General features: G+C 41.8%; 4 protein-coding genes and 1 non-coding gene across 12 annotated transcripts; 4 read left to right on the top strand and 1 right to left on the bottom strand.

Annotated features, from left to right (window-relative positions):
- Positions 1 to 3,064: 3,064 nt before the first annotated feature.
- On the bottom strand, positions 3,065 to 3,146 carry trnas-aga (transfer RNA serine (anticodon AGA)). The gene has a single exon. It is a non-coding gene; the product is annotated as a tRNA-Ser (tRNA).
- A 671-nt stretch (positions 3,147 to 3,817) lies between these two features.
- Positions 3,818 to 36,051, top strand: bptf (bromodomain PHD finger transcription factor). 6 transcript variants are annotated; one of them, XM_022190702.2, is made up of 32 exons: positions 3,818 to 4,610; positions 5,769 to 6,591; positions 8,767 to 8,987; positions 11,287 to 11,457; positions 11,667 to 11,849; positions 15,020 to 15,241; positions 15,372 to 15,451; positions 15,644 to 15,996; positions 16,212 to 16,343; positions 16,606 to 16,735; positions 17,922 to 18,057; positions 18,169 to 18,444; positions 18,554 to 20,162; positions 21,402 to 21,526; positions 22,121 to 22,249; positions 22,517 to 22,667; positions 22,760 to 22,883; positions 22,990 to 23,236; positions 23,723 to 23,890; positions 24,344 to 24,480; positions 24,578 to 24,689; positions 24,789 to 25,018; positions 25,167 to 26,331; positions 26,454 to 27,961; positions 28,063 to 28,145; positions 28,271 to 28,496; positions 30,360 to 30,880; positions 30,960 to 31,136; positions 31,309 to 31,501; positions 32,001 to 32,085; positions 32,991 to 33,177; positions 34,477 to 35,201. In XM_022190702.2, the coding sequence occupies exons 1-32, from the start codon at positions 4,097 to 4,099 to the stop codon at positions 34,490 to 34,492; spliced, it is 10,434 nt and encodes a 3,477-aa protein (XP_022046394.2). In that variant the 5' UTR covers positions 3,818 to 4,096; the 3' UTR covers positions 34,493 to 35,201. The 6 variants fall into 6 exon arrangements, with proteins under 6 accessions (XP_022046394.2, XP_051797542.1, XP_051797541.1 ...); XM_051941582.1 differs by lacking the exon at positions 34,477 to 35,201 and adding an exon at positions 35,242 to 36,051 and having other exon boundaries at positions 3,820 to 4,610; positions 18,172 to 18,444; XM_051941581.1 differs by lacking the exon at positions 34,477 to 35,201 and adding an exon at positions 35,242 to 36,051 and having other exon boundaries at positions 3,820 to 4,610; positions 11,670 to 11,849.
- A 1,222-nt stretch (positions 36,052 to 37,273) lies between these two features.
- kpna2 (karyopherin alpha 2 (RAG cohort 1, importin alpha 1)) lies at positions 37,274 to 43,562 on the top strand. The gene is made up of 11 exons (XM_022190706.2): positions 37,274 to 37,891; positions 38,100 to 38,222; positions 38,317 to 38,457; positions 39,558 to 39,646; positions 40,177 to 40,445; positions 40,726 to 40,820; positions 41,364 to 41,627; positions 41,718 to 41,951; positions 42,808 to 42,990; positions 43,089 to 43,238; positions 43,326 to 43,562. The coding sequence occupies exons 2-11, from the start codon at positions 38,166 to 38,168 to the stop codon at positions 43,413 to 43,415; spliced, it is 1,572 nt and encodes a 523-aa protein (XP_022046398.1). The 5' UTR covers positions 37,274 to 37,891; positions 38,100 to 38,165; the 3' UTR covers positions 43,416 to 43,562.
- Positions 43,563 to 46,735: 3,173 nt separating this feature from the next.
- On the top strand, positions 46,736 to 111,983 carry smurf2 (SMAD specific E3 ubiquitin protein ligase 2). 2 transcript variants are annotated; one of them, XM_051941583.1, is made up of 19 exons: positions 46,736 to 47,361; positions 73,438 to 73,476; positions 76,489 to 76,597; positions 82,351 to 82,484; positions 87,525 to 87,590; positions 88,178 to 88,262; positions 88,488 to 88,571; positions 90,145 to 90,359; positions 93,804 to 93,888; positions 94,920 to 95,078; positions 95,195 to 95,242; positions 100,045 to 100,246; positions 103,033 to 103,136; positions 104,245 to 104,359; positions 104,522 to 104,700; positions 105,541 to 105,799; positions 105,879 to 106,080; positions 109,235 to 109,310; positions 109,479 to 111,983. In XM_051941583.1, the coding sequence occupies exons 1-19, from the start codon at positions 47,310 to 47,312 to the stop codon at positions 109,576 to 109,578; spliced, it is 2,313 nt and encodes a 770-aa protein (XP_051797543.1). In that variant the 5' UTR covers positions 46,736 to 47,309; the 3' UTR covers positions 109,579 to 111,983. The 2 variants fall into 2 exon arrangements, with proteins under 2 accessions (XP_051797543.1, XP_051797544.1); XM_051941584.1 differs by lacking the exon at positions 46,736 to 47,361 and adding an exon at positions 59,598 to 59,677.
- A 2,494-nt stretch (positions 111,984 to 114,477) lies between these two features.
- Positions 114,478 to 120,033, top strand: ddx5 (DEAD (Asp-Glu-Ala-Asp) box helicase 5). 2 transcript variants are annotated; one of them, XM_022190708.2, is made up of 13 exons: positions 114,478 to 114,646; positions 115,342 to 115,516; positions 115,632 to 115,728; positions 115,814 to 115,947; positions 116,081 to 116,146; positions 116,424 to 116,565; positions 116,660 to 116,820; positions 116,907 to 117,079; positions 117,192 to 117,302; positions 117,386 to 117,447; positions 117,532 to 117,591; positions 118,877 to 119,111; positions 119,297 to 119,530. In XM_022190708.2, the coding sequence occupies exons 1-13, from the start codon at positions 114,594 to 114,596 to the stop codon at positions 119,322 to 119,324; spliced, it is 1,497 nt and encodes a 498-aa protein (XP_022046400.1). In that variant the 5' UTR covers positions 114,478 to 114,593; the 3' UTR covers positions 119,325 to 119,530. The 2 variants fall into 2 exon arrangements, with proteins under 2 accessions (XP_022046400.1, XP_022046399.1); XM_022190707.2 differs by having other exon boundaries at positions 114,482 to 114,646; positions 118,877 to 119,098; positions 119,297 to 120,033.
- Positions 120,034 to 123,675: the final 3,642 nt, after the last annotated feature.

Consider the following 123,675-nt stretch of genomic DNA (forward strand, 5'->3'; position numbering starts at 1 on the left):
AGCTGGTGTTTCAGTGACAGCAGCGACTAAAGTGGCATCTGCATTCAGATCTGTGGGAGAGACATCAATAATTAGGGTCAGAAATTGTTGTTGGCGGAGCACGTTTGATGACCATAACTGAGAATGTCGGAGGACATTCGCAGGACGTGTTCAGACAGTCAGCCAGAACAGCCCATTTATGTAGAGAAGGTTATTATGCTGCAGTGCATGAACACCCCATTACAACAATGAATTCACATTGGAGAGTTTAAATTAGATGAGTCATTCTTCACCACATTCTTGACTTCTACATTGAGAGGATCTTTTTTATGTTGTGAAGGTCATTCAGCTGGTATGACTTGGGTCAACTTGTCCCCTTAGTGTGATGAGTCACTGTAAATCCAAGTCAGTAATCGTCTTTATCCTGAAATTAAACACTTCTATCCAGATGGAAGTGCTCTCTTTGATTAATTTAAAATGATGTGAATCGTAGGCTATGGCCTTCAGTCACCAGATCTCAACAAAATTAAACAGCTGTGGGAGATTTTGGACTGACATTTTGAGCAGACATCTAATGTGAAAACAACTTTTTAAAGAATGGTGATCGTGCCGAGGTGCATCGAAGCTGTTGTGGTAGCTTTTTAAATCATTTATTCAACAGAAATATCAGAGGCTGAAATGTTCTCCTGTGGACAGAGGTCTCAGAAGCTAGGATGACCCTTTTAAGCAGAAATAACCTCTTGATTGTTCATCATATTTGACATCAGCTTGATGAACCTTTTGACTGCTCCAGGCCAAATTCCTTCAGTTGTAGTTGATGATGTTTTGAAGTTTTCATGGATCTGCTTCCTCTTTCAAATCCCGATTCTTTAACTGAGTTTTTCTGTAATACTCTAATTCTTCTATCTGAGCCGTAGACTGATGGATTCACTGTAGTTTAACTCTAATATCCTTTTTGGACAACTTCACTTGGCTTAACTCCCATGCAGGCCAAATTGTGCATTATCATACTGATCTGAAGACGCTTGAACCCAGCAGCTAACAGTTATCTGCTGCAATGAAATTTAGGGATCTTGGAGATATCTTTTGAAATTCACACCACTTTTTAGCTGACTTAACGTATAGTGAAATAATTTCTTTTTAAAAAAAAAACTTGTATTTATTATTATTATTATTATTATAGATATAGTTCTTTTTTTCTATATGAAGGTCTTAGAGAGCTGATGATACCACAAACTTCAGTAGTCAGAAGTTTACATAAGACAGGTTCCACCAGTGACTCCATCTGGAGGTCCTAATCATTGGCACCTAACCCGGAACATCTGAAATGTCACAGTTCCTTACTTTTCAAAGTGACTGATCTATTTTTCTAAATTATATTGGCTACCATTTGTTTGAGTGTATGTTCTTTGATTAAATAGTCTATCATATTTCTTTTGTGTCTGTCACAGACATTGATCCTCAGTGGGAGACTTTCAGCCATGGACTCTATCTTTTTACACCCATCAGACATAACATTATGGAAACCTGCCTTGTGTTGGTCCCTTTTCTCCTGCTAAAAGTCCTCTGACCCAATGGGGCTTGGACACAGGACCTTAGGAGATGTCCCGTGGCACTGGGATGTCCTGTGGGTTGCAGAGTGGGACCTACCTAGATCAGGCTTGTCCTGACAAGTCCCATAGATGCTCAATAAGATTTGGATCTCGGGAGTGTGGAACCTAAGTGAACAGTTTAGCTCTGTTGCATTCCTCAGGGTACTCCTGAGCAGTTTTTGCATTGTGTCGTTGTGCATTGTCTTGCTGAGGGTGGGAACTGGCATAAGGGACTGCTGCAGCCATAGGGGGTTGTGGGATTGCTTGACCTGCAATGTTTAGGTGGGTGATACATGTCAAACGTCCACATGAATGTCAGGACTCAAGGTTTCCCAGCAGAACATTGATGTGTCACCAGCCAGAGGTCATAATGTTGTGGCTGATCGGTGTATCTTCTCAACGCAACATTTGGGGGCGCTGTTTCATTATTTTAGCGCATTACAGTGGGGTTTTCCGTAATGGAGCCTCAATCACTGCTTTGTGAACATGAACACAACATTTTGACCTCGATTGTCGTCGTTTTCTAAAAATGCTCAGCTATCTGTGACGTTTGTTGGAATAACCGAGATCGGAAGAAGTTAATAAGAAAAGTAACGACAAAAAAGGATGACGTTGTCGGCAGGATTCGAACCTGCGCGGGGAGACCCCAATGGATTTCTAGTCCATCGCCTTAACCACCTTACCAAAAATAGACACGTCTGAATATATAAATATTGCTGTTTATATTTTTGATTATTAGTCGTACACAGACAGATGTAAAACGAATGAAAAGTTTAATTATTATAAGTTTCATTTTTAATTGTTAAATTATTATTATTATACTACTTATTATGCATGTTTAATACAGCTGGATACATCTGTCTGCTATGTTCAAACACATAACCAGGCTCCATTACCGGCGGGGAGAAAATGCCACACATAGCCAATAAATTACTGTTACACTAGCGAAAAATGAAACTTGCCACAATTCAATCAAATCTTAAGGCTTTTCCCGAGAAATTGGCAAAGTAAGTTTACACAGCACACAAAGAAATAAATAAGTTACTATTGGTCTTCTGATTCTGTCATATCACCAATATTCCTACCGTCGCCACACTATGCTGGTATGTACAGTGATGCTATTACAGGCAGAACTTCGTTAGCAAAGCGGCTACTTAAGAAGAAAAGTAGAAATATAAGTTGAATAACGTGCTAACTTGACGGGAAATTGAATCTCATACTGCTTTGTCACATCATTTTATATTCGGCTTAAACACTGCGGTACTTTTCTGAGTTTTAATGAAGTTTCCAAACCTTTTCTGCTCTTTTCCCGGGTCTTATGCGGTGAAAACATGGCCGACATTCTGAAGAGATACCCACGCCCCCTTTACATCACGTTACAACACATTACGTGTTCGGACATTGTTTAGAATTCTTTGATCTTGTTAGGAATGTGTTAGGAACTCGGAACAGTCCATTTACTAAATAAATAAAATAGCGACAGAAAACGATGACGTTGTCGGCAGGATTCGAACCTGCGCGGGGAGACCCCAATGGATTTCTAGTCCATCGCCTTAACCACTCGGCCACGACAACCCACAAACATGCTTGGTATATGATCAATTCATACCTACGGAAAACCTTCAAAATGTGTACGATTTTTGATATAATATGATGTAATTATATTATCATTACAGTGATGTACTAGCATCTCTGTAGGGAAAGTGAAACTCGAATTAATCTAACTCCGATCATTACCGTAAAATTTGAAAAGAAGAATTAATATAGCCCGTTTAGCTAATTTCATTATCGTATTAAATGAAAAATTTAGTATTTTGGCAGTATTTTACCGTTTTGTAGCTGTTCTGCATACAATCATATCAACACGCAAAGCGGATGAGAGATTGAAATTGTTGCGATCTTAATAATATCGTACGCATACATTTTTATTTTTCACTTTTTCCACAAACACTATGACTGCCACTTACATGTCAGCAGATAATTTATTGATAATTTTAACGTACAGTCTATTTTGCGTGTATACAGTCTGTTATCATTGAATTACCTGCATGACTGTCGTGTTTTCTCCACCTATGTAAGACGCTGCTATGAGACGCGAAGCTGCGCCAACTACGTTTTCCGATATTTGCTTATTCAACCTGAAACATCCTACTTCTGTGAGGGGAATGAAAAAAGGCTAAGTGTGAGTGAAAACATGAGAGTAATTTGGAGTAATTGTCAGTTCAGTCATTGTTGCCACTGAGCTGGAAGCAGAGACACCACGTGACTGGCTCGGTGAGGGCCTGCTGTTTGTTCAGCCAGAGAGGCAGAGAAGAAGAAAAATGGCGGCTCAAGGCGAACCCGAACGGGACGCCGGGCTAACGTTTTGAGCTTTCTCACCCGAAAGGACCCAGGGGCTCGGCGGGGTGACCGCACGGTTTGAATCCTCACCGCTTCGGCTTCGCGGCGGTATCGCTTTCGCTCGCGTCCGTGCAGGATAAATAAACGCAAACATTGGGATTGTAAAATAATAGAATTCGCCTATCATGAGAGGGAAAAGGGGCAGGCCGCCCAAACCGCTACAAACCGAGGAGCCATCACCAGCTACGGGCCGGGGCTTGCGACCCAGGAGGAATCTGAAGCCCAGGTTGAGGGACAGCGGGGATGAGGACGCCGACAGCCCCACAAGGGAGCCCACCAAGTCGGCCAGAAAGAGGAAATGGGGCTCCGTAACGTCAACACGGGGTAGGGGACGAGGTAGAGGTGGCGGCGGCGGCAGAGGAGGCAGAGGTGGACGTGGAGGAAGGCGGACGGCTGCGTCCAAAACAGTGGTGTACGACGACCACGAGAGCGAGGACGAGGACGATGCTGTCAGTTTGAGGTCGGAGGAGGACGAGTTTATTGAGGAGGAACCTCAGTCCGAGGAGGATGAGGCCCTCAAAGCAGACTCTGATTGCCTGGAAGATGATGTGCTGGACGAGGAGGAGGAGGAGGCGGATGATGCCAGCTACTGTACAGAGAGTAGCTTTCGGAGTCAGAGCACACACGCCAGCACTCCGGGTAAATAAACACGATCACGCCATGGCTACAGTGTCTCAGCACACACTACAGAGGCTAGAAAATGTATCTTTAAATGCTGCAGATGAGTGTTTTGGATGAGTACAGGAAGCAGTAAGGTTATTGTTCAAAATGGAGAATGCACACTGTATGAACACAGGCCGCAGTCCGCTCATTAGTGCTGCTGCAGGTGGATTGAATCGGTCGCTCTGTCGACACTTTATTTGGCTGCCATCACACTCTGTTGTGAGATAATTCGCAGTTGTTTCTAGAATAACTGTGAGGGCCTCCAGCTTGAAATATCACAGCTGCATTTAAAACCATAACGTAGCTGCTAGCGTGCTAACGTTAGCGACCGAAACTAGCTCCATGCTGCCAACTGTGTAAAAGTCTGTGTCAGTGAGATAATGGTAAAGTTATTATGTTTATCACTCACTTCTACGTGATTACACTACTTAATAGGAGAAAAAGAAACTGTAGCTTTTGGCTGAAGTTAATAATTAGAACGAAAAACGAGCTAGCTTTGGCTTGCTTAGCTTTGGCTAGCATGCCTGTCAGTTCTGTCACTTTACCAGCTATTAGCGTGGTTTTAAGTTATTTAATCATTTTTAAACACTATAAAAGACCTACAGCTAATGTGTACACGATGTTTCGAAGCAATAGAGGCTATAATGGGAGGCCTGACTTGCATTAAGGTTAAAAGCCAGCTGCACAGCTTATGTTTTCCTTCATGCCGGTGGATGAGCAGCCTCATTTAGCTAGTAATGACACTGGCCATGTGTTGAGCCGGCTCAGCCCAAGTAGCACACTTAGAAATTTGCTACCAATTAAGTCTCGATTTCATAAGATATACTTTTCACATTCTGAGTTTTCTAATTCTGGCAAATTCACTTCACATTTAAGTTTGAAATTATGAAAGTCCAACCACTTTTAGAAATGTACCACTTTCCACGCTTTCAACTCTTGTTGTTGTTATTTCAATAAAAAGCTGGCTGATACTGATGACTTCAGATAGCCTGCTTGTCGTAATGGGTTTAAAGCTTCAGTGATTTTTATACAGCTGTAAAAACAAATGTTTATATGTGTGTAGCAGAGAAATATCTGGCGTACTGTTCGGATGGTATAATTACGTTTTTTGGGGGGGGTTTTTGTGTCCAACAGGGAAGAAGAAATTTCGGGCTCCTCGACCTCGTACTCCCATTCTCGAGGACAAGGAGATTCCTCCTCTTGAGCTTCCTGACACCTCTATGGATCTCCTGGTGCCTAATGAGGAGCTGCTCAATGCCACCTCCATCTACGAGGTGGTACGGAACTTCAGCCCGGTGCTGCGTCTCTCACCATTCCGTTTTGAGGACTTCTGTGCAGCACTGGTTGGCCAGGAGCAGTGCACTTTAATAGCAGAGACCCATATTTCCCTGTTGAAGGTCATCCTACGTGAGGAGGACTCTTCCAACACTACCTTTGGCCCCGCTGACCTCAAGGACAGCGTCAACTCCACTCTGTACTTTATTGATGGCATGACATGGCCTGAGGTGTTGCGGGCGTACTGTGAGAGTGATCGGGAGTACCATCATGTTCTGCCATACCAGGAGGTGGATGAGTATCCCTACGGTCCCCTTGAGGGCAAGATCAAGGTGCTGCAGTTCTTAGTGGACCAGTTTCTCACCACCAACATCGCCCGTGAAGAGCTGATGTCTGACGGCAGTATGCAGTATGACGACCACTGCCGCGTGTGCCACCGCCTGGGGGATCTGCTGTGCTGCGAGACCTGCTCAGCTGTCTACCACCTGGAGTGTGTGAAGCCACCGCTGGAGGAGGTTCCAGAGGACGAGTGGCAGTGCGAGATTTGTGTGGCGCACAAGGTGCCCGGTGTCACAGACTGTGTGACCGAGGCCCAGAAAAACAGGCCCTACATCCGCCAGGAGCCCATTGGATACGACCGCCACCAGAGGAAATACTGGTTCCTTAACAGAAGGATTATTGTGTAAGTATTGTGGGATTACCTTTAGTTTGGTACCAACCTCCCTTTTTTTTCCCTACAAAATATTGCACCAAATGTGCCTTAAACTTAGAAATCTTAAATGAAAACAAATAGTAGCAGCAAGCATATTAGTATTCTCATTTATCCAGGTAAAAATGCGTCACAGAAGTCATTTTCAAGTGTAATTGTGCCAAATAGCAACTACGACTGGCAGACAGTACAAGTCATCACATTGCACACATATCAAGTGTGTATCATCGAATACACAGAGAAAAAATCTGCAATTTGATCAAACATGATTACATGTTGTAGTTCACTCCTGACCTTTTTACAGAATGTGAATGTGTAGAACTGCACAACGAGTCACTATATTAACTGTCAGTGAGTCATGTTGTGATGTTTCACATAGTTACGTTATCAATTGTTTTCAAGCAAATTGTCATCAAATTGAACATAATTTATTATTAAGGTACATGCTTAACACCTGGAAGATTTTTTCAAATTTATTACATAACATTGAAACACACTTAAGTGTTCATAACGTCAAATTGATGAATTAACTTGTACTTCTGCATACATTTGCAATACCGAGCAAGTATTGTCTGTTATGCAAGGCTTGTAAATGTGAAGAGTAGCTATAGGTGTTCAGCCTCAGAGATAAGATTTGTCATATTGCAGATTTACTATCTAGTGTTACTAATAGTCTTTTGTTTTTAACTTTAGTTGACTGTAGATTTTAGTTGGGCACATGTGCACTTCTGAATGTATAGTAATACTTCTCTTATGGATCTTAGACAATGTTTCCGCCGTCGGGGTTTATATGGTGCACATATAATAAAAGCAATAATAGAGTTTAACACGTAAAAGATAAGCACAGTTCATAGTATATTAGTATTTAGGTGTATAGAGCCTATATTGAATACCTTTTAACGGCCTTTTAGTGAGGAAATGTGTTGAAATGGGGGATTGAGTGATGAACATCCAGCTATTTCACAATCATTCGTATTAATATAGTCATATCGAGTTCAGTCATGTCACCAGGCTCAACAGCTTTTAGTCAAACAAATTCAATTAGAACTGCTGGTGTAAACACAGCTTACATGTTGCAGTATGAATCATATATTTAATACTAATTATATGCATCAGTGCACTGAGAGACACTGAGATGCTTTCATGTAATACATGTGACTGTGGTGATGAGGCAGTGAAAATGTACCAGCTTGTGTAGTTACCCGTGACCTGTGTCATCATTCACTGAGCCTTATGAAACAACATCATCTGTTGTAACACTAAATGTACATTTACTCTGAACGGACAAGCCTCAGTTGAATGAGTAAACATATGCAAACATAATGGCAGCGAGAGGAACATACTTTACTGAAAAGATGGTCTCACATTAGCAGACCTGTATCTACGCTGTGTCTGTTTTTCCATCCTAAAATGTGAAACAGCTGGAGAGTGAAAGTGAAAGTTGCTGAGAAAATCAATTGGCGCGCAAAATGCAACAAGCTTCCATGAATTCAGTCATTTGTTTGTCTCAAGATTATAGAAGAGCTCTGCAATCAAGGCGCTTTATATTTATTGGCAGTTGTGCTTTTCTAGAATGCATCCACACCCACTATTATGCTGTGTTTGAGCATAACCTTTATGAACAAAACATGGAGTTCAGCTTACTGGCACACAGTGTCTGCCAGAGCCTTTTAATCTTCTTGATTTGGGAGTAAAATGGAACTCGGTACCTGAGCTGAACTGTCTTGCACCCAGAGAATAGTAATGAGTAGATGAGCAGTCTGCTTGAGTCACAGATATACCTGTCCTTGAGAGCTTTATCTCAAACCAGATAAACTTTTTTCCCTCACAAATGGCTTGTATCTGTATATGTGTCAGCTTCCTTCACCAACTGAATTTTAACATTCAAACTTGCTTGTAAAGACTTTCTCAGCAGAGGTAATTGAATGAAACTCAAAGATTAGTTGATGATATTCCAATACCAAAAGTTAGAACTCACACAAATCTATATTATAAATGAGTAAGTTGGTAAAGAAACGAGTGCCATGAGGTCAACATGTTTATATTTTCCATTAACTTGCATTGTAAGGGTAGCCTACAGCGAACTAATGGAAAAAGTAATGCATTACAGTCTGAGTTTTAATCATCTATCCTGTTTTTACTCACCAGTGAGGAAGATGGGGAGCATGAGAAGAAGAAGATCTGGTACTACAGCACCAAGGCACAGCTGGAGGAGCTCATGGAGTGCCTGGATAAGGAGTACTGGGAGATGGACCTGTACGCCACGCTGGACGAGATGAAGGAGGAGGTGCAAGCTCACATGGACATCACAGAGGACCTCACCAACAAAGCCCGTGGAAACAATAAAGCCTACCTCACTGCTGTCAACGGTACAAGTTTTACCTTTATTATCCTCTTACCCCACAATAGAGGAAGTCTTCTAACGTTAGTGTTGTGGTTAAGAGTTTATTGTGAGTCGGTTGTACTGATGTTCATGTGAGCAGGTTTTGAAGGTGACATGGAGGGAATCATTGATTTGACTGTTAATGATCAGCACACGTGCAACTCTGGCTGTGAAGTGCATGTTTGCGTCCTGCAGAGTTGCATTCTGAACCGGTCCGTCTAAGCTTCACATAACACCGCTCTTCCCATTAGGCAGCATTGCTTTGCATAGATGACAGTTGGGTGCTGCCTTTTTCTTCCTGCCTCGCATTCTCTCAGACGACAAGCAACTGTTTTCCCCTCTGTCTTCCTCCAAGGAGTCAGAGTGGTTAGAACGCTTTTGATTACTTAGCCAGCAGTCTCCGTTTCTGTTTGACAGGCTGCCGTATCTGTCTGTTTTTGTAACACTTTCCCTGTGTGTGTGTGTGTGTGTGTGTGTGTGTGTGTGTGTGTGTGTGTGTGTGTGTGTGTGTGTGTGTGTGTGTGTGTGTGTGTGTGTGTGTGTGTGTGTGTGTGTGTGTGTGTGTGTGTGTCACCAAAACTGCCTGATTGCAGTTCTCACAAAGACAGCGAGGTACAGTGTTTTATTGGGGATGTGCCTCTGGCGTTCTGTCAAAAACTAGACCTTTGAATATGTATTCTGTAACCTGAAACGGAAGAAAATATGTTTCTGGAAAACTGCTGCTGCACCTTGCTTTTCTTCATTCGAAGTAAGAGGCCGTGATTGTTTCTGCCCCAGTGAAAATTATATTTGTGAAACATGCTTCCCTGGAGATTTTGGAGAACTCTCTTTTGGATCTTGGTGTGTTTGGAGTAACTGCATTTTGATGGGTTGAAAATAGCAGCTTCTACTGAATCTAATCACAAGAATGCTGGTAGACCTGTTGTGGTGAACGTAGGATACGTGTCTTACATATTATCCATAGAACTAATACAGTTTAGTCACTTTTTGAAAGAAAATTAATCAAGTTGAAGCTTCTTGAATGCAACCATTTCTGTTTTGTGAAAATGTCTCTGTTGTGGATTGATGGTTGTAGTAGAGAATCTGAGGCTGTCTCCTTTGACTGGTAAATTAAAACGGGTATATTTCACTTTATGGTATCTTAGAGACAGAAGGACTTATTTAGAAAATTGGCAAAACAGATTAATCAATCATAGAAATAACTATTACTTTAGTTGCGGTCTTACTAATTGAAACTTGATCAAGTGATGTTTGTTCTCAGTACTGTAACATCCAGCTGTAAGAAGTACAGTACCGTACCCTTCATCCACTGTTAATCACTTGTTCTTCATCTTCTACAAAAAGTGTCAAATTTTATTTAAACCTATGCTGTAGAACTTTAGTCTCCACCATCTAGCAATAAGAGTAATAATACAAATGCAGCAGGCTTAAGCTTTATGCTTATCTGTCAGGTGCTCTCTTTCTAGTTGTTGCAGCCTCCTCTCTCTATCATTACACTTTCACCACTGGCAAACCGATCAATATAATCTGACGTCAAATACCAGGTTTCAAACTCCGGCTTATTGCGAAATACAAAGAGATATATTTATTTATTTTGTTTGGCTTTAATGTACAGATGTTCATTTATATGTGAAAGCTTTGCCTTCAGGCTCTAGTCTTTTCTGGAATCTTGACAGCAGCCTTAAATTTGCATTAATTCGGAGAAATCAGAAAATAAACAGCCTGTAAACAAGGTTTCACTGCATGTAAAAGTCTCTGCAAATGTCCCTTTGGTTCGGCTTAGGTGGTTCTTGCTCTGCAGAACCACTAACGACATGTTGTCTGCTCATGACGAGGCACTGAAGCGCAAATTTGTTTGCTGTATTCCTCATTCCCTACTGTGTACCACAGACAGTCAGCAGCTGTCAATCAAACATAGACACTGAGGTGCCCTCCCCGACAACAGAGACATTACTCTGAAATCTTTTGTTTTCCTTTTAACAGCACAAAATTCTGAGCAATAGATTAAAAAGCACCATTGTAGACTGCAGAAAGGATGATTAAATGTGATTACAGCTTTTTTTTAAAACTTAGATAACCAGTAAACTAGGTCCTATATTTATGCAACATATTTATAACCTAACACTGCCCTCCTCCTCATGTTGTTTTTCATTCACTTGTTGACAGCTTAAGTGTACATTTCTGATCTCTGGTGAATTTTGAAGTTGTCTAGCCACTTTCCATTTGCTTTTATGCTATCCTTAAATGCCAGGTCTTTTAAATACCAATGTTCTTTTTGCTTGTAGATGTGATCATGGAGCGTCTGAAGGTGAAGCGGGAAGCAAAGAGGCGAACAGAGGAGGCAAAGCAGGAAGGAGAAAGTGTAAACGCAGCCGAGGACACTGCAGAGTTCCCATCGAAGCTCGACAATGGAGAACATAAAGATGCTGAGCCGACAGAAGATGCCAATTCACAAGGTAAAAATGTGCTGGTTTAAAAGTTGATAAAGAGTATTTAGTTCACCACCTGACTGTAGCTCACTGTCTCATGCCTTTAAACACAGGAAGCAGTGCTAATAGTAACAGCAGGTGCAGTTTTCCCACATGTGGAAACTGAACTTCTTGTAGTGAAACTGTTCTGACTCCAGCTGGTGCTGTTCGCCCTGTGTATGTATGTCATACCACAGCAGCTACCGTTGCCCCTGCTGCAGAAGACAGCTGCGTGTCAGATCCTAACCCCAGCTCTGCCACCCAGGACACAGCTGCACCTAAAACAGAATCCCTTGAATCAAACAAGGAAACCCAACCCGCTCAGTCTGGGAACCAGGAGAGCTGTGAGAACCCTCCGACGGCAAAGCAGGAACGGACAGGTACTCAGAGTCAAGGATTGACTCATGTTTGAGCTGCAGTCCAGCTGTCATCCTCCACCTCATGCCTTGCTGCTGGGCTGTGCATCCATCTTCATCTGTCTGCTTATCTCAGCCTTTTTGCCCCAGTCATTTGCTGTGTTGGCTGTAAGTGGGCAACTACACTGACGTGTTTTATATTTGCATACAGGAGTCCACACTGTAACTATTTCTTTAACCTGTGCAATCTCACTTTTACGTGGTTGCATGCGTAGCTTTTGTGCTGGCTGTTGTGACTGAAAGTAGTAATTTTCTTCTTCAATGGATCAGTCAGTCTCTCCCTGACTGACACGTGAAACAGTCTATTCAGCTGTTGATGTATTCTAGAGATAAAGTGGGTCCTCGGTTTACAACGTCATCGACCTACGGCATTTCATCGAATCTGGTTACGTGGAACCAGATTGGCGAGCGGAGCAGATGAATATGTCGTCACGCGGCGCTATAAGATGGCTTTATTTATATTCACACCAGCTTGGATTGTGCTACATGCACTAACTTTTTGCCCTCATTATGGCTCACAAGCATAAGTGAGACTCTTCCTATGGCAGTGCTTCGAAGAAAAGGAAAGCCATCTCCATGGAAGTGAAATTAGATATAACGCTCAGAACAGGGCGAAACGCCAACAAACATCTGTCAAGTTTTAAAAACAGTGCAACATATTGTAGCGACCCTCTGTGATGGATGAGTGAGACTTAATCTGGTTCTCTGGTTGTTTATTGAACCATCACACAGGCTACTGTTGGCAGTAGCCAACGCCAAAATAGCTACAAAAACCTGATAACTTAGCTCCAGAATTAGCTGCCGTTTCCAGCTCTCTCACTCGACACACACACACTACTGTTTACTCTCAGCCAATCAGAGGTGAACATGGCACATCTACTGACATTAGGTAAATCTGGAGCTGAACAATAAACGTTGAAACCTCAACATCAAAAAAAATATCACTCCGTTACAATATTCTGTTATCTCGTACAATGGCTAACACATGCATGAAAGTCGTTGGTATTCATAGCTTTTCCGCAGAACTGATCAATATATTGATGCATGTAACGGCTTTGTTTGCATTTTCTTCTTGCATAGATCAGTAGGAACAGAACTCCAACATAAGTCGAGGACCCCCTGTATTTTAAATCTACTAAATTTGATGGAGGCTGGTGGGGAGGGAGAGGTTTCAATTAAACACGTCTGCTTAATGCTCCGCCCATAGATAGCCGTCCGTGTGAATAAATTAAATTGCTTATTTTTTGCTTTGATTATATATGACTTTTTCATATTTTTAAAAGTAATTTTTGGTTGCACTTGTCTGAGTCTCTGGCTGCACTAACTGAGTGGAGACCAGAGGCTTCTCTGTGCACACCTGCTAGCTAGCATCTACCGTAACCTATATGCTAAGCATTAAGGGAACATTGGTAAAATGTCTGGCCTGTGCACAGTGCAAAGTTGTGCTGTCAGATGACCACAGGGAAAACCTGGTGACAGAAATATCAAGTGTTGAGTCACTGTCAATCTTTACATCACCAGAAACCAGAGTGTGCAAAGGAAACCATTCATTTGCATACAAAGTTGAGTAATACCGTGCTGTACCCAAGCATGGGGACGACCAACTGTGAGAGTTGGTAGTGGAAAAGTTGGTCTGGAGCCTCGATATACGTTTGTTGTGTCGCATTTTATGGAAAATGTGTCCAAGCATTTCCAATGTTTTTCAATAACGCAAAACTACATGTCATTGAAGGAAATATTTTAGGGGATGGATTTGTTATGGGTCTTGCTAATTGGAGTCAAGTATGCATTTCAGCGTTTGATTTTTGGATAAAACCTGGTAAATCTGGAATAATACTGATTGTAGGTGTCCCATGTCTCTGAAGTTTATTTTTCCTTACACCCTTGCTGTGTAAGGAGCATTCAGATATCTGTCTAAAATTCTGTTCCATCAGTGTGGCTGTTCCTTTAAGCTAAAAGCATCACATGTTGCTATGCTAGTCACAAGCACTGTGTTTTTGGTCTGTCTTTGCTTTTCTTCACCTATACACTTTATGTTTATTGTGTTGGCTGGCTGCCGGCCAATGGAACATATGTGTGCCTCTGACTGCTGTGATACACGTTCCCGAACAGATAATTCCTCTGTGAATTCTATCAGCCTCCCTGCATGGCCTGCACTGTGAAAGGAGTCATTGTGGCTGTCTGTGCTTGTACCTGGACGTAAATAACCTCTCACTGAACGCACTCTTTGCTGTGGCCTTTGAACACTCCTCCTTTCTTTAAGTAGCTCAAACATTCAAGCACTCTCGTAGCACTGGAGGGACGGTAATTACCCTCGTCCTTCCCTGTCAGAGTGTCTCTTCATTATCTTCAGTAAACATCTCATTAAATAGTAAGTGAATATTTTCTCATTTCATGTAATTAATTCACTGAGACCTTAAGCTATTGCAGGGCATTCTCTGCTATACATTTTGCCCTGCTCTTAACTAACGCCACTGCAGCAGCTCAGCAGTGGTAGCAAAATCTTCCATTTATTTCTGGCGCATTCATTTGCATTCATGTGCTTTATATTGTCTCCTGCGCTCGCGGTCTTGAAAAGCACGTTTTTGGCACCGTGCTTGACGGCGTCCCTGGCAGCAGCCACCACTCTACGTCTGTCACAAGAAGCTCCTTATTCTCATTCCAATTTATCGGCGTTTGGGTGGGTTCCTGTTGCTCAGACAAAAGGCTCTCTGCCTGGAAGCCCCACCTGCTACCTCAGTGACAAAGAGCTGCATATACACGCAAGACTGTCTGCCGATACAATTCAAAGGCAGGGCTGGTGTTTTCATTTGGCTTTGTAGCAGGTGTACAGCTTGTTTTTGGTGTGGGTAGGTGTTCCTCTCAGAGATGCGTTTGGCTTTATTGGCCCAACTGGACTGCTAAAGAATCATTATCATAATTTTTATAACACTTTGATGATCACATGCTAATGCCAAGAATTTACACCTTCTGGCATAAAAGATAAGATACAAGTTTGTGTTTGTTGTCTTTTTTTTTATACTTATCATTTAGAGGTCATTCCTTGTACAGTCGGCTTTTAGATTCACTCCTACTACCTCTTGTACTTGTTCTACTATTTCCTCTACTCAGTCTTTCTGACTATATTTTTCTAGATGAGGATGGGAAAACAGAGTCTAGCGGTGAAGTCGCACAGCCTGATGACTCACAGGCAGCAACCCAAGATCAACAACCACAGCAGCAGCAGCAGTCCTCTCAGCCAGAGTCGAGTGGTGCCAGCAGTCAGGTTTCTGGATCTGGAAGCCTCAAGAAACCAGAACCCCCCGACCTCGCTGATAGGTCCTCCCAGTCCTCTTTCACCAGTCAGGATGGGACAGGTAATCATTCCCTGGGGCTTGTTAGCTCTGATCAACCAAAACATTCACTCTGGAGTCAATTCAGTTGTCTTTAATTGTCTTTGGTATACCATCAGTACACCGACAGTGTCCTTTGCTTTCTGTTTTACAGATGAGTATAATGAAAGGCTTAAGAATGAGAAAGCTGCAGGACGGGAAACAAATAACCAAATGCCCAAAGGCAGCACAGAGGTATGGTTTTACTTTTATTTGACTGAAGTCTGTTAAAATTTAAAGTGACACTGCATCATGTCCATGGCACCTAGTATCTTGTATTTATTCATGCGAAGTTCTCTCTCTTTTTGTGGAAACATCCCCCATGCGTGCCTTTGTAAATGTGTTGTAGCAGTTAAGTCACAGTTTTTGTCCCTTCTCATGTTTCAGTCGTCTCCTGTCTGCTCCGATGGTGAATCTTCGCGTCTCAGCTTCTTCAAAAGGGACCTGGCAGTGAACTTGAACAACTTGTTCAAACTGGGTCAGGAGGGCAAATACAGGGTGTACCACAACCAGTACAGCACCAACGTCCTGGCACTAAACAAACATCAGCACCGAGAGGACCACGACAAGAGACGCCACCTTTCCCACAAGTTCAGCCTCACCACCGCATCCGAGTTCAAATGGAACGGCTCGATCTACGGTTCACGGAGTTTGACCGTGTCCACCCTGCGTCTTACTATCATCCAGCTGGAGACAAATATCCCTGGACCATTTATGCATCCCAACTGGGCATCACACAGGTAAACATCAGAGAAATCAGGGAAAATCTGGGTCGTTTGACACCAATGTAGATCTTACACTTAACCCAAGAAGTGAAATATAACGTGTTAATCTGTTAGCTTTTAGATAAAGACAGGCTCGCTGTTATAGTGAATATTAAGCTATTCCTTCAGGGCTACAACAAAAATGGGAGGAAAAAAAATGCAGTTCACACAATTTGTCTTTGTTTTTGTAGGACCAATTGGAACAAAGCAGTGCAGATGTGCAGCAAGGCCAGGGAATTTGCCTTGGCTTTGGCTATACTGGAGTGTGCCATCAAACCAGTGGTTACGCTGCCTGTATGGAAGGATTCTCTTGGACACACGAGGTAAAGGAAGAACAAAACTGGCAGCAGCTGTGTCCCTCTCAAACAGCGACATGCGTGTTTTCTACACAAACAGCATCATACAGCACACTTGCAGTGTATCTTGCTGTCTGGAAGACTGAACAGGAACCAGTTACTCTTTATTACCACTTCTGATTTCCTTCAACTGTTTGAAATACAAAAGCAGCAGATTTTTATTTTTTTTAGCAGTACTCTCCCATGGGATTTACATCTTGGCTGAATGCTGTTCATTTTCTTGCTTCAGGCTCCATCGCATGACCTCCATGGAGCGTGAAGAGAAAGAGAAGGTGAAAAAGCGAGAGAAAAAACTGGAAGATGAAGAGACACTGCAGCAGGCCACTTGGGTGAAGTACACCATCCCTATCAAACACCAGGTAAAACTTCAACACCCTTCATCTGTGATTCAGCTCTGCATGTTGCCAGGGAGATTTTATGCCATACATACTGATCTAGACCAGTAGTTCCCACACTTTCTTCAGCCTTTTTCAGATCTGATCCCACCACTCTCGGATAAGCTCAAATGTTCTCTTCATCAGCGTCATCTGTCATGTTGCATTTAGTGTTACACTGTTTCATTTTACATGCATAAAGCTGGACGTTGTTCGTAAGGATGCACTGGTCTGATACTCCTCAGATAGCCGGTGTCTGTGTGAGTTCTTACAGAAGTTCTTACAAAGGAGGGCTTCTGCCATCTGATAGAAAAGTTGGAACAAAGGCACCGATTGCCATCACCCAAACATGATTCTGAGACTGTTTTCTGTTTCTGAACTCAAAAAATGCTACAAAAAATGTCAATAATTATCAGAAGAGTTAAAGGATGTAGTGTAGTAGTACTCATACCCTGGTTAGACCTGAGTTGTAAGCCTCACAGTGCAATCAAAACATCTCCTGTTAGTGCACAGTTATTATTTTGATAATAATCTTTTCTACAGCTTCATAATTTAACATCACATCAGTACTCGTAGCGGTCGACTCAAAGTCTCAAAATTGGTATTGGGACTGAAAAAGTTGTATTGTTAGAGTAGGTTTTCATTCCACATAGTCTGCTGTTTATTGTTTGTTTATTTTTAATTAGGATCCCCATTAGCTGCCCTTTGAATGGCCGCTAGTCTTCCTGGGGCTGTTAGTGACTAGGCTGTGCTACTCTTTACTTCAAACTAATTTTTTACCCCTAAACCAAGGATTTTTAGTTAAGTGGTTGTACTTTTCTGTTTGAAACCAGTTTTCTTGTACTCTCAATTGCAATCTGTGGTAGAAGTCATAATTGTATTATTTAAAACTGGTTGAGTTATCGCACAGTCTCTTCATTTACCCCCTGGTTGATATCAAAGAGTCTGAGTAGTCTGGTGATGTAGTGCACTGAAAGGTGAAAAAGCTGTGTAGCGCGACACTGCTGATATTGTCATAGAGCCTGTACACTGTGTCAGATTGATCTAAATGTTGTTACAGAACTTTACTGTCTTTGAGGTTGCTTTACAGTTGATGTTTTTTTTTCTCAATTTGAATATGTATAAATGAAAATGATACATTTTTGCCTCGCTTTGGTGTTTTTAACTCCAGGTGTGGAAGCAGAAGGGGGAGGAGTACAGGGTGACGGGTTATGGTGGCTGGAGTTGGGTCAGTAAGACCCGTGTGCCACGTTTTGTTCCAAAGCTACCAGGGAACACAAACGCAAACTACCGCAAAAAACTGGAGGGTAAGACCTGAACTCAAATAATTTCCCAACGGTGCTGGTTTTATTTTTGTTTGTTTGTTCTTCTGCTGCTGACACTTTGGGTTCATCATGATTTTTTTGTTGTCTTCATAGCAGCTAAACTGAAAAAGGAAAATGTAGCAGTTTACACAAATAAGAAGAAAAAGTTGATGGAAGCTGATAAGCAGACTCTTCAAAACACAGCAGATGAGGACAAGAAACAGGCATCAAGCACTTCCTTAGAGGAGGCCAGCAAACCTCAGACCTCAGAAGTGAGTGAAAAACCTGCAGAAGAGGAGCAGCAGGCAAAAAATGTAGAAGACAAGAAAGAAGAGGAAAAAATGGAGGTGGACTCCTCCCTCGAAGCTGCTGCTTTAACTGATAGAAAAGGTAAATGTTTGAAATTAAATAACCTCTTCTTTATATGTGTATTTTCCTTGATGCTATTTGTGAACAACTGTTTCCATCATCCACTGACCTCTGCGATTCTTTGTCACAGATAAAGTTGAAAGCACGGACCTGTCCTCACCTGCTGTGCAACCTGTGGAGGAGGAATCAGCCCAGATATCTGAAAAACCCAAAAAGGAAGAGACTGCAGCATCAAAAATCTTCTATGATGTTGTGAATGTCAGCGAGGGCTTTCAGCTGCGAACGGCTTATAAGAAGAAGGTAAAGCCGTCCAAACTGGATGGACTCTTGGAGCGACGGGTAAAACAGTTCACTTTGGAGGAGAAGCAGAGGCTAGAACGGCTGAGACAGGCAACCTTCTTGTCCAAAATGGTTCCCATAAAGCCCGCTTCTGGGGTTAAGATTGAAGGATCCACATCAAACAAACATCAGCCTGCTATGAGCCCATGTGTTAAAATAGAGGAGAAGGAGGAGAGCTTACAAGTGAAAGACCGTGTTGTTAAGAAGCTTGACTTTGAGCAGGAACACACAGGGGCAAACAGGGACGGTTTGGATGTCAAATCAGACCTCACTCTGCCCTGCCACAGTAAACAGACAGAGATAAATGCTGTGCATGGCAACGGTGGGGAGGCCGGTGCACATAAAGAAGTGAATGGAGAACCTTTAGCAAGCACTGAGCTCAACAGCAAAAACAACTGCGTTTCAGAGACGATTGAAAACAATGAAAAAACACAAAAGCCAGAAGTGGCTCGAGTAGGAGAGAATGCTAAAAAACGTTCATATGAAGAAATGGTGCAAAGCAGTGGACAGAGCGACACAGAGAGCATGGACATAACCTGCAAGAGCAATCCACTGCAGGTGAATGGAAGAACCCTGGTCACCGCCTCGACAGACCAAAACATCAACTCTGACGCAGCCAGTCAAGTCCAAGGTGACATCAAAGACCCTCAGAAAGAACCCGTTAAGACTCTGATGAATGGAAACGTGTCCCAAAACGATGTGTCAAACACATGCCACTCACCTCCCCTGAAAGTCCCAAAATTAGAGAACCATGTAGGAGAGACGGGAGGCACCATCAGTAAGAGTGAGGATGTGGCCATGGACAGTGAGGGGCCTGGGCTTGCTAAGCTTCAATCCTCCAACTCTTCTTGCCAGAATAGTAATAGTACAGACAATTGCGCTAATAGTAAAAGTTTAAAGACTTCCATCACCTCGACAGAGTCTCAAAATGCCCAAACACCTGACTCCTCCAGCAGCGTCAGGAAGCCTGATGTGACGTCTCAAGCAGTAAATAGTGCAGCTCCCTCCATCAACCCTTCTGCCACCACCCAGCCCAACTCTGGAGCGGTTGTAGCCCCGAAGACTAAAGCTCCGATTGCCGATACCAAAATGGCCGCCTCTGGTTCCACGTCAACCAGCTCCATGACAGTAAGTAAAGAATATACCACCAGAGATCGAGTCAGCCTGCTCAGGTTCTCTAAATCCAAGAAGACGCGTTCAGGCACCGCATTGCCATCCTACCGCAAATTTGTTACCAAGAGCAGCAAGAAGAGCATCTTCGTCCTGCCGAACGATGACCTGAAGAGGATGGCGAGGAAGGCAGGCATCAGAGAAGTGCCGATCTTCAACTACAACGCCAAGCCTGCCCTGGATATATGGCCGTACCCCTCACCTCGGCCCACCTTTGGGATCACATGGAGGTCTGTAACACATTTAGACACTGACTAAACTAATCTTGAGCCTGGCGTTTGTAGTATGGAGGTAGAAGCCTTTATTATGACTGATAGGCCAGCTTAAATAAAGACACACACGGATGAGTTGGAGTGTTTTTGTTGGTGTTTTTTTTGTTTTTTGTGCAGATTGTCTTTACATGGCAATAATAATGTTTGTTTTCACTCATGAGCACAAGTAGTAAATGTGGTAAATTAGTGTGTTTTTAGATGTACTTACAGATTTCTGTACTATGAATCTAGTAAGACTTTCTTTGTGTAAGTTAGCTTGACAAAAACTAAACCCCCAGGCAGAGATAACGGGTATCACGAAGGTTGTTATCTGCTTTCTTTGTGAATTCGGGCTTTCTGCTTCTGTGCACACTCGCATGAAAGGAGCCGTTTAATGCCGTTCCTCTTTGCACAAAATCAAAGCACAAAATGGACCAGTGGTGCAGTTCCTCAGTCAGCAGGTTGTTACAATGGGGAGCAATGAGAAACCTAAACATTACTGACTTTAAACGTTGCTCCTCCTGCAAATGGTACAAGACAGGAATGCTGGTAGAAAACTGTTGTGTGTTAATATATTTATTAGGGCAGCTGCTTATTTCTTACATGACAGCTGCACATTGGAACTGATAAACTTCATGTATTTAAACACGTTGTACTGAAGTGCTTTTTGGTCCGACATGATTAAGAATATCACTTTAATTGTTGGCCAATCAAATTGAAATTAATGCAATTGATTGAATATTCTCAGTAATAAATACCAATAGAATATTCTGTTTTGTAATCTGTGTTCCATCAGCTGCACTACTGACAGTGTAAACAGACTTTACAGCAAATCAGGACCAAACATATTTATGTGATTTCTGCATCACCAGTGAATGCATGTCGGGTTCCATGGCAACGTGATGCAGATAGTAACGTACAAATGAACAGGTTTGCAGATGTAACACATTTCCTCAGTTGAGAATCATCAGGGAACGCTATGGGTAAAAGGAGAGGCTCCTTCTAGCCGATTTAAAACTCTTAACATAACCTGCTCAGGACCAGGTTAGCTCCATAACATAAGTTTACATGGTGATCTAGCAGGTTAAAAGAGAGCCACCTTTGACACACTGAAAACTCAAGCTTTAAGCTCAACCTACCTCGATAACCAACGACTCTTTCCTTGTAGCATAGCCCTCGGGTGCTGGAAATGACTAATTTATGGCTGTCATTGTTCAGATACCGTCTCCAAACTGTGAGGTCGCTGGCAGGCGTTAGCTTGATGCTGAGGCTGCTGTGGGCCTGCCTGAGGTGGGACGACATGGCTGTTAAACCCTCTTCTGCTACAGGGACTACACGGAAAGGTGAGAAAATTCTGCACACATCATCTTGTTGTGTACATGTATTGATCTTCCACTTCTTTTGACATCTACTCTTTGACCTTCTGAGGAATCTAATGTTTGAGCATGTGTCTCCTGCAAAAAATGTCTGGTAGAGCACAGACATCACTTAATTTCAATGCTTTCGTAAAAAGTGCTTCCACGATGCATTTCTTGAAAATGTATCTTCAATTCCACTTTCATTGTATCGTAGACTAGCATCGCCTGTCTTTGTATTAACTTGATGAATTCAGACAGAACAACCTTCTAGTTAAGGTTTCTTTGTTACCCGCCCAAATGACTGGTTGCCAAAAATGAGCAATGCTGATGACAGCAGTGACTTTCTGAAAAATTACGAAATTTTCAAATGGAAGCTCGCAGAGCAAGCATCCAAAAAAGGAAGTGTGCTCTAAAAAGCACGCTTTCTTCAGTACTTTTTGCTAGGCGACTACATGTGGCAGCATTTGCTCTTTCCTTATTAGGAACAATTTAAAACAGAAGCATACGCTCATGGATATTTAGTCTGCATACTGTTAAGATATTCTCAATAACTGCAGTATTGTTTGATTTCCACCAAAGAAACCACGGACACAGACATCACCACGACAGAGATTATAAAAAGAAGAGACGTTGGGCCCTATGGCATCCGTTCAGAATACTGCATCAGGAAGATCATCTGTCCCCTTGGAAACAGAGACACTCCCAAAGGTAAAAGAGAAGCTTTTTCAGAAAAAACTCAGACAGATGTGTGACTAAAAATCACTGCAAAAAGAGTCAAATAAGGCATTCTGATGCCAGACTCACCCATTTTTTCATTTTAAATGCCAGTATCGCAGTTAATCATTAATTGTGGGAAGCCAAAGTTGTGATTAATAGTCAGACTGGTTGTGCAGTCTTAACCAAGATCCAGTGCTGGAGTTCTGTCAACATTTTATGTGCAAACCTAATGGTTACTGTTTTACTTTCCATGAGTAGAAACCCCGACTCCACAGAGGAAAGGCCTTCGCTCGAGCGCCTTGAGGCCCAAGAAGCAGGAACCAGCCAAGCTGACTGGGCCCATCGCAGTGGAGACATGGGTAGCTGAGGAGGACCTGGAGCTGTGGGAGATCAGAGCCTTTGCAGAGAGGTAAGAAACACAGCAAAACACTTCTACTCATTAATATTTTAAGGAACTGGTCCGATCAAAATAATTCACCAACTTTGTCTTTGATGTTACAGACTAGAGAGAGAGAAGTCTCAGGGTTTAGATCCCTCCAAGACTGGGACTACTCTGAAGACAGCGGAGGAAGTCAAGGCCCATTTGGAGAATCAGCTGAAGCAGGCCAGACTGGCTGCACAACAGGTAGCAACACGGCACACTGCATCCACACAGGTGTTTTCAGCAGAGTAAGGCATGGAGGTGGGCTACCTCTCTACACACCTAAAACATTTCCACATGTCTGCTTTAGAAACGTCTTGAGCAGCAGAGACCAAGTACTCCTGCCACGCCTTCCACAACCACCACCTCAGCCAGCATTCCCAGCACCCCAGTGTCCACAGGCCAGAGGATGGGTCAAGTAACGTCTGGAACCAAGATGGTTCTGGCCTCCAAACTGGGCTCTCCAGTTTCGTTCCAGCAGGACAAAAACTTCCATCAATCTTTCGCTTCCTGGGTCAAGCAGGGTCAGAACAACAACAACAACAGCAGCAGCTCAGGTGAGCAGTCTGAAGACAAAGAGTGTTCTACAGTTATGTTCCTTTCCATCCATCATCATCAGGCAGGAGGACATTCAAAGGAATTCGTCATACGAGATTTTATCCATTTTTTAATTTCATTTTTTCTTCTTTTTTGGTATCATTTGACAGCCACATTAAAAGGGAATCATCAGCATGACTTTTCACTTTTTTTTCTTTTTTTTTGGTCAGTTTTCCACATTGGTAAATATAAATGGCTTGCCAGAATGACTTTGCGGCTTGTGGTGTCCACTTTGAATCCCATGAACATTCTGAATTCTGTATATCCAAGAGAAATACACTTAATTCTGTGTATCATCGGAATTTAAAACATTTTAGTAGCAAATTTTCCAAGCATCAGCCCCTTTGTTGACTGGATCCGGACAGTGGACACCACAGCCGTAGACTGGCTGTTGTGGTGGCCCTTGTGGGTACACGTGACTGCAGGTGGCATGGTGTGTCTTGCAGCCTCCGCTGGCTCGGTGGCCACTGTGGCTAGCAGCATCACCACCACAGAGCAAACCTTCCAGATTGCTGGCAGCCCAGTGACTGTGGCTGGCCAAGTCCTCACCGCCAAACTGCCCCTCCCTGCTAACAGCAAGATTGTCACGCTCAACATGCCCACTACTCAAGGAGGTAGGGAGCACGAGTGTCATCCATTTCTGCTGGTTTTTGGCTCCCGTTTGCCAAAATGGATGGAAGAGTGTGACGTGGGAGGCAAAAATCTGCCTTGTGATGAAGTATTTACACCGAGCATGAGTGATGCCACCAGTGTCTTTTTTTCCTTTTTATTGTTTTTTTTTCCAGATTAGATTCTCTGGCCAAAAGCTGTTTTTTTGTTAACGTTGTGTGCAGCAGTTTTAAACCATTTCTGTTTCTTGCATTGTATAAATAACTGTTTTCCCATAAACTGAGGGAGGCAGATAGTTCAGTCTTGTTTTTTGTTTTGTTTTTTAAACCAAGACAATGCAAAAATATTTTCCACAAATCCCCACACAGTCCACATTTTGCTGCTTCTATGCTTCCTTGACCTGTATCTCTTTGTGTGCATATTTACTTCCTGCCTTACATAATTGTTCTTATCAACAGGTGTAGTCCAACAGAAAGTCCTGGGCATTTTCCCCTCTGGGCCTCCTGCAAACCTCAGAACATACAGCACACTACATCCCACAACTGGCAAGATCAACCTCAGAGCCACAACCTCAGCCTCAGCTACCCAACAGCAGGTCCTCTGTCTGTCAGAAGACTTTCAGTTTTGCCTAAAAATAATGCAAACACTGAGTAAGATTACTGATGATTTTTGCTCTTGACTTTGATGTCCAGCCCACCACAGCAGGAGGCCAAACACAGCCCGGCATGACGATGAACCAAACACTTTCTCCATCTACCTCTGTGGGCACAACAATGATCAGAAGTCCAACTCTGGCTCAACAAGGTCATCTGTCCAACTGATAATTCTAATCTCAAATGAATGCTGCATTTGTAGCCGGAATTTTACCACTAACAATAAATAATAAATCTTCCCTCCCTCCAGGCCAGGTTCAGCAGGCTGCAACCCCGATGGGCCGTGGTCAGCCTGCAGCTGTACCTGGTTCTACAGCTGTGCAGGGAGCTGCAGCTCAGAGAGGTCCTGCAGCATCACCTTGTGCAGCCACCACGGCTCCTGGACAGTCCCCAGTAGCTTCATCTCAGCCTCAAAGACCACAGCAGGGTCAAGTCAAGCTCACCATGGCACAGCTCATGCAGCTCACACAGGGTGCACAGGTAAGGGCCACATTTTTGCTATCTCCCTTTTTTATCTGCTTATTTACAAAAAATATGGTGGTTTATGCCATTGTTTTTAAAAGCACTGTATTAGAACTGATTCGGTCACTTCTAGCTGATTGTGATTCCTTTGTCTGTAACTTTGCAGGGGGGAAACCCAGGTCTGACAGTGGTGATCCAGGGTCAAGGCCAGACCCAGGGACAGCTGCAAATCATCCCCCAGGGTGTAACAGTCATCCCCGGTCCTGGCCAGCAGCTAATGCAGGCAGCCATGCCCCCCAGTGGCCAGGTCCAGCGATTCCTCTTCACTCCTATGCCTCCATCCTCATCAGCCTCAACTTCAGTTCCCACTGCTGCTACCCCAACAAAACCTGCCCCAGCCCCGATTGCTCAAACCCAAATGTCCACACCAACTCAAGCGAGAGCTCTTGCACAAGTCCAGACAACTCCCTCAGCCTTAGCCCAAACACAGATGACAGCCCCTCTGCCTGCCCCAACACACGTTGCAGGTCCAACACAAATGCCAAGCTTAGCCCCAGCCTCAGTCCCTCTGCAGACCCCAGTCACAGCCCCTGTGTCTGCTCCACCACAAGCTGTAACCCAAACACAAGTATCAGCTGCTACCCCATCATCCGTCCCCGCACAGCCGCAAATATCTGCTCCTATGCCTGCTTTCCCACTGGTTGCGGCCCAGTCCTCCATGCATGTTCTGTCTTCCACACCAGCCTCAGTTGCTTCACAGTCCCAAGTGGCAAGATCTTCACCTTCTGCAACACAAAATGCAGGTGTAACTATGACACAGAAACAGATCTTCACCTCAGTCGCAGCCCCTCCACAAAGCCAAGCTGAACTCCAAGCCCTGGTCCAGACTCAAGTCTCCAACCCCACACCACCCTCAGCCCAGCCTGTCCCAGCACATGTTGCTCCCCAGTCTCAAATCCAGACACATGCCTTCAGTCCTGTGACAGGCTTAGCATCAACCCCTGCCCAGACGCATGTTACTGCTCCTGTCCCTGCTTTATCCCCCGTATCAGTCAAATCCGTTAACCAAGTTTCTGCTGCAGCAGCCGACATTATTTCGGCCCAAATGCCCGTTTCTGCCTCTCTTCCTTCACCTGTCCAAGCTCCAACCCCTGCTCTCGCACCCGTTTCTGCTCCTGTCATCGCTGTCGTGTCCACCCACATTGCTGTCCCGTCCATAGCCAAAGCTCCACCTCAAATCCAAGCTACAGCTCCTGTTCCCCTTCATGCTGGTGTGGCAAATGCTGTTGTCACACCAGTCACAGCCACATCTACAACACCTTCAGTGCCAGGTAAGAAACCCAGCACCAACATCAACACTGTCCTCTTGTCGTCTATTTACAATGGTTCCTTTCCTGTAAGGTGACTTTAGAATTAGTTTAATTTAATACTTTGCTTCTCTTTCTGGTTGTAGCTCTAACAGAGCAGAGGGCAGCTCTGCCTCAAAGATGGGCTCCAGCCTCATCTCAAGCGCTGGCTCCAGTTCAGCCGGCTCAACAGGCTGCAGCTCCGGTTCAGCCTCCTGCTCTGGCCACTGTACCTGCCTCTGCCCCTGCACCCATCTCCACACACTCCCCTGTCACCCCTCTGCCTCAGGCATCTCTGAGTCCTCAGTCTCAAGCACAAGTCCAGCACCCTGCTGTCGTGTCCGTGCAGCAGATGTCTCAAATTCCAGTCTCATCAGTGCAGGTTCATATGAAGGGATTACCAGTCTCCTCTGTTGTAACCGCTGTGAGACCCACACAGCCTCAGCTCCAGCCCCAAACCCACACACAGCTTCAGCCCCAAGTTCAAGCCCAGATCCGTGCACAGGTTCAGGTCCAGCCTTGTGGCCAAGTCCAACAAATGTCACACATCCAGGGACAAGCGCATCTCCAAGCACATGCTCAAATTCACCCGCAAGTCAGAGTTCAGTTTCAGCCTCGGGCGCAAATTCAGCCACAGGTTCAGCAGCCACCGCAAACCCAAGTACAGTCCCTTCCTCAGATTCAACCTCAGGTGCAGTTTCAGTCCCAAACCAAAACGTTGCCCCAGGCCCAGCTCCAACCAAGGGTCCAACCTCAGTACCACCAGGTACACGCGTCTTTTCAAACACAGCCGCAAACCCAACCTCAGGCTCAGCAACAGCCTCAGGTCCAACCACAACTCCAGGTTCAGTCACAGCCTCAGGTTCAGTCTCAGGCCCAAACACAGCTTCAGCCCCAGATCCAAACCCAACTCCATCCCCAGGTTCAGGTCCAGTTCCAGCAGCAAAACCAGATTCAACCTCAGGCCTCACAGCAACCCCAGGTCCACATTCAGTCACCGGTTCAAGCTCAAGTCCAACCCCAGCCCCAGTTTCAAGTCCAGTCAACGCAACAGACCCAAGTCCCGCAACAGCTTCAGGTCCAAGCCCAACCTCAAGTCCAAGCGAAGCTCCAAGTCCAGTTCCAACCTCAGAACCAAACTCAAGTTCAGTCGCAGCCTCAGCTTCAGGTCCAGTCTCCCATCAGGCATCAGCTCATCACTGTTCCAGGCCTCCAACAGCCAGTCCAACTCCTCTCCGCCCTGCCGCCCCATGTTGCAGCTCAGATCCAAGCCCAGATCCAGGCGCAGGCACAGCAGCAGGGTGGCGCCGTTCCCCAACAGATCAAACTGCAGCTGCCTATCCAGATCCAACAAACTGGGGGACAAATTCAGGCCCATCAGATCCAGAACATGGTCACTATACAGGCGCCAGCAAGCGTCCAGGAGCAGCTTCAGAGGATGCAGCAGCAGCAGCAGCAGCAGCAGCAGCAGCAACAACAACAACAACAACAACAACAACAACAGCAACAGCAACACCAACAACAACCAAAGAAAAAGAAACACCACGAGGCTAAAAGGGAACAGAAAGATCAGAATCTGCAGGTTGTGAGCCCAGGGGATGGCGTCCAAAAACAGGTGAGTATCTAAGGAAGAACAAAATAACTGATGTCTGGCAACATTTATACATGAACTGTCAAGATATTGTACATAGTAACAGAAAGTTTTGCAATTGTCAGGCGGTGGTGAAGCAGAACGCCACGGCAGATCAACTGAAACAGAGGAAGACTCTGGCTGCTGCTGAGCGAGAAGAGAACCAGAGGTTTGGATCTTGATACTCACAGAAATGTTCAAAATAATTTATAATTATAAATAATTTGATGTGCTCTGATATAAGATTTTGCCCCATCAGCTAAACCAAACAAAACCACTGTTCTCTGTCTCCAGAATGATTGTGTGCAACCAGGTGATGAAGTTCATCCTCGACAAGATCGAGAAGGATGAGAAGCAGGCAGCTAAGAAACGAAAGAAGGAAGAAGTGGTGGAGCAGAAACGCTCCAAGCAGAATGCCACAAAGCTGACTGCACTGCTGTACAAGCACAAAGAGCAGCTGAAGGCGGAAATCCTGAAGAAGAGAGCCCTGCTGGACAAGGAGCTGCAGCTGCAAGTACAGGTCAGCACACATTCAGCCTTCACCAACATGGTTACAGTTGCATACAAAATGCTTCAACTCCTCTGACATTTTTGCCAATCTGACAACATTACACCTGCAGGCAATTATTATATAATTTGACAGGTGAGCAGTTAGTTTATTGAAATATATTAAAATGTAATATCAAAGCAAAACCAACAAAGGCTTGGTTAGAGAAAAAAGCCTGAAAGGTTCTTGAGTGTCCGTCACAATCTCCAAACTTAAACCCAATGGAGAATCTGCGGTGGGATCTGAAGAACGCTGTTGCTCATTTTGCCAGAATTCCAAAAATGTCAGGGAGGTTGAATAGTTTTGCATGCAGCTGTATGTATAGAAATTAAAATACACAAGTGTCATTCTTTAACCCTCGTGTCGTCCTGCGAGTCAAAATTGACTCGTTTCAAAGTTTGAAAATGTGGAAAAAAAATATAAATTTTCACAGTGAAACTTCTGATGTCCACATTTTTGGTGGGAAAAAAATAAATGTTCAAAATGTTTCTTAAGAACATTCACAGAAAAATCAACCAAAATCCAGCGACTTTTGCTGGATTTTGGTTGATTTTTCTGTGAATGTTCTTAAAGAAAATATCGGAAGTTTTACTGATATATATGTAATCACTTTATTTTTTTGTCATTCAAATTTTTATTTTGTTTTAACATAACTTTACAGACATTTCAGATGTTACAGATATGGCAAGAATAGTCCATAGTCTCAATAGTCTGTTGATAAAAAAAACCATATATATATAATAATAAAATAGAAAAAATAATATGTATATATATAAATAAAAATAAAACATTCAACAACAACAACGTCTTGCAACATAAAGACAGCCCCCACCCTTACCCCTGGCACCCCTCATGCTTCATACACAATTAGAGCATACATAAATAAAATTACACACGATATAATTCTCTTCCCAACCATGCACCCCTCTATGGTATCACATCCCTTATGTGGTCCACAAAGACTTCCCATACCTGACTCAATTTATTTGGAACATTATTAACCTTGGCAATCATCTTTTCAAAGGCAGCAGTCTCTGTCATGAGTTTTAACCACTCCACAGGCTCAGGTTTATGTGGACTTTTCCACTTGCGTAGTATGACTCGAGCTGCCACAATAAAACCAGTTATTGTCACCTGAAGCTCTGCTTTTGTAAGGCCTGGTGGCATTAGAGCCTTATCCATTAACAGACATAATTGTGGGGATATTGGTAAAGGTCGTTTAAGCCATCCTTCAAGGTTTTTCAGCACCACTTTCCGAAAGGGCAGAACCATAGGACAGTCCCATATAGCATGAAGGTATGTAATCACTTTAGATATTTTTAGGATTTTTTTGGAAGATTTTTAGTCATTTTAAAAAATATTTACAAGAACTTTCTTGCCACATTTGGGGATTTTTTTTTTTAGCAAAACTTTTAAGGGAAACTTTTAATTAATTATTTTAATTTTCTTCCTGGAGGTTTTTCAAATTTTCTGAAATTTAGGGATTTTTTTTTTTTGCTGAATTTTAGGTGTTTTTTTTTTCCAGAGAAGGAAATAATATTTTTGGTGCTCATAAATGAGGACAATGAGAGGGTTAAACTTGTAGACTGCGTTTGTCTACCGTGATTTGGCCGAAATGTCCAACTAACCTTTCAGCATTTTCTAGTTCAAGAGAGGAAATTAGACTTCAGAGCCTCCTCCTTGCTTTGTGACCATGAAGTGCAGTTTTAGCCAATCACAGCGCTTTTCACTCATCAGATCAGATAGTACAATTTAGCAGCAAAGTCCACTCTGCAATTTACTGCATTTTATATTGCAGGATATAACCCATTATATTCCATGTCATGTCTTCATCAGGAGGAGCTGAAGCGGGACATCGCCAGGCTGCAGAGAGAAAAGGAAAAAGCCCGAGCTGCTATCGCCCAGGCCGCCGCAGCTACAGTAAAGGCAGCCTCCTCCCACTCTTCCCACGTCTCCCATCTTTCTCACTCTACACATTCCTCTCACAGCCCCCACACAGTGACCTCATCCTCCTCGTCCCATAAACGCAAGAAGGAAGACGAGAGGGACAAAGACAGAAACCGAGATAGGGACAGGCATCACGACAAGGACAAGAAACGGGACAGAGACAAGGACAGAGACCGATACAGAGACAGAGATAAGGACCGAGACCGGGATCGAGACAAGGAGAGAGACCGAGAGCGGGACAGACATCGAGACAGGGACCGAGACAAGGACCGAGATAGGGACAAAGACAAAGAAAGAGATTCCAGCTCTTCAAAACACAAGAAGAAGAAGAAGCTCTCTTCTACCTCAAAGGATCACAAGAAGGACACCAAACTGTACTGTATCTGCAAAACGCCCTACGACGAGTCAAAGTAAGCACTGCCTCATTTCAAAAACGTTTTAATTTAATGTGCAGTCGGCTAAATGATTAAAATGATTTTTCTCTCCCAGGTTCTACATCGGCTGTGACCTGTGCTCCAACTGGTTTCATGGCGCGTGTGTTGGCATCACAGAGAAGGAGGCCAAGAAGTTGGAGGACTTTGTGTGTAACGACTGTAAACGTGGTCAGGAGGGAGGAAGCAGTGAGGAGCTGTACTGCATTTGCCGGACGCCATATGACGAATCGCAGTAGGGCTCCTTAAACATTACACAACTGTCATCAGCTTTAAGTGTAACCGTCAGCAGTGTCAGATCTGTTCTGGTCGTTACAATCTCTGGAATGCAGAGTGACATTTTTGCATGTATCTCTGTTGATTCATCCTTCAGTGCGCTAACCAGAACGTTTTCCATTTTCACTCAGGTTTTACATCGGCTGTGATCGCTGTCAGAACTGGTACCACGGGCGCTGTGTGGGCATCCTGCAGAGCGAGGCCAATCACATCGACGTGTACGTGTGTCCGCAGTGTCAGTCGACAGAAGATGCCATGACGGTCCTCACGCCGCTCACCGACAAAGACTATGAGGGGTTGAAAAGAATATTACGCTCGTTACAGGTAAGAAACCTGTGGGACTACATGCTGATCAGGCAGAACAGTACGACCACCTGCCTAATACTGTGCTGGTCTCATTTATGCTGCTAAAACTCCTCTAACCCAGTGGGGGTCAGTTTGTTTCTGTACGTTGAAATTATTGTAGAAAGAACAGTGTGAAAGGTTTAGCTCTCGGGGTTTCTCTGTGTCCTGCAAAACTTGGACATTTTTGAAATCTGCTCCTGGAAAATAAGAGAAATGGTAAAAAAAAGTTCAGAAAAGACAGTAATGTTCTACACACCTGGTCATAAGTTTCACTTTAAAATGAGTCACAATCTGGAAAACTTTAGTCATCTAAAACAACAAATCGATAGTATTGATCTTCCTGCTTGTCGTTTGGCCTTTATTCAACTGTTGTAAATTTACTGCTAGTATTTAACTTATCAGTTGGTGTTTTTGCCTGTGGTCATTTGCTGAGTTTGGCATCACGTGTAGAATGTGTAATTACTTTGTTTTATTTCAGTCTCACAAAATGGCCTGGCCTTTCCTCGAACCAGTGGATCCTCACGACGCTCCTGATTATTACCGTGTGATAAAGGAGCCAATGGGTAAGACTAAATGAGAGAACGTGATCATGGTTATCTTCTTCAAAAATGTCATTAAACTGTTTATTCAAGCATTGTGCAGACGTTTGGGGCAGCTGCCCCTCCTGTTGGAGCAAACTGTTACCAGACCGCATGATGCTGCCCTTCTCTGATGGATGGAAGGATAGATAGATAAACTTTATTGTCTGTTCCAAGTACAAAAACAGAAATTCATCTTTTGTCACACCTGTAAGACAAAGTTTAAAAACCATATTCAAGCACTGAAAACACCCTCTCACTACAGTAAACAAAAACAAGTAAAACACCTAATAATTGGCCTAAACTGCTTAAATTACGGGACTATTTGGGGTATTTTATACTATGTTAAATGTAGACAGTGATGTGTGTTAGGGCTGAAGTATGTATATATGAAGAGTTTACTTGCAAAAACAGATAACTCCATTTTAGAAATTTTCAGAAAACTTAATTTTTATTGTTTACTTGAGATAATAAAATAATAACAATAGTAATTTATTTTTTCTCTATTTTGTCATGTGTTTTTCTACTGGGTCACATCCACTCAACTTCAGTTTGATTGATATCTGAAGTAAACAATAAAAGAAAAAGTTTTCTGAAAATTAATCAAAACGGAGTTCTCTGTTTTTGCAAATAAACTCTTAATATGTATAACACCCCAGTACTGTCCTATATATGTAAGATACACCACAGATGTTCGCCCGTGTTCCCTCTGGACGGTTATTTGTGTTGCACAGCGCTCTCACTTCCTCTTTTGATACTGCATTTCCAAGTGTGGAATCCAATTACTCGATTAATCGATAGAATACTCGTTTACTAAATGAACCGATAGCTGCGGCCCTGGTGCGTGTATATTATCCTCTTTACTTCACGTAGTTCTCTTTCCGTCACAGACTTCTCCACGATGGAAACTCGTTTGCAGAAGCGACATTACCACAAGCTCACCGAGTTTGTGGCAGACGTGACCAAAATCTTCGACAACTGCCGCTACTACAACCCCAACGATACGCCCTTCTTTCAGTGTGCCGAGGTGCTCGAAGCCTTCTTTGTACAGAAGCTTAAAGGTTTCAAAGCGAGCAGGTGAGGTGAAGTACTTTTACGACTAATGACTCTCAGGGTTTCCACGTTTCCCTCCTCGACCTCCATGCTTGTTCATTTGCCGTTCAGCCTTGACCGTCCTCACCAACCTATTCAGAAATCCTGTCCTGTTGGTTTCATTCGATCTTTGTTAGTTTGTGCATTTGTGGCTGCATTTCACTTTATTTTGTATTCTTCGTACCACTAGCATGTGTGTAGAAATGAGCAGTAGAATGCGCTGTACTTGTAGACTAGAGTTGCTGTTGAATGTTTTTTAAAGCTCTGAACCTCTGAGCAGTTTCTGGGTGTTTATTTGCTCCTGTTTTACTCCATATGGACTCATTTGTCACTGCAGAATTAACTCCTGCACCTTTCTGGAAGCAGCATAACCATGGTAGAAGTAGATAAAATTGATAGAAGTCAGAAATATCAGTGCAGTATTATACAGCGGTCCCTCGCCGTATCGTGGATTTTTACATTGTATTTGGCATTGCGGATTTTCTCATATATTGCAGGATGTTGTGGTATATAGGTATTTTTCCATATTATTTTAATTATTTTTGCCTTAAAATAAGCATGTTCTGTGGAGCAATGAGTGCCAAATTAAAAAAATAAATCTATAAAAGAATAAACCAATAGAAGTGGAAATATAAAGACGAATAAATAAAGGAAAAAAATAATGTTGCTATATACAGAAATATTCATCAAAAATGAATTCATAAAAGTAGAAATATAAAGACAAATAAAATTATTTTAAACAATAAGAAAAAATGTGCTTATAAATAAAATTTAAAAAATAATGTGGCAATGTTAATCAAAAAATAAATCCATAAAAGAAAAGGCTAATAAAAGTAGAAATATAAAGAGAAATTAGTTATTTAAAAAAAATAAGAATGACGTGATTTAAATGCAATGCTAGTAAAAGTAGAAATAAAAAGACAAATTATTTTTTTTTAAAAAGAATGAAGTGATTTAAATGCAATATTAGGATTAAATTGAAAAAGTTTCCCAACAGAATGGCATGTCACACAAGGACCATTTAAAGGTTAAAAATCCAGAGATTCTTTGTTTCGTTTTAAGCAGATAACACACCTTCCAAACAGCTGGGGGTTCAGAGGGTTATTTGTCGCTTGGTGCTGCTGAAAAGCCAACAGAGCTGCCAGACATTAAGACCTGCCTGATGTCTTGTCAGCCCTTTAGTGCCGTGTTACATCCATACTGTGTACCATCTTGCACTTGTGTCTGTTCATCTTTTGCTGCATGCCTTTGATTTATGCCATCCCATTTTCTTCTTTCTTACAGATTGTCAGATTCTTAAGTGGGCCAGTCTAGCTGGAGTCTGGACTGGATGCTGGGGTCTCTAGTAATACTGACATTCAAACTTTGTGTTCCCAAACCAGCAAAAAGAATTCAGAAAAAACAGAATCGCACACACACACAAACACCGAATGTGCTTTCAGAGTTTTCACTAATAATGGAAATGGCAGCCATGTTGACACGTGTTATAATGTCGCTGAGGGGACATGCTTTGTTCTCATCCCAGATCTCAATATTGGCCTTCATGAACAATCAATCATGCTAGCTAGGTTATGTTCAGTCGGGTTTTAAGTACATTTTAGTTCCGAACTTGTATTTATTTCTGTTCTTCGGATTGGATCTGTTGAGAGAAAGCTGCCTATTTTATTATAGAGATATTTATGAGGCGTTCTTGTACGTTTCCTGCCCTCAGTTCAGCTCCATAGCTTGTCGTCTTGAATGTACATAAATTTTATCATGTACAGTTGTCGTTGAGATATATCTGATTGTTTTAAATAATAATGAAATAAATCATTTTAGATTATTTTACGAGACTAACACATGCTTCAGTAACTTCAGTTTTTGTAGTTGTGGAAAACTTCCTCGCTAATAAAGGCATTCCCGGTTAATTGCACCCAACATGGCTGCTGGTTGCTATGCCGACCCCGTTGCATCCTCCTGTGTCTGTTTGATCGATGTTGAGAACAAAAAAATAAATAAATAAAACGATGCGCAGGGCTCTCAACTCTCCCCTCTCTCCGCATTCTGTAGGTCTCATAACAACAAGCTTCAATCTTCTTCAGCCTCTTAGAAAGCGTCGCACATTGCGCAAAACAAAATGCACTTGCCACAAATATGGCTTTTCTGAACTGTAACTCTGTGACGGACTCTGCCTCGCGCCGTGTTTTGGGATTTTTGCTGCTCTGACTTCCGGAGGCGACCGGCCGGCGCTCGTCGAGGCAGAGCTGCCCTCTGCCCGTTTCAGGACCTTTTTTTGGACCCGTCTTCATCAGAGGAGCGACAACAACTTGAGGCATTTCAGAAGAAAGTTTACCTCGGAGAAAAGACTCTTACGGAGCTCTCATATTTCCATGTACTTTATTTTTGATCTCAGCCTTTTTGTTTTTTTCTTACTTGGTTAAAAAAAGAAAAGAAAAGAAAACCCCTCAGGCCATCCTCGTGGTCGTCACGTCCGGTGAAGTAGGAAGCTGAACGCCGACACACAGCGGCTGAGTTTTACTGAGCATCATGTATCAAGAGTTTTGTGTCTAAATTCAGAGATCACGGAGGAACGACGTTCTTCTCTCCATTTCCACTCATTGTTTGGTCTGAAGCGGCATGAGAGACAGGTAAAGTTCTGAATATCTGGACATAATCTACTGAAAGTACAGTAATAAGCTATTGGAAATCAATCGCTTTGCAGTAGTGACTGACTGGGAAGGTTAAAACCGTGTGTCGGAAGGTTCCTGCCCTGTTTGTAAAAAATTTGTCAGATTTTGACTTGATTTCTTTTTCGTTCTTTTGTATTACAGCTGAAGAAATATTGATGTATATGGAACTTAATAAAACTCAAAAGACTGATTTCTTCCTCATGTTTTTTTGATGGACGCATTAGAGACATTTTTATCCAACTTTAAACACCTCTTTTGGTAAAAATCATGTTTTTGTTTTGTTTTTTTTAAATCTTGTTAACATACCTATATGATTTTTTATTATTATTTATATATGCTGATGCATCATGAGTGAAATAAACAGTCAACACAATGGCTGAGTATTTCACTTTGAAACTGTTTCAAAAACTCACATTCCATATTCTAGGATTCATACATTTTCTTTCTGATCTCCAGAGTCCATCAGTTTTCCACACAAATGACGGTATACAATTTGCCATTGTAGTTTCACAAGTTGTAGGTGAGCTGGAGTGCTTGATCTGCAGTGAATGGGGAAGTAAAACGCGATAACTTTGCAGATGTGCACCTTCTAGAGAAAGCAGCATTGTAGAGGTACATCTGAGTTATTTTAGAGCAGAAACCAAACTTCTAAATGTGTGATTCCATCTTAAAACATCAGTGGCCGTATGTTTGACCATCTCCAACGTGTTTTTATCAGAAACTATGAATGTATAAAATATCTGTGAAATTCTGGATTTATATATCAAATATTTTGATTGTTACAGCATGTTTTTCACACCTTAAAATGTGAGGCTATGATAGGATGACAATATCTCATAACTATTAAAGTTTTTTTCTTAAAGAAGATTCTATTCATATCCTGGAGAAAAAGAGTGAACTGTGAACTTTACCCATTGCACTTACTGAATTCATCTACACTACACCCCCAAAATCTGGAAGCTACTTCAAGTTTCTGTTCTTTAAAAGGTAAAAATAACAAACCAATATGAATTCTATGGATTTTGAGATGCATTTGCTGCGTGATCAGACTTTGCTTTCACTGATTTGCACTATTTTCCTCCTTTTACCATTAAGTTTACATTCATGTTACCAGACAATTGCTGAACAAATGTTAACAAAAGAATAGAAGGGCTTAGTTTTAAAGTTGAGAAGATTTACAAGAGTCGAGAACAAATCAGTTTGCATTTGTCACTAGCTCTTTGACTTATAAGAGTTTGCAAACAAAAAACCCAAGAAATCTCAACTGTGTCTAATCTCTAACTCACACAGAAATGTCTAGAAAGAAACAGCTGAGTAAAGAAACAATAACACATACAAATACCTGATAATTATAGTAAAAATGTATTCTGATGAGTGACTCAGTTTAACTTTCTGACAAGTTTGAAAACCAAGTTTATTCACAATGGAAGAGAATCCATTTGAATCCAATGAACGCCATGATAATGTGAATAAATCTAACACTATAGTCTTGCTCACATAAGTACATCAGATTACCCTTAAACAAATAGCTGGACACGAAAATTTCATACTAGAACATACAACAATAGAAAAAAACAAGAAGAAAAAACAGGCAGGTTAGTAACCACCTTAACATTAAGGTTAGCATAGAATGTTGTTTTCCTTTTGTCTTGATTTTAGAATGGGTAAAATGCTTCTTTGTTAAAGTATATTTGAGTATATATCATTCCCCTTAGAACTAAAACCCACTGGTCTGGGAACAGTTGGGCTCTTCCAGCCTTAATGTAGAATTTTTTTTAAAAAACACGGTACGGAACGGAACTGACTCACGTTCAGATTCAAATAAATCCCTCCTGCTGTGAAGATCTCGCGATGTTTTCCCTCGGTGACGCTAATTCTCGTGCGCGAGGTGATTTTTTTTTTCAAACCGTCCAATCAGCGCAGGCGGCTGGACGCTCCAGCTCGAACAGACCAATCAGAGGGGTTTGTAGCAGGAATTTAAAGATCAGCGGCGTTTTCTCAACAGACCACTACTTCTGCTGGAGAAAGAGGTAAGTACGTTAGCAGTTTATGTAGCCCTTTAAAACCAATGTCATTTGAGTTCTTTGATTTTAAAATGCAGCTTTACATATTTTATGTGTGATAGTTACTGTATTTCCTGTGAAATATCTGTTTAGCTTTACGTGTTTATCATTTCTGTCTCCACAGAATCACGAGGCAGCTCAAAGTTAAGCGAATATTGTTTGAATCTCTTTGCAGGAAAAAAACCCCCACAAACTTCAACTTTTGCTTCACTGCTGCTGAGCTCCTGTGTGACTTGAAAAAATGTCTGAGAACAGCGCTCGTCTGAACAAGTTCAAGAACAAAGGCAAAGACACCAATGTGAGTTTTATATCCCATTAAAGTTAGCATCTTCCAGCTCCGTTAGCTAACCGGCTGTAGATGTTTGACTTGGTTTCATGTGGGACCCATGCAGGAGCTTCGCCGTAGGAGGGTGGAGGTGAACGTAGAGCTCCGCAAGGCCAAGAAAGATGACCAGATGTTCAAAAGGAGAAACGTGGCTGCGTTTCCCGAAGAGGCCACTTCTCCACTTCAAGAAAGAAACCAGAACTGTCAGGTGAGACTTTAAATCCAGCTTTCAAATGAAGGTAATGGTCACTATAATGGTGTTAATACGTTTAAATGCCATTTATATCCCACTGAACACTCATTACCAACGATCCTGCCGTAATCTATGTAGTATTATCTTTTATTTCTACAGTGAAACATAGGACAATAGGTCACAATAAAAGCACATTACAGTAACTACATAAAGAAGTTAAAGGTTGCAATACTGGTTGACTTTAAGCCGCTGTTTAAGGTGAGTTTTGAGGGTTGCTAACGTGGGACACTCCTTTTATGGAGACTGTTCCTGATCTTACTGGCCTTCACAGAAACAGCATTTTGTCCAAAGGCTGTTTTTCTGTTTAGAGGACGCCTTCTTTAAACCATTTGACGCACAAAATGGGTCAAAAGTGGCCCAAATCCAGTGGAAAATGGTATATTTTGACCCACATTGTGCATCAAAGGGTAAAGAAAGTGAGACATGAAAGTGGGGCGAGTCAACTTTGTAGCTCAAGCAAGAAAATTTTTGAAGTTCTCATAACTCAATTCCTACTTTTCTAAGATATTTTCAAACATGATATGAAAATAATTTTCTGTCGAAGACCTAAAGGTTGAAACTTAAAAATAAACTTAAAATGATTTTATTCACCCAGATTGTACTTGAAATGCATATCCTCACAGTGACACAATACAAAAATCACTTTTTTTTTCAGGTTCAGAATGGGCTTTGTTTAATTTCCATTCAAAAAAATAATATTTAGGTATAACAACACTAGCATGGCCTTTACGTCAACAAAAGCTTTTCCAGCATCCATCCATCTAATAAAATCACCATATGAACAAAAAAAAAATACTGAAGTCTCACAAAAGAGGTCTTTGTACACTCATAAAGAGTACATTTCACTTCTTTGCATATTCTGCTCAGCCCTTTGTGTTAATCTTTCTCTTGATTTACTGCTCTTTTTTGACAATTTCTTTAGATTAGACTATTAGTGTTGGTGTTCTGTGTGGTTTGTGGGTTGTCTGTGTGTCAAATGCTGCCGTTACAATTAATTTCCTAGTAAGGATCGATAAAGTATAAATTCTATTCTTTCTTTCTGTGACTGTTTGCAGGCGTTGAGACAGTGGACGGTGGAAGAGATTGTAGCAGGACTGAACAGCGGAACCACCGAGTCCCAGCTTCAGGCCACACAGGCTGCACGGTAATAACTGTTCATTAACCCTCCTGTTGTCTTCATTTAGAGGCACCAAAGAATACTGTTTCCTTGTCTGAAAAAAATCCAAAAATTCTTCAAAAAAATTCCAAAAATTTCGGAAAATTTGCAAAACATTCAGGAAGAAAATTCCAATAATTCCTTAAAAGATTTATTTTTAGAAAATCCCTCAAATTTGACAAGAAAGTTCTTGTAAATATTTTCAAAAAATGAGTAATAATCTTCCAAAAAAATTCCTAAAACTATCTAAAGTGATTACATGTATATCAGTAGAACTTCTGTTTTTTAAGAACATTCACTCAAAAAAGCTTTGCTTTTTTTTTTTGGTGAATATTCTTGAAAAGCATTTTCAGCATTTCTTTTTTTTCCACCCAAAAAATGTTCACAGATCTTCCAAAAATGTGGACATCAGAAGTTGAGGGTTAAAGAGCATCAAGAGCTGAACTTTACTACGCGTTTTAAAGCGTCTCCTTGCAGCCTTCATGACTTAAATTGTTTGATTACCGTCGTGAATGCAGGAAGCTGCTGTCCCGCGACAAACATCCCCCCATCGACCAGATGATCAGCGCTGGGCTCATCTCCAAGTTTGTCTCCTTCCTGGGGCTGGCAGATTGTCCTCCAATCCAGTTTGAGGCATCCTGGGCTCTGACCAACATCGCCTCCGGGACGTCTGAGCAGACGGCTGCTGTCGTGGAGGGCGGGGCCATCCCTGCCTTCATCAGCCTGGTCTCCTCCCCACACCAGCACATCAGCGAGCAGGCAGTGTGGGCCCTGGGAAATATCGCTGGTAATTGATAAAATATGTTCAAGTTTAGTTCCACTTTTGTAATAATAACTTTATTTGTATAGCACATTTCAGAAGAACATTCACAAAATGCTTTGACAGGAAGAACATAGTGATAAAAGTGGGTTTTAAGAAGTGATTTAAAAGAATTTACTGATTGGGCAGACCTTATCTCCTCAGGCAGGTCGTTCCAAAGCCCTAATAGAGAAGGCCTGATCACCCAAAGGCCTTTTGACTGTAGGAAAGGTGCATTTTTATGAAGGTTTGTTTTTCTCCAATGCAGGTGATGGATCAGCTCTTAGAGACAGGGTGATCAAGAATGGAGCTGTGACCCCTCTGCTCAGTCTGCTGGCCGTTCCTGACCTCGCTGTATTTAGTGTAAGTCGTCTTTTAATGTTTGGTTTTTGCGTGTCTTAATCACTTTCTTTTACCCTCCTGCTGTCCTCATTTACGGGCACCGAAAAATATTGTTTCCTTGTCTGAAAAAAAAAAAAATCCAAAAATTCAGCAAAAAATTCCCCAAATTTTGGAAAATTTGCAAAACCTTCAGGAAATTCCTTCAGTTTTATTGGAAAAAAAATCTCCCAAATTTGGCAAGAAAAGTCTTATAAATTTTTCAAAAAATGAGTAAAAATCCTAAAAATATCAAAAGTGATTACATATATATCCGTAAAACTTTTTTAACATTTCTTTTTTCCACCAAAAAATGTTCAGAGATGTTGAAAATGTGGACATCAGAAGTTTCACTGAATTTTTTTCCCCACATTTTCAAACTAAAACGGGTCAATTTTGACCCACAGGATGACATGAGGGTTAAATCATTCATTCACCATATTGGCCACTAGGTGGTGTCCTGTCTCAGCTAAACATTCCTCCATCTCAAACTCACCTGCCCCTCTCTCATATTTGGTGTCTTTGCAGGCCGGCTACCTGCGAAATGTGACCTGGACGCTGTCAAACCTTTGCCGCAACAAGAACCCGTCCCCTCCAATCGGTGCGATCCAGCAGATCCTCCCTGCTCTGATCCGTCTGCTGCACCACGACGATCTGGAGGTGTTGGCGGACGCCTGTTGGGCCGTTTCCTACCTGACAGATGGTCCTAACGATCGCATCGAGGTGGTGGTGCAGACTGGTGTGATCCCTCGTCTGGTGAAGCTGCTCGGCTTCGAAGAGCTGCCTGTGGTTGTACGTATAACTTCTCATTTCATGTTTCGGTAGAAGAGTGATGGTCAGTTGTCCGTTGTCATTCCGCTGACACTTTGACTTTTCCTGCAGACTCCTGCGCTGCGTGCCATCGGCAACATCGTGACCGGTACAGATGAGCAGACCCAGGCGGTGCTGGATGCCGGAGCCCTGGGCATGTTCCCCAAACTGCTGCGCCACAAGAAGGCCAACATCCAGAAGGAGGCGGCCTGGACTCTGTCCAACATCACAGCAGGGAAGGACACCCAAATCCAGGAGGTCATCAACGCAGGCCTCGTTCCATACATGATTGAAGTGCTAGTGAGGGTGAGTTTTACTGGTTTTTGTTTCACTTGTGGGGAATATACTTTGATTTTTATCAGAATCAAACAATAGTTTATTTCTATAGCCCTTTACAACAGCCTGAAGGGTGACCAAAGTGCTTTACAGTAAAAATACAAAAAAAATAACTTCAACACTGCAGTAACTTAACCCTCCTGTTGTCCCCATTTACGGGCACCGAAAAATATTGTTTCCTTGTCTGAAAAAAAATCCCAAAATTCCTGAAAGTTTGCAAAACCTTCAGGAAGAAAATTCCAAGAATTCACTAAAAATTTTGCTTAAAGGTTTTTTTTTTTTTTTTTAAATCCCCCAAATGTGACAAGAAAATTCTTGTAAATAATTTTCAAAAAATGAGCAAAATTCTTCCAAAATATTTCTAAAAATATCTAAAATGATTCCATATATATCAGTAAAACTTCTAATATTTTCTTTAAGAACATTCACAAACCAACTAAAATCCAGCAAGTTTTGCTGGATTTTAGTTGATTTGTTTATGAATGTTTTAAACATTTTTAACATTTCTTTTTTTTCCACCAAAAAAATGTTCAAAGATTTCCTGAAAATATGGACATCAGAAGTTTCACAGTGAAAATTGTTTTTTGTTGTTTTTTTTTTCGCATTTTCAAACTTTAAAGCAGATCAATTTGACCTGCAGGATGACACGAGGGTTAAAACGGGACAAACGGTCCCACTCACACCTACGGGCAAATTTAGAATAATCGGTAAACCTCAGCATATTTTTGGACTGTGGGAGGAAACCTGAGATGCAGTGCTGCTGTTCCAGATGTTCTTTACGATCCAGGTCTATATAACTCATCCTCCTCATTTCTTTTCTCTGCAGGGCGACTACAAAACTCAGAAAGAGGCCGTGTGGGCGATTACAAACTTCACCAGCGGGGGCACCGTTCAGCAGGTGGTCTACCTGGTCCAGGCCAACGTGATCGAGCCTCTTCTGAATCTGCTCTCCTCCAAGGACAGTAAAACCGTCCTCGTCATCTTGGACGCAATCACCAACATCTTCCTGGTGAGTGGATTGTCAGCCCGCGTTAGAAACGTCTATTTAACACGTCTGATCGGTTAATTAACAGGTGGCTGGATCGTTCTCGTGTGTTCTGTCGTCAGGCCGGGGATAAAATTGGAGAATCAGACAAGCTGAGTCTGATGATTGAAGAATGTGGTGGACTGGATAAGATTGAGGCGCTGCAGGCTCATGAGAACGAGACGATCTACAGAGCTGCCCTCAATCTGATCGAGAAGTATTTCTCAGAAGAGGTAGGTACAAGGTGGAAGATGCTTTAACTGGTTGTTCTGTGTGGATACGAGTCTTCTTACTGTACTGTTGTTTTTTTTTTTTTAAAGGAGGAGGAGGTGCAGTGTGTGGCCCCAGAAGCAACCAACGACGGTTATGCATTCCAGATCAGTGAAACCCAGAGCACTTTCAACTTCTAGATGATTTTTCTACCTCTACTGTGAACTGTACTCTTCCCTCATCGCTACTGTGTGTCCTTTTGTTCATGTGCTGCTTTTGTACGTGTTGTACATATTGTTTTACCATGACTGATGAAACAAGTTTGTAAATAAAGCAGGTGGATTATGTGTGAGAGTTTGATTTATCACCAGCTAGTATATTAGGTTTTCACTGTTCTGAGATCAAAGTATGTGTGGATTCATACAGGAAATGCAACGGTGCATTTAAGTAGTTTTAAATGGCATTAGCCTAAAAATCATTTTACTATAAATCTGGCTTATAATGAATGATGCTTTAGCTCAGAGATCCTGTTCTGTGTGTTGACGGTGGGTCACTGAGTCTGAGCAGAGCTGATTCCCAGCGCAGTCTGACCCAAATCCACTCTCCCAAAACTAAATCAAGCAGATACATTGACCTAAATGTGGATTCTTTGTAACTTGGTACCGGTGAGCGAGGTCATACATGCAGAATTTGTCATGTTATTTTACCGTTTTAGACTTACGGGGGCAATACCTCTGTGGAGTTGTGAAATATCTGAACTACTGCTCTTCCTTGATGGTCGTGGGCATGTTTCAAGATCAAAATGCCGGGATTCATGGGGCTCACGTTGAGAATAAGTGGATCAGGGAGCATGAGATGGATTGACCTCCACAGAGTCCAGACCTCAGCCCCACTGAGAATCTTTGGGATGTTCTGGAGAAGACTTTGAGCAGCGGGTTGACTCTCTATCATCAATATAAGATCTTGGTAGAAAATTAATGCAACTCTGGACAGAAATAAATGCTGTGACATTGTAGAAGCTTTTTGAAATGATGCCATAGTGAATGAGTGCCGTACTTGAAGCTAAAGGCAAGTCCAACAAAATACTAGAATGTGCGACTTTTTTTTTCTGTAGTACTTTTCCTGAAGTGAAGAGTCTGAACACTTCTTCCACTGACTGCTGCACTTAAACCCTTAAACATAACAGGACCATTGTTGGTTATTCATCCCCCTTCTCCCCACTATGATACATCTAAATGGCCAAGAGTTTTTTCCAACTTTCCAGAAGCTTTACTTGCGTGCATTTCCATCTTTACTGTTATGCAAATCAGAGTTCATTGAGACAAACAGCTGGTGGCGCCAATTCTCCAGTTGGATGAACTTCCTCTGTGATGGAAGAAGACGCAACAAGATGAGCATCAGTCAAACCTCCAGCTGTGGAAAACAGCTGTAGAAAACGTGATGGAAATCTGGTTTGTTTCATGCGTTAAACTGAAAGCCACGGCGTCCACGCTGATGTTTTTATCTGTCACAGTTTTTATTCTCCACTCACTAAAGTCTGTTTCCAGTGTCGTATTTTGCTTTACAGCTTTTCCACCTCGGCCAAGTGTAAGAACTTATTTGCAATATTTCAACCATTTCTTCCCCCAGATTTTGGGGGTTTTCCACTCAGGTTTTTTTATGTGGTGGATGGAAACTCACCTAATCAAACCTGCAATGTGAAGATTACATTAAATCATCGTGTAGAATTCAGAGTGGGATGCAGGGGACACGTTCCCTCAATAAAAACACAAAAAAAGAAGAAAATGACTTTAATTGTACAATAAAAGACTGCTAGAATACGTATCCGAATTTTGTATTTTCATTTACATATATAAAGACATTTTAATGAGGCAGAAAAAGCATAAATTAGTGCACAAAAATTCACCAGAATGCAAGAAATAAAGTGTTTAATGGTCAAATTTCGTACGAGAGGATGTCGCGGCCTTTATAGAATGTGAACTTGGATGCAGGACAGCGGATGCAAATGCAGTTTTATTCATCTATACAATAGACAGTTGGATTGCGTCTAAAAAAGCTGTGATTTTGCACCTTTCCAGCTTGTTACGGATAGGACTGTAGCACCATGTCAGTTTTTATTCCTGGGGTGTATTGAGCGCTGGGGGTCGACATGGGATTTTTGAGAATTTAGATCATCCCACTGTGTCTGGACTCCACAAATCAACGCACCTCCAACTGAGCATACTTGTAATGGTTTAAATGGTGGAAAATGACCCCGTGCTTTTGATTTTCATGCACAGTTGACGCTTGCAGTGCAGAGTCCATAGATGTTGGGCTGACCTATGCAGACTTGGGTGGATGATGAAATTTACGTCAGCGGGCACAAGCAAAAAGGAAACTTCTTTTCTTTTGATATTCAGCTCTTGCCTAGCAGGATCAATGTATACCTAAAGGTAAATTGAGGAAAATGGTGCATATTGATGAAAACAAAGTCTGATCATGCAGCAAAAACATCCCAAAATCCATAGAAAGATGTCACGAACAGAAGCTTGAAGCTGCTTCCAAATGTTTAGCTGGAGTGAAGCTTAAATCCTAAGTATCGTATGAGCTTTATTAGGGATTTAAAATGCAAAATTTTAGCCGTTTCATCAACTGAGGGTTACAAATTAACCAAATAATGTTTCTACATGGCAGTTTTGCTTGCATCAACAAACGATAAGGGCCATTCTCACTGCTGCTAACTGTTTGTTCATAGGGAATGCAATTTTGTAACTTTTCTCCAATTTTTTGTCTCTTTTTCATTTTTTCATGTCATTTGTCTTGTTTTGTGTCATTTTGTTTCTCGCTTTTGTTGTTACATGTCTTATTTTTGTCATATTTTGTCTTGTTTTTTTTTTTTTTTACTTTTTAAAAGTACAATATTATATGGTTTAGTTCCAGATACCTGTGACTTAATGTTTTGTTCCTTTGTAGACACTCTGATCTGGAAGTTGTAATGTGTAAATGTTAAACTGAGGCATAATATAACTGAAATTGAATTTGTTTCTCTTAACAAACTTGTTGTTCGTAATGTTTTGTAAAAAGGTGGTTCCTTAAATGTGAACATTTTCAGATTGTATTTTTATGCACTAAAACAAAGGAAACATTTGGAGTTGTGGTTATTTATAGGTTATTATCTTGTAATTTAAGTGGTCAGGCCCACTTGAGATCAAATTGGGCTGAATGTAGCCCCTGAACTAAGATGAATTTGACACCCCTGATCTAGGGGAACCAATTATGTTAGCACATGAATAAAAGTGTAAGTTTTCATGGAAAACATGTAATTGCTTGGGTGACCCCAAACTTTTGGACGATAGTGTAAATAAAACTGACTTGAACTGAACAAAAAAATGAACATAAAGTAAGACATTGTACATTCCCAGTCTGAGTAATGTTCCCACCTCGGGTTAGAGGTTAGAAGCCCCCACAGATTGCAGCTACGCCCCTGCTAAGAAAAAAAGAAGTCATAAATCGCTGTAAATAGGAGCTGTGTTTACTCCTGCCATCAAAGTGCAACCCGGTGATCTGGGCTGCTCATCATCAGCTGCAGCTTAACACTGGGACCTGTGTTGTTGCTTCCCAGCTATGTGCCACATGTTCCTGAAATGTTTCACTCCCCCAGAGAGTGCTGTCGTCAGCGGTGAGCTCCCAGCAGCCGCCGCCTCCTGAAGCGGATCTCCCCCGGAGGCTCCGCAGTTCAGCTCTCGCCGAGCAGAGAGGAGGACTCCAGTCCGAGGCAGAGGCTCTCCCCCTCCGAAGATGTGAAGATAAACAGCGCGCTAGCAGCGACTTCCACGGCGGCTCCTTCATTCGCTCCAAACCAGGCGGAAAGTCCTTTCTAGTAAATGCAATTTACAACAGCGGCGCTACTACACTCGCCGTTTTCTTTTTTCTTTTTTAAAATTTTTTTTTCGCATTTGTGAGCTCTCGCTATGGCAGTTCAGTCCACATCCGGGCCACAATGCTTTGACTCCATTATTGTCTAAAAACTGGCGGAGAGGTTGATAAACCTTGCAGTTTTTCACGTTTGACCACACATCTATATTCCGCGCAGTGAAGGCTGGGATCAAGAGGACATGTCTAACCAAGGAGTCCGGCGGAATGGCCCCGTGAAGCTGCGATTAACAGGTAGCTAGCGACGCTTTTAAATCCCCAATATTCCCACACACTAGCTAGGAAGGCGCCGTGTATTTGCTGGACGGGAACAGTTCCCATGGGCCATGGAGTTGGCTTACCGCCGGTTCTTTCTCCTGTCATTTCCACGACTTGTTTGAGCGTAAAACACACACATGCATGAATGTAAATATTAGTTGTTTATCACAGTGTTGCCTTATGTGGGTGAACCGGCTCAGTGAGTGTGGAGGTAACGCTGAATTTGGACATTATTGTTCTTGGAAGTAGTCTCAGCCTTGTAACCACCAGCGCCAGCTATAACACGGGTCCCGGAGCTGTCGCACGGTAGAAAAGGACGAAACGTGAGGTAATAAGTTGAATTTCTAATGAACCTGTGAGTATTTTAAGCTCGGCAGTGCTATGTGACCCTGCTCTGCTGTGCTGACTGACACTTAAAGTTGGCTAGCTGACGTTAGCTTAGCCCGGCGGTTAGCTCCAGTCCCTGGGCAGAGCGAGCCTCGGCTGGGATGACAGGCGGCTTCACAGGTCACCAGAGTGAGCGACCGAGCAGCGAGCAGTGTCCCGTAACTGTCCCCCCGATAGCCAGCTGCCTCCCTTTTATTTGCTATAGTTTAAACAGGTCACCGTTTAGTTCTGTTTCCCCGTCTGAACCGCGCTGACCCCCGCTTACTTCTACATTCTGTTTAAACGTGGGTCTTTGCAGATAAAACAGTTTGTTGCATGCAGTGTTTGAACAACTCCCTTCCTCCTCGTCTCCCTCATCTGTGCCTTTTTCAATACAAACAGCAAGGAAAGGGTTTACATGAGAGCACCACGTTGTTTTGACTGGGAGAGGGGTCAGACAGTTGCCCTTCTTTTGGTGCATGTCCAGGATCTTACCTGATATTCCATCAGGGATCAGTTTTGTTTGTTTTGTTTGTTTTTTAACTTTGGATGGTGCTCAGATTTGGCTTTGCACTCATCATTCGAAGCTTTGTGATGCTGATTTAAAGTGTCAGACAAATTAGTTATGTGTCGTGACAACAATTACTAGACAATAAGAACTTAAATCTGAGTGAATGATGTGGCATCCAAGAAGCGTCTCTTGTAGATAAGACATGGAAAAATGAGAACAGTGATAGTTTTCTCACGTTTTCCAGTTGCTTTGCCTTGATTCAGTCGCACTTCCTGTGTTGCTGAAACAATATATTGTGCAGCCCTATTTTAAATAAGAATAGGATACTCTGCAGTCTTAAAACTGTGCAGTGTGAGATCGAAACGAGCATGTTGCGGCTGCTTTGCTTCCAGAACAATAGGCTTGTTGCTTTATCCGCAGTTAAATGTCATATTTGACAGTGTTTTCATGGTATTGGCCTTGCTTGGTTACTCTTGAAATGTCTAATTATTTGTACACAACTTTCATGCTGAAGGCCACATGAGTCCGTCAGGTTGTGAATGAGTTTGTCGTCGCAGTTTGAGATGAACTGCAGTGGTCTGCTGGTGGAATGTGAAGAATGCAAGTCCACTGTGGAAAAATGGCCAGAGCAGGACCTCGCAGACCACCTCTCCTCTCCTGAGTGATAACGTACACCTCTCAACACTCATTTCTCCTGTTAAAGAACAACAGAAATCCAGCAATCCTACTTCCATTTATTATTCAACGTGCTTGAAGTTTTCCCAACACCACAAACAACCCCTCATTATGGAAGCTTCCTTTTAGAATACTTTAATATCGTGTCAGGTCGTCCGTGTAGTCAGTCCTGTCCTGTAGATCAGCTGAGTGAGTTCCTCCACTGTTGTTCTCAAGTTCAAAAGCAGAGTTATGAGCAGGAGAGGAAGCTCTATAGCAAAAACTCATCTTAGTTCAGGGGCCACATTCAGCCCAATTTGATCTCAAGTGGGCCGGACCAGTACAAAGACCAGGCAAAAGTTCTAAGCAATAAAAAAGATTGACAGAAACGAGACAAAAAATGAGACAAACGACATGAAACAATAAAAAAAAGGGACAAAAAAATTGACAAAAGTTACAAAGTGACAAAAAATGGACAAAACCATGACAAAAAGACAAAAGCGAGAAACAAAATGATACCCAAAACAATGAATAAAGCAAAACACAAAATGGCACAAATGAGACAAAAAACACAAGCGACACAAAAAAACGATAAAAACGAGAGACAAACGATAAAAGTCAGACAGTAAAAGACAACAATGAGACAAACGACATGTAACAATAAAAAAGAGACAAAAATTTGACAAAAGTTACAAAGTGACAAAAAATGGACACAAACGAGACAAAAGATGACAACATCGAGAAACAAAATGACTAAAACGATACCCAAAACAGTGAATATAGCAAAACACAAAATGACAAAAGCGAGACAAAAAAAAAAACCACTGGCTCGACAGAAAGGAAATACAAAATGATAAAAGCATGAGACAAACGATAAAAGTCAGACAGAAAAAGACAAAAATTACAAAAATGAGACAAATGACAAAAGAGCAGTCTAGTATTTTACTTTATGATCAAAACAACTTGTCATTGTCTAGGAATTAACTTGAATTTATAGTTTTACTAATTTACAAATTGCAGTTAATGTCCTCTCTGTAATTTTAACACTTTAAGGGCCGGATTGGACCCTCTGGTGGTCCGCTTTTGGTCCACGGGCCGCATGTTTGACACCTCTTCTCTATAGGAAGGCAGTCTGAGCCTTTAAATGAAGTAGCTTCTCTAGATACTGTCATTATGTGTTTCTTTGTTTATCCCTGCACAGCTGTGTATACTGTCCTGATTAGATTGCCGCATAGGGAGTAAATGTTCCCAGAGAGCGTCATTGTGACATCGTGGCCGCATGTTGACGTTTTTAGTTGATTTTTAACACGTAGCTGCCGAATAATTCCTTCCCATGATGCTACATTTAAACAAGCCCCGTAGCTGTTTGTGTTGTAGGCGTCTTCTCCGTACGAACCAGATGTTACAGATGTGTGCCAGCTATTAAACTGGAAATATATCGCAAGCAAACCGGTAAAACCGACACTTGGGGTGAGAACTGCCCCTTGACTACACGAGACGGGTTTCCATTATTCACTACAGCTGATCTCTGCTACATTATGTCAGACACAAACACGGCTAGTGGCGTAACACGAGTCATAAATTACATCATTACTGCACGCCTCATTGCCTCGTCTGCTCGTTCTTGAATTCCGTCACGCAGTCGTCGCTCTTGGCATCATTTGGACCACTTTCCGATGACATACGGCCGAATGCGAAGTCGCAGTGTGTCTTCTGTGATGATTAGTTTGCAGAGGAGAGAACACAAAGTCGGCCCCATTAAACCCAGAGATGGTCAGTATCAGACGACCAGCGATGCCCTCTGAATGGCTCGTCTGTCCAGAAAGATGTGCACCGGAATAATAAGCAAACTTGTTTGATTTTCTGCTCCAATTCAGATTTCTGACGTTTATCGCTGTTTTGTCTCCGCTCAAGAGTTTACATGTGACTTGTTAAGCATATGGTTTGCTCGTCTGAATTCTTTGGCGCGGTGCAGACCAGCAAGGAGAGCTATCTCAGTGGGATTCCCTTGAATTCTCCATTCGCATTCCCACCTCTTCCTCTCTGAGTCACCCCTGTTCTTTCCGACTTCTTCCCTGTCAGACCGAGTCCAAAGCACATTTCACTCCCACCCGTACGCACTGAGCTGCCTCCGCACTCCGTGGCTCTCTTTCTGTCTGATGCACTGTTTGTGGTTTAGTGTCTTTTTCTTTTCTTGATTTTTTTTTATTGAATGTTCTTAAAGAAAATAGTAGAAGTTTTACTGATATATAGGTAATCACTTTAGATATTTTTAGGATTTTTTTGGAAGATTTTTTTCTATATTTTTTTTTAAATATTGGAAGAATTTTCTTGCCAAATTTGGGGATTTTTTAAAAAAATAAAACTTTTCAGGGAAACATTTAAGGGATTATTGGAATTTTCTTCCCGAAGGTTTTGTAAATCTTCAGAAATTTGTGGATTTTTTTTTTTTGCTGAATTTTTGCTTCTTTTTTTTCCAGACAAGGAAACAATATTTTTTGGTGTCCATAAATGAGGACAACTGGAGGGTTAAGAACATTCACCAAAAAATCAACCAAAATCCAATCATTTTTCCACCAAAACATGACAACGTGAACATCAGAAGTTTCACTGTGGAAATATATATATTTTCCCACATTTTCAAACTTTAAAGCGGGTCAATTTTGACCCGCAGGATGATATGAGGGTTAAAGATGCAACAAAGTCTCTGGGGTTTCACACTGCCCTACTGTGTGGCTCGGAGTGAAAGGCTTCGGTCTTTTCAATGCTGCTTGGTGTGACTGTCGTCTACAGACGGGGGTCTTTGGATGTCGCTTAATTGAAGACGAAACCCCCACAGCTGGGCACAGATGGGGCTGCGGAGGCACAGGACCCGATGATCAAGACAGTTTTAATGTGGTCTGAGCTGGCGCTTGGTACATTCATGTGGTCTGAGTCGGAGCCGTTTTTTACAGAGCGACTGTATGGAAGCGATTTGGGTTCATCTGGGTGTTCAGACAGGATACATCGTAAATACACAGTGATTAGCTGCATGTGGTGAACTGTTGACTCTGCTGGCCCGTCACAGGCATGTATTTTCTGCAAACATTTCCACATTTTGCTTTGACGAGTTGTGAAAGAAAACAAAATAATAGCAGCAACAGGGGGAAAAAAAAGCTACAAGGCTGAGCGACTCAAAACGTAACGAGCAATTATGGCACATCATTTGTAAACATTTTCCTTCCCCCCGCTGAGAGCCTCCCCGTAATTTTAAATTGTTCCATCAATTAATTGACTGGCTGGAGTTGGCTTTCCTGTTGGTTCAGCTGCTCCTCAATGAGGACAAAGCCTTCTGCGGTCGCTCTGCCCTCAACCGCCGCCAGCAACGGCCCGGAGGAGACCAGATGTAGCAGGAGGGGAGAAAGAGTGGGCAGCTTCTCAGAGAGGAAGTGCTCCCCAGACCCCAAACACTTGTCCAAACGTCACCCCTGACAGGTGGGGAGCAGAACAGTCCAGAATCCCCCTTTTTGACGTTCCCTTATGATAATAAAGCAAAGAAGTGCAGTCATATTACTCAGCAGGACTTGCATGGCTGGGTGGCTTATGGCTTCATCCTGTCGCTGTGTTATAACAGAGTGCTGTGGCTTTGATTAGTGGGCGGCATGTGTGGTTTTGGGGAGACTGGCTGTTCCTGCTGAGTAGAGCATCAACACTTCATAATGGCTGCTTTGTATCATTAATATAACTACAAACAATATTTCCTCTGTCTGCACGCCCCGTTTTATTCGGTGTCGAAAAGAACAGACAAGTTCACCCGCCTGATCGGTGTTTATTTTCAAGCGTACTTTAGCTGTAATGCACATCCAGGGGTTTACTTCTGTAGTTTGTTGTTTGGTACATGTAAAGATTGGTGATGATTTTTTTTTTAAATCAAAACTAAAAATACATAAATGATTGAAATAGTTAAAGTATGGATATATGTGTAAAATGTCTGCTATTCCGAGGTAGAAGAATTGATGCCACCTGGCCCAACTCAAGCCAATCCTGGGTTCCAGAGTAACTTTTTGCTGCTCCGAACTTTATTGTTTAGGTGCACATAATTTAGTTGTACTCGAAATTATTCACTGTGCTTTTTTGGTGCCGAATAATACATAAGTGCTAGTTTCCATACACGTTCTTCATTTATTAACATATCATGCAGTTGATTTCAAACAGAAATATAAGTGCAGATAAGTGGAAAATGTCCACGTCCTGCACTTCCAAATTTTTCTAACTACGCCGATGGAGACGCAGAATATAAGGAGTTCCGAGCAGCAGAAGTTCAGAAATGCATGCATTTTATTTATTTTTTCCACCAAAAAATGTTCAAAGATTTCCCAAAAATGTTAAAAATGTGGACATCAGAAGTTTCACTGTGAAAATATATATTTTTTCCACGTTTTCAAACTGTAAACCGGGTCAGTTTTGACCCACAGAATAACATGACCGTTAATGTCACATCTACCAATGATGAAGCAGAGTCATTTTTATCTAACTGGGTGGGCTGCCCAGAGACACACGCAGACAGGCCTGCTTCATGTCAGGCACACTTGTTTGTATTCAGATTGGTTTTGTTGTGGGCAGTGCGAGTTTAATATAAGCCCTTCCTATCAATACGCTCAGCTAAACACCTTACTTGATGCAGCCGTTGTTTCATAATGTTGTCAAATGATGAATCCTAATGAATAAATCATTACCTGGAGCTTTTCTCCATGCCTGACCCACCATGGTCATTCCTTGAAGGACAAACCATGTCCAGATGGGAACACTGGCTGGGCAATAACGTATAAAGAAATGCATATTTTGTGTAAAAGGCAGCATTCAGGGCTTGATCAGTCTCAAATTTTTCTATATGAAAGTGTCCGACACTGGCTATATGCGCTTAACTAGGTTGGCATCTTACATGTCTGCTGTGTTGAAGTGAACTTGGCTGCAGCAGTATTCTCAAACGTGTGTGATATCCTTCATATATCAGTTGTACTGACTGGGCAGCAAGTTATCCTCTGACTTATTTAATAATTCAAACACATGCAGATTCTCTTAGTTTATCATTCTGTGGCTTTCCACCCTCCAGCTAGATGAGAATGATCACCCCTGCTCTCATACCTGAAAGCAGACACGATCTGTATTTCTGTATTTTATGTAGTCGGCCTGCTGGAAGCCATGGTTAATTACTGTTCATAAAGAATTTAAATTAGTGCTCAGTATTCCGGGTCCAGGATGAGTCAGATCAGGATCTATACACTTGTACCATATTACAAGCTCGCACTGGTTGTGTGCCCCAAGTCGCCCTGTCAGAGGGAAGGAGTGAGAACATCTCTTTGGCCTTGGAGAAGTGCTAATCCTCCTGGGTGGTTTGGGAAAGACCTTCTTCAAAGGCCTGCTCTGTTAACCTGGCTGTGATGGTTAATGGGTCAGAATTGGATTAAGGCTGAGTGTGAGGGAGGGAGGCTCCAGTGAGAACTAAACAGTTTCTTGCCTGCAGGCTCTTTTCCTATCACTGCTGCCTTGCTGTTCTACATGCCGGGCCTCCCACCACCCTAACCCCCCTATTTCTTGCCTATTTCCCAAACTAGTGCTCTCTTTGAAGTTAGAAACTCTACTTGGGGCTATTTTTTCTATCAGAGATGGTAGCATGCATATCCAATGTCAGTCTAGAACTCTGTTTGACTTTGGATGCCTTTATTTGTCTGCAGACAGTCTATACTGAAGGAAAGTATACTTGGCATCAGGTATTTTAACCGTGTCTTATTTTACCGTATAGCTGAGCCTTATGACACTGCTGCAGTGAGACAGGGGACTTGTAAAGATCATTAATGTGTCACATTGACAGTTCAGTCATATTTACTTTTTAAGTATAGTTACTCATATAAATGTCACCAACATGTTAGCCAATAGGATGCCAGAATAAACAGCAGGGTTTTCACTACCAGAATAAGATGTGAGCACAGTGCCTGAGACAACTGAGCAGAAAAAAAAAATATGCTGAGAGTCGTTTTGCTTTCATTTCTGGTCGCCATGCTTCTGTTCTCTTGTTTGCTTTGTGTGTCAGATTTTCACCGTATGCTGCTCACACACACACTCAGCGAACCAGATGAAGTGAAGACAGTGTGTTACTCTGCTTTACCCTTTTTGGTAACAAAGGTCCTCACTGGGTGGGCGATCAGGCCAAAACATCATTTGATGGTGATGAAGATCAAAATCAAAGATCTAAATCACAATTCTCTTGTCAGTTTTAGTTTAACCCGTATGATCATATGATTAATTGTGCAAAATTTCAAGTCAGACTAAACGCCTAACTCTTAAATCTTTGCATCCTGTTTTTCGCTCAAGTTTTATTCTGAAAGTTTATGATTTACATCGCAGCTTTGACATTTCTTTCAGAATGTCCGTCGACCTATTCTTTGTCCGCCTTGTGGTCTGGTGTCTAAAAATGTGTCCAATGAAGCTGCAGTCTAAGATGATGGAGTTGGAGTCCATTTGCTGGGACGAGAGGCTCACTGGCAAGGGATCTGGATGACATTGAGGACCACAACATTGGTCTGGGACTGGCTGTTGAGCAGCGACTAAAATTTAGGAAAACATTTTTACACATTGGACTCTACATGTTGCAATCTGTAGTATTTCTCTTATAACTTGGTTTTAATCATGATTGCTAAATCGCCCACCCCTCGGCCTAATCATTTGGAAACTGGAAGCACTTTGCCTATTTAGGCGTTAATGACGTTCTATACCCCTATGCGAAATGTTTTCAGTTTTTTAAGGGCAGTTTTTTTTTAACAGAATCTGAGAGTCAGGTTAAGTTTTTGTGTTATGTAGCTTTATTTTATGTCTTTCTAGAGTGAATAATTTAAGTTCTTCATTGGGTTTCCTATTGGCAAGGAGTGTGGTGGATCTGTGCCTTGCTTACAGTGGCATTCTAGCACCACAGAGTCGATTTATAATTACACTGGTCCGTGTTATCCACCTCTCTGGACGGCTGAGGTCTTGAGGTTGCAGAGCAGTGTGTGTTGAAAGGCCTCCCCTGTCACATTCCACTTTCGATCTGTGATTGAAGCCGCCGCATTAAGCTTGCTTCCTCCTTCGTTTGTTTGTAGGGGTGTCTGAGATTATTATCCTCTCTCAGCGCTGTGCCCAGGTGAGATCACTCAGCAAGTTTGCACAAAGTCTCATTAGTCCTGATAAACAGCCACACATGCAAGGGTCATTTCACTTTCCCTGGAAACAGAGGTGGAGGTACTGTGGCCCGAGTGTTCCTGCCCAGCTGTCTGACGGAGGAGGGTAACCTGAGATTAATTCTTCGACGTGCTGGCTCTGCTTTAAACCTGGATGGACACGGGTTGATACGATTAACTCTGACTAACCTCAAGCAGATGGGGGTCTCTCAAGTCTCCACTGTTACCGGCTGCAGGGTGGTGGTGGGGGTGTTGGTGCAAAAGCCGCAAGACGCCAACAGCTGACTGGAGACGTCTGTCCGTGCCTCGGCCTGACGCTTGAGCCCCTACAGTCCTCAGAGGAGACCGGATCAGAAGAGAGATGTTTATATTCACACCAGATCACATTTCAAATGGCATCTCTGCTGAAGTTGAACAAATACACCACAGGATTCCTGTGTAGTAAAAAAAAAAAAAAATCCCACTGCACATGCACAGAGAAGCAAATATGATATTTGAAAAATGTTTTTTTTTCTCTGTAACAGTTTTGCATTAGATTTAGAAGAATTTTAAATATGTACACGGGCTCATAGTTACTCAGTATCCGTAGCCTGCTCTTAATGACGCTTGAGGTTGACTCTGACGATGTGTAACTGTCTGGGTGATAAGAGCTGTGGTTTGCTTCACAGGAAGTCAGTTTTGAAGCTAACTTTGAAATCCAACCAAAACTGGGAGTGCCGGATGATTCAGCTCAAAGGCAGATGCTGTAGACACTGTAGAAGGCATGTTCCGAGATGTAGCCCGATATTTACTTTCATAAACCTTATTATTATAGTCAAAGCATTCAGTGTACAAATTAAGTGTTCAGAGCTTGAGGCTTAAATAGTCTTTGAGAAATGATGACTTTTTGTAAATCAACCCAGATGTTACTTTCACCGTTTGTGTTTTCAATAAGTTCAGATACTAGGTTGTGTAATGACCACATGTTTGAGGGGTGATCAGAAAATTTAGAGACTGTATCAGATTGAAGAATTGCTACCATCCCCATGTACAATTTCTACAATTTCATTTAGCAGATGCTTTTACTCAAAGCGATGCCGATATGAGAATATATACAACACAAGCAAGGATGTAGTCAGGAGAAAACAACCTGTATTAGTGCCAGAAAACAACCATCAAAGTAGTCTACTTGTGTTGCGATACAGTAATTCCAGTAGCTCTACAATGCTTGTAGCATGCCCTGGAAAGCATAAGTCCTGTTATTTAAACATATCAAGCACCATCCATCCATTTTCTTCCGCTTGTCCGGGGTTGGGTCGTGGAGGCAGCAGACGAAGCAGGTCATTCCAGACATCCCTCTCCCCAGCAACGCTTTCCAGCTCATCCTGGGGAATCCCAGGCCAGACAAGATAGATAATCCCTCCAGCGTCTTGTGGGTCTACCCCGGAGTCTTGTCCCAGGCAGACGCGTTCAGAAAACCTCCAAAGAAAGTCTTCCTTGAGAGATGAAATCAGATGTAAAAACCACGTCAACTGGCTCCTTTCGATGTGAAGGAGCAACGGCTCTACTACGAGCTTCCTCCGATGTCCGAGCTTCTCAACCTATCTCTAAGGGTGAGCCTACCAACCATATGAAGGAAGCTCATTTCGGCCACTTGTATCTATGATCTTGTTCTTTCGGTCGCTACCCAGCGCTCATGACCACAGGTGAGAGCTGGAACGTAGATGGACTGGTATATTCACCACGACGGTTCAGTATCAGGCATCATCTATGCTAAATGCTGAATCTCTTAAACTGTGTCCAAATATGACCTTTCAACTTGAATTTAATTTTGGGGAAGAGAAAGAAGTCACTGGTAGACAAACCTAGCTAGTAAGATTGATGTGATTGTGGCCAATAACTGCCATCGTGCCGCAACTCAAAATGTTTGTGCCAAATTTTGTCTGTCAGTTATCTCAGGATGCTGCAGTGGAACTCTGCCTTGACAGTCTTGTCTCTGGGGAGCTAATTCATTGTGCACATCCATATGTTGTTGACAAAAACTACAGACATGCTCAAAAGGTGCTCCTACCATGAGATTCCTTGGCCACTTTTGGAAACTGTGGCTCTTCCGTCATGAAAACTGCTTTTTCGTCTCTCTGTGGATTGGATTATCCAAGCTGCTGGTTGACACAGAATTTAATGTTTGCTCTCTGCTCCAATTTGAGTATCAGAACTTTTTTATCACTACTCATTATGGAAGCACTTGATGTGTAAATTTAGCATCCAGACCTTGAAACTATGAGAATGGCTTTTTGTAAGTCAGCCTAGATTTTATTTACGCTTTGGTTTCTTACGGCTGAGTAATTCTAGTTGTGAAGCTATAAGTTATAAAATTTGGCTGTGTGATGGCTACATGCAGCATTTTCTAAACATTTACATTCTACTCACACATCCTTTCACTTTGTGGCAGTCCACAGGTTTGAATAGCGGTTGTCTAATTGCATGGCAGAAGCCTTAAGCTGTTGCTTGATTGGACAACCCAGGTTCTGTCAAATGCTTTCATCGTCGCACGCCTAAATTTGGGTCAGACATGACGACACATGTCCCATAGACACATATCCGCCACTTTAAGCATGACTTGAAGTGCATTGTAAAAGCTGTTTATGGCATGCACCTGCACACGGCGGCATTCGGTCATGGTTTTTGATGAAGGGACCACCATTACATCTCAGTGAATCATTGGGACTAGTTAATGTTGACCCGTTACTATTAATAAACACCTTACATCACAAAGGAGAAGGAGGAAGGACGTAAGTAGATCGCTGTGCGGCTCTTTCATCTATGATTACGACATGATTATCCAGATTTTCAAAAGCAGCTAAGGGTCCTCTCAGTCCAACACATTCATTGGCAAGGTAGACGGTAAGAAAAGGGAAAATATGGCTGGGTGGTAATGATGTAACACTACTCCCAGATGAAGCTGTGAAATCATTCTTAGAAACTAAAACTCCCAAGGAAACTTGGAGGAGGGGAGAAGTGAAGTAGCAATATTTTTTGGCAATTAATGCAGAAGTGTGTTGGTCCTCAACTTCTGTTAAACAGGTTGGTACTATTCCCCCCCTCCGCTGCAGCTCGATCCAGGCCTTTCCTCTACTCTCCTCCATTACATCAGAGCCGACATAGGAGCCAAGAAGCTAGGAGAGCCACGCAGCCACTCAAAACAGCTCGGGTCCCAGCCAACAGTGGTGCAAGCTTGCAGAAGCCTGAGCTGTGCCTCTGCTCTGCTCACTGTTTTGACTTCTCACTTAGCGATGATGGTACTGTGGAAGACTTTACTCGCCTGGATGACTCTCCGTTAGGCACGCTGTATCACACAGAGTGGAAAGAGAGAGTGATGTACTATGCAGGGGTAACAGGAATGCCGCTAAAAATTGCCATTGTGGCATGGTTTCCCACTATTTGGAGCTGAATATAGGAGGGGTGGACTCTTCTATTATGCAATTACAGTGGACTGTATCACGGAGGGAAAAGGTGACGTGAGATGGATGAAATGTTCTCACACTAAGAATGTTGCCAGCCTCTTTCCTCTCACGTGTGGAAGTGTGTGGTGAGTTTCCCCATGTCGTCAAACAGGTTTTTTTTTTGCAATGGAAGATAAGCTTTTCCGTCAGTTAGTGGATTTGTTGCCGTTGTGCATCTTTGTGTCTGCGTTTTGTGTTTGTTTAAAGACCGGTTTGGTTAGCATGCAATGTTAGTCTAACATGAGTGTTTCTCACAGGTTTACTGTGGTTGTGACATTTAGTCAGTCAGTTCAATAAAGTTTTATTTTTACTTCTTTAGCAGTTTTATCTTCAGTTTTTTTTAATCTATCACAAATTTCCCCATGTGAAGGTGACATCCTGAAATATCTTGTTTATTACGACCAACAGTTAAAAATAGGGTCAACCAGTTATCGGTTTAGTCAAATATCGTATTTGATATGCAGCATTTTACCACATTTTAGTGCCTGTATAGTTTGTTTTCTTCTAAATTTTGACACTGTGGTTTTCATTGTTACTGCAGATCTATGTTGGTTCTAAATGGGGATGCAAATTTTGAGCAATTTTCTTCATCAGTACTTGGCAGCATCATCAATCCATAATAACTGAACACAAACTGAGCAAAATAAAAATTATTCCATATGCTGAATTTGCTGTTTAGTCGATGAACATGTTACATTAGCTGCAACACCAATATATTACTGGGTTGTAGAAACACTGTCCTAGAAGATACTAGCTTGTCCCAGTTGTGTGAGGTCTAGTTGGAGACCATTAGGCGTCACAGAAGTCTTTGTCATGGTGGCCCATTGCTAGTTACAATGCTCCAAGGCTCGCTAACATAGTTTAGTTTCAAATATTGGTTATCATCCTGCTTGATTACTAATAATCTGTGTCAATAGCAGTCATGAAAACCATATCTGTCCAGACTTCAGTTTACGTTTAAAACAGACTCAAAAGGACGTTAAGTTTGTTTTCATTAACTGCTTTAAAGTGAATAAACTAGGCTGCATATCATGTTGTATTATGCATAACTGTCATTAACAGAGTAGAAAAACTAGAAACAAAAGTATTTTTTTGGCTCAAAAATACAATGAATAAGAAAAAAACTTGTTTGTGTGTTCTACAAGGGAAAAATGAAGACCAGTCTTCAGCAATCATTTTCAGTCAGGACAGGTTTAATTATTCATTCATGACAGCTGGTATTGGCTGCGTTTCATGCTTTCCAGAGTCAAGGGCAAAAGAACGAAAAAGTCACATGAGTTAAATCTTCCCCTATGTGCATTAACTGTTTCTTTTAACTGTCAAAAAGGGCGTAAAAACCTTTTTGCAAAAACGTTTTGTGAATTTCGCCATTTCCATGAACCTTTTCTAATGTGAAGCTTCAAGATGCAAACCAAAATACATAAACTGTTGTCTGAATATCCAGTATTTTGGTCACTGTATGCAACATCTGTCCATTGTTCCATTGGTTTCAGCTTTCACCTGCCATCACTGTGCATCATTGCACCTAAAATACATCCAAAATAAAGTTAACTTCCTACCCGTTTTTTTTTATCTTGGCTGATTGCCCAAACATTAACAAAGTCTAGTAATTACTGAGCTTTAATGCGACCTCGCTTTCAACCTGCCGCACGTCATGTATTTTTTAACACCACCTGGCAGAACAGGTCTCTGCTTCCTCTGCGTGTCTCGGTGCGTTTCACGAGATCCCTCATCACTTTTCCAGCAGGTGCTGAGTGTGATGAATAATGATATATGGCTTCTCCTAGTCACGGCCTTTTATCCCTTTATGAAAAGAAGCTGTTGGGGGATATATTATATCTTCTGTCTTTTCTTTCCTCTAATTCCGAATTTTTTTTTACGCTTCTGGTCACAGTGATTTGGTACGACAGATGTCCCCAGACGTTCAGCAGGAGTACTCGGTTTTTTGTGCTTGCTTTGTGGTATTTAATGGACGTCACAGACATTATGAGCTCCTTTAGTATGTTTTATGTCTGGTTCCCTCTCCCCTCTTCAATAGTTGACAAGATTCCTCTTTCCTTTCCTCAGACGAGGCACGTGTGAGAAGGAGGTGGAACGTGTCTTTTGAATGCCTGTGCAATTTTTGGTACTTGGAAAGAGGTGATCAAGGTCTCGTTTTGCTTTTTTGAAGTGTTCCTTTCTGTTTTCCTCTCGGTATAAAGTGATGCACTGGGAGATTATGTTACTCTTTTTCCTTTCTAATTTTGTGAATCTTGGAAATTACCGGTCTGTTTAGAGGTATTAGAAGATTTTCCTGGCAGCTAGCAGTTCCACTCTGCAACCAATGGCTCTAATATCTGTGTTCTGTGACCCGACGAAGTCTTATCAGATTTGCATATTACGTAAGAGACTTTGCAAAGATCTAAAAACCTGTCAATGCTTAGATATTTCCCAGTGCCTACAAGTCAGTTTACTTTAACCACATTTCCACGGTTAGCCTGTATGTACCCCATGAGGAGCTGGATTGGGTCCCTGAAATTCTACCCTGCTTCCTCACTCTATTCTGCCTGACTGCCGTTTAAGGGCTAAATTTAAGTGGTGCAGCCAGGTCTTTATAAAGTAACCCACTTCTGCTATGAACAAGGAAGCCTTGAATGCATTCAGTAAATGGGTGGTGTGGTTGCCTCTGTCGCAAACACACTAGACTACCCCATAAAGCCAGGCCTTTTTTAGAGTTCAGTTATCTTGTATCAGCCTTTGAGAGATAATTAGTGGGACAAATTATAATTGAAGGACTTTTGAAGTCCATGGGATATATCTTGCAATGTTTTTTATGTTCATTATGATCTTATCTTCACAAATTCCAAAAGTATTTATTATGGAAACAATCACTTATTAATAAGAATGACTGGATAGCACTAAAATGTAACCTAATTAGCCAAACAGTAATACAATGAATTTATTCAAAAATTGTTTTGATTGCGTTCTTTTTATTAAGTTGAGATAATCATGACAGATATTTCTTTTTTGGCCATATATCAAATTCTATATGGAAAATGACTAATTGTATCTGTGTCCAAGTAATCACTTTCAACTAAGTTACCCATTATAAAACATCTCTCAAGAAAGTGTGTTATTTCCAGATCACATGATCAGCTCCACATGATGTCATTTCCTCCTGAAGAAAAGACTGAAAGACTCCAAGGCTTTCTGAGATATTTCATATAAAGTAGTGTGTGAGTCCAGTGTGGATTTATGGCACGCCAACAGGTTTACTACAATATCTTTATAAATAACTTTCAATTTCAGTTTCGCAATTGTATACATAATATTTAGAAGAATCTTTGTGTAACAATTCCATGTGGTGTTTGGTTACAAGCGGCCATGTTGATTTTAGGCCTGAAAACAGCAAAAATGTGAACTATGTGACAAAAAGTCCTTCGATTATATATTGACCCAAGGGTTTTGCTGCAATTCCACTTGTTTACATTTCATATGTATCAGAATATTGAAATAGATAATAAATCAGTTGGAACTTTTGTCTCATTAATCATTTTTTTGCTGAACCTTATTAGTACATTATAGGCTAAAACTGGAGTATTCTCATATCTCCTCAGCACTGTGTCCATGCTCCCTGCACCTCATTATCATTCTGCTATAAAAGAAAAAAGCAATCTGGGTTGTTTGTGTTTCATTAAACCAATCACATTCACCTTGAGTGGCTTTCAGCCCATGATGTAGCAACGGTGTCCCTGCAAAATGGTGACAGGGAATTCTTTTGGTGGCACATTTTCGCACAAGGGAGGATGATCATGAGTCTTTTGGTGATGGAACTCACAAAAAGAGTCAAGCAGTGCTACCTTTGATGCTCCAAATCTTCTGCAGAGTTTAAAATCTTGAGCCTGTAGAAGGTGCTGTTTCCTGTAGTAGATGGGATTGTGAAAGCAGTAAGGCAATGGGGGTTTCTACAGTCATACCACAACAAATACAAACTACAACATGTCTTGCTTTTCATGTGTGTCGAAACTGCTTTCAGTATCATTGATTTTTAATCCTTAATTGGTTTAATTGTTGAGGTCCTTCACATTCAGTTTAGTTGCTCCATAGTTCCTGGAACTTTTTAGTCAAAGGGGCTATTGGTCAGTCACTGTGTCAGTTCAGTTTGTACTGAACTTGGACTTATATCACATGAACTGTGTTTTTTCTTCCTTCCTGTCTCAGGCTGAATAGCTGCATGTCTGTCAAGTTACCATGCATGGAAGCTGTGGCACCCAGTTACTATGAGCCTCCCTCTGCTACAGTGGTCTGCAGAGACGGTGAAGACCAAATAATACCTACTGTGCTCTCACTGGACACGGATTAGGAGACAACTCGGAGATTAGGATTCGACAAAGAGCAGATTGACTTGCGCAATCATCAGTGACAACTCCGAATTCTTCATCTTCGTTTTCTGCCTCCCTTTCAGTTGTAAGTCCCTCAAAGGTTAGGGAGTAGCAGAGAGGGGAAGAGGAAGCCTTTTGTTTGTTGAAGAACAATGCTGCGCATGAGAGTGCACGGTCCTGGGCCTGGAGTCAAAACAGGGTAGACAGACAAACAGGCAGACAGGCAGAGGAAAGGTTGGGGAGCTGGAAGAAGAATGGGGAGGAGGTGGGGGAGTATTGGTCCCTGAAGATGTGTCAGGCTGTCTGGCGGGGATGGGTCAGTGCACTGGACTGGAGGAACCAGGTGGAGAGGAAGCGAGGTTCAGAATGCGGTCAACCTCAGCGAGAAGAGGTTTGTTTAGGTTCACACATAGTTACGATTTCATGCGACCAGACGATCGCCTGATATTCCGAAATGCCTCTTCCTCTCCGTCTTCCTCCTATTAGGCCAGACAGCTTTGACTTCGGACATTGATGGGAATGGTGGAATATTACCAGGCGGTCCTCTCTGTTCCCACACCCCCGTTTCCTCCACCTCATAGGCTCCAGTGTAATGGTTAACCACAGAGCAGCGACTAGAGGCAGTGTGAACCCTCTTTTCCCCACGGTGTGCTGTTCCGTTCCCATGCTTCGTTGTGTCGTTCTGTTAAAGTGGCTCTGTATGTTTGGTTCGCAACAGATGTAAGTAGATTTCCCACTTCCATCTTGTCCTGACCAGTGGTTGCTACCATGGCGACGCCCCCTGCCCTCCCTCCCTCCCCCCCTCCCTCCCTCCCCGAGACGTCACGTGACCACTCCCTCCCCAGGTGTTTGGCTTGCGTCTGGTGGACTTCATTGATTCGCCTGCACAGTAGAGCTCTTTGTGTGCCAGCCTGTGAGAAACTCTGCCCATCCTCTCCCCACAGGTGGGACTTTAACTTCACCCCCAAGGTCTCGGTCTCTGCCTGCATGGAGCTGCCGTTGCCACTCAGAGGAATTGATTTTTATTAAGAGACAGGCTGGCAAAGGAAGGAGCTAAGTGCACGCTGGCCGATAATCAGTTGTATGTGGTGTTTGTTTAGCTTTCCCAGCTGTCCTCGGGGAAGCAGCTCTGTTCGGGCCGTAATGTGAAAAGCCATTATGTGACTAATAAGTTGCAGTCAGCCAAGCGGCGCACACACACACACACACACACACACACACACACACACACACACACACACACACACACACACACACACACACACACACACACGACACCCCCAGGTTAAATTTCCACTGACAGTTTGTGTTTGTTTTTGCCTGTTGTAGTGTGTGCAGCTGCAGGTGCTTATAACACAATGTTGCATTTCAGCAGCGTTTTAATGTGTTTTAGCCTTTTGCGTGGGTGAGCCTGTCTGCCTGCAGTCACATCCTTAAATTCCTTTCCTGTCTCCTATGGTCTATTAGGCCTGAGAATACTCAGTGAAAGTGCTCTGAGCCTAAAAGGTTTTGGTCATTTATCAGATGGAGGGAATTGCATGTGGTCCCCTTGAAATTGTTGTGTGGAGGCACCAGTGATGGAAAGATGGATTTGAAGTGAAACTGAGAAATGGTGAGCATAAAATTACTACTCGCAGTGACAAATTCTGGTATTTGATTGACTGCAAAAAAAACCCTCTGTGCTGTCAAAAGTCAAATGATTATAAATGATGGCTTTAAGCAGTGCTGCTTTCTCTTATTGTTGTTTTAAACGTCTGTGCCGGTCTCTTGAATGTCTCAGTGGTGCTCATCCTGTCTGTCTCTCTGCGGTAGCGTCTCTTCCCTCCCCTCCCTCGGCCTCATCAGTCGGCACTGCAGTCCCTGGCTGTGTGAGGCGCTGCGACCGGAATGAGAAACACAGGCAGCACAGAGAAACCCTTCTCTTAGCTTCGCCTCCATACTCGCAGTCGCTATGACGACAGAGGATTTCAGATGGGCCGAGATGCATGGGGGGTTATGTGATGCTTTTCCGGACCGAGTTCTGTGTGTTCATGTGAGGGAGGAAGAGAAAGTTGAAAGCCGTCGAGGGGCGCGATGATGCAGTCGCCTCATGGTTCAGCACGATGTACGATACACACGATGACAGCACAAGATTCCTTATTTCTGTCTCTAAGATGTGCATATTTATTACTTTTTTGTTGTACATTTTGAATCGAAGTGCAAACAACGAATCACTCAAACTATACGTCAACCAAGTCCAATTAGGAAATTAAAAAACTGCAATTTATCGATTAGTCAGTTGCTGTAACATTGGCAATTTTCTTAGTAATTAGTAAATTTTCTTTCTCATATATGTGCAAAAGTAATAGATTTTTGCAGAAAAATAAGGAATTTGAAGATCCGAGCTTCATCTAGTAAATAACAAATGCATATTCCAATATATTTTAGGAATAGTTGTGAAGGAATAATCAGATTGGAAAATAACTGGAGGTCGGGCAGTCATTATTATCATTTTCTTTATCCTGCCGACTGAATTGTATATTTTTGATTTCCGTTTATGTGGAATTTGCAACATCCGCGATGCTTTTGCAATATTGTTCACAATATGCATGCCAGTAAAGATTATTGAAAACTGAGCTGAATTAACAAATGAAATCCACACTTGACTGACACACTACTTGGAGTCTTGCCAATCTTTTCTTCAGGAGGAAATGACATCATGTGGAGCAGGTCATGTGATCTGGAATTAACACACTTCCTGGAGAGCTGTTTTTTGTAACGGGGAACTTAGTGGAAAGTGATTTCTCAGACACAGATGCAATTTGGTATTTTCCAATTAAAATTTGATATTTTGCCAATAAAGAAATACCTGTTATGATTATCTCAACTTAAAAGATCACAATCTCATTTTATTATTGTTTAGCTAATTAGAAGGCGGTTGTTATTAAATTTGGACGGTTATTTAGTGATATTCAGTCTTTTTTTTTTTATCAATAAGTGATTGTTTCCATGAAAAACAATTCTGGAATTTGTGAAGACATGATCATAATGTACATAAAAAAATTAGTTCTTTTACTTTCAATAAAAATGTATGATATATCCTATGGACTTCAAAAGTCCCTCAGTTATATATTGACCCAACTTCTCTGCTTTTTTTATTTGGTCTTTCCTAAACCTCATGTGAAACATGTTCAGAAAGACCGCTTTTTTATTTCCCACCGAGGGCAAGGACATAACTGTCAAAATTTGTAAGATTTAGCTTTGATAGCAGGCCAGTTTATGATGCATAGTGTCACATTTTTGTATTGTGAAATATTGCGTTGTACTATGTTGTTGCTCCCCTGAGATTGTCTCTCCGAAGGAAGGCTGCCATAAATATTTACAGGCTGGGTTTTATTTTTGGGGAGAGGATAACATCCCCTCTTCAACAACCACACCTTCAGAAGATAATAAAAAAGTTAATTCTGTGTCTGAAGTCGTCCTCAGCCCATATTAACGCCAGCAACAGCTAAATAATTTGGTTGTGCTAAAAATGGCACTCCCTGAAAACAGTGCCGTGCAGCCATGGAACAGAATGATGTGATTCTAGCTGGCATCTGACATGAGGGAAATGAGAGTTTCTGCTTTTTCCGTAATTTTTTAACATCGCATGTGTGTCCATCATGTGTATGTGGGCCTGAATGTGTGTGACGTGGGCTTCTCTTCCATCTTTATGTAGAAGGAGAGAGAGCAGATAATTATATTTGTCAGTGTGAGAGCATGAGAAAGCCTGTCCAGGGTGACCAATAAAACATCAGATTTACGATACTGCCCTGTAGGTGCAAGCTCGCCCACTTCCTTTACTTAGAAACGGCTTCTGTCATCAGCACCCTATTTCCCATTATGACATAAATTTTGGGGGATTTCTGTGCGCTGGTGAGTAAAGACTTCATGTCATTATGTAAAGCTTTTGCATCAGGAAAGAGAAATTAATAGTATTGTGTATGTTGGGTCGTTTCATTTGGTGATACACCTCAGCAAGGGGTCTGTCTGCTTAAATCTCCAAGCATTCCCCAAAGTGGCTCAAAATAATATCATGAAGATATTTGCATCTTTTTGAATTTAATCTCCATATCATTTTTCACAACATAAAGTTTCTTTCATTGTTTTCCTCTCTACGTTTCTATTCACCTACTTGCCATACGTTGGACAGTTTTCTGCTGCAGGGACTTAAGAGCGCCCAGTAACTACCTCTGTGGAACCCCTTTCGAAGCTGCTTTCGTGTGACTGAAAGTAGGTATTTCTGGACCTAAAAAACAGGTCTTGGCACTAATTGGTTAAACTTGTAGACTACAAATGCTGATTGGTTGGGGACAGCAAGCACAATTTTTCTGCCCTATCAATGTTCTCCACTAAACCACTAAATCTTTAAGATAAAATTAAACACACAGACTAACATAACAAACATCAATTGATCTATTTCTTGCATGCTCATAGAACTAGAGTTAATATGCAGTTAAAGATTGGTTGAAAGAGCTGATTACAAGGTTGTTTGTGTAAAGGGTTGTGCCACCTTAACCCTGCCTCAAGATACCCCAGTGTTAAGCCACCTTAACAAATAACCCTGCTCATCTTTCTATTTATTCATTAGATTTAATTTCAGAATGGATTTAGTGCATGACAGTTGAAGCTAAAACAACATTATTAGAGAGATTTTACAAGCTGGGGTTGGTAAAATTCGGATTTTGATCAAGGATTGTCAGAGTGAAGCAGGGAGAAACCCTCAGAGAAGTCTCGTCAAACATAAATGAGGCCAATCCTGCCATGAAGGGTGACAGGCAGCTCAAACCAAGGGTCCCAAAACCCAGCCCGCCCTTTATGCCAGTGTTCTGAGAACACACAGAGTCCTAAGCACTCGCAGCATCAATCACTGTACCTCAGAGAGACAGGGAGGCTTTGCTGATCCTCTCAGTGAAGCCCTTGGGTCAGCTAAAGGAAGTAGTGTGCTCAGTGTCTTGCAGTTCATTTGGGAACATATAAAAGCAAAGAAAGCAAAAGCTTTTGTCATGTCTGATGGGAGAGCGTGTGCATAATGGGCATTTTCTGGAATCAGTGTATATCAGAGCAAACCTCATGGATGTCACACTTACAGTTTTAGATCGTTTCATGCTGCTGTGTGTCCATGATTACAGATTTGAGCTCTTTCTACTGTTCTGTGTCTGCAGTTTGTTTTTCAAATTACATTTAATTCTATTTGCAAAATACACTTCTTTGCTCTAATGCACAACTGTAAAAGGCAGTTTAATTTAAGCTCATGTAAATCACCTTTACACTTTAATGACTCTGTTTCATCAGTGGAGAATAAGGACGGTAATCTGATAGTTGGGTTCCACTGCCTCCTGATTGCTGTCCTTGGACTCTCCTCCTCTCTACTCTGCAGCCTCAGACTCCTAATTGGCTTCCTTGCTACTATTGTCTCTGTGCGTCTACCATTCCAGCGGTTTTCTCTCTGTTTTCTGCTTTCAGCAGGAATTCAGCCCCTTGTATGTTTTCATAAGGAGCCTATATAGGTATAATTGTAGCGTTGCCTTCCTGCTGTGTGGCTAGCCAAGGGCTGCTTGTGCCGTCACAGGAGGGTCTGCAGGTTTTCCTGGGCTTAGCCCGCTTTAAGCTTAAACTGGCTGTTATGTGGGCCATGCCTTGCCTTTCTCTGCAGTTGGTCTCATTTTGTCTTAATTGTCTTTTCTTTGTTCCTGGATGTTGAATGCAGGTTTTGTTGCCACTGCCTTACCTTTCTTCAGAGTCATATTTCCCAGTTGTTCACTATTCTTTCTCTTTACCTCATGTGGATTTATTGCATTTTGACTTCTAGACTGACTGTTTGATGTTTGATGTCACTCTCTGGAAACTCCATCAAATCAATGTCCAGCTCTTTTTAAAACATTAAATGCGCGGCTGTGCGAAAGTTTTAAGCACTTAAAGGGAGGTGATTTTGCTTTTAAAAATAATGACGTGGACCAGTTTTATTGTCATTTAACTTAATTCAAAGTGCTCAGCGTCTTCTGTGTCTTCACGTAATCCCAAATTGACTCCACGATGCTCTGTGCCATCCACACCATAGTTTTTCATGACTGTTTGGGGTCATTATCATGCTGCAGAGTGGATTTGGGTCCTATGAGACGCCCGCCGGGTGGTTGCTAGATGGATAGTCTAAACATCCAAAATGCCTGAATCCTTTACACCGAGCTGTGTATACTGTCTGCGGCATATGGGCAGAAGCATTGTGGAAACAAAAACTGTCACCTGCTAACTGAGTCCAGCTTTTTCACCTCCCTGAGAGACTCAAAGTGTGCACACACCCACACAGAAACATACATACCTTCCTCTGTTCCTGTTAATTAATTAGATCACTGAGTTGGAGTGGAGACTGAGGTGTCTCAGGGGTGTGTGTGTGTGTGTGTGTGTGTGTGTGTGCGCATGTGTGTGTGTATATGTATATGGGTGTGCACATGCTCGCCTCTGTGTTCTTGAAAAATGCGACTGAAAGTGATGCGTACCAGATGTTTTAGAAATGAGGTGGGTTTCACTGGAACGTAACACATTCCCAGGGATGTTTGCGGAAAGAAATTCTTCCTCATCTGTCGAGCATGTTCTGCCCCCCCCCTCGCCCCACGACGGACATGCATCCAGCTTAGTTGACTGTTGGCGCTCCTTCTCTCTTTCTTTTCAGTCGCATGTGCCGCTCTTGTGTGTGTGTGTCAACAACCACCATGCATTACTGTGTGTGTGAAGCTTGTGATTTGTGCGTTTAATTTTGTTCATGCAGAAGGTATGTCGTCCTCCCTCCATTTCCTGGTGGGCAAAATTGTTTCATCTCCAACCCAAAGTGATTCAGAGTGATATTTGACTTGGTGTGTGTCTGAGTATGTGTGGCATGGAATGGAGGGCTGGAGGAAACGAAATGAATGGCTTAAGCTGCCGTCTGCTGCTATGGGTGTGTCTTTTGTCCTTTTGTGACCGTCAAATCTCAGCACTCTTACCTGCACGAGAGGGGACAGATAGAAGAAAAATAATTTCTCTGTTGCTGCTTATATTTTAGCAAACTGATGAATAGATTTGCTTCTTTATCGCTATAAATGACCAACAAGAGGTGTTAATATGAACACCTTGTTGAATACATCTTACTATGAGGGCTTTTGTTGCGTTGTCCTTTGATTTACGAACTATTTCCTTTGCAATACATGCTGTATATATTTCATACAATTGTCTACATTAAATGTGAGAACTCAAATTTGTGATAAGCGTAGAGAAACGTGAATGGTAAGAAGGGTCTAGCTTATAAAGGGGGTCCTCAGTTTACGACATCCTCGACCTACGCCATTTTGTCGTTACGTGGAACTAGTTGGCGAGCAGAGCGGACGAATACGTTGTCACGTGGCGCTATAAGATGGCTTTGTTTACTTTCTGCAGTTGTATGCCACCTTGGATTGTGCTACATTCACTTAGTTTTTGCCCTTCAAAGCATGACTACAAAGCATAAGTCAGACTCTTCTGATGGCAAAGAAAATGGTGATGGTAAAAACTGCAGCTATCCAACTACTTAAACTCGTACCTGCAAAATCAATCGTGAGTCGTAGCAAACTTGACTTCTTTACTGTGGCTCTTGATACACATTACAGAGTGAAAACTGCAACAAAAACAGAATAAAACAACATAAATACATCCTTTTAACTTAACCAGTAAGTCTAAAAAGGAAGTTGTTTGCTAACGACATGGCCTCTGTGGTGTTTACAGAGTAGAGAGCCGTGCATCCAGAAAAGCATGTGCGTGTGCAAAACTAGACATCAAAATAGCAGATAGGAAATGACAACTGTCAACAGACAACTTCAAAACAAAGGGCAACAGACAATGGAAGTGAAATTAGATTGGAACAGGACGAAACACCGATGAACATTGGCATTATTTGATCAAGTTGTAAAAAACTGTGCAACATATTCTGTTATCTTCTTGTAAAATGACTCATACATGCCTGAAAGTCATTGTTATTCATGACTTTCATGAAGAATTGATCAATATCGTGATGCACCTAATGATTTGTTCACACTTTCTCCGGTGTTCTGACTTACGGCATAAAAACAAGTTGGATCAGTCTGTAGGAACAAAACTCTGACGTAATTCGAGGACCTCCTGTACATCGTTATGCAGACTGAAGGGAAACGCAAACATCCAAGAAAAAAAAAAAGCAACACACACGTTTGAGACTTTCAGTAGTCCTAATTAACAGCATTATCACAGTGAGGAGAGACTGCGCTTTGCTGCCGTGTGAACAGGTTTTTGCAGCTGAGGAGGTAGCCAGCAGGCAAAGCAGCAACTTGTGCAATAAGCCGTATAGAACATAACAAAGAAAATGGCAGCGATGATATCATTAACACCGTGTCCCTTTGAGATCTTTCCTTAAGTCTTTCCAGTTGTAGCTCCAAGTGTATGTGAGCAGATGTTACAACTTTTGCTGCTTCAGCTGCCACTTTCAGTACAGTTTCTTCAGAATACTGAAGATACAGAAGTTCTTTGGAACACTTGGTTTCACTTACTACTAATAATGTAAACCACCCTGTCATTTTTTAAGGCTGTATCACTTCTGTTATAATGGATCATTTCTCTTCAAACCAATGAATCAGTCACTTCAATATCCAGACCAATTTGTGGCTCTTCCCCAAAAGGATCTTAGTGTAGAAAAACACAAAGCTGTTTCCATGTGCCTGACTCACTGGCTGCAACTGTGAACTCCAGACGCCCAGGTGGTTACTGAGCTTCCTCATCCATCCACACTCGCACAGGAGGGTGTAAGTGGCTCGACCTCATCACCTCAGCAACGGCCTCCACGGCTCTCAAAGCAGATCAGCAGAATCCACCTCTCTGATGCAGACAGACTCGTTTGAAACAGAGACCAAACATGTGCTCCAACAGCTTGAAGTCAGGATGTTAGAATGTGACATTTACATATTGAAGTGTTTTTATTCTAATGACACAATAACTGCTAATTGCTCGAAAGCTTCTGTGTTAAGGCTACAGCGAGGGAGTGGCTCCCGGTGCTGTTCCTGACAAGGTGTCTTGACACATTGCCATCATTCCGAGCTATAAATACACCGTCTAATCAAAGGGGAGAAAAGATTTGTGTAATCTTTACCAAAGTTCGCCTGTGTTTGGCTCTTGGCTGTTAGTTCAGTTGTTCTCGTCACAATGTTTTCCTTCTTGAATCCTCTGGTTGACTATCATTTACTGCTGCCTACCCATGCACATTCTTTCATTGCTGCCACTTTCTAACCTATTGTTCTAACAAAAATGCATATAAGCAGTTTCAGATGAATTTGACATTTGTAGTGGCTTTAAAAAAAGATTTTTGCCTCTTTGCTGTGAAAATTTATCGTACAAAACTGTGCTTGTTAGGAAGAATGATTTGCGGTTTGTAAGATTAGTGTTTCTTTGGTGTAATGCTTTGCTAATGGCTTTTTCCTCTTCTTTTTCAGTCCTCTGTGCCAAAAACCTGGTGAAGAAGGACTTCTTCCGTAAGTATCAGCTTTTTGTGATAAACCTATGTTTCCTTTGTTAACTCTGTTTTGGTGTTCCCTTTTGGGTTTGTGTAATATGATAGGACGATTCACTGCAAAAGGCCTCTTGAACTTGAGAAACTTGGGTCACTTTTGGCTGATAAAATGCCTGCTGTTAGCCATCAGCAACACACCAGGATCTACTTCTTTTTTTTTCTTCTTTTTTTAGCTATTTTAACAGATGTGCAGACAGAAGTGGTGCCAACATAGAACCCTATTGCCCTAATAAAAAACACAAACTCAGACTTATTGTAATGATTACTGATATACACTCAAATTTCATCCCTTATGGTAAAATATCACTAAAATACTGGGAATATATTGTCACTTTTCTGCAACCACTGCTTGCTGAAGTTGTAATCACTCGTGTAGGTGTCTGGAGTGTTGGGAGTGTTTTGGCGTGTTTGGGTCAGGCTGTCATGGTGAATGAGCATGTAAAGGTCCTCTGCTCACTCAGGTGGTTTCTGTGGTGCCCATTCCTGCCATTCCAAAGCTCAGGAGCTCAGCAAACATTCAGTTAGGGAGGCGGTGGACAGCGGCACTGAGAACATGGATAGAAATCTCTCTGTGTCCTTATTTGTGAACTAAAAGCATCTTCTCTGTTTTTTTTGTCATTGCCATTGATCCTAGCGGTTAGATTGCATGCCAGAATCACATCTAGATTATTTGCAGCTAGGAAAATGTCACACATAGGTTCCCAACTATCAGTTATAAACCAGTAATATTAATTTGCATTATCTGCAGTATCAGCATACATTACCAGTCGAAAATTTTAACACATCTTTTCATTCACTGCTTTTATTTTTTTGTATTATTTTCTACATTGTAGATTAATACTGAAGGTTAACACTTTTTTGTTTACAACATAATTCCGTATGTATTCTTTGATGGCTTTGATGTCTTCAGTATTAATCTACAATGTAGAAAATAATTAAATAAAAAACACTGAATGAGAAGGTGTTTCCAAACTTTTGACTGGCAGTGCATGCATAAAATTTAGAAATACCTATAAAATGTCTTGGTTTTCAAAAACATCAAGGGTTCATGTTGAGCCCCTACAACCTAGCATAACTAAAATTCTCACTTATGCGACTTTTTTTGAGATTAAATAATTTATCTATTGATGGACTTAGCAATTTTCAGCTGGTTTCTACCAGCAGGAGTTACATTTGTCATTTAACTTTGAATAAGTTTTAGTGTTTTGACAAAAAATGTTTTAGTCAACAAAAATATTTTAGTCTCGACTTCATTTTTTTTATTTCATTTAATATTTAGTGTCTGTTAAGCCGTACCGTTTTCCAAGTTAATATGCATTTTAAATATTGTGGATTAGCTGTAGTACCTGGTTGCACCACTAGGTGACCACTCTACCTTTGTAAAACTGTAGCAGTCGCAGGAGTCGGACGCTTCGATGTTGTCAAGCAAGGAGCATTGGTTTAGCTAGTTCAGGTTCACCATGAGGCTTAATGACCTCCAGTCAGCCCATATGCGTTATACAAAATTAGTATAAATAAGGATACTGTCCCTTTGTCCCATTAGCATATGATATAGCTACCTATCATGTGTTTGTGCAACATTAGTCCACTGAAATCTGTGTTCCATTTATGACATCAGTTAATAAATCATTGATTGATATCACCGCATATATGAAGTAAATTATTTACTTTTACAACACATTTGGGACAGCGAATGTAAAACAAGGATTGGGCTCAGGAACTGTCTGGGTTTAGCTTGGGAAGAGACACTAAATACAGTTAGCCAATGTTGTTTCTTCACCATTTAGAAGAAGCTTTAGATGCAGCGCCGTCATTAATCCTGAAACTGACTCATACCTTCTGAATGAGTCAAACGTTACCGAAAGTAGCATCAACATTACACCCACATCAAATGTGTTGCATTAGCAGTTAGATTAACATTAGCTTGCCCCTTTGTAATCGTTAACAGCTGTTTGAGTGTTTGCAGTTTGTCACAGCTGCTTTGTTGCTGCTTCTCAGTGTAATTTGTAGATTACTTTAGTTCTTAAATCTGTTTACTTTTAAGAACGGTTAGATAACATTACTCTTAGTGAATGAAAAGAGCTTCTTAGGTACCAGCAGTCCAATGGGTCAAACTCACAACTCTACTGAACAAAGAAAGCTTTGATGTGATTCCCCAGATGCTGTTGATCACTGAACAATGATTAAACTGGAGATTAATCAAATTAATTTGCCCATGAAAATGTAGTTTTCATTTGTCAATGAAAAAGTTAACATTATGTCTTTTGAAGTGTTAGCTTTTTTAAAAATGTTGCCATTTTTTGACTGAAAACATGTAAAAAACTGATTAAAATTGTCCAATGGGGTATGCAATTGCCCAAAGTGACTCAAAAATTGTCCACAAGGACACAAATATGCCCAGAATCACTTGAAAACTGTCCAAAATGACCTGAAACCTACTTGTTTGCTCTGAAACTAGTCAAAATGACTGTCAAAAGGACTTAAACCTTCAGAATTTACTTAAAATATATCCAAAATTTGTTTGATTTTTTTACATGTTTATGATCTGTTTTACTTCACTAGAACCTTGGTAGAAAAGACTCTCTCACATAGAAGCACTGTGTTTGTCTATAATTTGGTGAACTGAGGCATCAGACTTTGAGCTGTGAGTGAACTGAACCCACCGACTCGTCTCTTTGCTCAGATTCGTGGCTCTCGTTTGGATTTTGACCCTCCATCCAAGGAGATCTGAGAGGTGGTCAACAAATTTTGTTTTTTGCTGTAGTTGATATTGACGAAATTATCAGCGTCGCCTCAATTGGAATCAAAATACAAGAGGTTCGTGAATGATGAGTAATCTGTGACCTGTCTGGATTGGTACCGCAGCAGAAACGAGTGTTGTCGAAACCAAAGCATCTGGGAGGTGGTTGTTCTACTCTTCCTAAACTATTTTTTCTTGGCATGAGTGTAGTGACGCTTTCTTCTCTCCCTGCAGGCCTCCCTGATCCCTTTGCCAAGGTGGTCGTGGACGGTTCAGGACAATGCCACTCTACAGACACTGTGAGGAACACACTTGACCCAAAGTGGAACCAACACTATGATCTGTAAGTCCATGACGCTTCTCATGCATCTGTTTTCACTGATTTGAATACCTTTCACCTACCTAAAGACATAACCGATTTTAAAGTGCCGTTTCAGTCCATGCCTAAGCTGTTACAATGCCCCACAGTTTGCATGTCTTTCTTTATTTAACCTTGATAAGTGGCAGGGTTTGCCATTAACAGGATCTAAACAGTAACAGATGAAAACAGCTCTTGAATCTGGCCTCTCACTTATCTAGACTCTCTGTTATGACATAACACTTCAGTCTAAAAATGTTCCCTGGAACAGAATTTAAGGAATCAGAGAAGGAGGGGTGTCTCAATAGTATTTTCTTCCATTGACTGAAACACGTGCATGTCTTGTTGTACCCTGATTGCCTTTTCCCAAAGATGGTGTGCGCTGTGAAAGTAACCTGGAAAAAAACAAAAAAAAAACAGAGACAGAGCGTGTGAGCGAAAATGTGAGAGTGAAAGTTTCCAGTATTCGCCCGGTGTTTATCCAAACCATCATTCGTAGCCAACAGCGAGAGGAAGCATGTGTCTCCGTTTGTTTGGTTGCTGGGGATACAGGACCCTCTCTCTCTACACGGCCATTAAATTAGCTAGTCATGTCACATTTGACAAGAGGGAAAAAGTCACGCGCACGTATGCACACCTTGGGGAGAAACTGATGGAGAGAAGAGCAGAGACTCATAGCTCGGTGGAACGTCTCCGCTCTAATTTGTCCCCAGAGCCTGCAGATACAGCTGAGTGGAATTTATGTGAAAATGACTTGTGTTTTTCTGTTCCAGTGATAAGTTTACCATCACTGCAGCCCGCTTTACTGTCTCCGTGTTTGTTCTTATGGCCAGCAGAAGGACTCTCAGGTGGTGTGTTGGAGGAGAGAGGTTTTAATTGACTGAGAGCAGCCTTGCTAGCTGTCTGGCGGGCTCACACTTATTAAAATAGGCCCTGCAACACCTGGTGTTCCCAGTACAGCCGAGTGCATTAAAGCTGTTGGCAGTGACTCTTTTTTTCCATTTGTTGTATGCGCTCATGTGAGGGTGTAGAAATTCTAAGTGTGTGTGTGTGTGTGTGTGTGTGTCCAGAGCTGTGGTTTCATTGGTGTGCCGCAGCCAACAAACTGGCCCATGAACTGTGACCCTGCAGCATTGTTGCAGGATGTGGCCGGCATGCCAAGGATAGTAGACACAGTCTATTTGGCCGCCTGCCTCTCATACTCATTCTGCCTGACCCACGTTTTCAAACCAGATCGCTAACAACAGCAGGATGCGATTGAAATGAAGAACACATGAGGGTAACAGCAGCTCCTGTTGCCATTTAGTAGAGGAGGACAGGGACATGGTCATTATTAGTGATGAAAAGATTAGTCTGACCTTCATCTTTAGTGAAGTGTTTTCAAGCATTTGCGAGCTCTCCTGTCAGTTTGCGCTGCATCACATTTGGATAATTACGAGTCCTTCAGATACAGCATTATTAAATAATACATTTGCAATGTTAAGTGCCCAGTCTAGACTCAAATTATTTACGCCCACTCATCCGTCCATTTCCAACCCACAATTCTATGGCAGCATGCTGTTAAACAGAGTTACTAGCTGGCGTTATCAGATCCTTTACTTTATTGGTATGTAATATAATTAGGATGAAGAAAAAATGGAGGAAAAAACACAACACAGACATAGCAAAAGAAATTGTCTGGGTATTTATACCTAATTATTTATGAAATCATCTGTTTCTGTGGATGGTTTAAAAAAATGGGTCGACTTTTTTTTTTGCCTCTCTTTATCAAGTTTCACTGTATTTATATTTTTTAAGTCTTTTCCTTGCTGTCGTGTCCAAATGTCGTTTATTAAATGCTAGAAGAAACATCCTGAGTGAAATAAGCAGTCATGGCAGTCATTCTCAAAAACACGGATTCAAACTTCTGATATTTCACGTGTAACAAACCCTAGGAACCAATCCTGTCATCTTGCAGGGAGGTACTTTCTATACCATATTTTTTCCTCAGAGTGTTTCCAGATGAATACATCAAATATTATAACTTGCTGAGTGTCAGTGTCTGAGCAGAGTCGTACATGAGCTGGAGGGGCGGGTGATTGAGGACAGTGACTAGGTAGATTTACAGCAATTTACTTCTAAACATTTTAAAGTCAGGAAGGGATTATTTCCATATAAAAGCACTTCTAAATATCCAACTGTGATGCATGAGCTTGTAGGAGTTTAATCAACAACAGGAAAGGGACTTTATGTGTCTACGTTTGTTAAATGTGACTCGACACGTTTAATAAATAAAGCTGTACTTGACTCATTTTCAGCTGCTTTTCTTTTAAAAACAAAAGTTATGTGATGAATGGGACCACTTAGTGCAATTACACAGCTCTGTCAGCTGATCTCAGACACCTGCACATCAGCAAATGTCATTTAAAGTGGATTTTACAGTACATTATGCCCCTATTATGTATATAACAATGGCTGTTCCATTACTTTAAGCTGTTTCAACTATTTTTGCAGTACTTCAGACTACTCTTCTATTGTTTATCCTAATTATTTGCGCAATTTATTGATAATTTTGCGCTATTTCAGTTGCTTATCAGCCACTAAAAGCTTTGTTATCCAATATCCATGGATGCAGCAACATTCAGCCAACTATACTAACTTGCAAGCTGGTTTTCTTGTATATTTAATACTAACTTTTTGTGTGCTTTTTAATAAGTGCATTCATTTAACTGTTACTTATATATTTAGCAGAGTCGACCTCAGTCTTTCCAAGTAGTGACAACTGTTCTGTGGGATTAAAATGCCCGCTGCTCTAAAATGTCACTGCCTAAATTTTTAATGATAAATAATAAAAACAGTGTTGGCTATTCACTATTGCAGGTCCACAAATACGAGATGTTTCAAGCGATGGCAGTTTGAAGCCCCGAGTTGTGAGTCTTAGCAGTGAACGTGCTGTTTTGCCCCATTTGCATTTCAGATTGTGATCTTAGCGTTGCTTCAGGGTTTTTCTTTCGCTTTGATCGTATGTTCTTGGCAGTAACTTTGTGCAGAAAGAAAAAAAAAAAAAAAAACAACAGAAAAACATACCAAAGATGCCTCTTTGATGACCACAGGCTTTTAAATTAAAGGATATGTTTAGAAAGCACATGTGACTCCTCAGATCTGCTGCTTTTTTTCCCATTTATTGCAAGCTCCCCATTGTCTTCTGTGCTGCGTGTGTGCTATTGTCTATGAGTGTATTAAAAGTCCTAGCCAGACTAATGAATTTTATTACATGGAGGGTGATCCAGATGACTGGGGTTTGGTTGTAATACTTCCCTCCCGTCACGTCTGTCTGACATAGCGGCTCTCTCACATCGCACCCCAGACAGGCATTTGGCATCGACTCAAAATGTCCAGACGTCTTACTCACAGCCCCATTGTTTCATATCCCTTTTGGTAAGCGGCATGATAATTACAGTGGGATGCAGTTCTGCGAATCGTACAGATGATTAGTTTTCGACTGAAGGAGGGAGCCCACCCGAGCAGATGTGCCACAGCAGGTTCACATGCAGAGATCTGATCACACCCCGGCCCGACACCTAAGGAGACAGACACAGACAGTTAGGAAGTGATTTGACTTTTATCTAGACGTGCAATAAATCTTTGCCTCTCTGTTTGCAAAGTAATTACAAGATCATGTTTGTTACTACTTGCATAATAGGCGAAACAGTTGATCCTTTAACGTAACTTTTTGCCAGCGCTAGCAGCATGACTCTGCAGATAGCAGCGTCAGTCTGGAAGCATGTTGCATTCACAAATACAAAATCATGACTTCCATATTTCATTATTATGACTTTATATCCCATAATTACCATATCTGGATCTCATAATTACAAGAAAAGCTGTCGCAGTCACGAAATACGACCTGATAATGACAAGACCCTGATCTCACTTCAATTATGAGATGGTTTGCTCATAATTTTGAGGTATAGAAGAAAAAATGAGGGGGCAGCGGTGGCGCAACGGTTGAGTTTCTACGGATCAGAAGGTCATAGGTTCAAACCCCGATGCAGCCACTGTCGGGCCCTTGAGCAAGGCCCTTAACCCTTCCTGCTCCGGGGGTGCTGCACTGTGGCTGACCCTGTGCTCCGACCTCAATTATGATATGCGAAAATAACATTTCACATTGCTGTAAAAATGTATTTGTGACCAAAAAAAGGCTTAGTTTAGTAGTAGTTTCATGTGATTGAAAATGGATGCCAGTATTGTTAGATTTTGGACTCTTTAACTTATCAGTGACTATTGATTTGGATGGGTTGCTGTATTTGGGCTACTTTTTGTGGTAGTTTTGTGCAGTTTTGTCAGATGTATAGTTTGTCTGTTTTGTGGGGTTTTCTCTCTGGAATCTTGTGTATGTATTCTTGGTGCTTTTGTGCCAACATGAGATTGAAGTTTGTGTATTTTAGTAGATAAACATCTCGGTTTGGTGTACACATTTATGTTCTACTCAGAATCAGTTGTAATGGCTTTGGTATGTCCTTAACTTTTTATCTAGCGCCACCATCGGGTCACATCAGTGTTTGGTCAAATATTGGTCAATAAGCTTGAGATGCGCTTTGTGTCGAGTTCTAATTCAGGATTTTTCTCTGCATAGAGGAATTTTCAAATTATGAGTAAATTTAATTTAAAAAATGTGAGTTAGGGTTTAATTTCCTAATGCATAATAGACATTTTTGGTTATTTAATGGTCAGAAATGCAAGCACAGTTTTTAGTGCAAAGACTGATCTGTCATGTGTTGTTACCCCCCCCCCCCCCCCCCCCCAAAGGTTTATTCTGAGCCAGGAAAGCCCCCTAATGAAGGACCATTATCTAAACTATGACCGTGATCAGCATTGTATCTGGTGGTTTGTTGTCGAGTGTTGTCACTTCGTAGCATGTGATGTTTTTGATTTTCACCACTCCAGTGCAATCATTAACCAACTTCTTCAGTTCACAGCCAGTTTGCACATTAAGTTCTGAAGTTCTCCTTAACTCAGCTTAAATAGTTTACTCATAAAAGTCTAAATAGTTTACTCTGAGGAAAACAACCTTCAAATTCTATAAGTAATATTGCAGACCTCCACACTTGACAACATGATTGATTACTGTTTATACCTCATTGCATTTTTAATTAAGCCAGTTTAATCAAGCTGGTGATTTTTCTTTTCATTAAACTGGGAAAGATGGTGATGTTTCTTCAAGTGTCATGTAAATTGTAGAAACCAAAATGGACCAGACTGACAAAAAAAGCCGTTTCATCTGAAAATATAGGCACTTGTTTTTAGATTCTTAAAAGCAAATAGTCGGTTTTCAGAGCATTTTCAGAGGTAAAATTGTTTTGTTGTAGCCGTCTGTTGTCTCTCTGCAATATCTTTCTTCCCACAGTCATCTCAATGATATTTAAGGAGAGCTGCAGTAGATATTATTAATGATTCAAAGGATCACGCTCTGTTTGTGGTGCTTTGTCTCATTGTCAGAAGCTCAGGGTCAGATTTACGCATACAGTGACTGGAAAATCCCCCCGCCTTCCTCTTCCTCCTCCACGTCCCCACTGTTTCTTACGGCGTGTCCTTGATGAGGAGACTCGGTAGTAGACTGCAGTGGATGTGTGTCTCCCCTGTAGCGATGCCGACATCCTGAGTCGCGTTCATAGTAAAGCAAATTAGCTGCTTTAGTTTGATTCTAGTCGTGCACACTTTTAAACGTTAATTATTTCTCTTTCTCTCTTCCCTCTCAGATACATCGGAAAGTCAGATTCCATCACTATCAGTGTGTGGAATCACAAGAAGATTCATAAGAAGCAAGGGGCTGGGTTCCTGGGCTGTGTCCGCCTTCTGTCCAACGCTATCAACCGCCTTAAAGACACAGGCTGTAAGTCCCGGCGTTACTTTAATGTAGCTACCCATCTGTAAACAATCTTTGATTAATTATTTGATGTTTCGTAGCTCTCTGGTAACTAGTGGAAGAATTAAAACGACAAGAAATATAAGCAGATCGGTCAAAGATTACATGGTGCAAATATTATTTCCTGTAAAATCCTGCTTCAGTATCAGTCTGCAAGAGAAAGATGGTGATTATTAAACTGTAAAAAGCTGTGGGCCAACTTAACATGATTGCTTATGTAATTATGAAAAACTTCTACTGGTAATAAATAGACCGTGGCCATTAATAATACACAGACCTTTTTCTTGTTCTGGTCTCCTGGCCTCACGCTTTTGGAACAGCTAAGAGTTAAATCAGCTTTCTTTAACTTTTTATTTCCCTCCTAAGAAACCACTAGTATGTGTTTTGCAAGTGGTTCAGTGGCTGCGCTGGTCAGATTTACTTCATGAGTCGTATTAAATGGAAACTGTAAGAAGTAGCCCTAAAATGTTAGTTTAATCTTAAAATCAGAGACAAGATAGACATTTGTTTTAAATTGGTGATGCAACTTTTCCAATGTTATACTTATATTAAGGTAAATCTTGATTAAATATACGTCTAAGGCATTAGAATACCAAATGTAGATGATCTAATTTCAGATACGTTATTTTACACAACCTACATTGAAGGTCCTGGTTAAAAACTATTAAGAGGATGAGCTTAAACTGTTGATACATGATATTGGTGATATGATACATTGTGACACAAAATGACATGTCATGTCATGATATATAATATGCTAGGACATGTTTTAAACTACAATCTTCTGGTGTCTAGACCAGGGGTGAAAAAAACTGACATAAGTTCAGGGGCCACATATTGTATTTACTTTAAAAAGGACCAAAATTAACAAAAACAAGACAAAATGTTACAAAAATGAGACACAATATGACAAAAACGAGACACAAAATGACAAAAGCAAGAAACAAAATAACAAAAAATTAGACAACACAAAAAAGAACAAAAAAGACAAAATAGTTACAAAGCAACAAAAAAATGGACTAAGGACACAAGCGAGACAAAAAATTACAAAAGCATGAAACAAAATAACAAAAAAAATAGACAAATAACACAAAAAAAGAACAAAAGAGATAAAATAGTTATAAAGCAACAAAAGAATGGACTAAGGACACAAGTGAGACAAAAAATTACAAAAGCATGAAACAAAATGACAAACGATACACAAAACAATGACTAAAGCGGAACACAAAATGACAGAAATAAGACAAAAAAACACAAGCGAGTCGAAAAGGAAACAAAACGACAAAAACGACGCACAAAACAATTATTTTAAATTTATAGTTTTACAAATTTGCAAATTGCAAATACACTTTACAAAGTCGTCCCACATTCCAGATTGGACCCTGTGGAGGGCCGGTTTTGGCCCACGGGCCACATGTTTGACACCCCTGGTCTAGACTATAATGTCCACTCACAGTTTTCTGATGGACGGTCTTCTCTCAGAAGTGCAGACACCAGCTTCCAGTGAGCACTTCAACCACTTTAAACATCCAACTTTAACGCCGTCCTATTAATTAACATTAATTAATAGCACCAGCTGGTTTGACTCGCCGCCAGAGAATTGTGTTAACAGGAAGAAGCCACCGTCAGCTAAAAATGAGAAGCTGCTAGCTGGATATTGCTGCTCTTTGCTAATGAGACAAAGAGAGTGCACTCTGCCTGTTTGAGTGTCAGAGCTCTGTACATTCTAATTTTCACTCACTTCTTTTGAATAAAATGCTGCGCTGTATTGGCTGGCTGTCCTACAGGAGAGCAACTTTGCAATAGCAGACTGAGGTGAGATTTATTTTAGCTGGAACTGATCCTTAAATATGCCCTAAAATATGCCTGGATCATCCTGATACTAATCCTTAGGATCAGCTCGTGCTGTTTGTTCCATTTTTGTGAGCCACTTAGGTGCTGTTTGATTTACTCTCTACTAGAGGAGGACAGTAATGACATTATTAACTGCAGTTATCAGACTTCCACAGTGCTAATGAAGCTGTATCCGTCAAGGCATAGTGTGATTATGAAGAAGTAGTTAATAGCAGAGTTAAGCACTGGAAAAAAGGCCCCTCTCAAAACAAGGGAAAAAAAAGTTATTTCAAAGAACTTTTACCTTGAAATAAGTGAGGGGGAAAAAATCTGCCAATAGAACAAGTGAAAAATGTCTTGGTAAGATTTCTTGAAATATGATGCAATATTTCAAATATTGAGATCTTAAAATTAGCTGAGAAAACTTACTTTAAGCTATATTTTACCAGGATTGTCAAGCTTAGGTGTCTTAACCCTCCTGTTGTCCTCAGTATTGTTCCCATGTCTGAAAAAATTCCCCAAATTTATAAAAAAAAAAATTGCAAAATCTTCAGGAAAAACAATCCTTAAAAGTTTCCCTTAAAAGTTTTATTTTAGAAAAATCCATAAATTTGGCAAGAAAGAAAAATTTTAAAAGCAATCTAAAAATTGTGAATATATCCAAAAAATGCATAAAAATCTTCCCCCAAAAAAATCCTAAAAATATCTAAAGTGATTCCATATATATCAGTAAAAGTTCTAATAAATCGGTAAACTTCGTTGAATTTTGGTTGATTTTTTTCTGAATGTTCTTGAAGAAACATTTTTTTTTAGTATTTCTTTTTTTCCCATCAAAAAATGTTCAAAAATTTCCCAAAAAATCTTTGATAATGTCAAAGTTTTCACTGTGAAAATAAATATTTTTTTTCCCACAATTTTAAACTTTTAAACAGGTCAACTTGACCCGCGAGACAACAGGAGAGTTAAAACAAGATCATTTCAAGATTGTTTGACTTAACAAGATATTTAAGATGTGTTGTCTTAAAACAAGTCCCTCCATCTTGCTGAAATGTCACTTGTGAAGTGAATTTATCTTAAATCAAATGGGATGAGGCTGCACAGTGCAGTAGTGGTTAGCACTTTCGCCTTGCAGCAAGAAGATCCCTGGTTCAAATCCTGGGGTGGGCCTGGGATCTTTCTGCATGGAGTTTGCATGTTCTCCCTGTGCATGCGTGGGTTTTCTCCGGGTACTCCGGCTTCCTCCCACAGTCCAAAAATATGCTGAGTTAATTGGTTATTCTAAATTGCCCGTAGGTGTGGATGTGAGTGTGATTGTCTGTATATGTAGCCCTGTGACAGACTGGTGACCTGTCCAGGGTGTCCCCTGCCTTCGCCTGAGTCAGCTGGGATAGACTCCAGCACCCCCCCATGACCCTAGTGAGGATAAAGCGGTGTATAGAGAATGGATGGATGGAAGTGGGATGAGACATTTTGACTAAAAATAAGACAATTACACTTGGTAAGATTTGGAGTTTTTGCAGTGAGTGACTACAACAACACAGAGTAGCTTTATTTAATGTCCTTTCTCACTCACTAGTTCTGACAGAGGCCAGACCGAGGTGTCAGTGTCACCCTACAATTACAGTAAAAGTGTCTCATGTCAGAAGATAAATGAGACAGAAATGAGTAAATGGCTCCTAGTGATAAGTGCCAGACTGTTGTAGCTCCAGTGAAGCGATACGGGGTGATTTTTTTCTGGTACCTGGTCCGTGGGCCCTGCAGTCTTGGAGGCAGATACGGGAAACGATCTCACCAGTTTTCCTAGAAGCCCCTGACACTGTTGTTTTCCTGAAGCGACACAGGAAACCTGAACCTTGTGCCACAGCTGTGAGTGGTTTGCCTCTGCATTTCCTTTTTCTGCTGGCCTTCTCCTCACCCCGTGGTTTCCCTGCAGCCTCCTCCATAGACTGGCAGCATCTGCACACACACACAGACACACAAAAAATGCCATTGTGACTAACCTCCCTCTATCTCCGTCTGCCGATCTAGACAACCGGTCATTTTACGCAGACATGCATAATTGTACAGCTATTTAAGTGTATGTGTAGATTTGTAGCGTTCTCTCTGTTGTGGTCTCTTTCCCCTTGTGTGTATTTGTCATTCTTTTGTTTTTTGTGCGCATTTACCAGCAGCTGCCATTTTGTCCCCTCCACAAGCTGCAGAGAGGGCACCGAGTTGACTTCAGCATTTGTGTATAATTGTAGAGTGTCTTTGGTTGACTGTAACATTTATGTATAATTGCAGAGTATTTATGTTTCTTGTCTTTGTGTATATGACTGTGCAAGTATTTACGTGTACGCACTTTTCTGCATTGCAGCGTGTGAGAGCTCTTCTCCTCGTACGTTTTACTGTCTGTGTGTGTATTTTCTGTTTTCTCTGTGGCTCCTGACCTCTGGCCAGCCTTGTAACGGTTTGACCATTGCCTGTTTTGGTCCCTGTTTAGTCTAGACAGACATCCTGAGCTGATCTGCATGACACCCAGACAACAGAGAGGAGATAGTGGCATTTCTCATGTCTGCCGGCAACTTGGACATTTTTTTGGTCTGTTTTTTTTTTCTTTCCGCCTGATCTCTCTCTTTCTCCCTCACTCTGAAATTCCGCAGACTTTAAGAAGTTCAGACAAAGAGTTTCCAGACTTTGGCTGAAGTTCATGTCCATGCTAAGACTGAGCGGAATAGTGCAGGCTTTGTACTGAAATTTGTCAAATGTTTGACCCCTACAATTGAACTGAAGCCTGTTCTGTACCGATGCTCAGTGAGATTTTTACAGCCCGTGGCTGCTCCACAGACCAGACCATCTGTTCCAGGGCACAGCCAAGCTGTGGTCTGCAGACAGAAGAAAAAGAGAAAGATAATGAGGGAAGAGGAATTGACGAAGTGATGTAAATGATACAGAGCGATGGGACTCGTCCAAGAAGGGAAAATGTGCCCAAACTCACGCTAGTTTACATGCATCTCAAATTGAAAAATCTTCTTTTGTGTTGTTCTCTTTCTCCCCTCTTTTCTACTTTTTGCTCTTTCTTTCATCTTTATTCTCATTTCCTGCCTGTCTGATTGTGTTCATTTTCTCTTTCTCTTTCCTCGTCCTTTGCCTCTGCTCTCTCTCGACTTCTTCTTTCTACTCTGTCCTGAACAGACCAGAGACTAGACTTGAACAAGCTGAGTCCCAATGACAGTGACACAGTCAGGGGCCAGATAGTTGGTGAGTAGTTTGCTTGCCTGATGTTAAACACAACAAAAATTACGTATAAAGCCATTTTTGTATTTTCCATAAAAATATTTAGTCATGCTTGCTTGTTTTGACCTTTAGAGCTTATAATGATCCTTCATGTTCTATTTTGTTTCTCACATATTGATGCATATTATATGTATATGGATGTTCTTTAACCCATTGATTCACAACAAGGGTCAGAAGTCACCCATACCCAATGGAAAATGGGTATCTCTTGACCCATGTTGTGCATCAAAGAGTTAATGCCATTATGTGTATGTCAGCCTTATGTAGTCTGCCAATTATGGCCCATTATTTTTCTGTAAAGTCTGCAAAATACCAGATCAGATTTCATAATTCCAGATCTTCCTGTAGAAGTAAAACTAAGAACTGGGAGAATGCAGCCTCGTTGAAACAGACCCTCCAGTACACCTCTGATGAAACTGAACCCTTTTCCTGCTACTCGTAAAGATATATAGCTTCATTTTGTGCTTAGATAAAAAAAAATCTGTGCCTATGCTGTGATCTGCTGTCTAGTAACACTAGTGCGTGCATCTGTCTGCCATGTGTTGCTGCAGTGAGCCTGCAGTCGAGGGACCGGATAGGCACAGGAGGTCCTGTGGTGGACTGCAGTCGGCTGTTTGACAATGATCTTCCAGATGGGTGAGTGAGAGATTTGGGGGAAGTCTCTTGTCATTTCAGGAGGAGTTTTTCAGGTTAAACAATTAATGGTTGTTTCCAGAACAGGAGTAGAGATATTAATGTGAAATTCATGTTAGAATATGATATTATCATGTGGTAAAACAGAGCAGCAGGTCTACTGGATGGTTCTGTGGTTGCCTGACTAAGTCCGCTCACTGCTGGGTCTGTGTATGTTTCTGCTGCCAGCTGGGAGGAGAGAAGGACCGCGTCTGGACGAATCCAGTACTTGAACCACATCACACGCACCACACAGTGGGAGAGGCCTACCAGGTGAGTACACTCTGCAGCCCACAGAAACTCAAGCCCAGACCTCTTAAATCAAACAGCAGCAGCCTGATGGAAGACCTCATCTCTGACCTCAGTGCTCCCAAACTGGGGAACTCTGGGGAGGGCTGGAGTGGGCTCCTCAAAAAAAAAAAGGTGTCAGACAGACTGCTCCAGACAGTGAGGTTTAATGATGTGGAAGAAGTCACAGAGCTGACATGAGCAGAAATAGAAGCATCGCTGCCCTGCTCTGTCTCTGTCTTTAATACTTGTGTTGCTTTTGATTTGTCTTCAGGGTTTCTGCAGGGCATTAAAAAGCATTAATAAGCCATTAAGTTGATTTTGTGAAAATTAAGGCCTTAAATGGCATTAAGAATAATAAAATTTGATTCTCAATGGCATTAAAAATTCTTTCTGCAGTTTTTAAGAAAAATATTGGACTATAATAATACATAATTCTAGACTGCGATTCATCAGATATGTGCATCTGCGTGAACACGCCGAGGCATTGTGATAATCGTTCCGGCCGGACGAGTACAATTGCCAAAAACTGCATGTTTTTAAAGTGGCCGGCAGACTAGACCAGGTGGAGGAGAGCTGGGAAATAGGGAAATGAAAATACCAGCAAAAATGGCTCAAAAGGGTGGATTTCAGAGAATAGCCCGTTGGTGGTCAGGGGCGTGTTTTTTTTTTTTTTTTGTCACTTTGCATCTCGTTTTTGTCATTTTGTGTCTCATTTTTTTGTCATTTTATGTCTTGTTTTTGTCACTTTGCGTCTTGTTTTGGTCATTTTGTTTCTCATTTTTGTCATTTCTTGTCTCATTTTTGTCACTTTACATCTCGGTTTTGTCACTTTGCATCTCGTTTTTGTCACTTTGCATCTCATTTTTGTCATTTTGTGTCTTGTTTTTGTCATTTTGCGCAGCATTTTTGTCACTTTGCATCTCGTTTTTGTCACTTTACATCTCGATTTTGTAGTTTTGTATCTTGTTTTTGTTGCTTTGCGTCTTATTTTTGTCATTTTGTGTCTCGTTTTTGACATTTTGTATCTCGTTTTTGTTGCTTTGCATCGCGTTTGTGTCATTTTGTGTCTTGTTCATCTAATTCCAGCAAAAATGTCTCTAAAAAGTGTATTTCAGAGAATGACTACAGCCCGTTGGTGGTCAGGGGTGGTTTCTGGATTCAGAAATAGTAAAATGTAGGGACAATTTTCATATAAAAATAATCTTTTACAAAAGAACAAACACGTGTAATTATTGACTTTGCGGTCGTGCATTAAAATTTTTTAGAGTATAGCATAAAAAAGCATTAAATTTAATTGTCTGATTTCTGCAGAAACCCTGGTCTTAATCAGTCACGTTCATATTTTCTGCTTAGTTCTTACCAGCTTTACCTCAGACATGTTTGTTCTGCTTTGAATGGATTTCCTAATTAGCACATGATTATTGTACCTATTGATTTGCTGCTGTTTGTGCCTTTCTTGTGTTCTTTTTCTCCCATACTAATTTATTTTTACCTTTTCTTCTTGGCAGTTGTTCCTGTATTACCTATTATACTCCGCTCTTTTTGCCCCTCTCAGGCCTGCATCAGAGTACTCCAGCCCTGGCCGGCCGCTCAGCTGCATCGTGGACGAGAACACACCCATTAGCACGAACGGCGCCACACCCACCACAGCATTACCGCCGGCTGACGGCGACCAACGGGCCCAGGAGAGACGGGTCCGTTCCCAGAGGCATCGCAACTATATGAGCAGAACCCACCTGCACACGCCCCCGGACCTTCCTGAGGGATATGGTTAGTGGGAAGCCGACGCCGTAGACTCAACGTGTATTTCATTTATGGAGTTCAAAATTACGTGTTACATTTACATACATTCTGCTGGTGGCTTTGCAGCTGGAAGAATAGCTGGGAAAATTAATGTATGGCCTCGGTGTTCGAACCACAGCTGCAAATCAATCATAATCGCACGAGATCGCTAGTGTGTGTACTATCGTGTATGTTGGCATAAAGTCTTAAATCATAAACCGTTAACATCTGCTTGATCTGGTCAATTTCAGAAGGAACGTCCCCCCACATCCACTGAAAATGCATTGAAAGAAGTACTAGATGGGTTGCTTTTTGCAGTAACCTAAATACCTGCAACTAAACTCCATGGAGACAAAAATCCCTCTTTATGTTAATGATAATTGATAAACCTCTGAAAAATCGAGTGAACAAGGCTCCAGTTTTCTAATCTCAATATAGACAAAGATTTCATATTCTAAATACAAAGAATATGCAGTGTTTTTTAATCCTCTGAACTCTGCCTCTGTGTTGACAGTGAACTGTGTCATCCTTGTAATGCTGTTGTGTTAATTGCTTCACCTCGGCCCTCCTGCCCGCTCAACACTGGGCTCAGTAACCCAGCTAATCTGTGTCCTCATTCAGTCCAGCGCTGCTCTGATGACGCTGCAGCTTCCCACAAGGAGCCTGAAATACTGGCTCCATTTTAGACAATCTAATTGAATTGATCTAGCTGTTAAAAGCTGGCGGCAGCCATTCACTCCCCCCTCTGTTCTCCTTTCTCTCCTTTCTGCACACAGTCAAACAATCAGACGCATTCATGTAAAAGCAAACACATACACACACAGATCCCCCACACAGCCCAAGGGAGTTTTGTTTATCCTCACAGTAAAATCTTCTGTAGGATTTGGGAGCAGGAGCCATAGAAGCGTATCACAGCTTCGCCTTCAGTCCCTCAGATTAGGAGGCTCCAAGCCTCAAAACACTTTTCTCTCTATTTCTCTCTAGTTGCTCTCTGTCTCTATTCCTCCCTGTCTTTTCTGGTAATCTGACAACAGCCTATGTGCTGGTCTCATGTCAGAATGAGAACCCTGTTTGTTTAGTTTTTTAGAAAAGTCATGACGCCAATCTCACGAGGTGAGATCTATTAACCTTTAGAGTCCACATCCCTTCTTCTTGGTTGAATTGCTATGAAAATGTTCTTCGCACTGAAGTGGAACTCATCAAATAAAGCTGTACAACTTGACCTTTCCCACAATGCTAGCTACTTATCTGTATGACGAAGTGTCAAAGACAAAAAATGTATTTGAATTGAATCATAGTCACAGTCTGCATGTAGCTCTGCATCCATGTCAACACCCGTTTTCCCTGTTTGAGGTGCTCATGAACTTGTCATTGCATGACTATATTAATGTAATCAATAAATGTAATCATTGTGTTTTCCGTCTCTGCAAGCAGGTTACTGTATGTGAACAGTTCAGTAATTAAAATAGTATTTTCTCTCATATAGTATTCTACCATCATCGTTCTGATGTTGCCAGATTCCAGACAATCTCTTTTCCACAATTACGAAAAGATATCTCTACTGTTTAATGCTGAAATACATGTAAAAACATCACAGGTTCATTACAAGAAATACTTTTTCCTTCATGTAAAGGCTAATATAAAATATCTGCAGGTATTTTTCAAATGATGGGGGATCATGATACCTAGACTTTTCTGAAGAAAACAAGACACAGCATGTATGACTTAACCTAGATATGACAGTTCACAGTGTTCACACTGCTGTGTCACTTTGACTATAGAATATGTGAACGAATGCAGTCACATGGAGGGTTTTGTCAGGCGCAACATTTTGAAGTATTGACATCATTCAGGAATAGGCTTGACCGTGGAATTGCTTTGAAATGATGAGATAATAATCCAAAAATATTGGAAAATGGTCCATTATTCTGACCCATAAACAGAGGCTGTATTTCCCGATGCAGCAGCCTGGGTTTGATTCCCGCTCATGGCCCTTTGCTGCAGGTCTTCTCCCCCCATTCTTCTCTCTGCTTTCCTGTCTGTTTCTCAACTAACCCATCAAATAAAGCCAACAAAAGGCCCAAAAAATAACTTGAAATATTGGAAAATATACTGGAAAAGAGCTCCTCTTCCTTTGCAGCATGAGTGAGATAACCAGCCTGTGTAATGGGAACGTAACCAGGCTGTAAGATTACATTCTTTACCCTCTTGTTGCATGTGTTGACACCAAATATCACTTGCGTATCATGGCTCTTTCCATACTGGTCCTGGCGTATCTGAATAACGCTGGTAGGTACATTAACATAAACGTCACCCATTGCTGAATGAAGCAAAGAAGCCATTTTAACAGCTTGATAAAGGCAGCAATGTCGCGTGTCTTGTGGTTGAAAAGGGCTTTAATCTGTTCTTACTTTGTTGATTCTTTGGCAGTGCCTGTTAAACCTGTCGGCAGCTCTGATTCTTACACCAGCCCAGAGATGTCACCCTGTGTGGGGGGGCGTATACCGTGTTCGTCAACCGAGTGTGGGTTTGGAAGGTTATGTTTACATTCATGTTGAAGCAGGGTGGTAGATCCAAAGGGATGCCAGCAAATAGCTCTCTGGCACGCAGCTTCATGGAAATATCTCAGTCAAGCTGTGATGAATGAGCTCACCAACTGAAAAGTCAGACAGCCCCCCCCCCCCCCCCCCTTGTCTCTCCTCCTTTTCCTCTCCAATGTTCTTCACCCCGTCTCTCACCTCCTCCTTCCTCTGCCTCTTCCTGGCTGCCTTGTGGGAACTACACTGACTCAGGCCCTTCTTTTATCTCCATCTGTCTGATCACTCTCTTACTCAGACAATCTGACAACACACTGCACGTGAATTAAACTCCATTTCATTTAGAAATACAAGGGGTTCTCAGTTTACGACGTCCTCGACTTGCGGCGTTTCGTCGGAACTGGTTATGTGGAACTAGTTGCCGACCGGAGCGGACAAATACGTCACGTCGATGTAACACGGCTTTGTTTACATTCTCCGGTAGTATTCCATTTTCTTGGATTGTGCTACATTCGCTAACTTTTTGTCATTCATTATGGCTCCCAAGTGTAAGTCAGACTCTTCTGATGGCAAAGAAAATGGTGATGGTAGAAACTGCAGCGAACCAACTCGTTAAACTTGTGCTCGCAAAATGAATCGGGAGTCGTAGCAAACTTGACTTCTTTACGATAGCTCATGATACAAATTACAGAGTGAAAACTTACAGTAAAAAGCTTCTCAGATCAGTCTGTAGGAATGGAACTTCAGCGTAAGTCCAGGACCCCCTGGACTGCTTATTTCAATGATTTGACAAACACTTAATGCCGTAACCAAGTGTTCTTGTTCCTCTCTTTTAGTTTGATCCACAGCAATGCATAAAGAATTTAATGAACCCCCTTTTTGTCTCTTCCTACAGAGCAAAGGACGACGCAGCAAGGCCAAGTGTACTTTCTCCACACTCAGACAGGTGTTAGCACGTGGCACGACCCCAGAGTACCCAGGTACGTTCTCCATGACGTCTGTGATTGCAGACAAACAATACAACATGATCACGACTCATCGTCACTTTACATAATCTATACTGTAAAATATAAACGAGAAAAGAATGTTTCAATACATAAAAGACTTGGGCTGTCTACAGAATCCGTTCTAATTCTTCTTTCGTGCTTCACGGTCCCCCCTGAATTTACTGACACCGACAGAACTGACACTACCCATAGCTTGTGTCATGGCAGTCTTATTCCCGGTTCCCTTGTAGTTCGCCGTAAACCTGCAGCTGATTACGACTCTGACATGCTGTGAGAAGACCCATGTCACGGGGCTCTGAGAGCAATTCAGTCCTCTGGCACAACCACCGAAATGCCTCAGTGCGGGACACATGGCCAACAGCACACAGGTCTCAATCAGCCCGACCAGAGGCTGTTAGGCAATACTCTCTGAGGCATGTGCGTCTTATTGATTACTATACTCCGGAAGAATGCGTATGCACAATATCTACATGTCCATTTGCAGAGACAGGCTTCAGTGTGCTCCCTCAGGAAATCGTGATCACTTCTCTTCTGCGCTCTATCAGTATATGAGTAATAAATGACATTTTTATTGTTCTAGATAGAAGGCCGCTGATCACGCCACACCTTACTGAGTGCTCCTCAGGCAGCTCCAACATCAGCTGCAAAGCTCTCAACACTTGTTGGGCTGCAGTCGCTTTGGCTTTAACCCTCTCGTACAGAAAGGCTAGCCAGCATAGCATAACTTGCTGTAATTTCTGAACCTTTTAGTCTTTGTGGAGTCCAACTGAAAGGGGTTGCGGGGCAGCAGTAAATAATTTAGATGGGAGGAAGAAATAAAATAAAATAAAAGCGATTTCTCAGACATCTCAGGATCTTGCTGTCCACTTTAGTCCAGTTAGTCAGCCCTTTGGTATGTTTGATACCCAAAGTTTAATGTGCGTGCTCGGCCTCTCTTTTCTTTCAGACATTCTTGTGTACTGATGCTTTGTTGTGTGTTGTTTGCTCTTCTGTTGTGCCTTCAGAGATCTGAGTAATGTGAACTGTGAGGAGCTGGGTCCTCTACCACCAGGATGGGAGATCAGGAACACCGCCACCGGGAGGGTTTACTTTGTCGACCACAACAACCGAACCACTCAGTTCACAGACCCACGCCTCTCTGCTAACCTGCATCTAGTCCTAAAGTAAGAACCATAGCGCCTTTTGAACCAGAAAAATGTAACCATGAAATAGATTAGACGGTTCGTAAATACGGCTGTAAAAGCAGCCATTTATTTTGTTTCTCCTTCTGTTATTGCAGTCCAAGCCCTAATGGTTCTCGAGGAGGCATCGAAAGTCAGAATGTCAGGTAAGGTTTGGGCTTCTTGCCAGTGCGGCTCACTACACACAGACAGGAACACACACAAACACACATCATTTTAGACTTGGCTACTTTGTCTGCCCCTCAGTCTGTGTTTTACACCAGGATCCTGTGCCAAGGTGTGTTCACCACCTGTAGAGGTTCAGCACTCAGCGTAGTCCTTCTGCCGAGCAGACGTCTGCGAGCGCACACACACAGAAATACATACACAGCGTACTCCCCCACAGTCTTTCTTTCCACACAAAATTTCAAATTCCTCAGCCCTGCAGAGGTTTTGATCATAAAGGCGTTTTAGCACACAATCCGTCACAAAGCTGTCTTTGGCCAGACATCAGATAGCGAAGTGGAAACCAAGACTGCTGTGTCTGTGGCTGAGGAGCGTCTTACGTCCAGGAAGCGGAGCATAAATTCTATACCCAAGTCAATGAATGAGCCGTATGTATGTGCGTCCATCTGTGCGAAGTTCACGTGTATTGGTTCATGCTTCTGCGTTTGGTACATGCCTGCGTGCATGGATGCACATGCTCAGGATTTCTTCCCCTTTGCAGCTGTTCAAACACATACTCTGCAGCACTAGCCGTAGAATTACCCATAGGTCCTCGCCTCACAAAGGTGGAGAAGTGTGCCTTGGTGGGCCTCCTCCGCCTGACCTCATTCCTTCTCCGTGCAGAGAGAAGCGGAATGCATCGACGCAGAGATCAGGTTTCTTTTTTTCCTGTTCTGATGGATCAAAGAACATGTTTGGGAGTTTGTATTCGTTTAACTTTTTTCATCTACGGCCCTCTTATAAAAATGTTGCTTGGCACGCCGCATTTGTTTTTAATGTAGGGATTTTGTCATGAGTGTGATTATGCCCAGATGTGTGAAAATCCCATACGTAGAATTGTGATTGTGTATAATAGGGTTGGATAATTGGCTAGAAAGTGTGTGTGTATGCGTCTTTTTAAAGTAATGTCATGGGAAAAACCTATGTAGCTAATAGTGTTATTGGTCTCGTGTGGTTCTTGGGTTATTGCGACAAAATATATAATATTAAGTCCTGGTTACACAAAGACAAATGGACATTGGACATCTTATGGTTAAACCTGAGCCCATGTCTGTCCCTTTTTGTACGATTTCTGTCCCAAATTTGGAGCAACTTTCAAGCTCACGACAAAGGTCTGTAAAAGATATCAGTCTTCATGGATTTCCATCAAGACATCTGCCTTTTATCAGGTCAGGGATTTTAGAAATTTTCACCGCTCGTGTGCCGTCATCCCACAAAAATGTTTGATATATACACGTCCGTCAAAGTTATATTTTATTGCCCTTTTTATTTGCTAAAGACACAGCCTGAGCATTGAGAGCATGGTTTTGGTTAAATTCCTTCTGTGATGTTGCAATCTTCCGCTGAATCCAAGCCCCCGACCGGTCAAGGTCACTGTCCAATAGGTAACTGAATCCTTGTCTGGTTTTAAGACCTGGCTGTGGGAATGCCCATCTGTACAGTTGTTTGAGAAATAACTGTAGTTTCCCAGACGTTTGTGATTTGTCGCTTAGCAAAACATTGCTTTTATTGCGACAACTTGTCTCTGCGGTGAGCGTCTAAAGGTTACGTGCACCAGAGTCGTGCTCATCAGTAAGCAATTGGATGGAGAACAGAGAGCTGTGAGTCCTGCAGGAGCCAGAGACCGAGCAGGAACATTTGATTTATGGGTGAAAGTGCAGGAAGAGATGCTCCATGCCTCCTCTCCCACCCTCTGAGTTGTCTGCAGTGTTTGGGTGCTGTCAGAAGAGTGCCCTTCCTGCCTCTCGTCTCTCCCTCGCTTGCCTTCCCTCCCTCTAAGTCTAGTCTGCAGGAAATAAAGGGATTCATGGGGCCCTGTGGCTTTCTGGGATAGCAGGAAGTGATTGAAAAGCCAAACTGGATTCTGCTGGGCAGACACCAGAAACCAAACTCAGTCACTTTGTTAGGAGAAGTTGTCATTGTGGTGAAGGAGAATGCAGGCTGTTGGGTGGATACTTTTAAAGCAGCAGTCTCGAGCTAAATGAGCTCCTGACAGCTGTGTTCTGTCGAGAAGTGAGCCGACTGACAGTTTGGGTTTGTCCTTCCTGTTTTGCTCCTCTGAAAACTGTTGGCTTGATGTAATTACCTGTTAAAAGTCAGTGTGAAAGTGAATATTTTACCTTGGCATTACTTTGAGTCTTACATCCTTTGTATCTGTACTGCATGCCCGCAGACTGATTTGTGTATCCTTCCACCACCCTCTGGGCTCAACTCTAGCGTCTGGTGTTTATGACCTGCTCAGGGGCGAGCATGCCTACTACCCCCCACTGAAGTGCAAAAGGCCACTGTGCAAATAATCCTTTAGTGCCGGCCCCATAAAGGCTCTTTTGATTCTTTGTGTTTGTGTGTGTGTGTTGTGTGCCCCCTCCCTACTGCACCACCCTCTGAGGCCTTCTTCCCAAACCCAATTCAAAAGTTGTATTCTTCATCCGGTGGTCTGCACCAGAATCAGGACCTCTGTCATCATGAAACTCATACGATGCCAACAGTCTCACTATTGAAGCTGAAATGAGTGCATAAACCGTTTAAAGGCTGAAAAGTTGCAAATTAAACTGATTAAATTGAATGTGTTTACAGTGAACCTAGACAACTCTACAAAGACAGACAATTGAACCTACAGAAGCACATAAGAGCTAAAATTAAACGTGGATGTTACATGCTTTCTTTGGACAATTGTCTGGGCAAAACCATGTACAGAGGGTCCTCGACTTACCTCAGAGTTCCGTTGCCATACGTTAAAAGGAGGTCCAGCCTATAATCCGTTCCAACCTAACGGCGAAATGCTGTAAGTTGAGGATGTTGCAAACTGAGGACCTCCGGTATTTCCACGGTAATGTGTTCTTTCACTTTTCATGTCTTTCCTTGTTTCAATGGAAATCCACCCTCTGAACCAGACAACTTGGCAGCAGGTCTGAAAAGCGTGCTATCTTTCAAAAAAATTGCACCATTTATCGGAGCCACAAGCTGTAGAAACAAAATACATTCACAGATTTTCACTTTTCCAGCAATCCTGATCATGTGAGACATGTAGTTCTGTGAGGAAAATTAACCATTTTAAAATTCGCCAAGAATGAACTGTCTGCACCAGATTCTGTTAAAAAAAACAAAAAAAACAAGAAAACTTCTGCAGCCCTCAACACACCCAAACTGTTAGTGACTCAGCTGTGACCAACAAAGAGTCATATGGCAAAAATCCAAGGACCTGTCGGCTGAACTGCAGGCTGTGTTTACACAAATCAGAAAGGAAATGAGTATTAAAACGAATTAAATATAATATAAATAGTCTGTAGAGTCATAATGTTTCTCCCTTATTGGCAACGCCTGAGGGCACTTCGAGTTTCATCATTTCTGTGATCTCTCTCCTTTGAGCCATGGCTGTGCTGTTTCCATAGAGGTGCACAACTTCATTTTGCAGTGAAAAATGAGTCCGCAGTGAGAAAAAATAAATAAATAAATAAATAAAACTAAAAACATGAAGTGCTTGCTATCCAGAAGGTCATTTATTGAAGTATTCTCACTGACTGACTAAATTTAGCTCGACCTCAGCATGAAACACATTATATTTAATTCCTGCATTTTAGCTTTGTGCGTGGCAAGAGTGCAACCTATCACAGTGACTATGTTTCTGTAGTGTACTTTTATTGACATTCTGAAGTATCGTATCTGAAATAGTTAATGGAAGTGGCAAATTTTTAAATTTTTGTATTCATATTTCTACCATTTCACAACAAAGTCCAGCACTCACATGAAGTGACTTGTGCATTTTTTTGAGGGAAAAAAAAAGTTAATGCGCACAATAGAAGATGGAAAAATCTTGTCTAAATTAGTTCTGACAATAGCAAACATTTAACTCTCATGACTGATGTGTTGTTTTCATCTCTGGACAGCATGAAATACGGTCGATACCAGCTGACTCGAAGGAATAATTACATCTTTCCTCGCTGAAAACCGTTCCAGAAGATTTATTTCCTTTGTTCTCTCATAGATGGACAAGTTTTGTTTGTTCTCCTTCAAGGTTCTTTGGTGGTTGTCGGACAACTGGTTTTGTTTTAGGCTTCTTCCGCTCATCTATGTCTAATGTAGCCTATACCACCGCCTTCTGACCACACTACACAGCCTAGAGTGTACGGAAACAAGCCGAATTTGCGTTATATTACATTTTTTGTAACTTTTCAACACGACAGGAGCCTGTAGTATTTTCTCTCTCCCATGCTGGGAACAAACTTTTGGATTTGAATGTTCCAGTACGCCTCTGAGAGGTGGCCTTGGTGACCCTGCATTTCCTCAGTTGGACACGATGAGTCAAAAGCAACAGAGCATCTATGTAAGCCTTGTTTTAGTTATTCTGTCCCTTTGTGAGAGACCACCAGAAGGAGAGTGTCTATTTATGTGTGAAGAAGGGAGATGTCTTACCTCCAGCAGTCCCACCTCCACCTATGTCTGTTTGTTTGTGAGGGGCTGAGGCAGCTGTTTGACTTGATGTGCTTCCCAGATGACCTCAGTGTGTTTACTCCTCGTTCTCTGCACTCAGCACAGGACGGAGAAAGAACTCTGACTCTCACAGCGCTGTGTTTTTAGTTCTTGGCTTTGCTCTTGTTTTTGAACTAGCACTTGCTTACTTTTTCTCACGAGTGTTTGTAACTGAAATTTGTACACCTAAAACGTAATATTTTTGCCTTTCTTCTGTCTTTCTGTCTCTTTCTCTCGGCCTGTTCCTCCCTTTCTTCTGCCGTGGCTTCTTCAGTCGTCAGAACCAGTTGAAGGATCAAGTCCAGCAGGCTCTGGTGTCCCCCGGTCAGCTCCCAGAGGAGGCAGAGTGCCTCACGGTACCCAAGTACAAGAGAGACCTTGTTCAGAAGCTCAAAATCCTTCGCCAGGAACTGTCCCAGCAACAGCCTCAGGCGGGCCACTGCCGCATTGAGGTGTCCCGGGAGGAGATCTTCGAGGTGAGCGTGAAAAGAACTCACAAGGGGAAAAGATACTCAGAAATTGGTGCATAATTTAACCCAGAGGGAAATTCAGATGTCACAGCCAGAGCATGTGCAAAACCACTTAAAATGCTTGTCAAAATGTTAGAAAAACAGGAAAATAATGTAGCATTTACTCCATTGCACAACCACTGGATCCACTGTTCCCAAAAAACTCCAGCCAGCACGTTGACTTTTGGCCCTGCAAGCTGTAAACAACCAAAAATGTGCGTCGACCCTCAATTTCCGAATAAAGCCAGTGAATTTTACGGCTTGTAAATAAAGCAACCAGCATCGTATTTAATTACTTCATACTCACAGATCTGCTTATAATTGTACAGTTATTTATAGCCTCATCCAGGTTATTTTAAACATTCTCTAGAGGTAGTTTTCTCCCCTGTTCTTCTTGTGTACTCCCATAAAGGTCATTGCCCAAAGCAGTCTGGCTGTGAGAATGATTCCTCTCTCACAAACACACACTTTTATCTACGATGTGTGAAGGTAGTCTGTTCAAAACCTAAAGCAGACCTCTTGTTTGAGACGGAGTTTTCTCAGAGTTTTTTTTTTTTGTGCATCCAGGAGGTGCAGGGCCTTCATCAGAACAACAACACCTGCAACAGACTGCGTGACCCTCATAAAATATGCATTGGAATGTGCTGGAACAGCCGCGTCTGTTAATCTGAACGAAGACATTTTTGTTGGCTGATCTCAAAGTGAGAGAGTTGGGGGGGGGGGTGGCGGAGCATGGGATGGAGGCAGAGGGGGGAGGTTGAGCGAGACATAACTGCACAGCTTCTCCAGACCAGCTGAAGCATTAAATTATGACTGAATAGGCAAGTGTTAGCCGGTGGACTGTCAGAGCTGTCTTTATGTGTACTTCTTGGTATAGATAAGACATTCCCGTTCCTCCCACAGCACCCCTCAGTTGTCTTGCTCTGTCTGGAGGGCACAGTGGAACCTGGCAGTAGAAGAGGCCGTGTTATTATAGTCTTACGGCTGTGTTTATTATAACTGCCCCTAATCCACTTTAAATGAGCGCTCCCCCTGACGCTGTGAGCCGTTTGCACGTGGGATGAACGCTGATTGAGGCGGAGAGATCTCGGGCCTCGCAGCAGAGAACCAGTTGGAAATGACTGCTGTAATGCCACACTGGAACTTTCTCGATTCTCACAAAACTGCGACAGTAGATTAACCCTCCTGTTGTCCTCATTTACAGGCACCAAAAAGTATTGTTTCCTTGTCTGAAAAAAAATCCAAAAATTCAGCAAAAAAATTCCCCAAATTTCTGAAAATTTGCAAAACCTTCAGGAAGAAAATTCCAATAATTCCTTGAAAGTTTTATTTAAAAAAAAAATCCCCAAATTTGGAGAGAAAATATTTTCAAAAAATGAGAAAACAGCCTAAAAATATGTAAAATGACTACATATATCTGTCAGTAAAACTTAGAATATACATAAAAATCAATCATGGTTGATTTTTTTGTGAATGTTCTGAAGAAACATGCTTAACATTTCTTTTTTCCACCAAAAAATGTTCAAAGATTTCCCAAAAATGTTGAAAATGTGGACATGATAAGTTTCACTGTGAAAGTATGTATTTTTTCCACATTTTCAAACTTTAAACTGGGTCAATTTTGACCCACAGCACAACACGAGGGTTAAAGATAGCTTTCATGCAGGCATTAGCTCAATTTTTTGTTGTTTTGTCCCCCAAAGTTTCAACCTTTGTTAGATCAGTTTTCCTGCTGTGTTCAGTGTCTGCTGTAGTGCACTGTATGGGCATGAGAAACAGGCGGGTAGAGGGTGAATCGTGGTTTTTGACAGTGTCTCCAGAGTCAGGCTGGTCTTCTTTTCAGCATTTTTTCTGCTCAGAGAGGGGCGGACTGGCAACACAAAGCAGATCGGGAATTTCCTCCCAATTGGCCCCAGTTTTATTCACCAAACTCCAGCTTACACAGCGAGTTTGTCAAACTAGTCTCAGGCTAAAATATAAAATGATGAAACTCATTTTTCAAGATTTTCCTCTCTGTGTGTTAAAATGACAAAGCATAAATTCCAAACTACGTTCCTTGACTCCAAATGTGACTAAAAGGCTGTTATTTGAATTAGTTATGTGAAATATTGCAAGATACTTGCGATTCATTATGTTTATTGTAATTACTTAAATGATGTATTGTGCCCTAATTTACTTGGCAGTCACACACTAACGATCGATAGTGCACCACTAATTGGATCTGTGCTGGTTTCTGCTCCCTCCTCCTGCGTTCTTTCCCTTCAGCGCCTTGTTCATCTGTTTGTGTAGATTGTAGAGTATTTGACTATTTATTCTTATGCCTGTCTGGCTGTCAAACATTATATGCCTTACAGGCTATAACGCAAAAAGAATTGAGTGGTCTAAAAGAAAATGATCAAAAATACATGTTTATATTGAACCGCTATCTAAGTGTGGATCATTTTAATGAGTCTGAAAGGTTAAACCCTGGAAATGGACTCCAGAATAAAAGCATACTGTTTGCAAAAACATTTAGTTAGTTCATTTAGCAAGTTTAGTTCACAGCATAGTAATCATGACAAAGTAGCCGCTCTCAGTGTTTCTGTCTCCTAACCGCTGTCCTCATTGTTATCTTCACACTTCTTAAATACATCCGTCTTATTTTAGCACAGTGTGCAGCATCTTTTTCATCTTGATCCTGATGTCTAGGCACCAGCAGTCAGCAGGGCGCACACTTTACTGACTTTGATGTGTTGTTCGTGTCTGTGTTGTAGGAATCCTATCGACAGGTGATGAAGATGAGGCCGAAGGACCTGTGGAAAAGGCTAATGGTGAAGTTTAGAGGTGAAGAGGGCCTTGACTATGGAGGAGTGGCCAGGTAAGGAGCCACAGTGGAGAGGACATTTTGGAAATCTTTCCACTATGGGAGGAGTCAAAGCACACAGCTTACTTACTGGTTTTAGGGTGTTTTTTTAATCATCCATGCATTAATTATCTATACAACACTTATGCTACGTGTCCACCAGATGCGTTTTCCCTCCATTTAAATGCCCCGCACCTGAAAACCGCCCACTTGGTGGACATGTACCGTTTATTGTAAGTGAAGAAGGTCAGCAGGAGTTGACCAGTCGCTGGTGTTTCAACTCCTGCCAACCATCTTCCTGAACTATCCTGCCTCTGATTGGACAAACGCATCGACTCTGGAGCTGTCTGCTCCTGGATTTCAAGCCGGACCAACTCTGTCGCAAACTTTCTCTTTTATTACGAAAACAGTTCAGCGAAAATTATTTCTGAAAGCATTTGAGGCGAGAAATAACCTGTGCAGTTGCTGAATCTGTCCTCATTTTAGTTCACCGACGGCTAGTTCAGACGTTGGACAAAAGTTTTGCGGTGCGTCGGACCTCCATACGCTGTATCGAATTTCCATAAAGTAGAAGTCGAGTCCACTTTATGCAAATGAGCTGCAGGGAGACGCACCGCATCGCAGCTGGAAATGCAGCGCAACCGGACCAAGATACAACATGGTGCGTTTCACATAAAAAATGAATGGGATATGGGAAATTGTCTAATCTAGTGGACACATACCTCTAGAGTAAAGGCAGGGGACACCTGGACAGGTCACCAGTCTGTCACAGGGCTACATATAGAGACAAACAGTTACTCTCCCATCCACACCTATGGACAATTTGGACACAGCAATTGACCTGAGCATGTTTTTGGACTGTGGGAGGAAGCCGGAGAATCTGGAGAAAACCCACACAGGCACAGGGAGAACATGCAAACTCCATGCAGAAAGATCCCAGGCAGGACACAAACTGGGGATCTTGTAGCCATGAGGCGACAGTGCTAACCACCGATACACTGTGCAGCCACTATTTTTTTAATCAGCAGAAGTGATTTTCTGTTTATGTTCTGTTCTGATATCTCTCCTCGTCCTTGTGTTTCTCCTCCCCCTCCATCTCTCCTCTGTGTTGCTCTCTGTACAGGGAGTGGCTCTATCTGCTGTCGCATGAGATGCTGAACCCGTACTACGGCCTGTTCCAGTACTCCCGCGACGACATCTACACTCTGCAGATTAACCCCGACTCTGCTGTCAATCCTGTGAGTCTTCATCACTCTGTTTGTTGAAACTGTCAAACTGTGACTCCTCAGTTGGTGGGAATGATCTTGTGGAAGGATATCTGCATGAATGAAGCAGCTTCATATTGCAACACCTCATTTATCTCCTCATTGGAAAACTAAATGTGCTTCATCTCTCTGCAGGAGCACTTGTCATACTTTCACTTCGTGGGCCGTATTATGGGCATGGCAGTGTTCCACGGTCACTACATAGACGGCGGCTTCACTTTGCCTTTCTACAAACAGCTGCTGGGTAAACCCATCACCCTGGACGACATGGAGTCCGTTGACCCCGACCTGCACAACAGCCTTGTCTGGATCCTGTAAGTAGAAGATTCATTTTATCCAATAGCAATACAGTACTGACTTTTCTGAATAAATAACAGAAAAGAGTCTGTAAGGCTTCCTCTCACACACATTACCCACTGTAGTATTGTCATTATTCCTGCTTCCTGTCCATACATGCTATGCCAAATGAAAAACCTACTTATCTGTATTTGTCCAAGAAAAACTCCTGTCTTTACTTGGATGACAGCGCCCCCCAGAGTTATCATCTGAATTTTACAACAGTGGTCTCCAGCACATATTTTCAGACCATGTGCTCATGTTTTCACTGTACATCATAATGTTCCACAAAAGCATCTGTTTCTCTGCCTAGGCTCGAATCTGTATATATGTTTGATTTAAAAGAAAAAAAAATCACCGTGCATATGTCTGAAATTAATGCAGTGAGTTCAGCATTCAGTCTTAAATCATAGGTTTCATGTAACGGCGTTCATCCAACATACTTTCTTTTGTAATCTTAACAAACCTGGAGCAGTGACAAGAAGCCAAATTTGTATCTTTATGTCCAGTAACCTCAATGTAGCTTTAGGTAAGACTGGAATAAAGTGGAATAATATTTGTGACATGACTTTATCAGTAACACGCTATATTCATACACATGACTTCACCAGTTGGATTTTATGAAAATATCACAGCTCAGAGGGCTTATTTTTGTACCGTTTTGCTATTTTATCTTGTTACTTAGTACTTTTCCTGGTCATAAACACTGAAATGAAGATAACAGAGAAACAGGCCAGCGTCCATAGGCTATGAAGATGGTTTACTCGTTGGTCTGTTTTTGCTCTTTAACAGTCATTTAAATCTTTATTTGCCTACAGGGACAATGACATCACAGGTGTGCTGGACCACACCTTCTGTGTAGAACACAACGCGTATGGAGAGATCATCCAGCATGAACTCAAGCCCAACGGTAAAAGCATCCCCGTCACCCAGGACACCAAGAAAGAGTACGTCCGGCTCTATGTCAACTGGCGTTTTCTGCGAGGAATAGAGGCCCAGTTCTTGGCTCTGCAGAAGGGCTTCAATGAGGTCATCCCCCAACACCTGCTCAAGGCTTTTGATGAGAAGGAGCTAGAGGTACTTTAAAGTCTTATTACTTGGCTTACCTGCAAAGTACGGTTGATCCAACACGCTGACATCATTTCTATACCTGTAGCTGATTGTATGCGGCCTGGGGAAGATTGACATCAACGACTGGAAGTCCAACACGCGGCTCAAGCACTGCACTCCAGACAGCAACATCGTTAAATGGTTCTGGAAGGCTGTGGAGTCGTTTGATGAGGAGCGGAGAGCGCGGCTGCTGCAGTTTGTCACCGGATCCTCCAGAGTTCCCCTCCAAGGCTTCAAGGCCCTTCAAGGTAAAAACACCCAGGAAAAAAAATGAATGTCAGCCAGGTCATGTTTAGGAAGGAATGCTAATGAGATCAGTAGCAGTGTGCTTGGTCCTTTTTGTTGCATGCACTTTCCACTCTCAGGCTTTGACAGCAATACTGATGATGCTTGCTGGAGTCTCTGGGTGTCTCCATCCTGAGATGAACCCTGAGTCTGAGTGTAGTTCAGTGGGTCCATCCTGGCAGAGAATGCTGCCCAGAGACGGAGCACCCAGGCATGAAAATGAACGCTGTGACCCACAGACAAACAGCACCCTTCCACACCTTATATAATATTGATGTCCTTTCTTGGGTACAACATCAGCAAAAGTCCCAAAATGACTCATACAAAACTCGACTTACAGTGGATGAACACAAAGCTACAGTCAGGGGACAAATTTAATTTATTTATCACTGCTGGCATCCAATTGCTGCACTAAACCCTCTGATTATTTAACAAAATAAGTGGATTTGTCTGTAATAACAGAAGACATAAACACCAAAATTGCAAAAATAATGAGGGATTTCTGTATTATAGCAAAGCCTGTCATTCACTCTGTTCATTTTAGTTTCTTTACTTGTAGTTTAAAAATAAACGGCAGGATGTAGGTCAGTCCACTAGTTGCAGCAGCATGTCAGGTCTGTGAATCACAGACATGCTACAAATGACAGGACAGTCTGCAGGGACTTTTCTAACTACCATCTGTAACAACCACAACCTTTGCACATATTTTTAACACTGCTTGATGTACAGAAACAAAGAGGGCCGTTTTAATTAGAATTGCAGAAAGAAATCAGAAATTTAACCTCTTCTGAATACAGAATGCTCACATTTTAGTCAACTGTATTTAAAGTACACATTTTGCTTTTACTTGTCTCAATTTATGCAGTGTAAATTTTCCTTTTTGAGATTTCTGAAGCATAACTTTAAGCTGTGTGATTTTAAAAAACAGCAACCAATGCTTTCCCCATAAATGGAGTTTTTCAGATCTCTGGGTTTCCTCTTACTAATCTTAACTTTTCTTTCTCTGTGTTCCTGGTGGAAAAGAACAGAATTTCTTTTGGGCTTGATTAATTATCCTTTGTAATCTGGATTTTAAGATACTTTAATGTGATTTTTTTTTTTCCTTTTGATCTAATTTGAGGAACTATTTTTAATTTACCTGGACAAACATGAGAATACATAATGTGAAACTGTAGCTGAATGTTTTCTCAGGAAGGTATTTAATTCCTTTTCAGGCCAGTGTTGTACTTTAAACGTTTAGGAGCATGTGAGGGATGGCATGAGCCCAAGAGATGCAAATTTGAACATGTGGCCAAGTCTGTGACAGTCTGCATGGACTATGTGTGCAGTCCAAAGTTTGTATTTGTGCAGCAGCTTAACTACAAGGGCTGTATGGTTGGAATACGTCCTTGGTGTCCATGTGCGCCTTCAGAAGCGAGTGTTTTCTTGTTTTAAGCTTTAAATCGTAGAGCTAGATGAATAAACTAAATTCACATCCATTCCTCTTGGATGTATGGCACTAAAAATTATTGATTGCTCTGTGGTGTAGCATTTATTGACCGTATATCATTGACCTTTCCAACAATGCTAGCTACTAGTCTGAAAAAAATAATTTTGAATACACACCAAATTTGGTCATAGTTGCAACCTGCATACAGCTCTGTATCCTTTTCCACACCTTTAACTCTGCTTTAAATTCTCCTGAATTCATCATTGAATATATTATAGTTAATGTCTATTCTGTCAACATCATTTCACAAGAAAGATGGAACCGGAGGTTTGTAGTTATGCTTGTAACATATCCGTACATACTGAAGTGACAGCATTATGAAGAGAAAATAATGTCCTCAGTTTCTTTCCCCATTATCACATTCTGCTTCTTGGTTGAATAAGTCATGAAGTCTCTGTCGTTTTATAATATAAGCCATCTGCAAACCAAAGTAAACAGCAGAACTTGCCCTTTCTAATGATTCTAGTGTGCCAAAACTAGTTCAGGTATGAAATTGCAGCAAGTTTCTGCATCGTCTCCAACACAGTTTGGTTAATACATCTTGATTTAAATGAAAAATAAACACAAAATTAACTTTGCCTTTCACTGTAATGGTTCAAAAGACAAGTTCAGGTCACCTGGAAATCCATCCATCCATCCATTCTCTATACACCGCTTTATCCTCACTAGGGTCACGGGGGGGTGCTGGAGCCTATCCCAGCTGACTCGGGTGAAGGCAGTGGACACCCTGGACAGGTCACCAGTCTGTCACAGGGCTACATATACAGACAAACAATCATATTCACACCTACGGGCAATGTAGAGTAATCCGTTAACCTCAGCATATTTGGAAGGAAGCCGGAGTGCCCGGTTGAAAACCCACACATGCTCAGGGAGAACATGCAAACTCCATGCAGAAAGATCCCAGGCCCACCCCGGGATTTGAACCGGGGATCTTCTTGCTGCAAGGCGAAAGTGCTAACCACTACTCCACTGTGCAGCCTCACCTGGAAATATCATCAATAAAACAAGAAAAGTACTCAAACAACGCAGTACTCCACCAAGGCTGCTTAGTCGTTGTATCATTTCCGCTGGATGAAATCTTTAATAAAAAACGACCTTGCGCTGAGCACAAGCGTGTGTTATGCATGTGTACGTTATATACAGATACCGAGTCGCCTGACCTAAATATGTAGCGGATGGTGGGAATTGATGGGACTATGAAACACCCCACAATTTAATCAATTGTTCTTCATATGACTTCCAAAGGATAAGTCCTGATAAGTCCACAGCAGTAGACAGACAGACAGGCGTTCGCCGATCGTCACATAACTCCACCACATTCCTTGGCGGGACAATGATGGAAGATCTAGATAGCCCATATTATTCTTAAAAACACAAGCTATTGTACGTACGGCGAAGCCAAGTTATAACGAATATAAGCGCTTAAAAGTAAATTCAGTGAAATCATCCTGAAAATCGAGCTCATAGGGTTGAATGATTGCCAGTGTAAATATCAGTATATCTAATACCTAGACGTGTTTATTTATGCTGGAAATAATTATTTCTGGTCTCATCTGTAGAGTTCGTACAAACACTGACAGTCCTGTGCAGGTGTATGAAGGTCTGTCTTATGTTTTATTACACAGGTGCTGCTGGCCCTCGACTCTTCACCATCCACCAGATCGACGCCAGCACCAACAACCTGCCCAAAGCCCACACCTGGTGAGGAGCAGACAACATTATAAGAGTTTAAGAAGAGAACTACTGAACTGTGACAAATCACTCGCCTTTGGTTTAGCTTGATCACTTTTGTTCATGTTGTGAAGTCATTTTAAAATGATTGTGTCCAACAGTAAAGCATGGTTCTAAAAATCTCTCTGCTTTCCCCAGTTTCAACCGGATCGACATTCCTCCCTACGAGCACTACGACAAACTGTACGACAAGTTGCTCACTGCCATTGAGGAGACGTGCGGCTTTGCGGTGGAGTGAGTCAGCGACGCCGGCAGAGCTCACCAACAACCGGAAGCAACGTGGTTTGGCCACGATGAGCCCCCCACCTGCTAATCAATTCATTCAGACGGGGGTCATTGATGATCGCTTCACCCAGGGAACCTCTCACTTCCTGGGGTACATGTGGCCAAGCTGAGGGAGGAAGAAGACCAGAAAATGCCACCTGACTCTGGGTTGTTGTTTTGTTTTGTTTTTTTTTACACCCTGCAGCCCTCCTTAATATCTTTTTTTTTTTTTTTATCGTTGAAAAGGATCTCTTCAGCTGCTAATAACTCAGACTATTTACTAACTTGTGGAACCTGCATTTTTTTGCCGGCTGTTCCTTTTTTTCTAAGTTCATTTTTAGCATTTAAGAGAAAAAAAATAGACCATATTCCATGTAGCAATTCTCCATCTTACCAAGCAGAACACAAGGTCAGTCCACTCTGAAACAATAGCCACATTAGCAAGACTGGTTTGTTTGCTAGAGTACAGGGTTACGATCGGTTGGCCACTTGGAAACACTAAGTTTGGACGGGGAGTGTGCTCGACTCGGGCTGTTTGGTGCCTCGGATCGATCACGTCGGGGCCGTCAGTGATGCCAAGAGTGGAAAACTGGGATGTGTGTGGACGAGAAGGCGAGACTAAAGACTGAATTTACGACCGACTGTTTACAACCTTCTCCAAAGAAAGCAGCGAGGACGACTGGCGCTGCATTCCCAGAAACCCTGTGTCACACGTTTCACGACCAGCTGTGTGTGAAATTGAGTAAATGAATGAATAGCTTGAAATGTGTTATTTTTATATAACAGGGAAAATTGAGAAAGAAACAATAAAATTCTATATAATATATATAATTTATTGCTGTTATATTTCAGAAACCCCTTTCCATTGTTTCCGAAAAATAAAATCTTTTAAATGTTGAGTGTTACTGTTTAAATTATACGAGACAATTTGTGAAAAACAGAGTTAAGCTTGACTGAATTTCACTAAAGAATGCTGTGGTTTGTTTCTCGACGTGACCTCGAAGGGAGGTTGGTCTTAAAGGCAAAAAATCTTAAACACACAATGTCCTCTGAGTGCCATAATTCTTTTCGAATGAATGAATCTGTGCAAATATCGAGCTGACCCTTTAAATTCTACTGATTTCATCCTGGAGCTACGTATGGCCAGTGTGGTTCCCTCTTTTTTTAACAGTCATTCGTAGCTGGGCTATATTAGCATCACCACCATTAATTTCTGATGGTATTCTGTTAGGAAGAGTCCAAAGTTTGTCGCCATCTACTTTGTGCTGCCTCCATGTCATGATCGAAAAAGAAAAACCTCTACTACCTACTAGCCATGTGGTGCTAAACAGCATTAGCATTTGTCTTATATTGGCGCTCACTGACGTACTACTGCTTCACGTGCACGACACACTGCTCATGCTCACACCTTGCCACAAAACATTTCCAAGAAATCAAGAGCTCTACCTTTTTGCCACATTCTCAGGAGACACCATGTGTAGTTTGTGACGTCAGTTTGATTTGAAAACTTAATTCTGACCATTTGTCTTGATTTGCCGAATGTTAAGGGGGTTTAAAAAGTATTGTTGTTTGCATTATTGTGCCCACAGCGAACCATTTTAGCATACCGCTGCATGTCTCCATGCGTGCTTTTGGTTGAATGAGATGAACTCCTGTTTTTCGCCTGCTCTACAGTCCTATCGGTGATGTTTTTATTTCGAGAAAGGGGGTTGTTTTCTACGACTCGAAATGAAAATTCTTGAATGTTTTTAAAAAGATGCTGCCTGTCTAGCAATCTCTACGACCGTGGACTGTTCTTAACGTTTGCATATGCTGAGAAAAAACAAAAAGAGACGAGTTTCTTTCACGTAGACAAGTGTATGCAAAGTGAAAAGTGTCCTCAGATGGTGCTTTGTACAGTAATAAGATATTGTTCATATATGTGGATCAAACAAACTGTAATTTATCTTTAACTTAAGTAGAAAAAAGAAAGAGTTTCTTGAACTGAAAAGAGGAATTGCACACAAACGAAAAGGAGGTTGTCGTGTGTATTTAATGGTGACTTCTCTACCAGATATTCATTCACCTTTAAGAAGTCCAGTGCACAAGCTGATCGCCCTACTGTCTGTTCCTACACTACATCGCTCAGCAAAGCCCCATAGCTGCCTCCCACTGAACTGAACTTTTTTTTTTAAACAAGTCAAAAGTTGAGAGATGCCGCTTTTTTTTTCTTTTTTTTTTTTTAATAGCATGATCCACTAGCAGGACTATATCTCTCATAGCTGACTGATGCAATTTGATGTATGTTAACACTATCATTTTGTAAGAGTATTTTATTTTTGTGTGTAATTAGTTCTAATTAAACTTGCCTTTGTCTAACAATGTAAGGCCTTGTACAAAGATATGTCCTGTCTTCTTTTCAAGATCATAAGGAAGAAAGCTTCTCGATCATAATTCTTGTTACGGGTGCTTAAGTTAATGGTGGGTTAAACCCTCCTTTTGTCCTCATAGGCACCAAAAAATATTGTTTCCTTGTCTGAAAAAAAATCCAAAAATTCAGCAAAAAAAATCCCCAAATTTTTGAAAATTTGCAAAACCTTCAGTAAGAAATTGCAATACTTCCTTATAGTATTATTTTTTTAAATTGTTCAAATTTGGCATGAAAATTCTTGCAAATATTTTTCAAAAAGAGTAAAAACTTTCCACAAAATCCTTAAAATATCTGAAGTGATTACATATAAAAATTTTGTTTTCTTGTCTGAAAAAAAAATCCAAAATTTCTGCAAAATATTCCCCAAATTTCGGAAAATTTGCAAAACCTTCAGGAAAAAAATTCCAATAATTCCTTAAGTTTTATTTTTCAAAAAAGCCCCCAAATTTGTTAAGAAACTTCTTGTAAACAATTTCAAAAAATGAGTAAACATCTTCCAAAAAAATCCTAAAAATATCTTAAATGATTACATATATCAGTAAAACTTCTATTTTTTAAGAACATTCACCAAAAAAACAACCAAAACCCAGCGAATTTTGCTGGATTTTGGTTGATTTTTTTTTAATGTTCTTAAACATTTTTAACATTTCTTTTTTTCACTAAAAGTGTTCAAAGATGTCCCAAAAATGTTGAAAATGTGGACATCAGAAGTTTCACTGTGAAAATGTTTTTTTCCCACATTTCAAACTAAAACGGGTCAATTTTGAGCCGCAGGACAACACGGGGGTCAAACAGGAAGTATCTGTATTGGATTACTTTCAGAGATGTGTGAGTAATTGTCCAGTGGGGGTTGTATATGTCCTCGACCACCCACTGTGTATTCACTGCTATCAGTCTGGATTACAGTGTCTGGCAGAAGGCTCAGAGGAGGGCGTAAAAGTGTAAAATAACAATTAACAAGGCTGCCGGGTAAAAAGGTGTCAAGTACAGTTGTTTTTGTTCTTGAACCTGCACCATACAAGTCAAACTACACTGCCACACAAACAGGAAATAAGATACTTTGTCATGTTAATAACACAGAAGAAAGGCAAGTTTAGTTCTATTCTAGCAGCTCATCTCTGAATGTTTCTCCAGTGTCTAATCAGTGTGTCTTAGGGAGTCAATCAGACATTGTTCCAAATTAATCTGTGAATTTTATCAAGAGTAAGCATCTCTAAAGTAACAAAATTCAGTGGGTTTGTTTGGTCTGGGCCCTAATGTTGTATGGGCAGATCTTTTTTTTTAAAGCAAAAACAAGAAATATTCCAGTGCTACAGCAGCAAGATTCAGATAAGTTACCATCAGACTAAATTTTAGCAGAATTTCCTCTTTTATTCTTTTAGTCAGCAACACAGAGAGCAGATTTAGTCTAATTATTAGTTATATATTTAGAGTGATGGGTTATAAGACAACAAGGAAACTTTTACCCTCACCAGCACCTACATCTATGCTCCTGGGCTATTTGAAGGATTTTAAATTAGCTTTAAAATAGAAATGAGTATTAATTACCTGCAAGATATTCCAGCCTGTAGCTAAAACTGGTCCGGCTCCGTGGCTCTCAAATGTTTTTATCACAAGGCACAGTTTGACAGATAATTATAGCTGTAAATTGTCATGAGTACACTGAGAACCTCTGTTCTAGTTATCCTTCCCTCACTATGATATTAATGTGGACCATGGACCAAGCACAGGAATAAAGAGGGATGGCTTTACTTTCAGAACAGAGTCTTGTTTATCAGGTTCAAATCTACAAACCCCTGGTATGGGCCAAACACCCAGTGTGTCACAATCTTAACAAGGCCTCTGGCAAGTTATTATTCATCCAAAGTTTATAAAAAATGTTCTTCAGTGTGTTTTATATACATAAAGGTAAAGACAGTATCACAATGATGGAAATACCACATGTTCTGGTTGTTGTTTCTTAGAATTATTTTCTTTAAGCAGAAAACTATTTTCTGACACGATGAAAGTTATATATATTTAAATATGTCGGTTTGAACTAAAAATAATCTTTAATAAGTTCTATTCAAACTCAAGTTAAGTAAAGATTTGTTACATAGGGTTTCATTTACAGAACAATAGGAGAAAAGTTGTGTACTTTATGTTTTTGGGTTGGTCCTGATGACGTCAATTACCGTAACACATCGGAAGCGCCGTCAGGCCAGATCACCACTTTCTGTCTGTTGCATATTCATCCGCCAACACTCGTTGCAAGCATCAAATAGAGCAGTCTCCGTCAGGGGAAAACCGAGTTTTTGGACTTCACATTTATAAACAGTATGAGTATTCATATGAAATTTTAGTGTATACCGTAAACATTGGAGTAAATTTACTGCTTTGTTCTGTCTATCGTGTCGTGAATAGCTGAAGTCGAAACCCGTGCTGCGGATGAATACATCGAAAGAGGGCACTTCCTCCTGCGATATAAACCGGGTCTTGTTGCTACATTACCGGCATTTCACCGCTGCCGGTCGGATTTTTTAGTCGGCAGTCAAGCCACGTTGTATTTATCTTTTTTATTTATACCGTTTGTTTACAATATGCCTGGATATTCCGACAGAGACCGCGGCAGGGATAGAGATAGAGACAGAGGGTAAGTACTGTTTTCTTATGTGAGTAAACGTTTTTTTCCCTCTTGTGCGGGCGGTAGAAATGGCCGACAAGATTTTAAACCAAAACGAGCCGGTAAGCGAAAAATTGTAGAGCTACTCGATAGACGAAAATTACTGAATGTACTTGGGTTTAAAGTGAAGGCGTAGCGGGTTAAAAACTAGCCGGTAGCCGATGTTATTTATTCACACAAGGCCCAAGCCGGCGAAATGAACCCGTTGTCAAGGCCTTGTCCGGCCTCGTGCCCCCGCACAACGGCTCATCGTTAGCTTCAGGGTAACGTTACCGACACCGGCCGGACATTTTTTTTTCCCCCCGCTGCCGGTAACTGTTATTCATAAAATCGAGTATATATTTATTGCTCGACCACGCTGTTTCATACATTCCTCTGCTGATAAAGTCATTTCACCCTCTGGGTATTTACTTTTTGGCTAACGCGGTGTGGCGTCAGAGATGCTAATACAGCTGGCTAGTCGGCTTTTCGCCATGTGGCATGAATGCGGATACAAAATGCCGGCTGTTTTTTCCATTGTTCCTCTGCTGGCTGGAAAGTATATGGCAGCTATACATTTTCACAGAATGACGCAGTTATAGATGGTACTCTTTGTTTTAAACGGTGGTGTCTGAGGCGGCTGAGCCCAATCTGACTTTGCTAAAAATGACTTTAATGAATTGCAGCTATGGCGGTGGTCCACCTCGGTTTGGTGGAAACCGCGGCGGCGGCGGAGGAGGAGGAGGAAAGTTCGGGAATCCAGGTGAACGGCTGAGGAAGAAACACTGGAACCTGGACGAGCTCCCGAAGTTTGAGAAAAACTTTTACCAGCAGCATCCCGACGTTGCCCGGAGGTCCGCGGTATGTATGAAATCTTACGTAACCCTCAAACACATGTGTTCCCTCCAGCACGTGTTACACTTATGCAATGGGTTGTGACCACTGAACGCAATGTTCTTCATCCACTGTCTTGCAGCAAGAAGTTGAACAGTACAGAAGGTCCAAAACCATTACATTCAAGGGGAGAGACTGCCCAAACCCTATTACAAAGTTCCACGAAGCCAGTTTCCCATGTAAGTTTTAAACCACTCATGAAACAAGATCACTATTAGTTTTGTGGATCACAGTGGTTAATTGCCCCTCGTTTCCCCCCCCCAGCTTATGTGATGGATGTGATCAACAAACAGAACTGGACCGAACCAACACCAATCCAAGCTCAGGGCTGGCCTCTGGCTCTCAGTGGGAAGGATATGGTTGGCATTGCACAGACTGGTTCTGGCAAAACGCTTTCTGTAAGTTACACATCTTATTTGAAATTAATTGCAACCTTCAACTGGCCTGTATTGAGCAGGTTAAATCAATGAGAACTTGTGTTATGACTGGTGCTGTGCTTATTTTACTTATGGAAGTGACTGTTGTTTGCAGTATCTGCTCCCTGCCATCGTGCATATCAACCACCAGCCGTTTTTGGAACGTGGAGACGGTCCAATTGTAAGTAGTCATCCCTCGATGCTACCTGCACTTTTCTCTGGGAGGATTAGTACATTATGGTACTTAGCAAGATATATTCTAGGAAAGTACCGATCTTTATAATTTAAATTAAACTGATCTTTGTGTGATGCGCTTCAGTTAGTGTTCCGAAGTTGCAGTACACCCAGTAAGGCATGTCTTATTTCAATAATAGAAATGAGTAAGCAGGGAGGGTCAAAGCAATTGAATGTTTTGTTGCCTGTCCATTGTTTAACAGCTGTTATTATCCTCCCGGCAGTGTTTAGTGCTTGCTCCAACCCGTGAGCTGGCACAGCAGGTGCAACAGGTGGCTGCAGAATATGGCAGAGCTTCTCGCCTCAAGTCCACTTGTATCTATGGAGGAGCGCCCAAGGGACCTCAGATCCGTGACCTGGAAAGAGGTATTGTTAAAAAAAAAAAATTGTTTTTCAGGCCAAGCACCCAAAAAATGTAGTTTAAAAAAAAAACTAAGTTCTAATGATCGTTTCTTTAAAGGTGTGGAGATCTGCATTGCCACTCCAGGCAGGCTCATCGACTTCCTTGAGGCAGGAAAGACAAACCTTCGCCGATGCACTTACCTTGTGCTGGATGAGGCTGACAGAATGCTGGACATGGGCTTTGAGCCGCAGATCAGGAAAATTGTCGATCAGATTAGAGTAAGTTTCTTTCTTTACTTGAGTTGTTTTATTAAATGCTTTCTAAGGAGATGCGAATTTGTTGCTAATCGTTGCACTGTTTGCAGCCTGACCGACAGACTCTGATGTGGAGTGCCACTTGGCCTAAAGAAGTTCGCCAGCTGGCAGAGGACTTCCTGAAGGAGTATGTGCAGATCAATATTGGGGCGCTGCAGCTCAGTGCTAACCACAACATCCTGCAGATAGTGGATGTTTGTAATGATGGAGAGAAGGAGAACAAGTGAGTAGTTTGTCTGTGGCTGTAAACTCAAATATTGATGATGAAGTGATGGAATGAATGCATTCTTTACAGCATTTGAACCTTTAGTTACCGATTGACTGACTTCTTCTAGGCTCATCCGTCTGCTTGAGGAAATCATGAGTGAGAAGGAGAACAAGACCATCATCTTTGTAGAGACAAAGAGACGGTGTGATGACCTCACCAGGAGGATGAGGAGGGATGGGTAAGTAGTGATGTTAAACAACATGGCTACCTAGGTTGTACTGATTTTAAAGTTTAGAACTGAAACCTTGACTTTCTTTTTAGGTGGCCAGCTATGGGTATCCATGGAGATAAAAGCCAGCAGGAAAGAGACTGGGTTCTCAATGGTGCGTATTGATCAATACTTATTCTGAGATGTGGAACATGCACAAAATATCTCATTTTAATTGTCCCATTTTTCATTTTTCCAGAGTTCAAATATGGGAAGGCTCCAATTCTCATTGCTACAGATGTTGCCTCCAGGGGTCTTGGTCAGTATCCACGCTGAGCCGTTTACACTCTTTAATTATTTCTAAAAGAAAGTGCATTGCTTTCTTTAACTCTTCTGCTTCTTTCTGAGTTTCTCCCCTGACCTGAAGGAGCAGTCTGTGTGGCAGGGCCTTGGCATGACAAGCCCAGGTATCCAGAGGGGGAAGGAGGATTCTTGGAGGTGTCCTGACTGGCGAGGCACGGGTCTCCCAGTCGTGCAGATGTACAGAGGTGACCAGGCCCATGTGCAGCATAACGCGCTGGCCTACCTAAAAAGGGGGAGAGTTGAGGGCTGGCCACAGTTCCTCCCCAATATGCTCGTCTGTTCTCTGGCAATGGTTTGGACTGCTTCACACACCCAGGCTCTAACCGTACCAGCTCAAAGCCCAGCTACACTCTCGTATTGTCTTGCATGTATATTTGGGCACCGCATTGCAAGTCATTGGAGTCACTTAGAAGGAGCTTTCTGTTGTGTAGACTGTGTAAAGCGTGGGTGGCGTTAGTATCGCAGTATCCTAAACTTCTGTCCGAAGAGCAGTCTGTCAGATCGGTCATACATCACCTCTGTAATGACATGGCTACTGGCGCTTTTGGTGACAGTGGGACATGCTAGTTGGACACACTTGGACAAAATCCAAGCTCACACTCCTCCCTCGCCTGCGTTTCAAAGTCATGTCGAGACCTGCCAACGAGAGACAATATGATCAAGTGAACACTGGGTCTGGAAATATACTTGCCATGCTGAGAACGGGGTGCAGTGTAGACATCCTGCAAATGGGTTCAGAGCTACAGTTTCTTGGCAAGAGACGCAAGTGTGGGCTTAATAGGCAGCATCTCATGAGTGTGCCTGACAAAGGGACCTTGGTTAAGTTGTAGTTCAAGCACACTAGGAGGCAGTAGTGTGCACACAATGTAGAGACTTGACAGTAAGTGGGGCGTGTGCTGCAATGGGAATGGACTAGTGAATGCATACCGCTGATCCATTATTTCTGAAGCTGGTTTGACAGTGGCTCAACAGGGGAGGGTTTTTATTTTCTCACTGGATTAGATGCTACTGGAGTGTGCATAGTTTCTCTCTTCCCACCATAGTGTCCCTGTGGATTAGAAGTTTATCTGCAGTTTTGTTTAATGCCCGTCTTTTACAGCCTTGTGGGGGTAACCAGCCATCCCACCGCACGACTGTACTAACCTGCGCTTTTTTGTTTTTGATCTGGTTGTTGTGGTGGCTCCGGTGCACGACTCTGTGTGCTGTCCTCTGTTATGCCACACTGCAACATAATCCTACAGATGTTGAAGACGTGAAATTTGTCATCAACTTTGACTACCCCAACAACTCCGAAGACTATATCCACCGCATTGGCAGAACGGCCCGTAGCCAAAAGACGGGCACAGCCTATACCTTCTTCACTCCGAACAACATGAGACAGGCCAGCGACCTCATCTCTGTGCTGCGGGAGGCCAACCAGGCCATCAATCCCAAGCTCCTCCAGATGGCAGAAGACAGAGGAGGTAAATCTAATTGGTGAGATACAAAAACTGTGCTGTGGACCGCAGCCTTTCTTTCTCTGCTGCTCTCAACTCTTTATTCTGAGAAGTGAATGGGATTTTCACGGTATCTCAAACCACTTACGCCTAAAGATTCCTTTCAGAAAGTTGTGACAAGTCATTATGTTTAAGACTTTATATATATTTTTTTTCCCTTTTCAGGTCGTTCAAGGGGAGGCCGAGGTGGTGACTATGACCGTCGGGATAGGTATTCCTCTGGAAGGCGTGATTTTGGCAGTTTTAGGGACAGGAATAATGATAGAGGCTTTAACAATGGACCAGGAAAGAGCTTTGGCTCAAGTTCACAAAACGGAGGCTATGGGGGTAACAACGGCAGCAGCAATGGCTTCAGTGGAGGAAGCTACAACGGTAACGGACAGTCCAACTTTAACCAAACCGGCTCCTTTGGAGGCCAGAACAACTTCCAGGCCCAACAGTTCGCCCCCAACAAGGCCGTCACACAGAACGGTGCTACTCACCCCCCGTTCCCCTTCCCCCAGGCACAGGCTCCACAGCAGCACCCCCCTCCACTGGTGCCGTACCCCATGCCTCCTCAGTTCTCTCAGTAAACACACCGTACACTTGAAAAAAGTAATTTATTGCTTTTTTTTGTCTAAGTTCTATACTTAATCCAGATTTTTTTTTTTTTTTTTTTGTATTTACACAACAGGGTTACAACAACGTCAACCTCTATCAAGACTTTTAAGATCTGCAGTGCAGCAATAGTGGCGTTGCGCACTTGTTTTCCTATTTAATTTGTTACATTCCTCAGTAATGTTTAGTTAAGTTTTGTACTAGGTAATTACAATGTATTGTTTTCATGTATCATTGAAAGTGATGTTAAGCTCCTACCTTGGAAGTGCACTGCATGATCTTTCGAATAAAACCTCCAAAAACCACTTGTTTTTGTTTCTGAACATGAAAGCGTTCTGCAGCTTGTGATCAGTCTGTATGATAAAACTTGGGTACTGTCCAGCAGGTGTCAGTGTTTAACAAACTGTGATCCCCTCATGATGAAGTCAGTACAGTGTGTCAGGATTGTGATGGTTCTCATAATGTTGTCATAACGCATGTAGCAAAAAAGAGGTGTCAGCAGGTGATTCACTTCCTCTCCTGGTTGGCAGGGATCGGCAACTTGTTTACCCTGTTGGTCTTCTGTTTTGTCACATCTTTTTCATAACATTGTCGGCAAAACATAAAAGCTGCAGGACTTTCAGGGAACTGGAAAAAGATGAAGCAATGTCTTCCCCTGCTGGTGGAGAACCTAGCAGTCCTTTCAGGTTTCACAGCTAAAGTCTTCAGTTTCAGGGGTTCCATGTTGTAGAAGTAGGACTAATGCTGAGCACAGCAGGATTAAGAGACAGCAGGCTCCAATTATCTAGAACCAAACCCTCCTTCATGCCTGAGAAAAGCAATCCTATTTGGTGATGATCTGCAAGTTCACAACCACACCAGAGTCCAGTTGTCTCAGAAGTAACCTAATTTTGGTCCAATCAGTTTGATGAAATCTGGAAAATGGGTCGATTAAAATATAAAACAGGGTTCTGAAGTCAGATCACATAATGCAGCCTAAATTTTGATCTAAATCAAAACTTTAGGTTGGGCTGTTGGAAATATTTTAGATGGAATGGGATGCAGATTGACTAAACACAACATTAGACTAAACAGTGATAACATTAATAAAGTACACTTTATATATATATATATATAAACCCAAATATAGAAGAAAATGAGAAAAAAATGACTATATATGAAATTAACATAGAAAAAAGTGAGCAAAAATAATAGAAAATGTTTTAAAAAAACTAAACTCTGTTTTTGCAACAATGGGTTTTAGAGGGTTAAACAACTTGTGTTTAATGTAGGTTGTCTAAAGTTGTGGTTCCTGACTCCTCTTTGCATGTCAGATTGTGGTTGGTTTTGGAAAATAGTTCTCCAGCGTTCAACTTTTAAACGAGTGCAGAAGAAATACATTCACTCCAGCCGTGAATTTGAAACCTCGGACTGATTTATGGATGTTTTGCTTTAACCATAATTCAAAACTGTTCTGCTGTCAGACATGTAAGCTTGGTTAAACGGGGATCTAGGCGTATTCGTAATATCCTACAGTAAGGTGAGGATCTTGGCCCCTCAGTCCCACATGTGACAGTAGAGCAGCTCCTCCTTTCCATAAAATCAGCCTCAGAGCTGGTCACAGGTCAGAACCGAATCATTCTGATTAGATCTGAGGGCTGTGGGTGCGGCTCGTTTAAATTGCTTTCTACATATTTACAGAGCCGTGGCCTGGAAGTATGTGTGGAACGCATACTGTGCAAATACTAGAGAGCCTTTTATGAGTCAGAGAATAGTTTTTTTCCCCTTCATTTTACTTCATAGGTGACAGACACACCCTGCCGCTGACAGCAACTTCTACTTAAAAAAAGAAAAAGAAAAAACACGTTGGGCTGGTATGAGCTTTTTCTTTGTTCTGGGGAGATTCTACCTCATACTGAAGCTGCTGCAGAGTTTAATCAGATGTGGATGAACGGCGCTTATCTGGACGTGTTGCACAATGTGGAGTTTAAACACATCATGGGCTGGAGTTCAACTGTGGAGACAACACCAACACCTGTATACATGGAGAAACCACCGCGGTTATTATGAACACGTCACAGGCCTTTTAAATAAGCAACTGTCATTGTAATTTGAATCGGCCATTAGTTGACACAAGTCTTCATGTTGCTGTGTCCAAACTCTCCACACCCCGGCCTAACCTGGTGTTAAGATGATTCATTTCAAATTCTTCCTTATTTGGGGTTTTAATATACACTTTGCATAACATTCAGTAGGAATGATTCACTGTAAATGAGACATCCATGTAATCCAAAAATGCCCCTATGAGTGACCCAAACTTTAGAGCTGTACGTTGAAAAGAAGCTGGAAATCGCTTTAAAGTTCCAAGAGGAGATGCAGTATGAGGGGCGACCCTCCAAGCAAACATGCTAACTTTTCATGTTGTCATTTGTTTCATTGCTGTTGTAAAAATGTCAGACGTCACAGCTTTTAGGTGCCACTAGTGACTAAAGGCCACGACCGGGCCTGATGACCCCGTGCCTTGTGTTACCTTTCTCGTCCTCCCAGTGCCGTCTCACTTCCTCCTGCCTCTCTATTCCCTCCCTCTCCCCTGCAGGTATGTGGGTGTGGGTTTGAGGAGTAACTGCTCTGGGTGTGCGTCGGACACACCCGCTGCAAGCATGAGACGGAGCAGCACTGTGAGCTCATTTCTCCCCAGCGAGGCGTAAAGGAGCAGCATTGTTTGAACCTACAAGCCGGGGTGCTTGGACTCCCACCACCCACTGCACCCACTACAACCATGCATGATTAAGTTCAGCTCTAACACAAACACACAGTAGATACTGTGCATGCTCTGCAGTCTTGTCTGTTTTTCTTTCTTCCATTTATTTTTATTTTTTTGGCAGCAGGTGGAGTTTGCATTCCTCACATTAGACCTTGACTCCCGTACGGTAATTTGACAGGGTGTGTTTCTGATAACAGCTCACACTCTTGATATTAACGATCTCCACCACTCTGAACCTGACAGGTGAACTCGTCCTGGAAGGTGCAGCGTAGTTTTAAAAATAAAGACACGACAGAATGTTGTTGAATTTGGAGTTGGCACACCACTGCACCTTAGTTTTAGTTCACGTTTGAATTCACAGTCACTTTAAACAGAGACAAGTTCTATTTCAGTTTTATTTTAGTCTCAGGGGTGTGTATGTGTTTTAATTATTTATTTTTTTATTGGATTCCTGGTGAAATGCCCTCTCACTTTGCCTGAAATACAGCTGTATGTAGAGCTGAAGGTTGATTTGATTTAATCTGATTTAAGCCTTTTCCTATCGTGTTGTTCGGGTCACTTAGAAATGTCCTTATTTTGAAAGAAAGGCGTTTTTTTTTTCAATGAAGATAACATTAAATTAATCAGAAATCCAGTCTAGGCATCGTTAATGTGGTAAATGACTATTCTAGCTGTCCCTTGTTCCCCCAGAAACCCATTTTAGCCCAAGTTTGCATCAAATGACTGCTGATTACCACAACATTTTAATGGCTTAAGTACTTAGAATAGTCTAAACTGTGAGTCCCAGCCTGCCATTGGCTTCACATTTCTCCTCTCCTTCTGCTTTTGAAAACAACTTTCAGGCAGCAACCTACCAGGCTGGAAATAGTGTTCAATTTTGCCATGAATTTGGGATTGTGACATGAGGAAGGCCAGGATAGAGTTTTTGTTGTTGTAAATGTGGTGCAAAATCTTAGTGAATGGTTTAAAGAAACACAGATAGACCAGAGTGTTTATTGACTTTTAGCAGAATGATGCGGCTATGCAGGGATATAAGGACAAAAATCTATCGTTTTTAGCAGTGGAGGAACAAACTGCATTAATTTAGGCTAATAAGAGCAGCAGCTTGGTTAATCTAGAAATGCCATGCAGATTTATTTTGTCCTTGTGTCCTTTTTGTTGAAGTGCAATTTCAATCAAGATATCACTTCAGTTTGATGTAAAA

The sequence above is a fragment of the Acanthochromis polyacanthus genome, chromosome 21 (genome assembly GCF_021347895.1).
Source record: "Acanthochromis polyacanthus isolate Apoly-LR-REF ecotype Palm Island chromosome 21, KAUST_Apoly_ChrSc, whole genome shotgun sequence".
Taxonomy (NCBI): Eukaryota; Metazoa; Chordata; class Actinopteri; family Pomacentridae; genus Acanthochromis; species Acanthochromis polyacanthus.

Coding starts and splice junctions, on each gene's coding strand:
- smurf2 (XM_051941583.1), top strand. CDS start 47,310: ATGTCTAACCAAGGAGTCCGGCGGAATGGCCCCGTGAAGCTGCGATTA. Junction 95,243..100,044: donor ATCGAAAGTCAGAATGTCAG/GTAAGGTTTGGG, acceptor TGGCTTCTTCAG/TCGTCAGAACCAGTTGAAGG. Junction 109,311..109,478: donor CTGCCCAAAGCCCACACCTG/GTGAGGAGCAGA, acceptor TGCTTTCCCCAG/TTTCAACCGGATCGACATTC.
- kpna2 (XM_022190706.2), top strand. CDS start 38,166: ATGTCTGAGAACAGCGCTCGTCTGAACAAGTTCAAGAACAAAGGCAAA. Junction 39,647..40,176: donor CAGGCCACACAGGCTGCACG/GTAATAACTGTT, acceptor TCGTGAATGCAG/GAAGCTGCTGTCCCGCGACA. Junction 42,991..43,088: donor CAATCACCAACATCTTCCTG/GTGAGTGGATTG, acceptor TTCTGTCGTCAG/GCCGGGGATAAAATTGGAGA.
- ddx5 (XM_022190707.2), top strand. CDS start 114,594: ATGCCTGGATATTCCGACAGAGACCGCGGCAGGGATAGAGATAGAGAC. Junction 117,080..117,191: donor GATGGAGAGAAGGAGAACAA/GTGAGTAGTTTG, acceptor GACTTCTTCTAG/GCTCATCCGTCTGCTTGAGG. Junction 119,099..119,296: donor GATGGCAGAAGACAGAGGAG/GTAAATCTAATT, acceptor TTCCCTTTTCAG/GTCGTTCAAGGGGAGGCCGA.
- bptf (XM_022190701.2), top strand. CDS start 4,097: ATGAGAGGGAAAAGGGGCAGGCCGCCCAAACCGCTACAAACCGAGGAG. Junction 16,344..16,605: donor GATTCTCTTGGACACACGAG/GTAAAGGAAGAA, acceptor TTCTTGCTTCAG/GCTCCATCGCATGACCTCCA. Junction 31,502..32,000: donor GAATATTACGCTCGTTACAG/GTAAGAAACCTG, acceptor GTTTTATTTCAG/TCTCACAAAATGGCCTGGCC.